The sequence below is a fragment of the Mchenga conophoros genome, linkage group LG14 (assembly GCF_057382185.1).
Source record: "Mchenga conophoros isolate Kocher_MC1m ecotype Shallow Benthic linkage group LG14, M_conophoros_male_GT1.1, whole genome shotgun sequence".
NCBI lineage: Eukaryota > Metazoa > Chordata > Actinopteri > Cichliformes > Cichlidae > Mchenga > Mchenga conophoros.
In genome coordinates, this window is record NC_140539.1 from 35,690,049 (window position 1) to 35,812,340 (window position 122,292).

Consider the following 122,292-nt stretch of genomic DNA (forward strand, 5'->3'; position numbering starts at 1 on the left):
AGTGCCGGGCTCACTGAAGAAGAATGATGTATATGTATGTTTTAGTTTAGGGTAAAACACTGATGAGGACAACAAGATGTGCACTGAAGAAAAGCAACTGCCTTTTCTTTATCTAGGTGCACTTAGGTTATTTTAAAAAGTTCTGCACGTGAGTAATGTCACCTTCCGAGGTGTGTGTTATGTTCACATAAAATTCATGTTTAATTTAATTTAATTTCTATAATCTTAGTTTAGCTCTTTTTTTTAAAATAAACTGGAAGTACAGAATTTACTCCATATGTTAGGAGATGAGATCTTAGTTTTTTCTTTTATCCATGTGTCCAGTGACTGCACACTTACAGGAACACTGGCTTTATTAACATTTGAAGAGCAGCACTGAACAGTCACTGATCATTGCAGAAGTTGCATTCGTGGTGGCCTGTTAATACGCTGTCCTACAAAAATAAAATAAAAACATTAGAAACTATCTGACACATTTAGACGAATTCAAGTCTGAACACAACATGAGTGGAAAAAATCATCATAATCACAAAGAAAATATTTTTCTTGAAATAACTGTGATGAATTTTTACACATCAGTGCAGAAATGTTTCATTATTGAAAAACAAAAGTAGAGATGCTGAACTAAACTAATATGTATGTGGCCGCAAAATGCAGAAAACGCAATAAATTCAATTTTCAATTCATTTCAATTTTATTTATATAGCGCCAAATCATAACAACAGTCACCTCAAGGTGCTTTATGTTGTAAGGTAGACGCTACAATAATACATACAGAGAAAAACCCAACAATCATATGACCCCCTATGAGCAAGCACTTTGGCGACAGTGGGAAGGAAAAACTCCCTTTTAACAGGAAGAAACCTCCAGCAGAACCAGGCTCAGGGAGGGGTGGGGCCATCTGCCGTGTCCAGTTGGGGTGAGAGAAGTAAAGGTAAATACATTTTGAATCAAGTAAAAAATTTATTAAACTTAATAAAGTCAAATGCACTAACTTACTCTCAGTAAGGAGATGATTTGCATGTATGGTTGGTTGAAATTAGAACATTTTTCAGAAAGTTCTTCCTGATTTTAAGAGACTCCTCTGTGTTTGTAAATCAAAGTCTGTCCAGATGTTTGGAAGTGTGAATCCTTATAGTCCAACCTGACACTGTGGCTAATGTATTAAATATATGTCTTTGTATTTTCATTTTATTTAACAGTAGAAAGTAAAAGATTTCTTTCTTAAACTTGCCTAAACTTTAAACACACGAAAATAAAACCTGAAAAATTATGTAAGTCACTGCTATCAGGGGTTGAATGTGCCCTCATGCAGCATCACCGGTTCTCAGAGCGTGTTTGTCAGTCTAGTGTCCACATTCAGTGATCAGTAAGTGATATCAAAACCAACAGAAAATGGACACAAAGCAGGGAGATTTATCGAAGAATGACAGGAAGATGATGAGCCATCACTGCAGCATCACTTTTGTGTGAGGAACACAGTGGGAGGGGTTTTTCTGAATACAACATCATGCAACTAGTTTATACGCTTTTCAGATCCCAGTTTGCGACTGTCTGTGATCTTGGTGTGAATCCTGTGGAGGCTGTGGAGGTGAAGCTTCAGTGAAACACGAGCTGCTCGTGAGGGGAGCTCGAGGGTGAACCATGGAGGTCTATCTTTAGCCCCGCCTGACCGGCCCTCGGATCTCCAGTGCCAGTTCTCCTGATTGAATTGCACTGACTCAGCCGTAAGTCAGGCGTTCCCTCGCTCTGTTCATTCATTCGCCGTCAGTTTTTCCTTCACATGTATGTCTTTATTTACTATCATGAACCTGAAAAGGCTTTTTAGGCACCTGCATCTTGTTTTTTTTAGCCATGCCAGCAGCACAGGGATAGCCCTGTTGGGTGAGCAGGCCACCTCTTTGGTTCACACCTGCTTCATGGATTGCAGTAAAACTTGATATTCAGAAGATGAATCATGTTGACCTTGATGATCTTGTCCTTTACATTTCATCTGCCCAGCTCTTTGGTTTCCAACTAAATGAAACATATTTCTGCCCAGTGCTTACTAACACAAATTATACAACCATACTAAAATGAGATGAGGAATATAGCCTCAACATGCCCTCAGTGTAGAGCGAGCAGATCTGACACATATGTTCTGGCCTTGCCCACGATCGTCTCCCTTATGGTTAAGAATTTTTAACATTTTCAAAGACAATTCGTACATTATGCTCTTGCATAATCAACTACTTCAAAAGTCAGTAAAAATTAATCTAAAATAAGAAAGGGGGGAAGAGCGATGTAGCTTCTAAAAACATGGATGTTGTTTCTGAGTCTGCAAATTGATGCTAATTTAAAGTGCTCTAAAGCTGCATTTTTAAAGGCCATCAGGGGGCGACACGTGTGGTTCCTAAAAGACTTCCTATAGCAATCTCTGAGGGAACAATGCTCTGCCCTGACCTTCGTTCACGCTGAGACTGAAGAAGTCACTTGGACGAGTGACGAAATGTTTCTCCCACTGAAAACGCTACGTCCAGATGGACAGAACCTTTTGGGACTTTTATGGGGGGACAATAAAGTATATTGTATGGTATCGAATTACTTTTTTCATTTTTGCTATGTCCTGCTGGGAAAATCCCCATGAACCTGCACTATTTCTGATGACCAGCAGGGGGCAATCGCTGTGGCTGCAAAAGAACAAAGAAGTCCATAGGAAAACAACTCTACTGCCCTAATTGGAGTTGAATGTATGTTATCTTTTATGTACAGACACCAAATACCTGTGGAATATCTGCATGCTGAACTTTTTTTTCTCTACCTTAGTCTTAGTCTACCCCCGATCATTTATTTCTCATTTTAAATCAGCAGTGTTGGCCAGACCGCTGTGTGTGTGTGTGTGTGTGTGTGTGTGTGTGTGTGTGTGTGTGTGTGTGTGTGTGTCCGTTGCATAATTCTTTGAGCATGCTCGTTTACATAGTGAATCCCTGAAGTGTTTTAATGTGTATCCTTGTCCATGACTGTGCATGCAAACAGGGTGCAGGGACTTCCTTCCTGTCAGCTGCTAGTTGGATCGCCAGCATAAAATACCAGCACCTCTGTAATCCCAGCTTTGATGTCAGTTTCTCATCTACCTCGCCTTTGCACCCAACCCCACCCCCGCAAAAAAAAAGAAGAAAAGAAAATAGCATTCAAAAAATATTCAGACATCTCTTGTCTTGTGTCGCAGTCACAGGCGACTCCATATCTGTCATACATGTGATATTTAGCATGTTATGTGTTCGTTAAAAAAGTGTAGAAAAATAATTAAGGATGCAGAGTTTTAATGTTGGTATTTTTAGTGTTGAGGCTGTAATGATAGGCAGTGCTGCTAATGTGTCCTCAGAGCCAGTCACAGTGAGGTGACAGCAAAATGAAATGATATAGGATATCCAGTCATGAAAGTAAAGTGTGTCTCATTAGAGATGTGTGCGTATGAGTATGTTTGAAGATTAAGCCCCTCAATAAAAAAGCTTTCGTTGACATTATATTAAATGATTTAATAAATACAAATTTTAAACATGCCAATTAGAAATGGAACACTTTGCAGAACATTAAAGAAATAAGGCAATGAGTAAAAACTGCTGCCTTAAAGCTGGCATGACTTTACGTTTCGCTGACTCAGCAGCCAAGTCTTAACACATTATTATGAAGGTCATTTTGGTTTATAGAAAGATCTAGAGGGCTGAACTGATTCGGTGGGGCTTAACCTTTGCAGTGCTTGTCCCCACAGGTCCTCAGTGTATAGTTTTAAGGTAACACCAGTGGTTCCAGTGCAGTTACAGTCAGAGAACAGTTACTATTCATAAGCTAAGCCATGAACCAAGGAGAGAAAATTAACCAACCATCAGCTGTCACGGTGCAAAAAGCAGGCTACAAACTGGAAAGGCCACCAGTCTATCACAGGTCTAACACAGAGACCATTCACGCCTACAGCTGATTTAACCTAACATGCATGTCTTTAGACAGGCATGGGGAAAAGATGCATAAAGGCTCCAATCACCTGGTGGAGTCAAGCCCAGGACCTTCTTCCTGGGAAGAAACTGTGCTACCCACCAAACCAACATGCTGCCCTGAAAATAAAGCAATCATTTTCATTGTTTCTTAAGTATATACTTTAAAATGATTGCTTTGTTTTCAGTCGTTGGAGGACCTTTGTAATAAAAGTATATTATTAATAATAACTGCTGCATATGACTTCTTTCTTTTCATGCTTTTGACTATTGCCTCACCCCCAGTCCTTGTCTGGGGACTTACAAATGTGAAAATATATGGCCTAATAAAAAGACTCACTTTCCCACAATCCTTCTCTACCTCTTCTGCTCTAGATGTGCATGACTAAGCCCATTAGGTCCTCCTGTGAGTCATGGTAAATCTAAGTGACAATCTACAGTTTGAATTACACATTAAAAGACACTTAAACGTCTCAGTCTGACTCCTCCATCAGCTGGTGGGCGGCGGATCTTTACTGATTCAGTTTCAGAGGCAGGACAGCTTTGCTCTTTATTATTGTGTTTAAAGTCGCCCTCCAGAGACCAAAGAAATCCCTCAGAGGAGTTACACAATGGCCTTAATGATCGACACTATTTTGGTCTTTAGAAAGTTCCACTCAGCCTTAAAGGTTGATCACTCGTCTAAACATCTGTGGTTATATACATGTAACTCATCATCAACATCCCTTCATTTATCAGCATTTGCTTTATTTTTCATAATATGTTACTGTGGTTATTCTTGTATTGTTTTGTGATATTATGGTTAAGTTTAGCTGTGCTGCCTGCAGATGATCAGCTGTAAACAGTTTGCATACATCATTTCCACCGTGACAAACATCAAATGTGGTTTAAAGTCCATTGTAACTAATAAAATCAATTAATTTTAGTAAATTTCCAGTCTTTGCTGTTCTTCTGAGGCTGATGAGTTTCCAGGATGCACTGCAGACTTCAGTGATTACTGGGCTTCCTGTATTAAAGTTTATTTCTTTATCACAGCTGCACAGAATACTGAACCTAAAGTTATGTTAGGAGCCAGTGATGTTAGTAAAACTATTTTAATTAATTCTGGAACTGACTAGCTCTACTTTAAGACATATGACCTGCGTTTACCTGCAAAATGTCAGCGAAAGACAAACAAAGAGACTGCTTCTAGTTATTCTCACCCAGTCTGCCTTTGCTCCTGTAAACAAGGGTGTGTGAATTTTACATTGTCTCACACTTCCCTCTACACACACAGACCCACACATACACATTTTTCAGATCCTGTTTGTTTGCAGTTGTCTGTTGTTAAGCTGCTGAGCCGCAGCCCCGGTGACTCCCATTAGACCTGCTGTAATGCTCATTTGACTTTAATAAGACTAATGCTGGTTCAACAGTGACCTCTAGGTCTCTCTCTCACACACAGGCACACGCACAGACCACCCAGTTAATCTGACTGAAAGGACGTGCTAATCTCTGACAACGCAGCAACAATACAACAAAATGAGAAAACAGAGGAAGCAAACAGGAACTTAAATAAACCACAGCACCGAAGGGAGCCTGGCTGTCAATATAACTGCGTCTCCATGGATACATAGCAAAGCTACAACCACCAACCTTTTTAAACACGGGACTGTTTTAAGCAGCAAATAGTCTGCATTTTAAATGATAAAGAAACCAAGATCCAAGTTTGTTTGTTTATTTAAATAAATAAATAAGTTTACACCCGCAGTTGTCACTCGTAAGGTATAAGAAGAGAAAGTTAAGAGCAGAGAACAAACAGATGACGTAAATATAATGAAATGTTATGTGAACATAAGACTGATTTTACTTCAAAAATAACACTATGATGCTAAACTTAGCCTCAGATGTGCATTCATCGTCACTTTACCTTTACCTTTAATTTTTAATCGTTTAAAAGTTAAAGACAAAAGATAAAGACACCAAATTTTAAAATGCACATTATTGTCAATATTTTACCATTAATTTTAATATTAGAGTTATATTTGACTAATTCATATTAGCTGAAAAAAGATAGATAGATAGATAGATAGATAGATAGGCAGTTCGTCTCTTCTGCAGATAGGTGGCTTTGTCCTGGGACAGGACGTCACAGTCGCGGTGTATGATGGGAAATTTGGGATCAGGTAAGCTTCTGCAAGTCGTTCAGCAGAGCGGACACAACAAACAGACAAATACCGGAAATCATGCGAGTTTACCTTCAAAATTAAAGCCTTTCTTTCATTATGGATTTCTCTTCCTAAAACGATTAATATTGGGGGTTTTAGAATCAGGGATCAGGGAATACAATTTCTTGATGTGCAATTTCTACAGTAATGTGGAGCCATAATACAGCTTCATTTGTCCATCGTACTGTGGAACCCTTGGGTCAAACACAGCATGTTATGTGTCTTTGCTTGTGCTGAGAAATGCCCATCATAAATGTGTTTTATGGAACATGATACCAAGGAACAGAAAGACAAATTATATTCTTCAGAATTGGCGAGCACCTTGTGCCAATTTAGTCTAACTGATTAATAACTTTACCTGAGGGAGAAATAAAATGCAAGCTGTGTTAAAAATAGTTGTGAGGAAAAATATTAATCCATCCATTCATCTAGTGACAGAATGCAGAAATCAAGCTCATCTGACAGGAATTCACTTTTCTCAGTGTTTCCAGTTACTTTTCTTCTTTCGATTGCTCCATTTATGACTCACTGTAGCGGATCATCTGTCTCGTTCTCACCCTATCACTAGCATCCTCTTCTGTCACATCAACATGACACACTCTGCATGTCCCTCCTCAATACCTTCTCTTTTCCTTCTGCCTGGCATCTCCATGTTCATCATCCTTTGTCCAACACATTGTTGAGGTATGCAGTCATTAATTATTTTATCACTAATAATTGCAGTTTAACATTCTTAAACTGAAAATAGATCCATTGATTAAGAATATATATGGATTAAACAACAATCATAGAAGTACAAGTGAAATCAAGAAGTACAGGGTCCCGTGTACAACATTTATTTTGAAGTCGATAAGCGGAAGTTCAGTTCTGCTAAAGCTAGCTTGATGCTATTGGCTGCGTAATGACAGGAGGAGGCGGCAGGTGAACGATTAACAGCGTTCACTTTTCTCCGTCCCGCCTCTTTAAAAATAAATAAACTGAAAATTACTGTGAGCGGAGATGTTCCGCAGTGACTGACGGGCTCCAGTTTACACATAAAAACCATTATTTCATTCAAACTGTGGATCAACACGAAAGCGCGCCGCGGGAGTTTGGACTTAGCAGGTAGGCTATAAATAACTGTCGGTTGTTGTGGATCTGAAATGAGGCGCAGCAGTCTGTGTGAGAGAGACATCTTTTGTTTTGTTTTTTTTATTGTGTTGTTGTGCAGGAAGATGTTTCTGTCTTGTAGCTGCAGCAGCCGGTGGTGTTTAGACTCAGTGGACACTTTTAAAACTGTTGACAAACACACAGCTGAAATGTGCTGTTGAAATGTGACGCAGCGCTGTTTGTGTCCAGCAGCATTGTATTATCACCAGCGTCCTTATAAAGGTTGGAAAAGACACTTAAATCCATCATGGCTGCTTGGACAGATGGCCAGACATCCAGTTATAAACACATGGGCGGATTATGAGATACTGGGGCCCTGGGCACAAACATGTCAGAGCCCCCCCCCCCCCCCCCCCAGAGGAACTGTCAGAGGAACTACAACCCCAGTGGCTGCCACTGTGGAGGGATAGGGTGGCACATGATACACACTGGTGCCCAATGAAAGGAGCCGCCAAAAGAAGAAGCAGCTCTTGTTTGTCCATGTAGAAGTGGATTTTCTGTCTTGTCAACTTGTTTCTATTATACATTTGTTTTTCTTAATCTTAAAAGTCTTAAAAGTGTGATCCTGTATTAATGCAGTTGATGGCATGACATGCAAAAAGAGGTGTTTAATAGTGACTAAAGTGACCTTCATGTTGTTTGTTTGCTTGTGAACCCTCGTATTTAGCTCCAGAGGCTCACTTCGCTTCTGTGTGTGCCCAGAAGAGATCAGAAAAGAGGAAACTGAAAGCTATGAGTTTTTCTTTGTGGTGAAGTTGCTGACAGCTGTGAATTGTGTTTCTGGGTTTTCTCCACAACATTCCTGTAGCGGAGTAGCCAAGTACTCCCTGACAGTGCTGAATTACAGTGTTCTTTACATTTTTAATCCACTTTACATTGAAAAAAGTGCATTCAGTGAAACCAATAAGAAATCTGCTTCTGTGTAGTTTTAGGTTGGAGTTACCTGTGAAAGGTAACTCTCCTCACACACTTTGCTTTGAGAATTAATCACATTTAATACTGTTTAAAACCAGCAAGCCTTAAAGTGGACCGAGTTAACACAGGATCTGCTTTTATTCAGTCTTACTGACCTTTCACTGAGAACGAGTAGGTGTTTGTGTGGACACAAAGACCTACTCTATTTACCTTTGTAATCAAATTCAAATTCAAATTTTATTTGTCACACACACAACCATACACAGTATGACATGAGGTGAAATGCTTGTAGCTGTGCAATGCAATGCCCGACCATTAAATGACAGTGGTTTTACAGTATTTACAATTTACAGGTTATACAAAATTTACAGATTTAACTTAGAAATTTACAGTAAAAAAATGTGCAAATAGCAGAAAGAGATTATAAATTATAGGAAGTGTGCATGAAGAAAAACCAGAGTGCGTGTGGTGATGTGATGTGTGTGGGAGAGTCCAGTCCTACACCTGGTTCAGGGCCCGAATAGCCTGGGGGAAGAAGCTCCTCCTCAAATTCAAATTCAAATTCAAATTTTATTTGTCACACACACACAACCATACACAGTATGACATGGGGGTGAAATGCTTGTAGCTGTACAATGCCCGACCATTAAATGACAGAAGAAAAGTTTTACAATATTTACAATTTACTACAAAAATTTACAAATTAACTTAGGAATTTACAGTAAAGAATGTGCAAATAGCAGAAGAGATTATAAAGATAAGGATTATAAATTATAGGAATTATAGGATTATAGGAAATGTGTGGTGGTGCGTGTGGTGACGTGTTTGGGAGAGTCCAGTCCTACACCTGGTTCAGGGCCCGAATAGCCTGGGGGAAGAAGCTCCTCCTCATTCTCTCTGTTTTGGTCTTAAGGGAGCGGAAGCGCTTCCCAGACCTCAACAGTGAGAAGAGTCCATTGTTGGGATGGGAGAGGTCCATCATAATCTTCCTAGCTTTGGACTTGCACCGCTTGGTGTAGATGGACAGCAGGTCAGGGAGCTCTGATTGAATGATGCGTTCTGCCGAGCGCACCACTCTTTGCAGATCTCGTCTGTCCTGCTTGGTGCTGTTCCCAAACCAGGTGCAGATGTTTGACGTCAGGACGCTCTCGATGGTGCAGGAGTAGAAGTTCTTGAGCACCTTCAGTGGCAGATGGAAGTCTCCAAGTCTTCTGAGGAAGAAGAGACGCTGACGGGCTTTCTTAACCAGGGTGTTGATGTGACAGGACCATGACAGGTCCTGAGTGATGTGGACACCCAGGTATCGGAAACTGTCCACTCTCTCCACTGGCGTGCCACTGATGATGAGGAGCTTGTAATTCCTCACCTGCTTTGTAGTGAAGTCCACGATCAGCTCCTTAGTCTTGCTGACGTTTAGGAGGAGGTTATTCTCCTGGCACCAGGTCTCCAGGTTCCTAATCTCCTCCAGGTAGGCCGTCTCGATGTTGTCGGAGATCAGGCCCACAGCAGCAGTGTCGTCAGCAAACTTGACAATGGAGGTGGTGTCGGATGTGGCTACACAGTCATAAGTGTACAGTGAGTACAGCAGGGGGCTTAAAAATCATTCTCTCTGTTTTGGCTTTAAGGGAGCAGAAGTGCTTCCCAGACCTCAACAGTGAGAAGAGTCCATTGTTGGGATGGGAGAGGTCCATCATAATCTTCCTAGCTTTGGTCTTGCACCGCTTGGTGTAGATGGACAGCAGGTCAGGGAGTTCTGATTGAATGATGCGTTCGGCTGAGCGCACCACTCTTTGCAGATCTCGTCTGTACCTGCTGTATTTATGTCTAGTGGTCCCTCACTCAGCGTTATTGTGGTTTTAATTCTTTGACTAAATAGAGTCTAATATTTTGAGACTGTTTTCTATAAAATGACTATAGCAGAAACGATTTTGACTCAGGAATCTCAGCTAGAAGATGAAACGCATGTCAACATGTAGGTATGAATGAGACCTACAGGGTGATGTGACCCTTGAAGTTTCCTGAAAAAGCAGCAGACATGGTCTTAATGAATCATCTATTGCACTATAAGTCAGATTCTGAGTGGTTGTTCCTGTTTCCGTTGGTCCCAAAGCTTGTTGCTGTAGTTCTGCCACAGCCCTCGCACTGAGGGACCCTTCAGCAGGCACGAGGCTGACTCATCAGAGAGTCACTCCCTTCATGGGGCTGGATTCAGATTAAACAAACATTATCAGAGTTTACTTTTGCTTGCATTTTTCACAGACCTTCCATGTAGTCTATTTATCCACCAGCTGTGTCACGTATACACTTCACCAACAGCACTTTTAAATTATGCTTTAAGCCACCTTTCATATTTTAGAAAATCCATCTGTGTTTACTATTGCACTGCTGCTTCTACTTCTAGTACTTCAGCGGCTTCAGTTACTGCTGCTGTCAGCTTCTGTTATCACTTTTACTCATAAATATTTCAGCTGCATGTAGCACTGATCCCCCTACAGCTCTCACTCTGCCGTTACTGCTAAATAAATGTATAATAAACTCCCACTGCAGATAATGCTGTAACGATGTGCTGTTCTCAGGTCGGTCGCAGTGAGAAAAGGAACCTCGGAGCAGCAGCCATGTTGTCGGGGGAGGAGATTCTGTGTAGCACGCAGCAGGTGATCGCAGGGCTGGAGGCGCTGAGAGGGGAGAACCGCAGCCTGCTGGAGAGCCTGCAGGAGGCGCTGGAGAGCCGGGCGGTGCCAGAGAGCAGCAGCGTTGAGCAGGAGAAGACCAGCATCATCCACCAGTCGCTGGAGAGGATAGAGCTGGGGCTGAGTGAGGCACAGGTACCACCAGGAAATAAAGAAGCAAGCAGTCGCAATGAAATCTTGTGTCACACGTCTTTGTCTTCAAGCTTTTTTTTAAGGCTGAAATGGAAGAAAATAACATTCCCAGATAATTTAAAATTGAACTTCTTGTACTTTACATATTAAACAAAGTGATTTTTTTTTATGAAATAGTTTTGAGTTTACGTTTAGTTTTAATTATTTTAACTGACTGTGTTTTTATTTGAACAAACAAACGTGTTTAGCTTGCCAGGCGCAGTTATTTTGAAAAAGAAAAATTAATTTTGAGACTTGCATTTCTGTCATGAATGGTTGATGACAAACTTAAATGAACTGACACATAAAAATATCTGATGTCTGTCATTTTTTATTATTATTTTTTATTTATTTATTTTGTTGTTGTTGTTCCTGTTGGTGTCCCGAGACACTGATGACTGTTTTTCCTTTGATTTGTTTTGTCTGAAGCCGGGCTGTTGACAAGTTTTGAGCTCATTTACTGAAGCGTAGTCGTTAAGTCACTGATCTCCCTTCATGGTGCACGCAGTCTTCTTTCTGTTGTTTCTGTTTCTGTTGGGTTTACATTTTTTTACATTGTCTTCAGGTGATGATGGCGTTGTCAGCTCACCTCGGTTCTCTGGAGGCAGAGAAACAAAAGCTACGAGCTCAGGTGAGTTTGTCGAAAAGACCTGTATACTTGTGTTGACACTCATCATAGGCTGCTTCATTTGGTCTCCCTTTTTAAATGTTTGTTAAAGCAAACATCTAACTTAGCATTCACCTGTCATGGAGGCAAATTCATATATCCGTCTTTAGATTCAAGATATGAAGATTCATATGTCTCGCCGAAGAAGAAGACGTCCTCTTCACCAAAGAAACAAAATGCAAAGGAGGAAACGATGTCTTAATAAATTGTCTTCCTCTCCCTGCTCATCTCACTCAGGGCTGTAACACATGCGCATAAACATGCTAATCTAGTCCTAATTTAGTCAGCAGATTTGTCTTGTCACACTCCTTTTACTCCCTCCACCACAGTAGTTAGAAAAGCATGCTTCACACCCGGCATTGACAGCTGAGGTAAACAGTGGACTGACAACCTGCCACAGAGGGGGAAAAACTGCAGTCTGGGGTCACTTTGCTATCTGTAGAAAACTCGCTACAGATGAACAGCGGCAAGAGCTTTTGAAGTGACTTGGATGAAAACATAACTGCAAAATATTTAAATGGCACATATTAGTTTTTTGTTTCTTATGTATTGATTATTGTTGATATTTTTCAAATATGTTAAAATAGAAGGTGTACAAAAGCTTTTTTTTTTGTAATGAAAACTGGTAGAAATATGCTGGCGGGATGTGGCTGAATGTAATGTTTTTGATCTCTCTTGGCTGACTAAAACATGTTTGTCCTACATCGGCCACCGTAGCTTAGATTAGCACTCGAAGCGCTAAGAAAACAGGATTCAATTGGCTGCAATCTGCATTCTCCTGATATCTACTGGTGAAAACGTTACACACTGTAACTTTAAGCATTTAGATATGGCAGTGTCTCCGTTTTTGTTGCATGGCTCCTTCATTCTCTTGCCTGTTTCCTTCCTCTTCTCTTTGTTATGTATCATCCTCGCTCTCATTTCTGCATCCTCCCTCTCAGGTTCGTCGTCTCTGTCAGGAGAACCAGTGGTTGAGGGATGAGCTGGCTGGCGCTCAGCAGCGGCTTCAGGACACGGAGCAGGAGGTGGTCACCCTCGAGGAGCAGAACAGACACCTGCAGTTCATGTCCTCCATACGCAAGTATGACCAGGATGAGCCGCCTCTGGTGAGGACAGAAAACATGCTAACCCACATATGTCTGCAGATAAGTCTGTTGGTATTTACCAGCCAGCTGAGAGTTTGAGTAACAACAAACAACCTGCCCTTCAAGATGAGTAACAGGGAGAGTCAGCGCTTCGCTGTGTCAGCACAGGAATCTTAACCATGGTGTTTGTGTGTATATTCATCAAATTAATATGCTGAAAGTTTGTCTGCAGCTGGAGGTTTGGAGGACTTTACTAAAGCTGTTGTAATTATATACTGGGCAGAAGGACGTCATGTCCCATCTCAGCAAGTTTAGCAAGTTTTTGCTGATGTGTTGGCAAACTGTTTAAGCTCTAATGTCATAGAGCAACATTAGCATTCATTTGGATTCCAGCTGGTTTGCATCTGATGAATGCACCACCAGTTTTCACTCTCTCTGCTTTAGCTTCACTCAGCTGCCTTCCTGTCATTGCCAATTAGCGTGTAGGACAGTGTGCAGTTGCGGGTTTATCAGAGCTCGCTGACAAAAAGCAGCTACTGAAACGGATGAACCATATAGTCAACTTTTAAGCTTACCGTTAGTACTGCTGTCTTCTAAGTCGTGCTGTGTGTGTTTCTTATTTCAGGATGACAAAGACACTTCCTCCAACAAAGAGTCTCTGGATGACCTCTTTCCTGCTGAGGATGAGGAGCAGTCTTCGAGTGAGGCTCTTCTAGGCTTTGAAATGTGTTTTTATTATCGTTTTGAACACCTCCCTGTCTCCAAAATGACAAAACCCTTTTTTTGATAGATTTTTTTTGGATACAGAGGAGGTGTTGAGTAAATGCAAACTGTTTTTAATTTAAATTAGTCAATACATTGAGCACCACTCTCATCGTGATTTAGTTTGAGTGCTTTGAGAAGTGTCAGCGTTGAAACTGGAGGCAGATACTGGTTTACATCTTCACTGGTCATAGATAAGCTCAAGGTGTAACTGTTGCTTCTAATCCTGATATCTGAGTAACTGCTGACACACAACAAACACATTTTATCAGCTTACACATGAATTTAGAGCGCATGAAGGTGGAAGCATGAAAGCGATCTGTGAATCTCTGTAGTGTGAAATACGACGCCAGTCTGAAGTTATCTTTTAGGACAGCGGCTTCCTTTTAGAAAATGGTGAAACATGAGTACGCATCGCTACCTCCTTTGACTTTTGTTTTTTGACAGCGTTAAAGCCTGACAAAAACTTAAAGATATAAACTTTAGTGTTTTTAGAGGTTAGACGACTGCAGGTTGAGTGTGAGTGACCAGGGAGAAAAGATGAAATGGGAAAATTAAAAAATTTCGCCTGCATTTATTGTTACGCTTAAACTTTTCTATTATGATCAATTTTACTTAATTGCCTAAATAGCAGTGCAATTATGCAGCCAGTTTTCATGTAATACATCTTTATTTGGGCTTAACACCATCCATCCATTCGTCTAAAAAATAGTTTTCATCATACTTTATTTGTGAGACATACAGTATAGAAAACAGGTCAAATTAAATATTAGGTTCCACCCTGCCTTGTTTTTGGTCCTCTCTGTTAGACCTGTTAAAATGATCCAAAATGGAACTGGGCCCTTCTAAAGTCAGCATGGTCTTGCTTTTATTTGTTTGTTTGTCGTTTAGTGTCCCAGCCTCACCACAGCAGTGCAGCAGCTGCAGCCCAGCAGGGCGGCTACGAGATCCCCGCCCGCCTTCGAACGCTCCATAACCTGGTCATCCAGTACGCATCCCAGGGACGATATGAGGTCGCGGTACCGCTGTGCAAACAGGTGGGAGGGGCTTCCACTGTCCTAACTGTTGCTAACCAAAACAAATCGCCTGACAACCATTTAAAATGACCTCATCGTGTCTCCGCAGGCTTTGGAAGACCTGGAAAAGTCCTCTGGCCACACCCACCCAGACGTAGCCACCATGCTCAATATACTGGCGCTGGTGTACAGGTGATGTCAGTTAGCATTGCAAAAGCGTCTGTATTGGTATTTACAGCTACCGCGGTGGCACTATCAAAGCTGGGTTAACCATTCGAGGTCTTCCAGACGACTCAGAGTTCATGCTTTATTTGTTCCGGTCGAGTACGTCATGTGACTCACCTTCAGTTCAGAAATGTCCTCGCGGCTTTCGTCTCGTCTAACCCATCAGTGCCGTTTGTCTAGCTGGTGCACGTCTTTTCCTTCAGCTCTGCCGGCAGAATGATGCACTTTAAATGTTAAATGTCTTCAAATGTTAAAGACGTAATGATGCTGCAGATAAAGTGATTTATTATTCAGTTTTAGATGGAAAAAATGGTTTGTTGTGCTTGTATCAGTTGAGGTAGGCGTATAAATGCTTTTCCTGCCCGGTTTGAGCCGAGCGTCCCGTGTAAGCAGTTGGTGTGCAGTAATTAAGCGGATCGGCTTCTCTGTCATCAGCATTATATTGCTCTGACTGGTTGTGGCTTTGACTCTGGCTTGTGATACCTGGCAAATTTGAGGTTTAATAAAAGTTTCTTGTAATAGATGATAGATTATCTGAAACTCTTAGGGAGGAAGTGTCCTTAACAAGCCAAACGCTTCTCACTGGGTGAACAGTGTGGTTTGTGTTGTTTCCCTACAGAGATCAGAACAAATACAAAGAGGCCGCCAACCTGCTGAACGATGCTTTGGCCATCAGGGAGAAAACTCTTGGGATGGACCATCCGGCTGTAAGTTACTCGGCTGCACTGGAAGAAAACTTATAATGAGGCGGCTAAAACTGGTATAAGCGTTCTCTTTCATCAGCGTAAACATGAAACATAAAACCTTGTGGGTTACAAGAATTTTGATCCTCATTTGTTGTTCGTTGCTTCCGACATGCCTGACCTGCAAATATTGGCTCCCTTTGTAGTCATTTCATGTGGTTTAGACTTTAGTGAGTGAGCTGGTGTGTATTTGTGTGTGTGCGTGCATGTGTGTATGCAGGTGGCAGCGACGCTCAACAACCTGGCAGTGCTTTATGGGAAAAGAGGAAAATACAAGGAAGCAGAGCCGCTTTGTAAAAGAGCTCTAGAGATCAGAGAGAAGGTAAGAAAACACCTTTGTATTACAACAGATATCCCAAATTCCTACTAATAACTCACTTTAACCTTAATCTAACCTAGATTATGGATGCCCGACTTATAACAGACTAAATGTTTTGCTAATTTACTTCCATCCATCCATTCTCTGCTGCTTATCCTTTTCAGGGTCATGAGGGGGTCTTAGGGTAAGAGGCAGGGTACACCCTGGACAGGTCACCAGTCTGTTGCAGGGCTAACACATAGACAACCATTCACACTCAGGTTAATTGGAAACTTTAAATTATCTGCATGTCTTTGGACTGTGGGAGGAAGCCGGAGTACCTGGAGAGAACCCACGCACAGGGAGAACACGCAAAGACCCCAGTCTGATGGTGGGATTGAACTCCGGAGGCAACAGTGCTAACCACTGTGCCACCTTGCTGCCCTTGCTAATTTACTTAAACATCTAAATATGTCCTCTATCTTTCGATGTCACAGAGCTGAGTGAGCAGGCATCCCCTGTATCACATACTGGAAGTGTTATGGAAAGAGTAACTGGTTGATCGTCCCTCACCGTGCACCTTTTTTTTTGTCGCCTCCTCAGGTTCTCGGTACAGATCATCCAGATGTGGCCAAACAGCTGAACAACCTGGCTCTGCTGTGTCAGAACCAGGGGAAGTACCAGGAAGTGGAGCAGTACTACGAGCGCGCTCTGCACATCTACCAGAGCAAGCTGGGACCAGACGACGCCAACGTGGCTAAAACCAAGAACAACCTGGTGAGAGGAAACCTCGTTGTCTGGATTACTGAGGCTGTTGTTATTTACGATATTATTTTTTTTTTTCAATCATCATTTAAACCCCCCCCCCCCTCCCTCTCCCTCAGGCATCATGTTATCTTAAGCAGGGGAAATACAGACAAGCTGAAGCTCTTTACAAAGAGATCCTGACTAGAGCGCATGAAAAGGAGTTTGGGTCTGTTGAAGGTACAAACAGATTACTTCATGTAACTGCTCATGTTTATGTAATTGTTCTCGTGACACGATGACATTTTAAGAGCGTGAGATAACCACAAGGGATCAGTTCCACCACTGAGTACTGAGAAAACTACCTAACGCTGGCATAACACATTCATTTTTATCATTTTAACATGAGCTGTGATTCATTCTGCTCAGTTTTAGCTTTCTGTGTTGTCTTTGTGTATTCATGTTGAATTTGGCTAATGTACCTTTTTTAATGTTTGCATGATTCGCATTCAGATATACCCTATATTTACCCTATAAGCCCCGGAGTTTGTCCTTAGGGGCTTCTCTGACAGCAGATACATGACACATAATAGCTTCTTTGCCTCATATACTATTTCATCATATAAGTCTCAGTCAGACTCTGTGGAAATCTGTCATTTTTGTAGTTTTATTTCAGCAGTTTTCATATTTTTAAATGTAGGTCTGTCTCAGTCTTTCTGCAAAAACAGTTTTATTTAGATTTTTTTTGTATACTGTACAGTTTTATATTGTTCTTATCGTATTAATGTCCAACTGTGTCCAAAAAAAGAAAGAAACTTCAAATTTCAATGTAAACAATTGCTTGTTTTATGTCTGTTGTCCAGGTGACGGGCGTCCCAGCTGGTCCGGCGTGGTGGAGGACGGCGGGTCCACACAGGACGGACTTAAGCGCAGTGGCTCCTTCACCAAACTCAGAGAGTCGATCAGGCGAAGCAGCGAGAAACTGGTCCGAAAGCTGAAAGGAGTCGGAATGGAGGAAACAACCCCAAGGAATGCTGGGTAAATGCTCTGTAAACAAGGTGTTTTAGCTCCAGCTGAATGCTGAAAAGCCACCTGATGAACAGTTTGTTCTGCCCCGTTTTCAGGATGAAGAGGGCAAACTCTCTGAATGTTTTGAACGTTGGCGTCAGAGAAAGTCAGGATGGCAGCGAGGTGAGCAGACTGTTAACCACACAGTCTGAAAACCAGAAATCTGCAAGCATCTCATGCACATTTAAGATAAACGTCACCTCTTAAGACACATTTTGTGTTTTTTTTTTGTTGATCAGTCGAGCCAGCTGACGGATACTCGAGGCCTGAGCTCCAGCACTCAGAGTCTGATGAGAAGAGGCTCACTCGGTGGGAACAGCTAACGCAAAAATAAGAATATCCCCTAAAAACGCAACACCTTTCAAAGATGACGATCGGCACAGAGCAGTGTGTTTAATCAGTGTGGGAACATCAGGCCTGAGTGGATTCATCATTTTTAGTCTTCAAGGAAAAAAAGATAATTGACTCGACTAAGATGCTTCCAAAAATCTGACTTTTAAAATTAGTTTGTTTCATTCTAAAAACGCACAATTTCAGTTTTTTCTTTTTAAAAAAAACAAAACAAAACAACAAAGCATAAATAGAGGGCTGGGTCATGTGATGAATTTTAACTTGACGTTATCGGAATTGCACTATGACATTTTCTTCCGGATCACTTGAAGTTTTAAATCCCGTCATTCCTGGTTTTAGGTTCAGTTCTATGATTTCCAGTTAACTTTTGATCTTGAACTCGTAGGACCTGGCGTCCACATATGTGGACTTCACATTTTGGGTTGTCTAGACCACAATACAAAATTTTTCCCCAATCAGCTCAAATAGCAAACAGAAATTAAAAATGCATGCCATGAAAGAGTTCGCGTCTTAGCAGGTTAATTTTAAGTTGTGCTAAAATCACTTTAATCTAGTTTAAATGCATTTCCCCTGCAGACTGTGTTTTTACACAAACGTGACCACGTTACACTAAGGAAAGCGGCAATCTGTAGGTTAACATTTGAACTATGGGAAATTTTAAGACACTTCACTTGATGCTTTGATACTAAAGATCATATTTTTTAAATGGAGTTGTTTGTAATTTGAGAAGCAGTGCAGGGATGTAAAGTTCTTTACACAATTTTTAAAATGTAAAGTGTAATTTTACGTTCGAGGAAGATGATAAGCTATCAAAGTTTACACTGTTTAAAGTAAAAAAAAAAAAAAAAAAAAAAGGTACGTGTATTTTGCCTTTAAAATGTGCTGGTCATGTATAATTTATATTGTTAGACTGCTGCGTTATTGGACCAGAAGTCCTGCTCGGACACGATGAAAATAAGGAACAACTTTAAAAAAAACAAAAAAAACAAACAAGTAGGAGCAGTTTCAGGATTCCAGCTGTTGGTTTGCACCTTGTGAAAACAAATTGTCTTTACAAAAGCAAATATTTGACTTTTTAACTTCGTACTTTTTACAGTCAGTACTTTTGCACATATGTACATAGGTAATATCTTCTAACTGCTTATGGATGTAAATCATTCTCTAAGGCTACGTTCACACTGCAGGCGAAAGCGCATCAAATCCGATTTTTTTGACCCTCTGCGACCCATATCCGATCATGGTGTGACAGTGTGAACGGCACAAATCCGATATTTTCAAATCCGATCTGGGTCACTTTCGTATGTGGTACTGAATCCGATACATCTACATTATTATGTAAATAACAAAATAACTTAAAGCAAAAATTGGGAAACGTCAAGTCCGAAGTCTTTATATTAAGGGCCATCAGTCAAACAATATTGTTTGCTCTGGGTCTAAACAGAGCGCGTTGTGTGTGACGTCTTCTTTTGTGCATGCGGGTCGCTTTGAGCGTTCACACTAGAGCGCGTTTGCTGTTACATTTTATTTGTAGTGTGAACAAGCAGACAAAAAAAATCAGATTTGATCAAAAAATCGGAATTGAGCATTAAGACCTGCAGTGTGAACGTAGCCTATGTTCAGTATTTATTGATTATCCGTTTGTTGCATTTTGAATTTCAGATGTGTAAAAGTCTCCTTAGGTTTTTTGCTGTGTGCCCAAATGTCAGCTTTGGCCTGATAATATTAAACTGGTTTTGAGGTCGAGATGAAAGTCTTTACCGAAAGCCGCCGTGTAGATTTATACAATGTTTCCAAGGCAAAGCACAAGAACAAGTAGTAAAAATAGCAGCGGCGGTACAGCTTTGTAGCCAAGTTGAAAATGTTTCTGGCAAACATCACTGATGTCTAACCAGGAAAGTAATCAAATCATGAGACAACCAACAAGCAATGAGAGAGGACGGGTGGATCGCTCAGCAGCCGAGTGATACATAAATATGATGGTGCATTCGAGGCTTTCACTCTACGCTGGTAGAAGTAGCATTATCAACTACTGAGGTAGCCTACGTTTAGATATTGATGTATTCTTCTAATGTTACATCTATGCTTTTCACTGAAATGCCTGAAATCTACTACTACAAAAAGATTCAAATAATGTGGAATGTCATTCTACTTTCTGATATTTATTAGAGATATTTTTTTAAACTAGTTGAACTGAAGATTTGTTACAAAGAGCGTTGAATAACAAGTTTTACACAAACCCTAACACCTGAGAATTCTGATAATAGACTGGGTCCCTGAAAGCAGCATTACCACCTGATCCATGAAGATTTTCATTCCATGAGACTCCTCGTAGGAATCTTGTTTTGCATTTACAGTGGTAGAAGACAGCCACTGCAGTCTGTTTAAAGGGCTGAAGTCGCACCGTGTTAGCTGCTGTTAAACGACAGTCTGTTACAAGCTGAGTGAAGCACATGTAAGAATGTGGAAAAGATGAATATTTGTTTTATATTTGCAAATTTGAGCTGTAATAAATTAAACTAAGACACCGATAACCCTTGTATATGTGTGTTTTCTTTCCTCTGTTTGTCTGAAAATGTTTTCAGGGTTTCATAAATTAAAGCCCTTTTTTGTCTAAATATTAAGATCAGCGAGTGATGGATGAACACTTTCGATTCAAACACTTCCCACAGAAGAAAAACACAAGTCAGCTGTTAAATACAAACATTTATATTCCAGCTTCCTGGTTGGAAAACAGTATAAAACAGCATTTATGTACAGCTGCAGTAGAAAAGGAACCTGACAGTATTCTTGTCTGTATGACAGACGCTGCACAGACACCAGTGTTAGTGTCACATCTCTGATGCAACACGCTGACCTACTGACACATTTCACCAATCAAAAGAAATTAAAAAAAAAACTAAATGAATTGAAACTTCTGCATCACGGTAATGCTGAAGACTGAAACACGCACATTTAGAACTTAGTCAGTGTATATTTGTCTTATTTCTAGTCAAAATTATCTCATTACACTTAAAATAAGACACAATCAGCTACAGGGCAACATTTCAGTAAGCTAAAGGAACTTGTTTCAAGACAGTGAATCTTGAAACTAGAGAAAAACTAGAGATTTTTCACTTGTTCCACTGGCAGATTTTTTCACTTAATACAAGATATTTTAGCTTAAAATAAGTGAAAAAATCTGCCAGTGGAACAAGTGAAAAATCTCTAGTTTTTCTCTAGTTTCAAGATTCACTGTCTTGAAACAAGTTCCTTTAGCTTACTGAAATGTTGCCCTGTAGCTGATTGTGTCTTATTTTAAGTGTAATGAGATAATTTTGACTAGAAATAAGACAAATATACTTGGTAAGATTTTGAGTTTTTGCAGTGTGTTGCTGGATTTTCTGTAGCATGTGCGTCTGCAGAAGCAAAGGCTTCTTCCTTTGATTAATAAAGGGGAAAATAAGTTTACTGCTCCGTACTTCAGTGAAAAGCTGAACAGAGTACTGAAATATGTACTTAAGTGGTTCAAAGGTCTGCAGATGGTCTACTCTGCAGACCGAGTGCAACCTTAAATACTGACTGACCCATGAGCGGCTTTGACTGAGGCTCACATCGTTGGTGTGGGAGCGGCTCTCCTATCAGAAGTCATTACTGTCACCAGCAGAGCTGAAAATACTTTAAATACTTTTACAGTATTTTTACCACTTGGGGAAAAACAGACACTTAAAACATAATTCTGAGTTTTTCCTTCCTAAAGTTAAGGTGGACCTGCCCTTTTAGAGCCGACCCATATTTAACCCTAGTCTGGTGACAGCTGATGACTCGGTTTATGGTGCTGCTGTGGTGACAATGTCATACGGTTCGTGTCACCTTCAGGTCTGATGAGCAATCTGAGTGATTTTCTGCAGCATTTCCTCCGACTCCAGCTGCTCGAGAGTCAGCAGAGACAAACCCAACTGGTCCTCCTGGAGAGAAAGAGAGAAGCAAGCATGGCTGCCTGGTCAGCTGTTGTCCGGAAACGTCAGCGCTCATAAGAGCTGTGCAGCTCCGTGCAATTCAAACTGCTTTACAGCAGCATTTATTCATCTGATCAACAAAGTCAGGTGGCTCATGATCTCGATGGCAGTGGGTTGATTGTTCTGGTGCCAGAGTTGTGCCAGTAAACAATCACACCAACAACTCGTCAGACACTTTAAGATTAATTTGCTAGATTATAAAACTTTTCCCCATTTAAGGTATTAAATTATAACATTAAGTTTCATTTAGCTTCAGAAATGAAGCAGACTCTTAGACAAGAGGACAGATGTTTGAGCCAATCACGGGGAGAAGATCACTAAACCCACTGCTTTGCTCCTTTTAAAGCCAGTGAGTTGTCCTGTGTTTGTTTACTCGTTGCAGTGGTGCTTGTGATGCTTGGCCGGTTGTACCTGTCTGAAAGGCTGAGCCATCTGCCGCAGGAAGTGCTTGGAAAGCTGCACGGCCTCGTCCACAGTGAGGTTCAGACTGCCGTCGTTGATGTGCTCCTGAATCCAGCGGGGTAGCTTCCCACGTTTGTCTGCTCGTGCGTAACGCTGCAGAGCACAGAGGAGGTTAGTACAGGCTTCGCTCAGCTACTCCAGCGTCAAACTCGAAGGACTGCTGCTGTGAAGCAGAGTGTAGAAGCCTGGAGTACTGCGGCAGGATCAGACAAATATTCAGACACACCTTGTCAGCAAAAATCATGAGTCCATAGTCAGTTTTGCCTCGGATGGCTCTGCCTACGCACTGAGCCGCGTGGCGCATGGCGTCAAACGTCAGAAAGTCGTTCTCCCTGATCTGAAACTGATCCCGAAGGTACTCCAGCCGAGCCTGAGTCGAGTTACAGAGAGAGAAAAACCCTTAGGGAATCACGACAAAACTATCCAGACTGAATCCAGACTGAGAAAAGGGAAAGAACACAAACTAAAATGTGTGGTTTTGTTACTCGTTTGATAATATAAATCCTTAAATAGCAAACATCACACAAAATATGAATAGATTTAACTTTCTGAGCTTTGACCCCACACAGAGGTGACTCTGACCTTTAGGATGCGGCTCTGCGTATAAACATACGGCACTCCAAACATGATGACAGCACGGCCATAATGGTGCACTGAACAGAAAACACAACGAGACTCCGAGTCAGCGACAAAGCGCACGTTTGCTTCACCTTATCGTCTCCAGCCACGCAGGACTCTTCTTCTGCTGTTTGCTTTAATTTGTCCTGCTGGAGCCGCACAGAGCAACTCGATGACTTACCGAAATCGATCCCTTCAGACACTTTTCCTCTGGCCACAGACAGGAGGATTGCTCCTCGGCCGTTCTCACACGCCTAAACAGCAGAGACAGAAAGGTCAAAGGTCAAAGTCTGGTACCAACACAAAAGACCTGAACATCTGTTTGTTTGTTCACGGCTCAATTTATGATTTTGGTCTCTTTGTTAGTTAAATACTACTACAATAATGGGTCTGACCTCTTGGTATTTCTCCAGGGCCATGCTCGTCTCTGCAGCATCCTGAGTCTCGATGAAGATCAGCTTGTTTCTCTGGATATTCTCCAGGATACCCTGCAAGCGAACGTGACCCCAGAAACAACAAAAACACACAAAATTAATTTACTGTTAATATATTAGTTACTAAACGGACTGGGATTAAATAAGAGAATGCTTCTTCCTGCTCATTTTTGAACATGTAAAGTTATCTACTGTGATTATTTTTCTCTTTATGTTTTATTTTGTTTGTGTTTTTTTCCTTCATTGTTCTATTTTTTTACATGTTTAAAATAAAACCACTTCACAGATTACAGAAAGATATGTCAGATTTCTACAGCTTCACGAAAGAAAAACGGCGGTTGTTTCAGTTACTCAGATGCTTGTGGATTACACACACTGACCTGTTCATACCAGGACGCCACGATGTTCTCCATGTAGACGTAGCTGGTGAAAAACGCCACAATCCCATCGGGAACGATCGCAGACATCTCCAGAAGCAGGTTACCATAATTCCGAATCACAGCTGGAGAAGCAAACATGAAAATTATCTCGTTACATGTTGATGAAAACACAGCGTTGTCATTTGTAGTTGTACGGCCTTTGATTTGAGAGGTCACGCTCAAATAGCACAAGTTATTTTTACTAACCGAAATCTTCTCTGGTCTCAAACTTGGAGCTCAGGGCCACCTGGTCGTTTCCTCTGCCAACAATCTGTGGAAGACAGAAACAAAGTGATGGAAATGTTTATGTTTCTCTCCTCTTTTTGTTCATGTCTCCAAGGTGGTGCTGCTTTTGTGACTCCACCCAGGACCACAGTTGGGTTTTTTTCATATTAAGTGTTGTTACAGACCAGAGGGCAGAGGCAGGTGCGCGCCAGTGTCATGGTGAAGGACGCCATGGTAACCGGGCGAAAGTCAAGGATGCGGGGATAGATGTCCAGGGGGGAAAGTGTCTGAAGAGAGGAGAAACATCAGGGGTAAGATGGTGAAATTAGATCAGGCTTTCATTTAGATCCTTCGAATCAGATCTTTCATTTCAAAGGCTTCAAAGAGGCGATGACCTGATGTCTGTTGACTCAGGAACAAACGAGGTGCTTCTAACGGCTTCACTTAGACGTTTAAAACTAAGAACAAGACACTGTAAGAAGGAATTCAGACTCCTGCACATGTAAGAAAAACTCAGCAGTCACACGTGTCGTTGAATAAACAGCAGGATTATATTTCAAGACATAACGTGTTGAATGGAAGTTTTACAGTATTATGATGTTATTATCGGAGGTCTGCAGGGAAAAAAATGAAGCGAGAACTTCACCTAATTTTGTTTCAAAGAATAAAAAGGAAACTTGATTACTTCACTCACTGTGCGGACGTCACCAGATTGTTTTTGTACCTTTAATGAATAAAAAATGTAAATTAAATGTCACCGGACTGAAATGAGCAGGAAGTACGCACCCCTGAGGTGATGACGACTGACTGGAATCTTTGGAAAACTGGTTTGATGGCTATAGACGGGTCCATGCAGCTGAGAGGGGAACAGACAAACACACTGACCTGTGATACACAGATATCAACCTGGCATCTCCTTTTGTGTTAAAACGCTTTGTGTAAAAGAATGAAACTAAATGACAGTCACAGGTAATCTCCTCTGCAGACGGCAGCACATGAACTTGTTCAGAATTCATTGTGCAGCTCACCTGAAATGCAGCACGGGGTTGGCGATGGTCGGAGTTCTGTCTTCAAAGGGCTCGATGATGATGGTGAAGCCTTTTTAGACACAGAGAGATACTACAGATCATAATCCAACAGCATCTGCGTTTATTAATGCCACCGTGTTACTTGGAGTTGAACAGAGGCGGGACTTTTTACTACCTTGGCTGTAGGTGCTGACGAGAGTGGCGAAGTTCGAGATGAGAGTAACAGCTGAGAAGTCTGCGATGTCGGCGATCTCCAGAGTTCGAAGCAACGACTGCAACCGCTCTGCACAAAACCTGGAGATACAAGGAGGATGGATCGGTGATAAAGAGACGGGAAACAGAAACAACCAAGAGACTAAGCGAGGCTGTTCGCATTCGCAGAAAAGAAGCTGAAACTGACCTTAGAGGCTTGCGGTCGATGCAGACTTTTTCGAAAATGTCTTTAAGGAACTGCGGCGCGCTCTCCTGTACGACGTGTTGGACCCTCAGACGAGACTTCAGATACTCCAGGAAGCGTCTCATGAAACCTACAAAGTGCTCGGCTGTACGAATAGAGCCAGGCACCGCCTCTGACAGAAAGAGAGGAGGATAGTTTGTGCTCATGTCTACAATAAGATTCGGCTCTTCATCTAAACCGTCCAGAAAGATTACAGTTCCAATGTTTGGAGTTTGATGCGGACGGAGGACTTAATAGAGACAACTTGAAATGCTTACTACCAAACTCTACTTCTAAACCAGCGCTTCAAAATTTACTCTGAGCTGAGAGAACAATTAAAGGAAAAACCTTGAAGGATTTCATCAGGCAACACCGGATTTGCGAGGTAGATGTCGGTTTCTCTCGCCACATTGGCTTCCTTCAGCCCCTCCACCAAGCGTCTGTACTCCTCCCTCAGCTTAGCAGCATCCGTCTCCTTTATCCTATAAACACAGGCAGATTACAGTAGCTTAGATTAATACTCATTCGTAAGATTTCCTTATTTTCTGTCTCTTTAATCTGTTCTGCAAAATTACAGCCAGTAAGAGGAGCAAAGACGTTCCAATTATTGGTGCAATCTTTCATTCGTTCAGGAAAACATGGATGCATTTCCATGTTGCAAGTGATGATGCAAGCATTACTTGTGTATGGTGTTCTGGAGAGTGTCCACGTTGGTCTGACAGCGGTCCAGCGTTCGCCTGGTGATATTTACGCTCATGGAGTCGATGCACACGTTGTCTGAGGAGAGAGTGAAAGAAAATATGAATTATTTTAAATAATTACTGTAAACAAATTCCTAAAATAGACAAATACATTCAGTTAAATGCACCGAATGTGCATATTAGACTCAGATTAATTGCTCACCGATATTATGAGCCTCATCAAATACCACTACAGATTTCTTTGCCAGCTCTTTAGACACCAGATCAGCTATCTTGGGGTCCAGCAGGTAGTGGTAGCTGTACACCACAATGTTGGCATGCAGGATCTGAGAGAAATCAAGAGGAAACAAGCTTCAAGATACAACATTAAACTTTGGATTATTCAGTAATGAGAAGCTGGCGTGTTATCATTTATTTTCCAATTAGAGCAGCCAGTGAGAAAAATGTTTTTCCTATAAAAGCATGCAAACAGCATTTTACATGTAATAAAACACTCAAAATCTCATTCATGTTCATACACATTACATGGTCACGGATTTGGCGTTTTCACAGTAACTCACTGAATAGCGAGCCAGATAGTAAGGACACCAGCCCTTCCTCCTGCCAAAGGCCTTGAGGTCATCAAGGTTGTAGATGCCAGCAGGAAGAGGCACCTGTCGGCCGACTGAATCGAACTCCTGCAACACAAACCAGGTTTTCCTGTTTCCCAGTTTTCAGGCATTGCAAACCTACACAGTTTGTATCTGAGACTCATAAAACTTTATCAGTTCCTGAGTTCATGTAGGCGACAGCCAGAAAGCAAAAACACTTTTCTAATCTGCATATCTGATGGTGTCGAGTAGTGGCTGGATTTAGATTTTCAGGCTGATTAAATGCTCCTAACTAATCATGTCGAGCCAGTACGTTGTAATCATCCAGCACAGAAATGAAAAGATTACTAAAGAATAGAAACCTGAACTTGTTTTTAAACTTTTAATCCATAAAGATCAAACCCCACCCATTACGTTGAAGCCTGATGCTGTCATGTCATCAGCCATTACAAAAAACAAAACAAAAAATAACTTCTGCTTCTGCTGAAAAACACCATCTGATGTGAGTTCTTACCTCGTAGAAGCGACAGACGGGCAGGTTGGGGTTGCTGTGATGTTGTGCGCGGACGTACGATGCTGTCAGACTGTGGCACTTCCCATCGACTTCCTTACCGAAGCGCAGAGAGCTCACCTGTGTGAAGACAAGCGTGTCGGTCACTTTTGAAAGGAGAAAGCTGAATCCTGAATCGCTCCTCTGGCTTTGTGGGATGCAGGTGTTCATACCTCAGGGTGGATGCAGAGGTTCTTCCTGGAGGAAAGAGCAAGAGCCAGGAAGTTGTTGCTCTCTCCTGTTTCTTTAGTGTAAAACTCCATCAGCTTCCTCAGCTCCTCCACAACCTCATCGGAAAGAATCAAACACAGTCTGAGACGTCGGGGCTTTGAAAGCTTCTTCTTGTTTAACTCAAAAAGAAAGTTACACAGTAGAAACACGCTTCACTGACGACTGATTTGACGTCCACTCACCTTCTCGATCTCTGGAACTGTTCTAGAGCAGTAAATTAACTTGGTGACCTCCAGAGGGAAAGCCTGAGAGAGAGAGAACATATTTACATGCTAATCTGCCACCAGCTGTTAGTATGAACCGTTTATGAGAGAGGCTGAACTCACCCTTTGGTAGGCCACAATGAGGGACAGTAGAGAGATGGTCTTCCCTGTTCCCGATGGCATCTCCAAGACTCCATGACCCTGAACGGGAACAGGTTCGGTTAACACAGAAAGCAGCAGCTGAAAGTAAACACTTTTAAACACGTGTGTGTGTTTGTGTGTCAGTGGACACACTGTACTTCCCTGAAGGAGCAACACAATACGACACGATGACACAAAAGGTAAAATCTGGACTAAACACTGTAACTTTAGGAATCATCTCTTCACCTCCAAGGAAGAAAAGGAGGAAAAAAGTAACTGAAATTTCAAAATACATACATGCATGACTGGAAGAAAAATGTGAACTTTTCTTTAACTGGAAACAGCAAAGAGCAGAAAATATGATCATCCTAAATAACTGAAATAACAACTGGATAAAAAAGATGACTCGTCTTCCATCTTCTTCAGACCAAAATGAATTTATCGCATCGCTTCCTCCTCTGTCCCCAACAGCAGCTGTACAGGCTTCATATATCACATGTCCTCCTTCACCACATCCATTTCTCTGAGTCCTTCCTCTTCTCTCCTGCCTGGCAGCTCCATCTTCAACACCCTCTGACCAATATATCCACCATCCCTCCTCTGCACACGTCCAAACCATCCCAGCCTCTCTAACTTTGTCTACAAACAATCTCAACCCTCTGATGTATTCAACTGTAATCTAACCAGCCTGGTCACTCACAATGAAAATCTCAACATCCTCAGTTCAGCCTCCTGTCTTTTTTACGGTGCCACCGTCTTCAAACCAAACATCATACCAAGTCTCACTACCATCTTGTAAACCATGCCTTTCACTCTTGCTGATATCATTCTGTCACAAAACACTCATCTCCATGCAATCCACCTCATCTCCACTGTTCATTACTCTCGTTCACACGTGTCATCCAACCCAGGGTATTTGTGTAGATAGGAGCACTGTGCATGAAAACCACACCTTCAGATTAACCTCTAACGCCACCCACCTTGGCATCCAGCGTCCTCTTCAGCTCCAGCATGTAGGAGTACTGCTCGGGGTAGATGTAGTCATAGGGAAAATACACCAGCAGACCCTCAATGTTGAGCCTGCAAGGAAACAGCAACGATGTTAACAGTGCACAGCAGCTGTACAGGCTTCATTCTGGACTATCTTTAAGCCAAGTATGTGTGAATGAGTGCGCGACATCTAAAATAAAAGTTAAAACAGTGATTTGGATAAACTAGAGCCACAAAACTCTGATTTTATGTGGACTTGGCTCAGGTATGTCACAGTTGCTGGAAACGCGCTAACACTGAAAGCCCATGTTGTCTGTTTGTACTCAGTAAAACACTCACTTCATCTTCACAGCACGTTTAGCGGAAGCTCCTCTTCTTTTTACGTAACTTGTGTTATTTTAAAACAGTCATTAAAATTTGAATGTGCGCCAAAAACACAAAACAAAACGCCGCATTAGCAACGCCACAGCCTGCTACAGCATTTAATTCTTCTTCGTTTATCGTTTGAACGCTATCAGACGGATTACCGCCCCCTGCAGGCCAAAAGGAAAACTAAATACTCCTCTGTAATGCTTCGAAGTTACATTTAAAACCCGTTATTTAATCAGTTTATAGTTATTATCGCCTTTTATTTATTTTATTTATGTATTTACATTTAGATTTGACTACGACTACTTCAACTGGAAGTGTTAGCCTGCTGCTATCGACGCTAACTTTGACCACATGCGAGTCATAACAATTTCATTTCCGGTGAATAGTTTGAAAAAGAAACGCTAACATAAATGGTATACTGTGTTGCCAAACATCGACACAAACAGCTGTTACATCTTACTGTGTAGCTGTAAATGTGACTTTTCGGTCGTCTTGCTTGTTACGTTATAGTTGTAATTCACAGCTGTGCTTTCTCCATGCTTTCGTTCATTATTTGGGCTTCAGCGTCTACAGCAAAGGCATGCATGTGTTGGGTAATTTCATTATATTTTGTGTTATTTGGAATACCCTATTATATAACTTTATTTTCACAGGCTTTTCCGGAAGTAGTTCTAAGTCAGCTGCATTAATGAGATTTTAGTCATTTTAAAGAGTTGCCATTCCAAAGAATGACCACACGGGGGCAGCACATGGCAATAAAATCGCCCTTGTGCACACTAGAATCACTGCAGTCCTTTCAAAATACTCCTATTGGGATGAGTTTTTCATCCGCTACCAAAACAAAGCAATCTGAATTCTCAGAATATATTAATAAATAATTTTAAATAGCCAGTCAACAAAATTACAGTCCTTTGTTGTTTTTTTGCTTTCCATGTTCTTCAGTTTCACACATATTAACATTTATTATACAGATTTACACTTTTACTGCACCTGCGCTGAATTGAAAACTAGTTTTTAGTGGTTTGAAATTTAATCTGAAAACTATTAAAAATGAATCTTTTTGTATTTTTTTTTGTAGTTACATCACTGTGGTTCAGGTTTGGAAATCTTTATTCACCTCATCGCTGCATGTGAAAAACACCCATAAAGTATGCCTACTAGTGTTAATGTCTGTAAAGTGTGTGTCTGCAAAGAAGCAACCGCAAAGTTTTTGCAGTAGGAAACATTTTATTCGTACATTTACAGATTAATTATACATCATAGATGACATTTGAATAACAGGCTACTGTGAACATGCAGACAGTGAACGTCAGGGAGGCAGAGAGTGAGCCACAGCATGTATAAAGACATATCTCAAAACTCAAAGCAGCACCTTTTCTTATTCTTACCCTTAAAGCTTTTAAACAACACCAACATTAAGCATACCCAGCTTCTCTCTGATGATATATTAAAAAAAAAAACAAAAAAAAAACCACAAGGTTAAACCTGCCAGTGAAATGTTGATTAAATGGGATACAATCATATTAGAGGATGACAGTAAAGTCAGCAGCAGCAGAGTTGATGTAAAAGAGTGGAGATGTCAACATTTCATCCCCAAATCACACCTTAGAAAGCAAAGATGAAGAATTTAACCTGCAGCATTAAACTAGTAGTATTAGCAGTTTGTAGCTTAGTCTATGTATGCAATGTTAACTCTGCTGCATAAATACACATTTATCCTGAAAGAATTAATAGCTGTGCAGCTGGAGATTCCTCCTGTTTTCCCAGGCCGATCTGGAGACAAATATATTTGACTCTGCAGAGAAGTGAGCAGGAAATCCTCAGTGAGAGTCAGATTAACAGGCGATACAGATTAAAGGGAGCAGTGGTGATGTTACTGCAACTGTGCTGGTTAACTTGGAGCAGGGCTGCCAACTTTCTGCTCTCAGTTGGGGTGAGATGAGGGCAGCGATGTTTATGTGGGACAATTAAACACACAAAAATGATGCATGTCACAGGTGAAGGACAGCCTGCATTTCCTCTGATAACTTGTTCGTTTTGCACACTTCTCTATCCCACGCTCTCAGCTGGGATGTACTTGTGGATCAGCGCAGCTGTTTTACTTTTCTATACTAGGTCCATTAAAAATGTGGGAAGCTGTCTCAGAATGTGGGACAGTTTTAAAAGACGATAATCTTTTTTGTGTCATTTTTGGATGCCTCCTCGCTTTAAATAACCCAGAAAGAGGAGCAGCGACGTATTTTAGGTAATTTTCAGGATAAATCTGCCAAATTTGTTTTGCTGGTAAAAATTCTAAACGCCTCTTGGCTTATTTTATTGGTTAAATTAATGATTAAAGATGTCGTCCTCCTATACAGCCTGCTGTTACGGTAAACATCCATAAACACTGTAAGTTGAAAAGTTTTTTTGAAAAGCTTTGTTGCAGGGTTAATTAATAGTTCTAAATAACTAATACAGTTAGCTCTGTTGGACTGTTTGGTTAAATATGTGCAGCTGTTTCGCTGTGGGGACTCCCACATGTATCCTTGTGAAGCTGCAGGTATTTAATACACTCACAGGAAAGACTTCCCCCATCAGCTGAAAGCAACAGGATGCTTATGGACCTGTTTTGGTTCTAAAATGGGCAGAAAACACCTGCCCAAAAATAGATGCAAATGGGTGTATTTGTTTTAAATAAAGGAGGGTCTGCAGGTTTGTTTGGACACCGTGAGAATGATGGTGTGCATGTAACCGTTGGCAACCCCGTGTTATAGTTTAAATGTCTATGTGCATGAGGTTCAGCTTTGAAGGCTCGAGCAGCAACGTCCTGCATTTCAAGCTTCTTGAAGTCTTTTATCACCTTCAGACTCGGCTCTCAGGAGTTGGTGAAAAAAAAAAAAAAAGTTCTCCTCCCTCCTCCGTCAGTCCCTCCATCTTTTGTCTCCATCAGTCTGTTCAGAGTTTTAAAGGATATATTAAACCATGTATAAATATATCTTTTTGTCTCATTAATCTCAATCACAGCTCGCAGTGGTTGTCCTCAGCTTTGTAGCGGTCCATGATGCTCAACACATCCTCCAGGATGGATGGGCCCAGATCCAGGTTCAACCCCGCAATGGAGTCAGAGCGCGACACACCAGAGGGCTTTGTGAGGCCGGCGTGGTGGAAGACGGTGCAGGGCGACTCGCTGCGTTCGCTCCGAAGATCCTCGTTGCTCAGGTAGGTGTCGGAGTCCAGGCTGAGGCCCCGGCGAACGTCCTGTGGCCCGCAGATCTCTGACATGGAGTCCTCGGAGGAGCCCTCAGAGAGGGAGCCGGAGGAGGGGACGAGTCTGCGGATGGCTGGGGAGAGGGAGATGTCACGGCAAGGCTCGGACGCCAAGCGACCCACCACGCCGTTCTCACAGAGCGACACAGTCGGGTGCTGCTGGCGCTGACCGTCTCTCTGGCTGCAGCCATTGTTCTGTTTGGGGCTAGCCGCAGGAGGCTGCTGATGGTGGTGGGAGGGACCATCCAGATGGAGGCGCGGCGGTTTGGGTGGAGCCTGTTCGTGAGCGATGAACACAGGCATGGAGATGGTGTTCTTCAGCAGGCCGCTGGACGAGTGCTGGTAATGGAAGCCGTTAAAGGCGTAGCTGTGCACGTCATCTTTCGCGGTGAGGCCCTCTCCCAAGTCTCTCTCCATGCTGTGCGAGCGGGCGTGGCCGTTCTGCGTCCGGCTCGTGGGTGGCAGCATGTCCATCTTACCCTGGAGGAAGCCCACGTCTCCAAACATGTCGCCCTCGCCTTCGGGCCCTACGTGTGCGCTGTGACGCACGTCGCCCAGCGGGGGGCTGATCATATCACCTGAGAGGACGTCCCGGAGCTTCAGCTTCTTTCCCTTCTTGGGAGTCGTTGTTTTTAGGTACATGGGCGTCTTTGCAGGCATCTTGATGTGGCGGTTGGGTTCCTCGGGCCGTTTGAGCTCCAGCAGGAGAAATTCAGCGGGAAGCAAACAGTGCTGAGTTGATAAGAAGCTCTCTTGGCTGTTTTTCCCCACTCTCAGCTCAGATATTCAGTCTGTTCTGCTTCTCCAAGCGAGTAAACAAGTATTTAGGTCGGTCAGAGTAGCGATAGCAACCCGGCGGTTGAGCCTCACACTGACATGTGACTCAGGAAGGGAGAGGAGAAAGGTCTTGATCTCAGATCAGCTCCCTCTGTCTTCCCCTCCTACGCAGAAAATCCATATCAAAGCGAACGCCGAGCCCTCGTCTCCTCAAACTCTCGTCTTTATCCCGGCTCAGGCAAAGAGCACGCAGGGGATCAAGAGTGGGATCTCTGGCTGCCTCGCCGTCTGCTGCCCGGTCGGTCCTCCAAGTTCCTCAGAAACTTCAGGAATGTGACATCAAAACACTGGAGATCTGTGAGGAGAAATCAGAGCGAAAAGGGAGTCAAAAAGCGGCTGAAAGAGATCGAGGGGGAGAGGAAAAGCAGATAGATGGGACAGAGTGAGGAATGAAGCCGGGGGGAGATTTACAAGCACTTTTTCAGAGAGCCAGAGGACACTTGAAGGAAAACACTCCAAGAATCCACAGTGTTTGCTCAGAGGGCCCTGCCTGCCCCACACTGTGTGAAAATGTGTGACTGGAGGTCCTCGGGCTGCTCTTACAGAGTCACGCATTAGTCTTGCATTCCCAAAGACCCCTCAGCCTCATCAGTGGAAACAAATTACCACACTGAAACTGTCGGTTTCAAAACACCTCGTGCCTAATCACAGCATCTCATCAGGAAATAAAGTGTCTTTCCCGAGAAAGACACAGGGAACACCCGAAGCCTCGAGATCAGAACTCCAGTTATTTAACTGGTTAAACATGTAGAAGTGCAGGTTTTTCAGGACCACAGTTTATCCACAGCTCTTCAGTTTCCACTCTTTTACTTCAGTCATAGCAGATTAAACCTACTAACACTGAGAGTCGCCTCACCAATGGTTAGAAAACAATAAAGGGGTGAAAAAACAGGGAAATATCCGATACTGACAAAGTGTCTGAGGTGAGAATTTGTTCTATGCTCAGTAACACGCTGACATTATGCATCTGTGTTAAATTGCTTAGGAATGGAAAAAACCAGCTAGTGTGAATGGCTGAAAGAGGCCAGTAGTAAAAAGCAGTTTGTGTGTTCAGTAAGAGCAGAAAAGAGTAAAGTGCCAGTCCTTTTACTCACTGAAGTCCAGTTTTTACACCTACAGTGCTTAAAAAAAAAATAAAAAATGTATTAGAGCATCTGTCATAAAGACAAGTACACAAATAATTTAGATATCTGTCAGAAAAAAAAGACTGAATTTACGTTTAGATACCCAAATCTGAGCCGGCAACCTGAGAAGTGAGAAATTAATCAAGCATTCAACCGCTAAAACTAATTTATTGTTCGTGTTTGCAAAAAACCTAATTTGGTGTCTTAATTAAAAAAATGTTTTAATATTTTTTCAGTATTTTTGGTAAAAGTACATTTGAAAATTCACAGATAACAACAATTATTATAATTTAATATTAAAAATTTAAAGAGTAAATTACCATTAGACAAAAATAATAGCTAATTACCAGTTCTGTTAATTTAGGGCAGCTGAGGCATAAACCTTAGATTGGGTGATCTTAAAAAAAACAAAAAAAACAACTGTTTTAGTTTTTGATTTTAGTTTATTTAAGGTTACTTTAATAACCCTGGAAACGGCAGTACTTCCCTTGGTAAAAGCTACACTCGCTCTCTCGCTGTCATTTTTGACACCGTCTCTGCTGCACAGAGCTGTTGCTTTTGCTTCTTCAGTGACCCAAAGACTTGCATTCAGACAAGCCTCCATCATTTAATAGGCGAATTAGAGAAAAGCTTTCCATGCATCGTTTAGAAAAACAGAAACAGCAGAACCAGTTCAGAGCCATCTGGTTGTATGTTAAAAACCAGTTGACCCACTTTTGGTCAACCTTTGGAAGAATTTGGTCTTGAATAGTTTGTTTTCTTGTATAATTTTCAGATCTTGTGAGTCAAATTGCTGCTTTATGTGCGGTCTCCGTGTTTAGAAATGAGAGAAGCACGCTCGCAATGAGCATAAAAACATTTTTCTTTAAATCGCACAGCCGTCATGTGTTTCTTGTGACTGCCCGACCCTCACTGGGTGTGTTTACTGAGAATACTTTGGATTGCTTAAACAGATCTCTTTCAACAAATAAAATCTGCCGTCTTGAGTCATATTCGTGCCTCCGTCTGAGTGAAAAAACTGTTTATCAGCAGGGTTGATTTGTGCAGCTCTGAATCGTTACTGTCCCGGTGTTAAATCTTTGTATTTCTGATGACTCTTATCAGTTCTGACTCAGTCGTGGTTATTTTTCTTTAGCTTTTTAAATACGTAATAAACATTAAAAATACCAGAGTGAGATTTTTAGCTCAGCTTCAGAGTTTCCAGCACATCACAGAGGCATCTGAAGGGGACCTGTGAATCTCACACTGGGGTCAGACTGAGGTCAGGTTAGAGTACAAAAAACATGCGGCTTGAAATTTGAAAGAGGGTCTGAAATGAGTAAACTTTGAGTTCAGTTTGAGATTGAACTGTTTGCTTCTTTTATACAAGTTGCTTCACTTCTTCAGAAATTCTCAGTCCTCCTGTGATTTTGCTCTGGGACAAACTCTCATCAGTTATCAGGATTTTATTTCCGTCTTTTGGTATTTTCCAGCTGCCCCGTCAAACGGAGTTCTTGGGAAACCGCCGGCACAAACGGGAGAACTTCAGCTTTGGTGGAGTCTTTTCGCGTTGCAACATGTATCCTGCGACACATGCAGGCCACCCAGGGGACACGCTTTAATGAGGCCTGAAGTTTCAAAACACTGCTATGTGGAAAAAAAAGATTCCTCACAGGTTACACCCTGGAATAAAAACAGTCAAACGAACAGGAGCAAACACATGCAACACAAGTGAAATTTGCTTTTCTCAAATTCAGTGAACAGAAGGAGAGGGGGAGGTTTCTTTAACCAGCATTCAGAGTGTGAAAACAGAGAGTGTGGCTCTGGGTTCAGGTTCATTTAAGACCGAGGTCAAACTTCACTGTGCTGATAAATGATTAGAAACTATGCAGCTCTCATTTATTCTTTTAATCAAACCAACTGGATGTGTTTTAATAACATTACAAGTAGTTATCCTCTCTGTCAAAACAGAGCCCACTGAGCATTGGTGGTTTTTAGATATCGGAGTGAAAAAAGAAGTGAAATCTTATTTAAAAGCTGCTAAAAACAACTGAGATACACTCCCCGGACGCTTCATTAGGTACAGCTTGCTAGTACTGGTTTTTCGTTCAGAACTGCGTTAATTCTTCATAGCACAGGTTCAACAAGGTGCTGCAAGCTTCCCTCTAAGATTTTGGTACATATTTAGTTGACAGCGTCACACAGTTACTGCAGATTTATCAGCTGCACATCCATGATGTGAATCTCCTGTTCCAGTACATCACAAAGGTGCTCGATTGGATTGAGGCCACTTGAGTAACTGTCTGAGATGATTTGAGGTGTGCGACACAGTGTGTTGTCCTGCTGGAAGCAGTTATCAGTAGATCAGCATGGCTGTAAAGAGATGGACGTGGTCAGCAGCAACACTCAGGTGGACTGAGGACTTTAAATGTTGGTACTAAGGAGCCCAAAGCGTGCCAAGAAAAGCTGACAGGAGTGCGCACTGTGGTCTTCTGCTGCCATAACACATCTCCTTCAAAGTTTGATGTGCTGCATGCTCAGTGATGCTTTTCTGCACAGCTATTTGAGTTAGTGCTGCCTTCCTGTCAGCTCAGCGCAGTCTGGTCTTCTCCTGTGACCTTTGACATAAACAAAGCATTCTTGCCTAGAAAACCGACGCTCATTTTCTCTCTTTTGGACCCTTCCCTGTAAATCCTACGGATGTTTGTGTAAGAAAATCTCAGCAGATCAGCAGCTTCTGCAACACTCAAACCAGCCCGTTTGTCACCAACAACCACACCACACTCAAAGTCACTTAAATCACCTTTCTTCCCTTTTCTGATGCTCAGTTTGACTTTTAACAGGTCGTCTTGATCATGTCGAGAGTTGCATTAATGAGCATGTGAACAGTATAAAATTAAATTGCTGTCTGTATTGAAGGATGGTGCAGGGAAACGGTCCGGGCAGTTAAATAAAGTGGCTCCAGTTAAGCAGACCTGAATCATTTGTTGTACCGTCTGTTTTAATTAGCTCAGCTCTGACACACGATGGTCTGATGAACTCAAATCTCCGGGATGAAGACACACGGCTCTCTTCTGTGATGAGCAATCGGAAGTTCAGACAGTGTCTGACGGGTGAAAACACCTCAAACCCTTCCCCCGATACTGGCAAAGACATGAAAGGGTAACTTCCCCACTTATTATTAACACTCCAGGTGTTTTCAGCCCAGTTAGCGTCAGGCCTCTATGGAGGCCTAAAGACTTTCTTAATGAGTTTATGGTTTAAATCACGAGTTTGAAGTCTCAATTAACACTATATGATATTCACTCAATATTTTGGTTTCCAGGAATTAGACCAACAAGGAAGATGAAGCAGAGTATGAGTTAGGGTGTGGCTATTTTGTGATTCACAAGTCATCATGAGCGGTTTCTCCCTCAGTTCCACCCCCAGCTGAAAAAAGTCAAAATGGTAAAAGGCTTCAAAAGCCCACTGATGGGTGACGTTACACTGGTGACATCCATGCTTCTTCATCATCATCGTCATCATCATGTTTCAGATGTCAGATCTTATCCTGCACGACAGCAATTACTGCAGGATAAACATAGTGTAGTAAAAAGTGAAATGGTTCCTCCTGAGTCGTAAGAATGTGGCTAAACTCCAACAAGACTATTTAAAGAAAAAGACACAATTGAGGTCACAGATAATCACGGGTCAATAAAAGCCGATACAGGCCTGATCTGTAACAACTACTGAAACCTCCTAAACCAATGTGGAAGTGCCAGAAACTGCAGTTCAATGAATGACCTCTTGATGTAGCCGCAGTGACGTCACCGGTAAAGTCCTCTGATGAAGCCTCAAGCTGAGGTATCCAACTTTGAAACGAGGGTCACTGCGTACTCATATCCCAACTAAGGCCAGCTATGAAACATGCTTTATCCTCCTTTGTGACTCTAATGCAGACCAACAGTGCAGTTTAACATAGTCCAAGTTCAAACACGAAACTGATGTAACGCACATAAGTTTATAGCTATTGCTAATTTTCAACAATTGTCCCTTGTTGGGCTGACAATCAAAATTTCCAAAAATAAACTTTGCCCTGCGTTCAGTATCACTTCAACCAAGCAACTGACACAACAAACTCATCGGGAAGGTGTTCACCAACGTCATAGAGCGAAGGGGACGTTTTCTATATATCAAGTCGCCCCCTGCTGGACAAGTAAATGCCAGTTTAAGGTATAAATCACCCATTTAACCTGTTTTCAGGCTCTGAGCTTGAAATTATTATCTGAATGACAAGTGGATGCATGCACTGGTGTAGGCTGCCTCTCCACTAACTCACCTCACTGAATTGCACGTCTTGAGTGGAATTTTTGGAGCATTTTGAATGATAAATAATGTGGGTTGTTATGTGGATATTGGTTCTATGAGCCCATCCAAGAAGCTCCAGTTCTGATGGGTGAAATTGAAGCCTATGATTAGGGACAAAACAAGACTTCACCATCCCATAGATGACATTATGGCATCTTTTATTGCCTATTGTACCAGATGTGATTTACACCCTCATTTCCTTCATTTCTCTCTCTGGTCCTACAACAACACTTTGCACAAACAGCTACGAGCAGCAAAGGAACCGAGCAGGGCAGCAACTCTCTCCGTCTGACAGCCAGAACATTAAGATGACATCATAAACAGCTCCGTCTAATTTGAGCCTCTGAGAGTCATAAAGAAAGCGACATTAACTTGTCAGCGCTCATTTTAACACAAAGGGGGCAAAAAAATACCAGTTATATTTATGCAGCACAAGTCCAAGCAAAGAAACACCACACCTGATGAACTAAAAAAAATATATATATATAATGAGACTGACCACGACTGTACAAAGACAAACAGGAATAATGGACCGGTCAGAACTGGTACAGAAGGGTGGAGGCTTCTTCAGATGCTGGAGAAACAGTTTCTCTGGATTTTTATGAGTTTTATGGTTAAATTTGACTCAAAAGGCCTGGAAAAGGAGACAAAATGCTTTATTTTTTACCCATATTTTAATGGATCTCTACGTGTCAAAGCTTTGTACGCTATTTATTTGTTATTTTCACATTTGCCAACTAAACTTTCGATAACATGGCCATCAAAACGTATTTCCAGCAGCTTCATGGTCTAACAATCCCAATATGCATCTACAATTACAACACCTACAGACTCAGGAACAGCTGAGAGCAGCAAACAAACTGCTGGGCCTCTCTTTTTGCTGGGCTTTTTACTCTGGCAAAAATACTGTGACAGAAAAAGTCATGTTTGTCCACTCACTCTCAACGAGTTATTCCAGTTAATTCATGAAATAAAACGTGTAAGATGCTTTTAAAAAAAATAGTATCAGATATAACTCAATTTCTAACTAACAGGCTTCATTATTAGTTTTGTGGGATGGGCATGGCTGGCTGGCCTCCTTTCTGAGTGACTGCTTTTATCCGGTGATGAAATAATGGGGGAGGTTTCTTCTGGGATGAAAACAGAGCCTGAAGGTTCAGTAACTAGTCTGATTAGTTAGAAAATGATATGAATCATATTCTATTCCGTCACAGTCATCTTGACGTAATTGAAGTGTTTTTGGCAAAGTGCTCCCCACCACCATCATCAAAACACCGAATGAGGAAGAATGGCACTCCTTTTCTCCTCTGGAAAATCATGCCTCAAAGTAATCAAGCTGTTCTGGCCCTGACTTTTCTTTCCTTTTATTTTAATTTGTCACCCATTTGTAGGAGAAAACGTGGTCATATTCCTGCAGCGAAGGCAGTTTTGTGTAGAAGGAGTCGCAGAGCTACAAACTTCGCTTGCATCTAAGTGACAGAGAGGAGACTGTTGTGTAATGTTATTAGTGAGGAAATTCAATCACTGAAGTCATCACCATCACACAGAGAGACGCTCACACTGATGGCTGGGACAGACTTGAATTACTTAATACAAGATCACAAGGAGTGCAATTAATTATGCAGCCAGTTCCCAAAAGATCAGACAACCAATCACAGCGCTTCTCATTTTTTAGTAGATCTCTCTAAAACCAATTTCTTATCCCTGGCTTTTACCACACACACACACACGTGTCGGGTATTCCTGTCTTGTGGGGACATCTAATGCTTTCCCTAGCCCCTTACCCTAACCATGAAAAATGAATGGCTAACCCTCACCCTAAACCTGACTGTAACCCTGTCACCAAAAGGACATTTTGAGTCTCAAAATGCCTTCAAACTGGTGGGCACCAGGATTTTGGGCCCCACAAGTAGTAAACTTTCAATTTTTGGTACCCACAAAGATATGAATACACGCTTATACACACGTACCCCTACTGGGAGCTTTGTAGTGTCGATGAAGCGTGACTCCAATGTTTGTTGTCCTTGAGCTCAAGCGTGGGTTCCCAGCGCAATTCTGTCTCAACCACAACATCAACATAAAACTGACTGACCTCTGAGCCTCACTGCGACACACCGAGGTGGGCATCACATACATGTGTACTCCTATTCGCCCTATCAGCCTAAATACGAACGGAGGGAGAAACTCTCAGACGGCTGGTTGGGATTTCTTTGCATCACCTTTCCTGGAAGCTGGAATTTGGGCCACTGCTGATGATGCAATCAACCACAGAGGAGGCCGAACTAACATCTGTTTCTGCTCTCAGGCCCAGTTTGTTTAAAGTCTCTCCACCAAAACGGACCGGAGCCACCCATGAGTCCTGTCATCTCCTGGGACAAACACGTATTACACGCCTGAACGCGCGACTCTGCGGCTGCTTTCATTGTTGTTATTCTCCGCAGAGTGGCGCGTAATTGCGCTCAGCAGGCGACTGTTGACAAAAGCTTTTATTTTCTCCTCCATTAATCCGTTTATTTTTGCCATAAAAGCAAAGCTTACTCCGTCTGTTATCTGGCTGTTTTCCCACAAGGTGGTTTCACGCTAATGCAGTTTGTGTCTGAGAGCTGATGGTGACTAATTTTCCATCTCGTGCCGTGGGTGTACATCCAGCCTGCTTCTCCTTGGCTGATAACTCACAGCGATTATTGCTAAGTACAGTAAAGCAGACTTCATGTGAAACCCCAGGTGACGCAATGTGCGCTGTAACGAGTCTTTAATGTTGAACAAACCCTTTTTTCTGGCTTTAGGTTTAACGTTACTGTTCCTCCCCCACCCGCTCATAAATGTCTGGAGGATAATAATCAAAAATATTCTATTTTTCTATTCTATTCTAAAATGCTGCCAAACTGAATGAAGGCGAACTCTAGTTAACTTCCCCTCTCTCCCTCCGTGCGCGTTATGTAACTGCAGCCTCTCAGATCATCCCATGTCCTCCTGAAGCCTTCCTGCAGCTGACTGATTGGTACCATTGGAGCAAATCGACACATGCAGCCACAGATACAGGTCCAGTCAGCTCTGACTGACCCACGAGGCTTTTGTTTTCAAGTATTAATAAACTTTAGCCGATATACATACATATTTTTTACAAAAACAAAACATCAGACTCTTACAGCGAGTGTCTCCTGGCTGTGACCTCCACTCTTGGGTAGTAGTTTGCTCCTGAAGCAGCACATGTAGCAGTGACGTGCTATAAAATAGAGTAATATGTCAGCCTCCCCCGTCTGGGGGGGGGGGGGGGGGGGATGTCTAAGGCGCTTCTTCTGCAACACTTAATCTTCTTAGAAATTAGATCATCACGAGCCCAGATGGGGAGCGATTGTCCAACATCGCCTATTCTGTCACTGCGCGGTGAGTCAGAGTTGACTGGTGGATGAAATAAGAGTCTGGCTGTATTGTGTCCCCAGAAAAAAAGTATTTTAGAAATTAAATTCATTAAACACGCATAGCTTTACGTTGTTTATGACGTCAGGAGTCGGGGACACGTGCTGAAACCTTTATTTTTAAACACTGCGTTCCTTCAGATTTGTCTGCTCGTTGAGCCAAACTGCGCAGGCAGCGCACGCTGAAACTAAAGGGAGTGCCTCTCAGAAAACACACACACATGTTCATAAATAAAATCACACACTGCTTCATTCTTCTTATTTTTGTTACACAAAACTACAAATCTCCTCAAAGTGTAATCTATGACCACAAATCAACAGCTGACCACACAAAAAAAAGATAAAATAAAGTGATTTATCTGATATGTACCTACAGTTCCGTCATTCTCCGGGAAATAAACCCACTCTTCTAGTTTGGTTGTAAAATCCACCGACGCAGGGCTGAGGTGCAGGGCAGGTAAACCTCTTAGTGACGGCTGATTACTGTCTCTTGAGCGCTCTGAGCGGAGAAAGTAAACTGGTCACCTCTTCTTCCCTTACAGGAGTCAAGTCTGCAGCACTGAGCAGGGAATGCTTCCGGTCATGAATTTCAAAATAAGGTAATCCTCCTCTAAAGCAGCGGTCCCCAACCCCCGGGCCTCGGACCGGTACCGGTCCGTGAGTAGTTTGGTACCGGGCCGCGAGAGTTGAGGCTCAGGTGTAAAATGTATGGTTTTCAGGGTTTTTATCGGTTTTCAGCGTTATTTTGTTATCGTTTTTATTGTTAACTCTGTTTTCCTGGGTCTTTTCATGTGTGTTATGAATAAATCTTTTTTTCGATACTGGTTCTAGTTTTATTTTGTTGTATTTATCCGAGACACCTTAAAGGCCGGTCCGTGAAAATATTGTCGGGCATAAACCGGTCCGTGGCGCAAAAAAAGGTTGGGGACCGCTGCTCTAAAGCGCTGTCGCATTTTGTATCACCCACCACCCTTGGACTCAGTGGGGACACTAAATAAATAAATAAATAAAAAGAACTAAGGCAGTATAAAATAACCTTAAACGTGATATTTAATCTTGAACATTTTTTGAAATAAGTTACTTGTTTTATAAAATATAAAAATAGCCCTGTCTTTGAGAATCACTTTGATAATGAACCCATTTAACGCCTTTTAATCAACACAGAACTCATTTTGGCAAAAACGAGTGTGGGCTTTTATTTTTTAAAGGTAAAGATTAGCTTCCGGTGGCACTGAAGGCGCAGACGCCGTGATTAATAAACTGTTACATGAGCACGTGGGACTGAAACCACCAGAACTTCTCAGATAACACACGAGCGACAGTGTTAATCATACAAATGACCGTGAAAGAGCAGCGAAGCCGCCGAGACACTGAGGCGATGAAACACCTCTTTGATCTACAGGTGCGAAACCATAAAAGGTCACAGGTCACATGGTGAGAATTAGCCTACTATCAGGACGTAGATCCCAGTTTATGACTTCTTTACTGCAGAATGAACTCGTTCATATTTAATTGATCAGTAATTAAATCATCCCCACTGACCCAGAGTGAAACTGAGCAGTTTACTGACCATCTGTTCACTTTAACCAGCCAATTACAGAGCTCTCTTACTGTTGATCTCCTGATGTGACAGACTGTGGAGGTGATGAGGGTACTGCTCTTTAATTTGATTAGCTGCAGGCGCGAAACCACAGACCTGCTGCTTTGCAGTCAGCAGCCAGCCTGATGCAGAGTGATTCAGAAAACAGAGCAGGTCTCTCGGATGCCTCACCAGACTTTGTTTAGTGTTCATAAAGAAAAATATGGTGAGACGTTTGGAGAGCTGTGAGCTGCATTCAAAATCTCAGCAATTCACCCTGCAGTTTCTTTTTTTTTTTTTTTAAGTTGAGCACAGAAGATAAATGCTGTCTGTATTAATCTGTTTAGACATCATCGTGCTGTTAGGTTGGGAAATATATCTGACTCAAGGAATGCGACTCACTTAAAAATATCACGACAGAAAAACATTTTGCTTCTGCTCAACTTGGTTCTGTAGTATATGAAGTTATCAGAGTTTTTGTGTACGTGACTTCATATACCGACGGCTAACGGTTATGTTAATGTCATATATCCTTCTGTTGTATCTAGGTCAGTGAAATAAACATTTATCCTGTTGTCTCCACAGAGCTATAAAGTCTCAGCATTACAGGGAATAATTATGCATTTTAATTGGCCTTCAGTTTATTTTACTGCTGGAGCACAAAATTTGGAGGCACAGTCTGGTGCTCCCAACAGCATTGGTGCTGGGCATAATTGCTGCAAAGTAATGAGGACTCAACAAATGGAGAATGCAGACGTTTGCTGTTCGCAGGTCAGATTGCAGACACATCTTGTTTACAGCTCCTGAAGGACGCCTGCAAGGCAAATTAAACCCATTCCCTCTTTGCTCATCCACTCGAGTGTGCTTTGAGCCCTTCTGCAAAGAAACGCTGGCGTCTTTTCCGCTGAAGCAGCATCACACAATAAAACTGCACACGTGCAGAACAACCTCCAAAGCACGGGAGATGTTACTTTGGGGATTTGAGGTTTCATTGTGTGCGTTTCTGGAAGCGCTTCATCTTCTTCTGTGACACACAGGGAAGCAAAAAGGGTCCCAGAAGTTCAGCAGCGGTTAAATCTCAAAGTTTTCGGTGGAATTCCTCAAAGCGAGACCAAAACGACTCTAGCTTTATCTCGCTTGCCCACTGTATTACTCTCACTCGCTATCTGCAAGTGTTTGAAGGCGTGTGGAATGTGTAAACTAGATAAGCAAAGAATTACACAAGATGTGGTTAGATCACTGAATCGCAAACACACACAGATTTATGACATCACCTAAGTAATTCAAGATGTAATCAGGGCAGTATGGGGTGGGTCCATCTGCAGATCCATGAGACCACTATCATTTGTCTCTCCCTGACACACACACACATACAAATGCACAGGCCGCCAGGCCCCCCAGGTGCTGCCCCATGCAGAGACCCCCTGAGAGGTTGGTGTTTCTCCACTTCTTAAACACAAAGTCGGGGGTGGAGGTTTGTGTTTGCATTCAATAACAGAGCTTAACCCCAAAGCAAGGACGAGTGTGAGGTCTGTTTAAGTTATTCATGTGAGAACAAAAACAAGAAGGCTATTAAATTAAATCTAAAACTATGAATTGCTTTCATATGAAGCGTTCTGCTTTGTTTTTTGCCTGCAGTTCGTTAAGAGAGGGAAGAGAAACAAGAAGCAGAATTGCAGGAAGAAGGAAAAAGGTTGCATTTCCTCACGCTCTGGAACATGGCACCACGTTGGTCCTGGAAGGCGATGCTGGCAGGCAGGAGCACAGTCAGGGCCAGCCTGTCCTCTCTTATTGTTGGTTATTATGCAAGAGGCTAACTCAGCCAGGTGGAATTAATCTGTCCCCACGAGACACAGATTTCACAATAAAAGACCTGAGATTAAGTTCCAGTGTCGAGTCATCTCAAGACTCACTTCCCAGGAAGATTACTTTCTGTTACACACAATTAAATCTCCATAAAACTCATTTAAATGTAGATTCTGATCATTTAGTATAAATAATACATATCTGCTGAAGTTACACAATATTTTTAGTCTACAGTATAAAATTTAGCTCCCATGGTTAGTTTCAAGTTCATTATTTAAGATTTGTATTGATGTGAAATGAACAGTGCTACTTAACATCTGCTCATTTATTCTTGTCCTATTAGCGCTTGAGTCAGTGTGTCTTTTTTATCTGTATTAGCTTCCTGAAGTACTTCAGATAAACCCAGAAAGCCATAAATCTCAAAAATGCTGTAGCCTCACTGGTCTTAACCCACACAGTCCAGCATGCAGCCCTGCAGTGGCTCTTGGTGAGCGTAGGCGTGTACTTCCATTTCCGAGCAGCGAGAGTCACGAACAACATACAACGGAGACACAAAGTGACCTCATAGGCAGGAATTCTGGGAATCTGTGAGTAAATGAGCCTCCATGTGTTTCCATTTAGTTTGCAGTGATTGAAGCAAACTGCTGCTCCTCAGGGGTGATTGGCCGAAGGAAGAGGGAGAAAAAGAGGAAAATGAATCCTGGAAAACAGACGAGGAAAGGCAAAGAGAAGAGGAAGAAAGACACCAGCTTTGAAATGAGGTAAAGGAAGTTAGTAATACTGACTTGGTTGGAAGTTAGAGGAGTCAATTTCAGATTATATTTACAAATTTCTTTGGAAATTTTATCAAGCCTTAATAATTTAACGGTAATCTAAAAGATCAAACTGGAATTTTTTAAAGAAAAACACAAGTACACATTCATAAACACAAACACGAGAGACATAAACAAGCCCTCTGAGTTTCAGCAGTGAGTTTCGGCCCTTGACAAAGATACATCCACTGTGAGGACCTGCAGACTGGCCATTTCACGTCTCTTTGCACGTGTTTCTGATTGTTTTGTGGATTTTCACTGCCTTTGTGGTCCTGTGTCTCTGGGTAAGGTGAGAGAAAATATCTCAGAAACTACAGGGTTTGAGATTTAATATAAACAGTCATGTTCCTGATTAATCCTATGAAATATTTTGTTCCTCTAGCTCCAAACGCAGGACAGAATTTGCATTTATGTTGCATTTATTAGGTCAAAAACCACTTTACAGCCACCTGGGTAACATCTATAACACTCGAAGCATTTAATGATGCTGGTTTCTCTTTATTACAATTCAATTCTTTCTTATATTCTTCCTGGCAACAACAACAATGCCTGTGGTTATTAACCCTGTATCACCAAGTCTATCATCTTTGATGCACAAGCTTTTGAGACCTCTACATCATTCATGCATAAAATACTGGATGTAACAAAAATGATACAAATTAAAACTGATATCTGCAAATTGATATTTTGTTTCTTTTTTACTTTTAATTTGTCTGAAGGTTCACAGTTAAACTTGATTTTAAAACTCAATACACGCTAGTTTACACCCAGCGTCACGGGTGGATGGACTGAATCTATAGGCGGACGCTCCAACGGTAGAATGTTGGTCGAAATTTAACTTCGAGGGGATAAAAGCTTTTTCAAACTTTTTTTTTTGGGCAAAGCTAAGAAAGTTTTCAAGCTTTATTCATTTATTTAAAATGAAATGTGTCAGCTGAGTTTATAGATGCGGTTTTTATGTACCAGTGATTGTTGAAGATTATTTTCAGCTCCAAAATAACTGCCCTGATAATTAAAGTAGTCTCTCATGTGCTATTGGAGGGAGCTTTGTGAAACTGATAACATGTAGATTGCATGAAAAAAAGGCTGACTCAGCCGCTGTGACGTCACCGGCTGTGTTGTAGACAGTTTGAGAGCCTTTAGTTTGGGATTTTGGTCATTGCCATATTTATCCAGCATCTGTTACGAACCATCATATCACAGTAAATGTAAGTCTGGTTTTTGCAGCGAATCGGTCATCGCGTGTAAAATAAAACAATACTGGAAAAACTGGATGCTTTAAAATGTGTTTAGTACAACCAAATGCTGACACGAGGGCTGGATGTGAGGTCACTGCCTGCTCATCATGTAGTGACTTGTATCCACTTAGAGTATAAAATAAGCCTGTGGATAAACTACTATAAATATTTAAATCAACCTAATCTATCTGTTGTTGCAACACAGGCAGCCCCTTTGATAAATTATCTTGAACATCCTCAGACTGAAGACATAAAATATCAGAGAACAAGTAAATTCAGCAGTGAACAGTGCACCGCTCCTTTAAAAATAACCACATGGATCAAATTAGCCAGATAAAATCAGCTGGCGTGGCTTTGAACTGTGGGGAGTTAAGTTAAAGTGCTTCATGTGCCACTGGGCTTCCCTGCAGATTGACACTGTAAATGTCACGCCATTTTTCCAGCTGGGTTTCCCAGAGAGTCGCCCGGCGGTGGAAACCAAAACAGTGAATGATGTAAGAGGACTGAGGGCATGAAAACACAGGACACCGTAAATGTGTCACTGTGGCCTTAAAATATTCAGCTGTTAACATAAATGCTTGACAGAGACGTGCACGCTTACACAAATACATACGTTCACCTCGACAACTGCAGTGTGTCGTTGCATTAGACATAAACCTTGCTCCTCCAGCCTCTTCAGCCTCCTTCCTTTCCCACAATGCTCTCCTCTTCTTTGGTCTCCCTGCGTTCCTCCCTCTCTCCCTGCACTCCTTCCTCTTTTCCCCCTCCTCTTCTCTGTCAAGGCTCAGAGGTCATGTGGAGGGTCAGAGCCCCCGCCCTCCTGGAACAAACACACCGAAATAAATAGCAGCAGAGAAAGAGAGGAAGGGAAGCGGCCGGATGATTGCTTTTCTACTTATCGCTGTGCCTGAATGAAGCAGGGAAACAGGCTGTACGTATGCGTCCAGAAATTCATTTTGAAATCTCGAAGGTGAGGACGTGTAGCATGGTGCTCACTTCCTCACAGGGGTGTTTCAGGGTCGAAGTGCAATTCAGATGAGCTGGCAGAAGAAAGTTTGCCCGCTAGTGTCAACACACTTTTAAAATACTAGAAGCGCACTCAACAAAACTGGAGGTGTGTTGGTACAATTAAACACACAAAAGTCCTATTATTTCATTTTTATTCATATATATCGCCAAATCACAACAACAGTCACCTCGAGATGCTTTATGGTAAGATAAGATAAGATAAGAGGGTTCGAGTCTGACCTGCGGCCCCTTGCTGCATGTCTTCCCCTCTCTCTCTGCCCTTGCTTTCCTGTCCTTTCTCCACTGTATCTGTCAAATAAAGTTGTAAAAGGCCAAAAAAAAAAAAGGTAAGATAAAGAACCTAGTAGAGAGAAACCCCCAACAACCACTGATAACCAAGCATTTGGTGACAGTGGGAAGGAAAAACTCTTTTAACAGGAAGGAAACCTCCAGCAGAACCAGGCTCAGGGAGGCATGCGTTTAATTACATTAAAGGAACAAACACCACAAAGACGGCTGATAGACACAGTTCAGATTTTAAAATGAGTTTATGCTTGAGCTTATCACACTGGCACTCAGGGGTTAAAAGTGACATCACAGCTGACACGTGCGGCCGTTTTGCCTCATGCACCTCGATCATCAAGACAGTTGTTGCTGTTTTTCCTAAACCAGCACTGATGCTGTTTTTTCTGAGTTGCAATCATGAGGCGTATGCTGCAGTAAGTCTGTTTCTGAGGTGCCATTAAAATCGTTTATGGGGCTGCGGTGACATCACAGTTTATGTGAGCGTTCACCAGTATCAGCCATATTCGCTGTTTGCCTTGCGGCCTAGATGGCGCTCTCCTGTAGGCACTCTTTACTAATCACTACACCTGAAGCACTCATCAAAGCAGACTAATGCATGGGTTCAAGCCTTAATGTAAATTAAATAAGTGAGTTATATAGTTAAAAAAATCTCCCATTCACTAGAGACCAAAACTGCAGTTGTTTATTTCTGGGATTTTTACCATTACGGAGTTTTGGAGTCAGCCTTATGTGGCCATTAAAGGAACTGGAATTCTGAAGTAGCCTCATTTTTTACAGAACTTACAGATTTTCAATCTATCGATGCAAAAAAACTTTCCAGCTTTCCAGTTTCCAAGTTTTCTCATCTAACATTCGGCTGAAAAATAAATAGGTGGATTTCCCAAAATATCAAACATTTCCTTTGAGGTTCAGTTCAAGGGTTAAGGTCAATTAGTTTCATGTTAGCGGCAGGTTCAGGGGCTATATGAAGAGTAGTCGAGTTTACAGTCCAAACACGTGTGTTTATATGCGAGTGATTGACAGACAGCATAAACCTGGGAACCTCAATAGTTGAAATACAAGACAAACAAACATCCAGCATGCTTTGTTGGTCCTGGAACGTTTCCAGGGCAGCTAAGGTGTGTGTTTGTGTGTGAAGCGTAGGAAAAGCAGAGGAAGCTTTAAAACAGTCACCAATGTTTATCTTGTAAAACATCAGGCCTGAGAAGCAACCGGTGCTTATGTGCATGTGCTAAATCCAGCGTATGTGTGTGCATGTCTGTGTGTGTTTGTGTCATTTGGATTAAGAAGTGTGTATCTCCATTCTTAAGAAACATCCAACAGAGGCGAGTCCAAAGTCCGGTGCCAATGTTTACTGCACTGTCTGTTTAAGTGTGTGTTTGTATGTGTGTATTTCTGCGTGCGTGAGCGCGGTTCTGGGAACACGCCAGCTGTGGATAGCTACTTTTAAATTTGGCCTGTGGACTGGTTCAGTTTGCTCCACAACAGGAAGTTGAGATGTTGATGTTGGGAGTCTCTGGGAACGGAGGCCTCGTGCAACACTACAAGCTGTGCCGACGTCATCTGAAACGATTCCCCGGAGTTTAATAAAAGTCGGTGAGCTGCAGCTCCGTTTGAGGAATGTGTGTTCAAGCCTCTGAAATGTGTTCACGTAGCTTTGGCAGCTTTCTGAATGGCAGGTCGTGCTGTCATCTTCATTTAAAAAATATTTTAATTGGTTCGTTTTCCTGCTCTTACCAGCAAACTTAGCTGAAGATGATTGTGTTAAATGGTTTAGGGTCATTCAAAGCTACTGTGTGTATTTTCCATCGGCATGCTGCGGCATGCTTTAACAACGCCGAGGCATTCTTTGCTCAGGCGATATCGTCCTGATCGCGCAATCAGACAAACTAGAGTCATGAACACTTGGGTGAAAAAAAATAACATCAGCTACCCGCTTTATATTCCAGTCAGACACATGGGACATTTTTCACAAATGTAATTTAAGATTTTAATGTAATAATTACTACAAATAAATCTTAAGCAGATGAGAATCATTGATATTTCTATGTTTTGGGTCTTAAAATGATTTAATGAACCTCTAGGCTTGAAAAATAAGGCCAGCGTGGAAGGGCCAAAAACAGCACTTCCTCTTTGAGGCTGACTTCCAACGTGTGATGACGCCCATGTTGAAATACTACTTTACAGCTGAAATAAATTTGTTTATATTCTGGTGGAAAATTTGTTTCTTCCTTCATAAAAACTGTGCAGTGCAAATATTTTTATAACTCATCCAGGCTGTCAAGTGACAAGTGTTTTGATCCAAGAAGGCGTAGTTCTCTGCTGATTAACAGAGGTGTGTGTCTGTGCATCCATCTGTGGAGGGCTGCTTGCTAATCAAGTTCGCTAGCGTTACCTGTTAGCTTCACACGCCACCCTTTTGTCCAAAAATGGCACCTTCGACTTCCATTAACTAACACCGTAGCAGCAAAAACACAAACGCTGAGTCTAAAACCAATGGTGACGTCACCGTGGCGATAGCCATCTTACATATACAGTCGGTAAGTGGGTGTATTTATTTACGAGCTTTTTCTCCTTCAGTGATTCACACGTATACGGCAACTATATACAGCCTAGACCTGCTGAAGTCTGCTCCATCCATACTTTGGCTTCCCTCACCTCCATGCAAGGGTCAAACCATCATACCTGTGATTTGACAAAGCATTCATCATCCTGAGCCACAGCAACCCAGACAAGATGACACTGGGAAAAATAGCACATTTAAACTGTTTCAGGCAGTGACACGTCCTGCACTGGAAGTAACAAAGGTTCTTTTCCCCTGTTTTCCAGTTTTTCTTCCACAGGTTTATAAAGGTGACGTTTAGTAGTCCTTGTACCCGACCATTTTCAGGTGAATGTTTCTTTTGCTCATTAAGCCACTCAACACTGATCTATGAATCATTTAAGGATCAAAAAAGACACCTAACATAAAGAACCAATTTTAAACTGTATCTTTAGACACTTTGTTACTTTGTCATGAAAACATTTGTTCCATTTCCTCCTGCTGAATCCATGAAAATGCCACCGATAACAGGTCGGCAGGTATAAAATTCTGTTTTTGTACTGACGGGGTGATTTACTTTAGCCTTAAAGGTCCAGATGAAAGACAATACTCGGTTAACTTTCCTCCTGTTTCAGCCGAGGTGCATGGTGACACACTTTCAGACAGTTTGTATCACAGGCTTAAATTTTAGGACATCACAAAACTTCACGAGGAAAAGTCTACATTAAAAACAGGATCTTATTTTGAAAACATCCAGCCCCTGATTCTCAAGACATCTGCGCTGCATTGCACAGACTCTGTTGACTGTCCCTTTCTAAATAAACAGTCTAATAAACTATCTCAGATTACACTCAGGGTTTTGGCTTAATAACTTTTAGATGTTTACATATTTGCTGAAAACATACTCCAGGATTTTATATCTCTAAGAGCTCTCTCCCAAAATCCGCACAGCATTTGAAGAATGACATTAAATGTCAGTTTCAGGATGGTTATCAGTGTAGAGAGGAAAACGTTTTTCTTTTTTCAGACTCTGGCCGGGCTGAGAATGTGATGTTCCTTTTGGCTCTGACAGGAAAGCACAGCATTGTTTAGTTGCACAAGCGATCCATCATGGAGGAGGAATGGGACCAGTACAGAGGATGAAGAGGAAAACGGAAGGAGATATGAAAAGAGTTTGTTTTGATGGCAGCAAGGACAGTGACCATCAAACCATGAACTGTAGTAACCTGAGCACAAGGAAAGAAAGAGAGAAAGGAAAGAAAATGAGGAAAATAAAAAGGACAAGGGAGGAAAGTAAATTTTTAAAAAGGAAAAGAAAGGAGGAGTCTTCCCAGGATGGGAGCAGCAATGGGAGGAATTTTTTTTTTACACCAGGCACAGGAAGCGGCGTAAATGTTTATCTTGTGGGGACCAGTTTGGAGTTATAGACCTTTGGAAGGCTTCCCACTTTCTGCCTTCAAACTGCTGTTTGAGGGTTAGGACCTGGTTCCTGGGTTCAGGTAAGAAAGAGTTTTAGGTCAGGCTTAGGGTAAAGGTTCGGGTCAGGCATGCATTGTGGAGAGTTAGGATAAGAGGCTAGAAGAGCCTAGGGAATGCAGTATGACTGCCTGTGTGTGTGTGTGTGTGTGTGTGTGTGTGTGTGTGTGTGTGTGTGTGTGTGTGTGTGTGTGTGTGTGCATCGAGGCCTCGTGGGAACTGCAAACTTGACAATCCCAGACTCTTAGTTTGATGAAGTGGGGGCTAAATGCTGTTATCTCACACACACTCTCACCCTTATGCAAAACAACATAACATACATGTGCTCAGGCTCTCAGTTCTCCTTGAAGTCTGATCGTTTGTTTGTTTGTTGGTTGGTTTGTTTTTCAGATAATGTGTTAAATCAATCAGCTGTTGATTTCATCATCTCACATTATCCGCCTGTAAAGTCCAAGTCCCAGTTAGATATCGCTGACAGCATCAGGAGCAGAGTTCCCACGACACTCTGGGGGGTCTAAAGGTCTCCATAATAATCCAGCAGTCTTTAAAAACATCTAAGTGGAGGCTTCACAGACAGAAGCAACCAAAACATCAGGACCACTGTAGTCAAAGGGATGTCGTTATTTCCATCTGCATATACATGATTCTGTTTTTCCATGTGCACATGTGGAAAGCGTGAGTCCGAAAGTAGCATCAAGATCCCAGCACCGAACAGAGCAGGCCTCAGTGGCAACAAGTCAGATATGGCATCCAGGGAGGAGGTGGGTTGCAAAGTAGCTTCACATTCACTATACAAACAGACACACTTATGCAGACAGACACATTTGTGGAGCCATAAATTACGCTTAAAGCAGCTTGAACAGCTCCACCTGTATGTCTACCAATTGGATCTGTTGAAGGGTATCAGCTGAGCCATCAGCTGATGTTGGTAGGAATTGGCTGAAATGGACGGTGTGGTCCAGAAGTAACACAATTTTGCATGAAAACATGCAGAATTGCAGGGTTTCTTTCGTCCACATGTCGCGTTCATTCAAGGTAATTCAATCAGAACATACAGTGAGTATTTCCAGCACTCAAGGTTCTTTGTACTGTAAGTTAAAGACCTTTGTTACATCCCTCTGCAGCTTCTAATAGTCTCAGTGTTTTCAGCTGGTGCTAATTGGCCACACCTAGTGCTAATTGGCCACACCTAGTCAGGTGTGGATAGAAGCATACCTGAGGTAAGCTTCCCGGCAGTGCACTAGTCTTTGCCTTGGTGGCACCAGCCATTTTAGCCAACCTGGTTTTCCATTTTAGGATGAAACCTCTTCTCACCCACACTCTGTTATTCATCTCCTTTTTTTTATGTTGCGGCTTTTGAGCCGGGTCGTAACATAAGTGGGGGCTCGTCCGGGATATTTGGACATTTTAGTGGAGACTGAATGTCAGTTTGTTTTGCTTTTAAGTGGGTGAGTGATGGTGGTCACTGTAATTGTGCAAACTCCCTTTAGTTAGTGTGTTTCAGCTGGGTGGCTGTGCTGCCCTTCCATCGAAGCACTTGTTTGTTGTTTTGCTTTATTGTTTTAGTTTATTGTGTTTGGTGGCTATCCTGGGTGGGGATACGCTTCAGAGTTTGGTAGAAGACTATATCTCTGGTCTGCTGCCTGCTCTCGAGTTCGCGTTTAAAGTTGCCTCGAGCCTGGTACACCACTGAAGACTAGGGTAGGAAAAGTAAGGGTTTTGTTGTTTTTAGTGTTTTAGGCTGGGAGTTGCACATAGTAAATCAGTGGCACCAAACTTGGTAGGAGGTTTGAGACTATTCATGATTATGGTCTGTAGCTGAGGCAGGTAGGCTGTTTTTAAGTTGGCATTGTGTGTACACCATGTGTGTGCATATGTCAGTGTTGATAGATGCTAATGAGATCCTTGTGAGGTGAGCGTTTTGTGATGTGACCTTTAGTGTTGTGGGGAATATGGCTATTTTGTTGGATCACTTGTGAGTGTTTTTGGCCAGGTGATGGCAATAACACTGTGGGGTGCTGAGCCACCCTTGATGTGATCATTGTGTGGCCATAACTCTCTATTTTGTGGTTGGTCACTAGTACGCTTGATTTACTGAACTTTTTGGATTAGAGTAACTTGTTGTGGTATAGGGCCACTTGTATGTGACTGTTTGTGTGGTGGAGACAACAGATCACTTGTGATTATTTGTTGCTACTTTTGGTTTTGTGTTGTAGCAGGTCAGGTAATCATTTTGGGCTTGACTGTTGTGCTCCTTTGTGTTGGTCACATGTTACTTTTTGTCTGTTCAGTGTGGCAACTTCAGATCCTCATGTAGGGGCATCCATGCTTAAAGATGCCAACTTACTTTTGAGGGATCAAGGCTTCAGAGGGACTTTTAACTTGTTTAGGGGTCCTAGAGGAACCCTTTTAAGGGAGGAGGTGTTACGTCCCTCTGCAGCTTCTAATAGTCTCAGTGTTTTCAGCTGGTGCTAATTGGCCACACCTAGTCAGGTGTGGATAGAAGCATACCTGAGGCAAGCTTCCCGGCAGTGCACTAGTCTTTGCCTTGGTGGCACCAGCCATTTTAGCCAACCTGGTTTTCCATTTTAGGATGAAACCTCTTCTCACCCACACTCTGTTATTCATCTCTGTTTTTATGTTGCGGCTTTTGAGCCGGGTCGTAACAACCTTTGAATAATAATCTTAAAAAACCCAATATTCAACCAACTGTCACGGTCTGGCTGGCAGACCGTGGGGATATGGGGAATGAGGACCCAGGCGCGGTGCTCTGTGTATAAACAGTGCGTTTATTTACAGTGATGGAAAAACATGACAATAAATCCCGTGCTCTCCCGACTCCCGTGACGTGTCCTCTTCCCAGTGTTAGTGCTCCTGTCTCCGCTTCTCCGTGATGAGCACCCCGTGCTCGCTGCCCTCTCGTCTCTCGCTACTCCTGGGAACATAAGAGAGAGGCAGCTGTCAGACATGCAATAATGCAGGAGACTCAAACTAAGAACTGGTCGAGAGACTAACGTGAAGCCACGCAATGATCCAGCGTCGGAGAGAGCTCCACCACACTATCAAGTAGCTCCTCCGACGAGGCCTGATCAGCTGCAGGTGTCACATGGTCTTCAGGTGTGGCCAATCACCTGCCAGGGCCACACCCACACAGACACATATGCAGGGAGAACGAGGGACAGCAATACAAAATACATATATTATAATATTAGTCCAAAACTGCTCAGTTTTGACACAAACCCCCTGTGAGAAGGCACTTTGTGACAGTGGGAAGGAAAAACTCCCTTTTAACAGGAAGAAACCTCCAGCAGGACCAGGGGAGGGGCGGGGCCATCTGCAGTGAACGATCGAAGGTGAGGGAGGGCAAAAGGGCAACACAAACAGTGTGGAAGAGATTTAGAGATTAGTAATAACTAATGATCGAATACAACATGGTGTATAAACAAATAGGAGATTGAAGAAGAAACACTCGGTGCATCATGGGAAGCCCCCAGCAGCCAAGGCCTATTGCAGATAACTAAAGGGAGAGTGAGTCTAAGGGTTCATTCTGGTCAGGATTATCTAATCCAGATGAGTTTGATATCAAACCCACCCTTTGCTACACTGTCACAAAAAATGATCTCAGGGTTGTATTTACTGTAAGTGAAATGATGATTAATACAAACAGCCACACACACGAAGGCCGATACAACACAGATACTGAGCTGTGAGGCTGATCTATAGGAACACACACAGGCACTTATGTGCACAGGCACAAGCATGTGTCTTCCACAAAGGCTCCAGTCACATGTTGAACAGATACATACCAGCACAGTGATGTCAGTTTGTTCATCCCAACCTCACACTGCTGATCTATTCATCGGAAACTCTGCAGCTGAAGGCCACAGTGAACACTGCCAAGTCTTTTAGCTGTCAGAGTCTCTCAGAAATCATTTGTTCTTAGGGTCTTCTGACGTCACGATAGGCTGTATGAAACTCATCGGGTGTAGCTGTGTGCTTACATTTTCTGGAGCACCAGATGGGTGGAGTCAGCGCAGTAACAGAAGATGCAAGAAGTGGCACCAGGCGAGTTTTAAAGAAAATCCTTCTGACGCAGCAGGTGGAGCTGACACAGAAGGGAGCGTCCTGTTCTCGACTTTTCTTCTCATGCAGGAGAACTGGTCACGATTCCTTCACCATCTCCAACAAAAAACGTTGTTGCAGAACTCGTGTTAATCTGATTCCTGGTGGATCAAATACGTCAAACTTTAAGTGATCTATCATATGATTTGATACATTGTAAGTCTGATTCCATCAAGAAGGATTCAGACTTTTAATTACTGTAAACAACAACAATATGTTTTTAAAATAGCTGATGTTTGCAGAAAGCATCAGCAGAAAATAGAGGTGTTAAACTCAGTTGGATATCAATTTGCTGTATCCCACCAGGTGCAGTTTGCTGAGGCATGTTGCCAGTTTGTGTAGAGGTCACAAACTGGCAACATGCCTCAGCAGGAGCAGAAACAGATTGATGGCGCACCTCTTCCTCAGCACATAAAAATAACATTAAAGGGACATTCCACACGTTTGAACTTTTTATCATTTCCTGCATTTTCTGTACATTTTCTCCCAAAAACGCATTACATGAGGCCTAATATGGTCAGTCTGAAACATTCCCAACTGGCTGTTACTCTACTGATCACACGGACCACATAGCATTGACATTAGCTCAAAAAAATTAAAGGAACAGGTTTTAATCAGCGTCAGTTAAACTTCTGGGATACCGATCTGGTCGGTAAGTAGCAGAGGGCGCTGTTAATCAGTTTCAGCTGCACGAGACGGGCAACAATGGAACAAACCTCAAAACAGGAATGATTTTACAGGTGAGGGACATAGAAATTTCCTCCCTTCTCACCTTTTCTGCCTGTTATTTCACTTGATTTGCATTTGACTCGGGTCATGGTCACTACTGGTAGCATGAGGTGATACCTGGACCCTACAGGCACATGCTTGCTGAGGATGCACAGGTAGTCCAACTCCTCCAGGATGGCACATAAATACAAGCCGATGCCAGAAGACTTGCTGTGTCTCCAAGCTCAATAGCATGGAGGAGATTCCAGGAGACAGGTGCTTACTCTATGAGAGCTGGGCAGAGCCGTAGAAGATCCTTAACCAGTCAGCGGGACCAGTATCTGCTTCTTAGTGACAGGAGGAACAGGATGAGCACTGCCAGAGCTACAAAATGCAGCTTAGAATGTCTCTGACCAAACAATCAGAAGCGTACTTCACGAGGGTGGACCCTGTGCTCACTGCCCAGCACCATCGAGCCCGACTTGCATTTGGCACAAAATACCAGAATTACCAGGTGCACCACTGTGCTTTTCACACATGACAGCAGGGTTACCTTGAGCACACGTGACAAACGTTAAAGGGTCTAGAGAAGCTGTGCAGAGGGTTCCTCCTGGTCCACGACAATGTCTGGCCTAAATCCAATAGAACACCTCAGGGACGTTATGTTTTGGTCCATGCGACACCTCAGATTATCCAGTGTCTTTGAATTGTTTGCTTGTTTACACAACAATCATAACAACAAAGTAATATCCAGTGGGATTAGGATTAGACGGCTATGAATCAGGTCAAAGTTTGAGTCTGTTATTTAATAAAATAAGCTTTAATCAGGTTACAACACAGCATCTGAGGGTTTTTTTGTGTGTATTGTGGATAAAAACTACTACCGTGTGCTACTAACGGTAATGAACAGAACTATGTATGTATGTGGCATTTTCTTTGCTGCTCTGTTCGGTTCAGCGCACACAGTTCCTACTTTCCTGCCAAACACGAGGATTAAAAATAAGCCTAATAACGTCTAATAAGTCTCTGAGCTGGATCTGCTGCAGGATTCAGTTGCAGTTTTCACAGAGTTCAGAAGGACTTTCTGGCAGTTGTGTTAAAATGATCAGCTTGGCTGTCCCAACATAATAATAAGACAAAGAGGAGAAATGAGAGGTGGAGTTTACATTTGTGTATTTCTGGCGTTAACAGACACTCTTATCTGAATCGGCTTCCAACAAGCAGCTCACAGAGACAGACAGACTCCCTGTCTGGAGAGCGTGGGCGCCTGGGAGAGGCAACGACCACAGGACAGTAATATGTTCTTTACTTTTATTTAACGCAGATGATGGGATTAGTTGGTTAATTGTTTAAGCAAAGAAGCTCTTTAATAGTAATTCCCAGTCCTCTGGGTGCAATAAATCCCTTTAGTCCTTTAACATCTGTGTCCTCCACTCTTCAGCGTGCAGCATGTGGGAATTTTTTTAGAGACTCTCATGATAGCGAGACAGACGGGCACAAAAGAGAGAGACATAAGAGATCTTGTGAATGGAGATTGAAAGTTCAGCCTGGCCACCAACGTCACCCTTCTCACACTGCGCCCCCACAGGCGCAGGACCAGCACTGCGAGCACTGCGGCTCACAGACCATCAGAGTCCAAATCCAAGCTGAAGTCGTCCTCTAAGAGGATCACGTCTTCTAAATATACTCTCACCACAGGTAGTTTCCCCGAACAGGGAGCTAAGCAGATTACTGATAACAGATACGCCGAACGCACAACTCAGAGTGTGAGGGAACTCTGGGAAAACACCACTATCAGTACAGGTCATCCACTTAACAATACAAAAAAACCCAACGCATCATACTAAAAGCAGATGACAGCGCTCCACATTTCCCTATTTCAGCAATGAGGTTGCATGTTCTCAGAAGTCTGGATCACCATATTCCATCCCACGGATCTTATCTGGAAAACTTCAGCTGTGCTGAAGAGTGAAGAATGTTTTTGTGATTTCTTTTTTTTGTTTGTTTTAAATTTAGTGGGTTTTCCAGACTGTCTTTACTTTACTTTCAGTTTTGTCATTACTAAAAATGTAAACCTATTTAGCTGTTTTGATGTTTTATAAATAAATTATAATGGAGAAGAAGTTGAGAATAGATATTACAATACAAACCAAAGTTTATTGAAGTTCACGTGCAGATGTCCCAAATTTTGATAAACATCTGCACCACAGCCTCCTCAGGCCAAATTAAGAAAGACCCAAGTCAAAGATAAATGTGACCTAATCAGGGCAGTCTTTACAGTTTTAAAAGCGCTTTGTCACATTAAATTATGATATTTTTATTTATAACCATGCTAAAATATTTTCTGATAAAACAATACAATGGTTTAAATCATAACTGTCTTACCATGAAATATATTTTATTGTCAAGAATGAAAAATCTTGACTTCTAAAACGTTGTTCCTCAGGGGTCTGCACACACTTGGGATCATTGTCCTTCTGCAGAGCAGAGCAACCAACCTGCCAGACGGCCTCACATTTCACTCTAGATTACTTTGGTAAACAGAGTAGTTCACTGTCGACTCAGTGACTGTAAGGTGCTTAAGCCTCGTGGCTGCAAAACCAGCCCAAATCATCACCCCTCCAACAGCGTGCTGGCAGTTGGCTTGAGGTGTTTGTGCTGATGTTCTGGGTTCTTTAGTTGATGCTGTGCATCATTGTCAAACATCTCCACTTTGGTCTGCCGTGCTCCTGAAGTCTTTTGGTTTGTTCAGATACAACTTTGCAAACGTGAGCTGGAAACACGTCCAAACAAGCCCCACTTGTTCATTCTTTTTCTAATTTTGTCGTCATGAGCCAGCCGAGGCCTGAACATCACCGTGGGGTGAATTTGCTGAGACATTTGCCGACTCCATGTTTGTCCAACGCCTTACAAAAAGTAGTGTACAACTGATAATCACTGCCCTGTAGTTTCTGTTAAATAATTTTGTAATGTCATACTTTGTTTCTACCTAATCTTTAGACAATACTAATATTTTCCAATTTCTAAAACCTTAGAATTTAAAGTTGAATTTATGATGTTGTAGATTTGGTGTTTTACGTTACTTCGTTTGGCCAAGGAAGACATACGAGATTTAATGTCTGAGACTTCCTAATTAAATAAAGGTAATAATCATTTTAATTAGCTATTGGATAACCTCGTATAACATTGTGTTGTGCTGTGCTGAAGGTCACAGGCGGGTACAACACGTAGAACCAAACTGGCAGAGGAGAACATGTGCGCTCGCGTGTGTGATAGGAAACCTTTGAGGTTCGGGATGAATAGTTTGTCTTCCTGGAGCCAGCGCTGCAGGATGGGAGGGTAGCAGGAAGTGAGTCAGTAGTGGATCGTACTTAACCAGGAAACAGCCTGTGTGCTGCTGAGGTACTGATCCAAATCCACAGGGGCCGAGCCAAGAACTGCACGGTTCAGGTCTAAATATATAAAAGAACAAGATAAAAAAAAATGACAGCCTGCTTGTGAAAAATACATCTGAAAAGCAGGCCAAAGGGCGTTTTTAGATAATCTGATTTGACTGGAGACACAGACAGACAGCTCAGCGCTCACAACCTTCATCCGGCTGAACAATCGTGACTTCAATGAATTACTTAGAGACTTTGACAGAAAACAAAAATGCGTCAAATGAATCATCCGAGGTACTGACAACACAGGAAATACTTGAAACTGGTTGATCATGTATTAATTTTATTTAAATACTTACAACCTCACCTACAGTGTACAGTTAGAAAACTCCAGTCCTCCAAAGACGGGAACTGGATACTGGTCAAATTTACATAGTGAGGAAAAAAAAGGAACCAAACAAAAAGAAATCCATAAAGGAAAAAACAAACAACTTTCACACTTGCTATAGCTGACACTCAGCCTCCTGACAGGCTTTTAAATGGACTGGCAGGGAGGACGACATAATAGTGAGTTTTTCTTATCTGAATCTTCATACACAAAACCAGACGTGAACGTCGTTCCTCTCCTCACACTGCTGCAGCGCGCCGACGCCCCACTGAGGTGAGTGGTAATCTCTGACATACAAAATGATTCAGCTCAAAATTTACAAGTGAGGAAGTATATTTACTCAAGTATAAAAAAATAAATTAAAACGTTTATACACAAGATGGACGAACACGATCCTGAGAGCTGTTGTACAATCTTCACTTTCTGGAGGTCAAAAACATCTGAACCCGCCACAACTGACCGCTCACGTACAGATTCGCCAACGAGACTGGCAATGAAACCGCTCCCCCCTTACAACAAACAGGAACAACCGCTTTCCCTCACCCTGATTCAGACGCTGGATTCACTTCTAATTCACACAGTTCATGGCGTTTATGGCAGACGTTCTGGAGAGAAGACTTGCACTCTCATCTAAGCTGCGAGTCCAAACCGTGAACATTTCCACAATTACACGTCCACTTTTTCAAACATTTTTTTTAGTTTGTTTCATTTATTTTGGTTGGCATGGTTCAGATGAAAAGCAGGAGGGGGCACAGATGAGTGCGACACGTACAAGTCGTCTGAATTTTAGGTCCAAATGTAGTTTATGATTGTCATGGTGCCACCAGCCAAGCATTTCAATTGAGAATGCAAGGCAGAAAACTTCTCTATTCAGAACAGCTAATAAAACAAAACAAAGAAACTAAACGCTGAGATGTAGATGACTTTTAATTCAGTGGTCCAAATTCAAATGTAATTAGGAGGAAATACATGGAAATAACTTTGACAAAACCAGTTTTGGCAGCAGAGATAAAAGGACATGATTCAATGGATAACTAACCGCTAACTAAATGTGCCATTGGAGAGCGAAGTGACAGAGTCAGTCATCAGTCTGAGCAGCTAAACCTGTTTCCTGCTTTTTCCTAACGCCCCCTTAAGCTTTATGGAAACTAGAGCTTAAGTGCTCTCCATATTCACAAACCGATAAAAATAAATGTTCAAGTGAAAGTCTGTTTCTCCTCACAGCAACAAGACTGGAGTAAAGGCAAAATCTGTGAGAATTAGGGGCTTCAACGGTTGTGTAGTGATTAAAGAGCCTGTCACCTGTAAGAGCTAAACACCTGAAATGGAGCTGTACATGAACAGCCTGAAGGGTTACAGCCACTCAAAATATAAATACAAGCCTCAGAGACACAAGCTGACAGTGCAAAGGAGTAGAAAAATACTTAAAAAAGCATTTAAGTAGAATAAAGACCATTTCAGTCATTTCTGCAGAAAAAAAGTAACGTGGAAAGAAAAAAAAATGCTTTAGTTTGATGTGACGCCAAAGACAGAGGACAGTGGATGAAAGCAAAGGCAGTGATGTGGAGGGCATTTAGTTTTTGACAGGTGTAAAGTAAGTTGCCTCAGTGCTCTTGATTCTGTTTAAAGAAACACCAAAAATAAACAATATATTGTTGGGAAAATCAGATATAAAAAAAGCTTTTAATTTGTTACAAAGAGCACAGCCATCTGTAACTAACCAGAAAATATGCATATATACACGAGCACATCAGCTTTAAGAAGAGAAGAAATATGAAACAGAAGGATGTGAGAAACTTAAATAAAAGGAGATTTAAACACATGTGATGCCTAAAGTTTCATTCCATATAAATGTGTGTCTGTTGTCAGGATAATCATTTTCATTAAGCACTGAGATGAGAGAATACATCTATTTATACATCAATAAGTCTGTTTAAAATAGAGATTTCACTTTAAACGCTACCCGAGAGTCTTTTATAGAATCTGAAACACTGTGTTTGGGTGTGTGTGTGTGTCTGTGTGTAATATGTCTGCTGCCAATCTTATCAAAACTCGTCTTACAGGCAGTTGCCGCAGTGCACGTTTCTCTTTGCACTGACATTTTCAGTGTCCAAAAACCTGAAACAACCCACACCCAGCTGCCACATCTGGGGCGTCAGGGTCCCAGGATCAGTGTCACTGGCAGAAGGGAGAGGCTGTGGGGTCAAAGCCTTTGAAAACTTCCTTCAGGGAGCCGTTGTCCTGCTCTGCGGCTGCCTGATCAGACTGTGCAGGGCTGTTTCCCCCAAAGGGGCTGCTTGTCCCGCCAGGCTTACTAGCCTGCTTCACAACACCAAATAAAGAGGATACTGGTAGGTTATGGACCCCTGCAGGCGCCTGGTCTGCAGCAGATCCAGGAGCACCCTGACCTCCAGCTGCAGCCACCCCAGCTGCAGCAGGCCCGCCCTGAGCTGTGGAGTTAGGTGAGGGCGCAGGTTTGGGCCGGGGCCTGTTATAGCTGTTGTATCTATCCGTGCCTTGCTCTGTACTTTTCTCTGGCTCAGGTTGGTCCAATGCAGACTTCCGAACAAAGAGGGGCTCCTTGGATTTAGGTTTACTCGTTGTGGAGTCACTGAGTTTGGACTCAGTTTGGCTGGCTGAGTTAGGAGAGTTGTTAGCGCCACTGCTGGTACCAGGGCTGCCTGGTTTGTTAGTCCGAGGGTCATACAGACTAATGCTGCTCAGCACACTGGCACCCCCTGGTGTCCCGGCCCCTACACTGCGCCCTGCCCCAACTGAGGAGAGCAACCGTGGGTCATAGGGAGCGATGGCAGGTGGAGAAGAACTAGATGTTGGTGCAGGAGATGTGGACGGAGGGGGCACAGGTTCTGATGGCTGCTTCAGTGCCGACTTCGGTGGCTGGAGACGGGGATCAGAGGGGACTTTGCGGGCAACACGGGGGTCAACAGGCTTTTCTATAGAAGCTGCAGGCATGGACTGAGGTTGACCCATAACTGGCATAGTGGTAGGGGGTGTGGGTAAATGAGGAGGAGAAGGAGTCTGGGACGTGCTGGAGTTAACATTCTTCAGGATGCGAGACAGAAATTCAAATTCTGGGAGGGTAGAAGCTGAGGAGGAGGGAGCAGGGGCGTCTAAGGAAGGAGGAGGCTGTACGGAAGGAGGTTGCGAGTGAGTGAGTGGCGTGTGTAACTGCTGCTGCTGACCGCGGGACAGACGTGAGTCAAGGGTGGACACGGGAGGGATGCCCGGGGGTAGAGGAAGCAGGTCCTGCTTGGGAATAGGGAGCGGAAGCAGATCTTCAGGAGACCAGGTGATCGTTTTAGCGAATGCTGGCATGTGAAGAACAATATCCTTCTTGATGTGGCTGAACTGCTGCAACTGGGAACGTGGGTCTTTCAGAGCCATACCCATGAGCGGATCCAGAGGAATCGGCACGGGCTTGTCCCGTAGAACCCGCTCAGTCTCCTCCTCATCCACTGCCGGGGTCGTGAGCGGAGGGGGCTTATAGACCAGGGGAGGTTCAGGCTTAGCAGCTGGAGGCGAATGGGAGGCAGATCCTGCTGAGGCAGCAGCAGCTAGCCTAGCTAGCCTGGGGTCTGCAGGTGGTCCAGATGACGATGGAGCGAGTGTGGAGTGGGTGGGGTCAGAGATTTGAGCTGACTCAGCAGCACGTGCCAAGCGTGGATCCCGAGCTAAGCGGGGGTCTGCTGGGCGAGCCGGAGGGTGGGAAGGAGAGGCTTTCACAAGGCGTGGGTCGCTCGGATGCACGTCAGATTTTTGAGGAGCCTGGGTCTGCTGACGGAGGGTCTTCAGGATGGAAGTCACGCTCCCACCGCCATCCTCATCCTCGCTAGAATACCAGTTCCCTGAGTCACCTAGGAAAAGAGGGATTTGACATTTTGGTCAACTCTAAGCAATCACTGAAAGGGTCACCTCCGTCTCATTTCTGTTACACACAAAATGGTTTTAAGTCTTAAGTCTTTGGTTTTACAGGTTTCTCCTGTTCTTAGACAGTCATACGGAAAGAGGAATACTTGCAAAGGATGCTACATCTCACTATGCCACAGGAATCATTTATACACAGATGCAGGTGCTGTTCCTCTACCTTCAGTGTCTCTGCTTTTTTCTGCTCCTCCCTCAGCCATCCTGCGAGCTCTTTCCTCTTCCTCTTGCTGCTTCTGTTGGATCCTCATGAAGAGGACGCGCTGAGCAGGTGGCAGAAAGTCAGGCACAGAAATCCCCCCCTGATTGGCTGTGGCTCCATTAGCAGGGCCTTCCTGGTTGCCTGACTGATTTCCAAATGTTCCTGTGCCTCCTCTCTCGTCCATACCGGAAAAACCCTGGTAACTGTCACCTGATAGGGAACAGACAACATTCTCATAAGTTTAAGAGCCACTATTGTTTGAAGTAAGCTGCTCCAACTCTATTTTGGTATTTAGTATAAAATGATCTCACCTTCTTGAACCACACCCTCCATCTTCATACCCTCTTGCTGATTGTAGAAGTTATTGTAGAAGTTTCCTCCTCCCTGAGGAGGACCTGGAGGCATAGCACCTCCATGTGGAGGGCCCTCTCCTGGTGGAAATCCTCCCATCATTGGTGGTCCACCGGGTCCCATGTTGGGAGGGCCCTGGTTCATTCCAAGGTTGGGGCCCATGTTCTGCATGTCAGGGGGCATCATACCTGGAGGGGCAGGGAATCTGGGAGGAGGGGCACCAGGGGGCCCTTGAGGTCCAGGTGTTGGGGTCTGACCCTGGTTGGTACTGGGGCCCTGGCTTCTAATACAAAAGCGGGAGTGTGATTTAGAATTCGGATAGTGACTCTCAAAGCAAACATTTTTTTTTAATTATTTAGAGTTAATTAAAAAAATGTAGATACTAGTTCCTGTTACACATTATTCTCTGCTAGTTGTGCATTTCCTAGAAGTCTGACAAAACCAATAACCAAACACTAAAATAATTATTGCACTGAAAATCCTTTGTCTACTCAACACTCAGGTTTTGGGAGGAACCTTTGAGCTGTTGTGAATCTAAGCAGATGCTTCTCAGCCTTAACGCAATTTCACAGATGTTCAGAAAACGTTTTCAGTTCTCAGAGTAAAAACCTCAGACAGTATTCCTACATTCCAAAAACTGAGAACTTGGATCTTCTTACAGACAAAGTCAGGATGCGGATTATACAAATACTCACTTTAATTCTTTGCATTTCTGATCTCTTACCTAACTGCGAGTTTCTGGGCCAGCTGTCCTGTGGGCTGAACTTTAATCTCAAACAACGAGGGGATCTTCTTCCCCATGCCTCCTCCTCCTCCTCCTCCACCAGCAGGAGGTGGGGGACCCATGTGGGGAGGAGGAGGAAGGCCAGGGGGATTCGGCGGGCCACCTTGGAAGGGACTTCCATCAGGACCGTGGACAGGTGGACCGACGCAGGGACCAGGGACAGGAACAGGCCCTGGTCCTGGGGGACCTTTGACAGCCATGGGCACCTGATTAGGTCCAGGAAGACCCCCAAAGTCACCAGCTGGAGGCCCAGCAAAATCCACACCACCTGTGTTGGTTTCAACAGGAACGGGCCGGGGAGGGGTTGGAAGGAGGCCGACTCCAGGAGGGGGCTTAGGAAGCGGGTTAATTCCTTGCTTCTTCAGCTCCTCCACCTCTTTTTCGTCCTCAGCTCCAGCTTCTGCATCCTCTGCCAGCATCTACAAAACCAAGAAAAATACTCTGCTGGGTGAATCTTAAAGAAACACAACTGAAGGCAAACAAAAACAACAGTCTGTCAACTTAAACTGGCAGACTGTGCGAGTGACAAAAATCTAACTTATATACACTTAATATTGTGAGAGTTTACAGAAGATAAACGAGGTGACTGTCTTCGAGGTCGGAGGTTCCTACCTTGTTAAGCAGCTCCCGAGTATCATCATTGAGTTCCTCGTGGGAGAACATACACTCGTCACCATTGACACACTTCCCTGTGGTGTGGAACAGCTTACAGGGGAATTCACGTAGCACAGGAGTCAAGGAGGAACACTCGTGTCACATTATCAGCTGTGTCAACATCAGACAAAGTGGGTACGACGACTGATACAGCACTGCATCATATTTAACCTCACTCACATACAACAATACATCATTTACCCTGATTATTGGATAAAACAATTTGCTAGTTCATCTTTGCTTCATAGTGTTAATGGTTGTTAAAACTAATATGAAAACTAAATGGTCATTTTAACGATTGGAGCTTTTAAAAAACAAACCCTGAAACAAAACACTGGTGCACATATCGAGCAAAGGGTCAACTTTGGCCTGGTGGCCCGAATAAACAGGTGTAAACCCTGGATTGATTTCACTTATGCAACTTCATACTGGTAAATATTGCCAGCTTGACTCTTAACTTGACTTACTAGTCAGAGATTCAAGTTTAATTTGATTGGAAAAACTGGTTCTGATCCACAACTCCAGACTGCCTTATCTATACTGATAAATAGGCTCTCCATGTGGTCAACAGCAAAGGATATCATGCATGTAAGGACAGTGGTCAGCTCGGGCACAGAATCCAGTGATGTAGAACTTGCACAACTCCTTCTTCTTTGGCAGCTCAATGTCATGGCTGAAGTTACAGTGGTCGCCCTGTTGTATGGGAAAAAAGTGTGTGTTATGGATGTCAGGGCTGAGACAGCAGCCAACAGATAATTTGTAGACCAAAATAAACAACACAGAAGACATTTCCTCTGCATTATCTTGCAGCTGTGGTTATTACATGCTGCTATAAGAGTTTATATTAGTATAAAGCCTTTTATAATATTTGCATTAAGCTATAGATTCCTGGCACCAAACGTTGAAATTTCCACTGGAAACAGTTATATTTTTATCCAGGTAGGAGGTAGCTAGTGTGCTAAACAGTATAGTTGAGTGTAAATTTTTTTCTAAAACATCTTTATAAAACTCTAAAATACTATTTTAAAAATGTGTTTGCGTTTGAGGTATGAAATCATGAAAAACTGTTAGAAAGTTACTTTCAGCACAGCGGGCAACTCTGCATGTTTGATTTGGCAGAGATGTGCGCCGGATGCCCTTCCTAATGCAACCTCAAAGGAGATGTGCGCATGTCCGATTGGAACTAATGTAATACAAAATTTGTATATGTGCACTTTGAAAAGTGAACTTAACTGTATGTATACAATAAAAGAGCATTAATAATACATATTATTGATATTTGTGCCATCCTACCCAAGTGCATCTCCCCTCGATGTAGTACTTGCAGATGGCCTTTCCTTTCTTGTCCTGGTGCTTTTCATTCTGATTCCTCCTCCCCATTCCCGGTCCATCACCTCCAACACCATCCTGAACCCACCCCACACAACAAGCAAATACAAATTAGCTGTACTGTCCAGTTTGTTACCAGATCAGGGCGCTTAACCTGAGCTCATAATAATTATGAAAGTTTTACCCCGTTGTCCATGTCTCCGTTGTCATCATTCCCCATGTCTCCTCTTCCTCTCCCTCTGTTTCGACCCTTTGCTCCTCTAATCATGCCACGCCCTCCTTTACCTCTGCCTCGCCCGCGGCCCCCTTTACCACCTGGTGGAGAAATCAAGAGACAGTGTGAGTGAACTTTTGGGCAAAAAAAAGGATATATTTCCCCATTAATTTTGCATAAATCCTAGTTTTAGCCATTTTAGCTCCCTTAACCCTCCCTTTAATGCAACTTTCTGCTGATTGGCCTCACAAACTGTGTGCCATAGTATGGACATCTAGCTTCTATGACATCAACAGGATGAAAGATTTTAAAAGGAATACTGAAACTGAGTGTTTAGAACAGTCTGGTACCTCAGTTTTTGGCTCACAGAAACACTTGCACATACACTGATGGCATTATTTGAGTCTTTGTCCATATTTAATACGTGCACACACAATTATCTCAATAACATATGAAAACAAGAAAAAACAAACAACGTAGGTCAAATTTAAATAAAAGGAAACGGAAGGAAGAGACGAAAAACAAACCTCTGCCTCTGTCTTTGGACTTCTTGTACTGGTTGAGCTCTTTCGAGTAGTCATCATAGTCATCATCACCCATGTCGTAGTCATCATCTCCATACTGTAAGGACAAGGATTATTATTGTCATTTAACTGACTCTTTGTGAACTTGGAGCAAAATATAATTCTGAGCTCTAATCCTCACCTCCATTTCATCTCCGTAGCCGTCTCCATCATCATCTCCTCCCATCTTTCCTCCTCCGCCTCGCCCTCCTCTTCCTCTGCCTCCTCCTCTTCCCCTCCTCCCTCCTCTCATTAATCCACGGCCTCTGTGGTTCTTCATACGACCTCTGGCCCCTGCACGAAGACAAAGAGAGAAGTAAGAATAAGCTACAAAAGTGGGATTCCACCTGTCAGCAACTTATCTGAAATTTGTATTGATAAGAGAAGTTGTGTGTATGTATGCAAATATGCTCGAGTGCAAATTCAACTGTGGTGCAGGTAAAATAGTGAACTTTGATAACACAGTGATACATTTTTCTCTTTCCTTGTTTGAAAACATCCCTAGAAAAGACAGCTGGCCTTGTCACAACGTTGGATCTTAGGTTTGATTTTTCCGTGTACAGTCTTGCTATGAAACCGTGTTGACTTGTCAGCTGAGCACATATTCAGCATACAGCAGAATATGTTTAAAAAGTCTATTTTTCAAACTGCCGTGAAATTACCTCGCCCACCACGGCCGCCTCCTCCCTCCTTGGCCTTTCGGTACTGGTTGAGCTCCTTGGTGAAGTCATCGTAGTCGTCATCCCCCATGTCTTCATCTTCCTCTCCCTCAAAGTTGTCATCTTCGTAGTCATCGTAACCTCCGTAACCCTGTTTCTCCATCTTCATGTAACCACCCCTCTTTGCGCCACCGTAGCTCCCACGAGACTAGAGAGAGATAAGACATTGATAAACTGAGAATACTTTCACAATGTTCACATTATATTATGCACACGTAACATGTGTGTTGGGAAAGTTTTCTTTTCAGACTTACAGAACCGTACTGGGGGCTGTACTCTCTATATTTCCTTTTCTCACTGGGACTGTAGTCAGACTCATCACTGTAGTCTGAGTGGTCATCATCCGAGGACGCATGACGCTGAGAGAAAAAGGGACAAATGTTAGAGTTGATATTTTTGGGTTAAGCCAGAAAACGGGTGTTTTCATCTCTGCGTTTACTACAATTCTTACTTTATGTCGTGATTTGCGTTTCTTCTTGGACCTCCTCTTTTCTCTTTCCCGCTCCTTCTTCCGCTTCCTCTTACGACGGTGGGCTCTCTCGTCGTCTGAACCGCTGCTAGCGTGGCGCTCCCTACTTCGCCGAGGCCGCTCCGCCGACCCTTCGTGGCCTCCTTCACCTCCACCCACTTCTTCACCGTCTCCACCTGGACCGACTGCTGACACACCTCCTGCCATTTCTTCCTCCTCCATTTCTCCCCCATCATCTTCCAACTCACCCTCCTCCAGCTCTCCATCTTCTGCCCTGTATATGAAAAGAAAGCCATCTTTAATATTATGGTCACAAAATTTTACAAAGATAAATGCACAATAAAATTATACAAACAAAGAGGAGGAAGCAAGAACGACTTTATACACGCAGCTGGGGGTAAATCGGCGAAAACGAGTACAGAGGCTCGGCGAATTTGAAAATTGAAGATACAGGGATACACGCACAATTCAAGAACGAGTCATCGATCATAATCTGCTGCTAATATCATAGATGGTGCCATTTTTTCCCGATTGAGCCGTTGCGATTTCAGACTTTTCAGAAAATTATCGGTCAAATTAATCTAGATCCTTGTTTACTGTTTGTTGTATTTTTGTATCCTGGGTATGCCGCTGAGAGGAGACCCTGGGATAGATACAGGACATGCTGGAGAGATCATGTCTCTCAACTGGCTCAGGAACCCCTCCGTGTCCCCTTGGAGAGCTGGAGGATCTGGCTGGGGGGGGGTCTGGGGGTCTCTGCTTACACTGCTGCCATGTGACTGTGATATGAAACACGAGCTGATGGTTGTATATAATTCTAAAAGAGACTATTAATCTGTAGCACGCACCACTTTCTGCCAGGAAAATTTCTGATGCTGAAGATTTACAAGGTTATACGGTGTATTCTGATGGACAGTCTGTCACACCGTAAGATGGGTAAATGTAAATTTAACTGCAGAATTTGAAATCTATGGCAGGTTGATGTTAAAGTTAATGATTTTGTATTTGTATACACATGCATTCCTGTAAAGACTGCACATAATAAGTACCTGGGATTGCCATAAGAATAAGATGACCTTTCAATCATATAAGCCAGGTGAAGGAAACACTAAAATGTCAAACACAACACTTTATGCATACACTGGGAGGGATATATAATCGCACTCAAGATTAAAAAACAAACTCAAACGCTCCTGCAGTGAGGTTAGACTGCACAGCTGCTTATTGACATATTATCTAGGTCATCCAAACAGAAGGATAGATAAAAACACGCTGAATGGTGAACTAAAATACTGTGTATTCAAGGCGAACTTTCTACATCGTCTACACAGCTTCCAGAAAGCATCAACACCTTTCCTTTGGATTTAATCTCATAACGTGACGAGCACGAACAATTTCAGACTTCAAATTAGGTCATGTGTATATGTAATACTGTGCTTCTATTATTAACACTCACGACAGCAATACTGGTGTGTTTTCACCTTGTGAGCCTCTGTGCGTGTGTTATCATACACAGATAAAATGCAATCATCACTCCTACAGCAGCAGAAGTAACCACAAAGGAAGTCTGCGCAATATGCCAAGTGTTTGTGTTTTTGTCTGTACGCAGACAGATTTTAGCCACCACAGCTGGAACACTGCCAGAGTAAAAAATACCCTATAAGGCCTTTTTTTTCCTCTTTTGAATGTATTTTAACTTCTAATATGAAGGACATCCATCTGGTGTAGAAAAAAAAAATAAACAGACAGTTCCTGCTGTTTGATGTCTGCTGTTACTGAGGACTACCTCAGAGAAGGTTGAGTACTTTAACGTGTTTATGTTTGGCCATCTCTCAAAACAACAACAAGAACTTGCAACAGAGTGTTGCAGTAATGGGTCTTAATCTCAGATTAAATTGCCGAACAAAATATGTATTTATCATAAACTTTTATTTCCCACAGAGCACATTTCCTGCCACAATCTAGAAGCCCGTGGAAACTTCCTACTGGCTTTTAGCTGAGGGAGCCAGATCGATGCCAACTTCTGGGCCGGCCCACAAAAGGAAAAGAAAAACCATGTGGCACTCTGTTACGTCAAAACTGTGCAAGACACACGTCATAAAATGTTGACACAAAAATGTTAGTAACAAAGAAAAGAAAAAATATTAGTACCTCCCTAAAGGCCAACACCCAAAGTAGGCTGACAAGCACTGTGTCCAGCAGTCAGGGAGAGGTCTGAGCTCTGGATGATGTGAACAGGAGTTAACTGATTCACTGAGAAGACTACTGCCATTCAGTATCAGACTCTCAAAGGCAGGTTTTGTCCTCCTCTGAGCCCACAGTGAGCTAAGATGGAGCAGGTGGTGGAAGACAGCTGATCTGCTTTTGAGGCAAAATGTCAACTCCACTGTACGTGTAGTATGCACCACATCCTCAGCTCACCGGCTTTCTCAGGGGAAGCAAATTAATCAGCCTTAATCATCAGAGCCCAATTTCTCCCCTCAAAACAGCAAATATATTAATAAAAAAAGAGAGAATGCCACAAACACGTTAGCTTAAAGAATGAAAACTGTCTACAGCAAAGTCCAACTTCCACCACAAATCCTGGCTGCTGCCAAGATGTAGCCTGCCAAGGGACTGCTTCAAGGAGTACAAAGGTCATCTTTCATTAGTAGCTGTTCCAGATTTGACTGATTTTTAGGTTTTAGAGTGCAAAGATATCCACAGATGACCTAGTAAACTCTCACTTTTATTAAAAATGGGCTCATAAAACCTGGATTCACTGCCAGAAAAAAAAAATCAGTTATCTGCTAATGGCTCACAAGACACAATCCAGAATAAACTACAAAATCTGTCTTCATATTTGGTACTCGGGACCATGAGCCAGAATTAAACTACACTTATTCTCTCTGGAAATATGTAAAAAGACACGCAGTATCAGATACCAACTAACCCAGTCCAGTCCATTTTTGACATATTATCTAAAACACTTTAATAGACTCTATAAGATGATTTGTCCTAAAAAAGCTATCAGCTTTTAATCAAACACCACAAACTCAGACCCCTACTTTATGACTGGCATGATTGCACAGACCTGTTACAAAGGAGGGCTCCCTTTCATAGCACAGGGATTTGGCTGTATTGTGGAGGCAGGTTGTTGTGAATAGGGGGTGGCTGGGAATCGCTATGGGCACAAGCTGTTGGCCCCCCTGCAATTCTGAAATACCCCCTTACACACACATATCACCTGCTGCTTCCCAATTTAGGGAATAACATAAAACAGCAAACCCCATTCAAGCATACTCTATACTACCAAAACAAGCTTAGCTGTACAGAGCTGTGGAGAGGAAAAACTGTTATTTACTTTGTTATTTGTAAGCTGAGCACAATAAAGTCCAGTCCTGTGCATGATCAGTTCGCCATGTTAGTTACACCAGACAGTTTCCATTTATATCCAAAGTGTAAAATCTCCAAACAAACCTCCTACCAGACAGCTTAGGTTTAGCAGAGCACATGATTATTCCGGATCAAATGGTTTACCATGCATTATGGCACATTATTAGCTCAATATTCGACTCCATAACTTAACTCTATAAGCACAAAGGGCCACATTTAAAATGGGGAATACTTACTGTGACGGGCTTTCTTCACATTTTGCACTCAAAACAACAAAAAAATAAAGCTTCTCGCTAAACTTTCGGGGACACTAAGTGGGAGTTTGTGGGGATTGGAAAGTGGGGGACCAACCGGGTACAGCAAATTTTGCCAACTGGGGACAGTGGAGAAGGGAACTTTTGTGTTTGACTTTAAACACTTTTGGGATGCTTTGCAGACGTTTTACACATTTTGGGGGAGGTGGGGGGACTTCGGGGGGATGTTGGGGACGAGTCAGTGTGGGCACGACTGTGAATAAAAATGGCATGTTAGTTAAAATACATCCATAACTACAGTAAAACGAAAAAAAAATCTAAATTTAACGACAATTAAACTTAAATGTTTGAGGGCGTTCATAAGGGGAGCTAAAGGGTTTTTCTTATTCGAGTTATTTGCAATTAATGAGACGATGACAATTTTAAGTGCGTAACGCCAAGGGTGCAATTAAGCGCTACGCTCCGCCAACGGCACAAATGCATTTGAACCGATAATAATCGACGATAGTGATCAAATAACTTAAAGTTGGGCTACTTAAAAAACAGCAGCCATTAGAAATATCGACGACCTTAAAAATCACAAGTCAACATAAGTATTAGCCCTTAGCTTAGCCTTTCTCTGTTGTTGCCAACAGCATACGTTAGTAACACCAGCTAACATGCTAACGCTGCTAGCCTGAGTAGGCCTCACCGTTAGCAAAAAAAACCCACCAGTTTAATGTTTGTTTTTTCCTTTTACCGCTGTGATCGCTACTGATACCAAACACACACGATTAATTGAACTAATTAGTTAAGTTTTTTAAGAGAGGGTGATTAGTTAACCAAGGCGCCGTGATCAATCGTCGAATTGTTAAGTATGGTCGCTTAAAGTATGATTTATCAGCCGTTTCAACCTCATCTCTTTTCCTTGAGACAGGCTGGCTCGAGTCGATTGCTCGTTGATTGTGATAAACGTAAATAAAACACAGGGAACAGCGTTATCCCAGAAGTTTTTTTGGCCTCCCAGTTGGCGTTGTCGTATCAACATGGCGTTACCTCTGTACTCGTTTTCCAGAAAAGGCGAATTTAATCCCTCTGACAGAAAAAAAGGAAAAAGAAACCCCGGGCTTTTTGTGTAAAAGCACAGGACAAATAAATAATTTCATTTAAATATGACTGTAGAATTACTCGACCTTTCGTCAGTCAGGAGACTGTTGTGTTCGTGGTTGGTAGTTGGGGAGTTTGGATGGACAGTCATGCTTTCCACAGCCATTTCCTCTAGCTACATTGAGGTGCAAAAAATTACAACTCGACACTGGAAACTACTGGCTTATGCGTCACTTCACACTAGGATCTAATTGTTTTGATTTTAGGAAGAGTTTCAGTTCATAGTAGGCAATTCTCCACTACAGTTGTAAGAGAAATATTGAGTCCTGACGTTCTCCGTCCTACTGTAGCGATGTGAAATGACGACTGATGAACCTAAAATGGCCGACCGTCTTCTCCAAGGAGAAAAGGGGCTGGCCTTCCCGAGAGTGACATCATGACGAATAGCGTACGCTCCTCACGGAAATCAACGAATGGCAAATTTACAGGGTAAAATGTGGCCTGGATGTTGACTTGCAGGTAAACCGTCTCCCCAAGTAATCTTATTCGATTATTAACGATTTCAAAACGTATATATTTTTTTAATGTTCGTACTAGATCGATGTATTTCTCCTTGTTATTTACGTTGGCTTGAAGTCAATTTCATTCACTGTATTTTATTCTTAGGTCGCTGTATTATCTTTCGTATAATATTTCGTGTTAGTGAATAAAAAGATTGGTCATTCTACATCCCATTTTCTCCCGTGGCCTCGTACTTGTTAGGGTCATTATAACACAAAGGTTCAATATGTTCTTAAATTCTCGACACTCTGCGGGCAGTCTGATTTTAAGGCAATACCCAGGGAAAATTTGCCCCAATCTCCTGCACAGTTACGTGACAAAGCTGAAACTTACTTAATTACGTACGTTTTCAAGTTTAAAATTTAAGGGCTCAGTGACCAATGCATACGCTAAATCGCAGCACGGCGATATATGTATATGTTTCTATATCTATATTTCTAATACTGAACTCATTAAAAGTTAAAGCGACATATATTTTTATTATTATTATTAAGTGAAATTAATATAAATATAGCATTCTATTTACAACATGTGAAACTACGAATAAGAAAAAATACATATCCTCAAAAAAAAGTTCGTTAGAAAAGGACTTCGTTAAAAAAAAAGTCATCTATTGTTTTGTTCTGTCGACGTCATCAGCTAGCGCCTGTTCAGCGGGACCGTCGCGGCATTTGAAACAGCTCCATCTGTAGCTGCACAAAATATTAATTTACCCCGGATTTACCTTCATTGGAACGAATTGAAGTGATCGATATGATCGAGAAGGAGGACCCGGTTATTAGTGAGGAGGAAGCGGCACAGTACGACCGCCAGATCCGACTGTGGGGACTGGATGCCCAGAAGAGGTCAGTTAGCTCGGGAGGCTAATCGGTGCAGCCGGAGCTTTGACTTGCTGTACTTACTCGAGTACATCGTTAAAGAAATCTATCTTTTACAAAAAGCCACGATTAAATTATATAATTTACTAATGATTAATAAATGTGTTATGCGATCTTACTTGAAAATATTGATAATTAGCTGAGTAGGTAATTTCTGTGATTGCTTCATTCAAACAGATGATGTAAATAATATCGGCACAGACTTCTTGTTCAAACTGGAATTATTACATGTGAATTAACTGTTTAAGGATATATTTCAGTTAATGCTCACGTGATATTAAAGCTTCAAAAAGGCTGCTGAATCTCACAAAATCAAGCTTTAGTTTCACTCTCAAACGGCTCAATATGCGTTATTTGTAACAGCTGCTCGTTTTATTCTGTCTGAATGTTTTTTTAAGAATCTCTTTAATGTAGTCAAAATGTTTACAGAACATTTCATATTGATTTTCTTCCAATCAGCACACAATTACTTCTGAAACCACACAGTAAGCAGTACTTAAACTGGTTTTTAAATTCTGTCTGTATTCCAGGTTGCGAGGGTCTCGAGTGCTCCTGGCAGGTTTGGGTGGTCTCGGGGCTGAAGTGGCCAAGAACTTAATCTTAGCTGGCGTTAAAGGACTTACCTTGCTGGACCATGAACAGGTAAGCACTCTTCATCGTTATCCCTGATTAGAGATGTCACATCAAGAGCAGCAGGAATTCTTTTACACATTTTTCAAACAAAACACATTTACTCAAATCCAATAAAACAGTGGAATAGTATGTGAGACCTTTAGATTTGCAGTACTAAAAATGCACACTAGGTGGTTCCAGTAGATGGATCTTTTCAAAGCTATTGATAAAAAGTGCATTTAAGTATTAAAATAACAACAAATGAAAAATGTTTTAAGTACAACAAAAGATGAAATACAGTGCGTCAAAATGCAAACCTTTTTTTGTACAGGTAATCCCCAGATAGAAAAAGAACAGTTGTTTTGGTACTTGTTTCTCCTACTGAAATGTTGCATCCAGAGAAACTGAATTAGTTTTTGACAGAAAGGATGTAAATAACTAATATTCACTTTGAACATTTCCACATCTTGCCATAGAAGATATCTTCTGTTCAGTATTTGTCTGATACCCTCCAACCTCAACCCCACTCTGTGCATTTTTCCAGTTCCAGGCCAATAAGACAAGACTGATCAGGGTTTATTTAAGCAGTTTTTGTTGTTGTTTCTTTCAAAAACATCAAAATTCATATAAAAAAATGTTCCTCTGATAATCTGACGACAGGCTCGTATTATTAAGCGTGTTTGTATCAAATTACATCAAACACCAAATGTGCAATCTGTCAGCGGGAATTCACATTTTGTGGGAAAGTAAAACTGAACATTGTAATTTAGCTGTTCTGTGATGATTTTATAATAAAAGTTGCACACTTCTGTCTTCTTGTTCCTTGTTCTCTGACACTACATGAGGGAAAAGTGGAGTAAAAATATGATAGATAATTTATGATCATAAATATAAATTAACACCTGTCTGTGTGTATTTAGTCTAAAAGGAGATCTGTTATGTGAGCACAACAGCAGTAACAGTTGCAGTAAGAGCCTCATCCAGCTGTGCGCTCCCTGTCGGGGTGTCTTCCAGGTGTCGGAGGAGTCATGCCGAGCTCAGTTCTTGGTTCCAGTCACGGCTCAGGGTCAGAATCGTGCCAAGGCCTCTCTGGAGCGAGCGCAGAACCTCAACCCAATGGTGAAAGTGCACGCTGACCCAGACAGAATCGAAGACAAACCAGACGACTTCTTCCTCCAGTTCGATGCGGTGAGTTTAACATGCTGACTCCTTTCTTCGCTGACTCCCCTCTCGTCACCAGAGGTGCAAGATAAGGAGGTCAGGCAACAGAAATTTAAACCAATGAGACATGCTTACCTCAGAGCTGCTGTTTTAAAGTAAATTCCAGTTAAAAATGACACCTGGTTGTCAGGCCAGCCTCTTGAAGTCTGTTTTTGTCTGTTTGGTCAGAATTCACACCAGTGGCCCATTGGAGGTCACTTTATAGCTCTGACAGCGCTCATCCTCTTCCTCCTCACCTAAAGGAACAGATACCGATCCTGCTTCTTGGTTACGGGCTTTCTACGGTCCTGTGCAGCTCTCTCGGAATAACTGTTTGTCTCCCAGAATGTCCTCCATGTTCTTGAGACTGTGCTGGGAGACACAGCAATAACACAGCAGTAACAATAAGTAATCCTGGAGGAGGTGGCCTACCTGTGCAACCTCTATAGGCGTCCAGTATCGCCTCATGCTACCAGTCTTCACACTGACCCTAACCAAATGCAAAACAGTCAGAAAAGATGAGGAGGGAGAAAATTTCTCCACCTGTAAAACCATTCCTGTTTTGAGGATCGTCTCATTGTTGCCCCTCCAGTGCACCTGCTGTTAATTTCAGTGACCCCGAAACAGCTGAAACTGATTAAAAACCCGCCCTGCTGCTTAACCGACCAGATCGATATCCCAGAAGAAGAACTCTGATTAAAAAATGTCCTGTTACATTTTTCAGCAGTGTGTTGACTGACTGCACCTCACAGGTTGACCACTAGGTGGCGCTATCAGACCATGTGGTGCACTGAAACACCTGCGGTGAGATAATGTCTGCAAGGTGTGGTAATGACATGAGCTTCATTGTCCAGCCAGTGAAAATAGTGACGTTTAGAATTAGATGCTGCACTGATATAATTAATATATAATTATATGCAGATTATAAACACAGCCATGCTGCTGTGTATGTGAGGAGATTAAACCTGAAACTGAACAACTTAAAACCCGAGAGGCTGGAAGGAAGAAGGGCCACATTAACCCCCCCAACCCTAACCCACCTTTCACTAAGACCACACTGACTTAAAGTACCCACCTGTCAAACCACGGTGAGCAGACTTTCCTTGTTTGTGTAGACTTTGCCTGAGGGAATTACCCACACTTCAAACTGTTGCAACATTAAACACGGGGGTAACAGGGGAAGCCCTGAAGCTCTAGGGAAAAGGGCAAACAAGGAATAAAAAGACTAAACTAAGCGAATGGATTTTTTAACAGCGTCGTTCACTCAGTGAGCCGGCAGAAGGATGTCCGGGTCAGCGAGTCGGTCAGTCGGTCTCTTTGCTGATTTGAAAATCAAACTTTCTAATCAAAAAGCAGCACAGGACACGTTATTGCATGATACATAACATAAGATCAGGTGGTGCGTCTCATTCCTGTTTATTTAGTCTGAGTCACCTGTGATGGTTTAATGCCGTTTGGAATGGAGCCCTAAATATTGTCACGCATATTTATTTCAGTTAAAGGAGGAGTTCTTACAGTTGTTTTCTTTTTATTAGCTTTTGATTTCTTGGAGTCTTTATTTTATTTCAGTTCAGTGTTTTCATTTAGAGTGTCGGAGCGGTGACGCAGCGGTGCAGCATGGAGGTTGTGGGTTTGAATCCGGCAGCTGGCTGGCTCGGGCACTTCTGTGTGGAGTTTGCATGTTCTTCCTTTGCCTGTGTGAGTTTCTCCGGGTCGTCCTGCTTCCTGGTTGTCTTCCTGATTGCTACTTGTCCTGGGTGCCTTTCACCCTACGCTAGGTGGGCTCTGGCGCGCACGCCATTACCAGGAGATCATGAAAACTGGTTCCAGATCAAGACCTAGTTGAATTTTCTGACTGCATCACCAGGATCAGGAGATACTTTTAACAAAGGAGTAATAATAATTACCTTTTTCATAGTGTAGGAGCTCAGGATTAAGATATTACATTTCTGTTTTCCTTGTAATAGAAATTTACTTCCCTCTTTGAGTTCATCGTGTAAAATATGATGTAGTGAGTAGCTGGTGCTAAATACTGTGACAGTATTTTTGTGTTGTTGTCAGGAAAAACAAATGAATTATTGCATTTTACATTCGGTTTCATTGCTTAGGCGCGATCTAAGTTTTGTCAGCTGACGGCGAGAATTCATTTGAACACTATCAGAAGAATAACAGATTTTTCCCCCTCCCGTTGAGCCAGAATCGTCGGCAGTCTTCCTCCCTCCGGGGGTGCTAAATGAGTGTCAGGAGGAGGGAAAGTAGTACAGGAGGAAGACGAGGGTGGGAGCAGTAAGACAAAAAAGAGTGAGGACAGGTTGAGAAGGATGTTAGTAGGACAGATGGAGGGAGGATGAAACTTTTAAAGAAGAGAAGGTGAAACAAAAAATAGAAAGAAATGATTAAAAAAAGGTGGAAAACAGAAGGGGGTCTCTGCTGCTTTTATCTGCTTCCACTGATGTATCTGTGTGTGGCTCAGCGGGAAGATGGAGGGTGATTAAAGCGGAGCAGTTGGAGTGTGGTCGCAGTTTTCATCTGAGAAGCCCAATTACTGAGGGATGAATACAATAGAAAAGCACACAGTGTCCATCTGTGTGCCTGCAGAGAGCTGCCGACAGTGTTTACAATTCAGACTCTTTGGTTTCAAGTAGGAAAGAAAAGGAAAAATCGCACGTCATAACTAACACACACGCTGATAAATCTGAAATGTATCCTTTACCCTTTTTTATTTATGTATTGCTAAAAAAATATAATTATCTGCATTTTTTTCCTTTAAAGACAATAAATCTGTGCTGCTAATTTTACAGGGTTTTCCTGTTATATCTGACAGTTTGAGCAATAAAATGCAGCGTTGTGCACGAGTAAATAAAACTCACAATTAACAAAATGGTTAAAAGATAGATGCTGGTCATTTCCCTCGGCTCGGTTTGGGGCAGGCACCAAAATTCACCAGAGTTTCTTGTTTAAAAAAACCTCCTCAAACATCGACCTTTGAAATGTAATCCAAGGTTTTTCAAGCGTGCAAGAGGTGTTTCCTCTCCCAGTGGCCCAAACTCTTCAGTGTTCAGCCGAACTGAAACATCTGGCTACAGCGAGCCTCTCGTGGTTATTTCTGATGCTGCTCTTATATATAAAACATTTCTACAAAAAAGATTTCAGCCTTGCCTCAAAGGAGAATCTGTAACTATTTTATTTTTATTTAAGTGGACTTAAATGTACGTGAAATGGTATTTGATTAATGTAAAGGTAAAACACTGGCTTAGACTCACTGCCTAATCTGTATGCCGACGAATCATGCTTCATTTCCCAAAGGCCAATTATGAGGCAGAACAAACCCAGTCGTGTTCTCAGAAGTTCTTATTTTTACCTCCCTGTTATTATTCCACAAAGACGCTTTTAACAGCTATGTGTTTGGTCCTGCATGCGTCTCTGCTCGTAACTTCATTTTTCTACATTTTCTGTATTTGGATGTGAACAAAGGTCCTCTGTTACAGTGAAAACACAGGCGCACATTAAAATACCCGTGGTTATCTAATATGAAAAACATAAACGTCTTCTTTGGACACTGGTTTGGCTGCATGCAGCTTGTTTGTGAGCAGTAAGAGGTCATGCATTTGCTGAGACCTGGAAACCACCAGCTATCGTTGGTGTTTGATTTAACTCTTATTTAGCTCCTCAGAGTTTATCTGCCATTTATCCTGAAAGGGAAATCCAGGCTAGTGTGGGGCGTTTCACTTTGTAAAAGCACTCTGACCTGTGCAACAGTGCATACTGTGAAATGTATAACTGCTATCATTATGCCTCAGTTAAACACTGAAAAGTAATTAATGCTGGAAGTATTCAAAAACGCTTTATGTTTCCATACAATGGCTCACCAGAGCGTGTGTGTGTTTGATTTTGTTTGTCTATGGCTCGACCCCCAGGGGGCGCTTTAGTCTCGTTTTTTCTCGGGTTTATTGAAATTGTTTTCGTGAACCATTTTTTGCAGTTTGAAGCTGAAGTTTTTGCATATTTTCTGACTATGTTCGTTTAGAGAGTAAAGTTTATTTTCACCTCCGTTTTTTGACACAACACTACGCCGAATGTCTAGAAGACTAACATGCCAGGTTACTCATACGAAGATTCCCATTATGAAAGCAGTTTGTGCAGCTGCTCGCGCCTGTTGTTGCTCTTTCTATTAGAGGTGAAATGGGGACGTTTCGTTTTAATTGCTGTGTTGTGTTTTCAGCTATCGGCCGTCTTGCAGATAATGTGTTGTACTGTACAGCTTGTCATAGTGTGGGTGTGTAAATGATAACAATTATTTATCTTGAGACTCCTCAAATCTCCAGAGAGTGTTTTAAAAACACTGGTCCTGTAGCCCCGGCCTGCCCGGTGCGATGAGGGGGTGTCGGCAGCCGTCTTATCTGTGGGTTTAGGGTGTTTTGGGTGTTCTGGACTGGGTCAGTTGGATAAGGTAGACCCTGCCCACCGGTCAGTTGTTTACAGTCATACATGAGCCCACTCTGGTTATATCATAGCCCACTGCGTCTCTCGCCACACAGAGATGTTGGTGTTTTTTCTACAACTTCAGCAACTTCATATCATCATCGCTCCAGGAAGTTTGGCTTTGGTGCTTCAAACACAGAAAGACATTTTAATACATGACTAACACTGTAAAAAGGTGGTGTTTTTGTTTTTTGAGCCACCCAAACCGAAACCTAAAACTGAAAATATTTTTTATGATGATTCCACTGGGTCTAAAATAATAATTCTGCTTTTGCTTCTGGTTTCACAAGGGACACCAACTCAAGTGTTGTGGGTGGAAATCATTTGTTTAACCCTTTCACCCACCACAACCTACACTTCCTCTGCTGCAAGAGACTCAAATAATGAGGTGCCTAAAACATAAAATCCAGTTAACCATAAAAAAATTAATGACTAAATAAATAAAAAATACGCCAAACAAACAACCAGGGCTTGAGTTACATGTAGTGTTTTATATTCATTCAGTATTATAGGTGGTGCTGGTTATTTTAGATTACTATGAAGTGCAGGTAAGTGCCTGCTTTAGTATTTTTTTCCCTAAGGATGCCTCTGTGGTGTCGCATCAACGTGATTGGTCAGTTCAGCGATGATCCCGTAGCAACACCAACACAAAGACATCAAAAACACCATCAGTCAGCCTGGCTTTAATATAGTACACTGTGTCACTTTAATGACTTTAATCTCGTTTCACTCGGTGGTAAACTGCTGCAGTAGGTGTGTCTCGAGTGTTTTGGCAGCTCACCAGCTGCTGTTCAGCATCTCTGTTGTTCCAGGAATGAACATGCAGTGAAAGTTTCAGGTGTTTTTTGCTTTTTTTTGTTTTTTAAAGGGGGATTACAGGTGATTTTTAAGTAAAATAACTTCTTTTGGGACCAAATGTTTCTAAGCAGTTGGGTCTTTCCACGCGAAACCCGTAAATCTGAGAAATGTCCTCAGAATCAGCTGATTTTATTTTATTTATTTATTGTATAACAGCTTCATCATTTAAATTTTACCTTCACACAATGAAAATTGCGAGAGTTGTAAGCCCTTGAAGTGCATACGGTTGGGTCAGAATTTAGTTTCTTAATTAACTTTAACTTGCTCCAAGTGTCACAATCTAATTACTGTAAGATTTTATCTATAACTACAGTAATTTAATGTCTGACATAGAGATGAAGTTGTGTGGACGAAAATAAGATGACTTATGACAAAAATTTCCACGCACCCCTGTGTTCTTCAAGAGCCTGAACCTCAGAAAGTATTTATAGTATGGAGGTCAGATTTGACACAAATTCATTAAATATAGTGACAGTCTTGTACACAAAGAGTCTTTTAATTCTGGGATTAATAGATGTTTTTCATAGAATGTTTATATCAATGGGAAATCCAGCGTATTTCTTTTGAAGCCCGGTGTAGAAAGGAATAAGCAGCTGACGTGGTGTCATGTTTTTTCCAGAGCAGCTTACTGGGGCATAGGTCTGAATTTATGGTGTGCAAGTTGCACCCGTTAAGGAAAGAAGTGCACAAAACACAAAAACAGCCAAACAGGATGCAAAAGAGGGTAGAAGTTCATGCTGAATATAAAGTAACTTTAAGAATTTTCCTTTATTCTGCTCAGCCTGTGTGTCTCATTTTAATAAAACAAAAATGTTTTCTTTAATCTCTCATAAATTTTCACGTTTGTTTAAAGGTATACCGTCACAGAGGAGGTTTTCTAGGACGGAATAAAAATAATTAACAGTGCAAAGACAAAACTCCCAACGACTGTGGAGTGGGAGTTAAAGTCGTATGTTTCAACTAGTGCAAAAAAAGTGTAGAGATTTTAGAGTAAATGTCAAGTTTTCAATAAAATGTAACAGTAACCATGATCATACGACTTGAAAGTTGTTTGTGTCTCCGTCTGAGAGCGTTACGAAACTGCTCGGTCTGCCCTGAAGAAAAACTGCTTTGTTATCTGTAACTGGAAAGATTTGCTCGTTAGCCTTCAGGTTCTGATGATTGAGATCAAGATAAGACTGGGAAAACGAGAATTTTTTGAGTGGGAGAAAAGACTTGATATTAGTAGAACGGGATTTAAAAAAAAAATAATAATAAAAGGTCACATGAAAAGGAGTCTACACTTTCAACCTCATGTTTGCAAACTGTAGGATTTGTATTAAAGGGGACCTATCATGCTCATTTCCACCGCAGTGTGTTTACTAAAGTATCTTTGCATGACTCAAAGATCATAATAATCCTAATCCTTATCTCATACTGGTGCAGCCTCCAGTTCGTCCTCTGTCTGAAACAAGCTGTTCCAACTCCTTCCCCTTTAAACAACCTCTATTCTGATTGGCTGCCCCTCACAAACAGATGGTTTAAATATGCTCGAGATGACCTTATTAGGGATATCTGCACTCAGTGTCATCACACAGAGCCAAGGGTAGAAAAAACTGTCTGAAACAGCATTTAGGTAAACCTTTTTACTCACTGGGATTAATTGTACATATGTTGATCTCATTATGGCTCTCTTGCAGAGCATGTCTTTATCCTGTCTTCCTTCTCTCTCCCAACCAATCACAGCAGATGGCCCCTCCCTGAGCCTGGTTCTGCCGGAGGTTTCTTCCTGTTAAAAGGGAGTTTTTCCTTCCTACTGTCACCAAAGTGCTTGCTCATAGGGGGTCATATGATTAACTTACAATATAAAGCGCCTTGACACGACTGTTGTTGTGATTTGGTGCTGTATAAATACAACTGAATTGAATTAAATTATTTCAATATCTGAATCCCTAACGAGCCTTTAACACTTTGTGTTTGTTTGGGAATTTTTTGTCCCTCAGGTGTGTCTGACAGGCTGCTCCAGAGACCTGATGATACGCGTTGACCAGCTCTGCTCCAAACACAACATCAAAGTGTTCTGTGGAGATGTCTACGGTTACTACGGTTACATGTTCTGCAACCTGGGACAGGCACACAACTATGTCGAGTAAGTGCGATGGGGGCAGGTTCTATTCCCAGTTGTTGAGAATAAAGCTGGTCGTTTTGTGTATTGTAACATAGCCTCAGACATATTAAGAAACCTTCATTTTTACTTTCTTCTTCTTGTTTCTTCTTTAAAGGGAGAAACCCAAAGTAGTAAAACCCAGCGGTGAGTCCAACGACGGCCCGAAGGCAAAGAAAGCCAAAGTCGACCCCAACGAGACCACCATGGTGAAAAAAGTACGTGCACAATTATCAGCTTTCACCGTATCACAGGTTTATTCGTCTTAACTGTGTAGACTGAAAGAACTGACATAAACAAAGATGTTTTTTAACTTAAACAAGGAGATGTATTAGCAATCTTGCCTTTAGTTAAGAGAAGGAATATTGAATATAACAGCACTTACCCTCATTTTTAGTTCTTTCTTTCTCAAAGGCTCAAACTAAAATCGATCTTTCTTTTGTATTCTCTTTCTAATTTATGTTTTTAAAAAGGGCTTATATGATATCACATTAGCAATAACAGTATCAGACACATTCATTACTTGTTTTTTGAGGAATTAAACTTGAAACTGGAAAAAAACATAGAAAAAGAACATTATCGATGTTAAATGTTTAAAATTAGCGTTCTATTAAATAGGAGGTTGTCATCATATAAATTGCTTTATATTTGTCCTAAAAACAAGGAACGAACAAATCAGTTCAAAACCTATTCACTCCATATTGATCTTCTCCAACCAATCAGACGGCCAGTTTTTGCACTCTGAAGGAGGCTCTGGCGGTCGACTGGACAAGCGAGAAGGCCAAAGCCGGTCTCAAGCGAACACCAGTGGACTACTTCCTGCTCCAAGGTACATAAAGCCATTTTTTGTTTCCAAATGTGGGATGATTGAGTTTTTAAATGTAAAAATAAACTTTCCAGCATCATTTTTAGAAAATCTGTTGTAGTAACAGCTGATCATTTTTCAGTTTGTGAATTAAGTGAAATTATAATCAGAATATCAACATGTTACAGAAAATTATAACGATTTTTTCGAAGTCTGTTTAACAGTTTCTGGCATGTACTACTTTTAAACTTTGTCTTTAAAAATGACCATTTGAATTCTGTATAATTATTTCTCATGTGTATGAACACTTTTCTCTAAAGCTTTAGCCTTTAAAGATTTTGTGAAGAAGTTGCAAAGGTTTTTTACATTTAATTTAATTTTAATTCACCTTTAGGTGATGTTGTTTCATTAGCACATACATGTGAATTGCATAAAAGAGCTGAATATTTGTTGCATTTCTGTGGCAGGCAAGATTTCCCATGCATCGATTTGGGCAAATAACATAAAGAATCCTGAAGGGTTTAAATAAGTATAGAAAATGGAAACTGAAAAAGCGTAGGGTCCTGCAGCTAGACTGAAACACATACCATGAACATGCAAAAATCACTGTTCCAGTTTAGCTGATGAAATATCACCGCACATGCGTGGAAGGTCATGTCCGTAAAGCGTGGTAAATGTCATCTAAATATAAACGCCAGTGGGATTTGAGCAAGATTGTCTTCTAGATAAAACACAGTAGCTTTAGATTTTGTCAAATATATTCGGTAACTGTTGGAAAATAAAGAGTATTCTTAAAACACAGCGATGGTATCCTGCTCCAAATGATATATTGGAATCGTTTCTGTTAAATGCTCCGTAACCGTGGCCCCAAATTTTGATCCATGAGATAAATTTACCTTCCTGTTTTTCAGGTTATTTATGTGTGTCTGATGACCTTCTCCACAGAGTTGTTATTGTCCCTCCTGTCACCTGGCCCTGCACCATTCCCACACTCTGCACGCTAGTTTCCATCACAAGCTGTCCATGGCCAGTCATGTGCACTGAGCGTAGAATAGAGAGCGGCCCGACACCTACACCGCACGACAACAAGCATATCAGAACAGGAAATACAAAGACAACTATTAAAGGTGTTAACTCAGAAAACACTTGTGTGCATAAATACGCTAAACCACAGTTTATGGGAAATTTCACTGGTTGAATTGATCACAAATATTAACCACAATGCGCTACGTTCAAAACGTTTCGTAGAATTTCCCCATGGGGCTGCGTCGATAAGGGCATGCAGCGTAAAAATCTGCCAAATCAAATATGCTGAGCTACCTGCTGTGGAGATCCCCTGTGAATAAGGGAGCTGCTGAGAGTTACAGAGTTTGCAGTTACCCTCTATTATCAGCATTTTATTTGTATTCATTTTATTTTTTGCAATAGTCAGTTAACATTGTTGACTAATGCTTTCATAGACTAGACTAAATAAAATTAATAAAACTGGTATTTTATTAATAAGCTTTTAAATACTGACCTGGAATGATTTCAGAGTTTAAACATCTAAGTGTGTTTTAATCAAAGACGTTTTTAAGTGGAACACACACATAATGCTTTCATATTCAAGCTGTAGAACAGTTTTACTCAAAGCACAAACCTATTGTTAACCCCTCTCATTACATCAGTTCCATTTTGATGGAATTGACATGAGGTCAGTCTCCTTCTGACCTCATGTTCCTTTAGGGAGGGGGTGGTGAGGTGGGTGAAGGGGGAGGGGCGTTCTCAAACCAGGCAAAGAGCTCCTCTGGAGTTTGAGGTTACTGTCGGGGGTTGGGGGGCTCTGGCCTTTGTAATTGTCAAATCATCAGTCCTCATCCGTGCATACCTTTGTCCAGTAGCCCACCCTACATCGATATATCCTGGTACCTCAAAACCTGACGCAGACTTTAAGTTGGATGATACCTGAGCTGCTTCAGTTATGTATATCTTGCTCATGTTCTGAGGTAGACTTTAGCACTGGATCTCAGCTTGGGGATCTTTACTGGATGCATAGCCTGGCTGGGATTTGAGCTCATGATCTATTGTTTCAAAGATCATAATCTCTAATTTGATCATCTCAGGCACACAGTTCTGACTGTGAGTGCAAAAGCTCCACCCACTTGTGTTTGGCAGCCAATCAGAAGAAAGTTGACTTAAAAACGGAGGGGCTAAAGGGGCTCGTTTCAGACAGTGCAGCTCCTCAACGCATCCTCTAAGCCAGTGGTGTCCAAACCCAGGCCTCGAGAGCCGGTGTCCTGCAGGTTTTCGATGTGTCCATCACAGCTGATTTAAATGGCTAAATGACCTTCTCATCATATCTTGCAGCTATCCAGAGGCCTGTTAATGAACTAATCATTTGATTCAGGTGTGTAGACCCAGGGTGAGATCTACGACCTGCAGGACACCGGCCCTCGAGGCCTGGAGTTGGCCAAGCCGGCACTAAGGACTGGTATAAGATAACTATTTTGACCAGTGAATCATGCAAAGCTACTCTGTTAGAGCCCAAAAATAAGGTTCTGAAAAAGAGCATTAGAGATTCCCTTTAAGACTGTTTCACACCCACTCACAGCAGCCACATGCAGTCATGTGACAGTGGCTGTCTGCTTTATTTGCTTACTAAACGGTCAACCTGCTCCTCAGTTTCTCATCTCGTTCCGGTGGATTTTGCATTGAGGCAGTCTTGTCTGGTTAATTTTAGTTTTTGCCAGCTGTCATGGCCTTTAGTCTAATAACACCCCATCTGAAACCCACCTACCCGCTGCAGCCTCGCCCTGTCTTCAGTCTGCTGAGTTTCAGGCTAATTTCTGAGTGGAAACACCACCTAGTTGTTGTTTTTTTGTTTTGTGAAGGCGAGATGGGAGGCAGTGTTATTATTCGTCTGCTGTTGCTATAATTGGAAGTTGTGGTGGTTGTTTGGTACCACCAATGAGGAAGTGGCTCTTCCTCTGTTATAACTGCTTCCTGTCTCACTAGGAAGGAACAGTCGAGAGATGTGAACCGTGTGTAGGGTGTATGCCTTTGTCTTTGCTTTTATGATCTCTTTAATTCCTCTTTTTATTTAAGATGTAGTCAGAGGGAAAAAAATGACCAGCAGAAGATAAGATGACACTTGAACACAAGCGTTTCCTCCTTTTTAAAAAAAAAACAAAACTTTTATCTGAAACTAAGGCTTTAATTACTATTAAAATCAGCCTCACAGAGATTTCTGAATTGTTTTTCTTTCCTAAAATTATCATTTAAATATCAGCCCCATGCATCCAAGAACTGGGAGAAGCGTAAATTCAAATAAAATTGGCCATTCAGCCAAGGTTTTTGCAACATGGCTGAAACTTGTGTGTGAGGCATTTTGTATTTTGTGCAGAAAGTATTTCAGACTTCAAAGGATGCGATTTTGAATTCAAGCTCCAGTGTAAGCTGTTTCATTAAGTTAGCTCAGTGGTTCTCAAATAGAGACTGTGCCGTGGAATTTTGTGACAGCGGTGCATCATGAATGCACAACATAACAGCACAAAGGGTATCAGTACTTTATATGGACTCATACAAAGTACTCTAACGCAATCCTTTAAAAAGCTCCTGTCATCAAGAACTCGTCGGTTTGCACAACTGTCGACTGCGTGACACATCAAAGGCCCCAACTGACAGCGGGGAGGTTAATAACGGGAAAAGGCATTGCTTTCTTGTGATGAGCAAACTAAAGACAACAGAAAATGTGTCATAAATTCTACATTTCTTATGATTTCAGCTGAAGCAAGGATGTCAGTAGCGCTCCACCCAAGTATGTTGTCTGTTGGATCGTTAGCTAATGCAAAACAATGCGTCAATCAAGGTAAAGAGGCACGTGGAAACCAAATGTCCCTTATAAGAGATTTCACAGGAGGCAAAGTATATATTAGTGGTGTGGGTGCAAAAGATAAATAAATAAATATGAGTACTTTTCCTCCTGCAGAGTGCTGTTTGATTTAGCACCATTAGAAAACCACCGTCCATCCACACTTGACAGATAATCACTCCAGTGTGTCCTCCATGTGTAGTAAGATATGCCTCGAACACCTTAGGTGCCCAGGAGACATCCCCAGAACCACCTCAGCTAGCTCTCTTTAATGTGATCTCCTCATCACCCTATCTGTTAGGGAGAGGCCCGAACCAATCAGAAAGCTCGTTTCCGTGGTCCCTGTCTTCGGTCACTACCCAGAGCTCGTGGTCAGGAAAGTAACGTAGACTGCCGACCAATCAGCAGCTTTGCTTTTATACTCAGCTCTGTTTTCACCACAACATCCTCATCACTGCTGACGCTGCCCAAATCCACCTGTCGGTATCCCGCTCCCCTCACTCGTGAAGTCCTCCACTCAGGGCAGCAACTCATCCCTGCGAGCACTTCAGCCTTTCCCTGCTGAGAAACTGTCTGAGGGCATTAGAATACCTACATGGATGTTACGTTCAAACCTCACCAGTTTTTGTGTTAGAGGTCCTGATGATGGAGAGATTTCTGGAGTTTCATGTGAACTAAACTGATGTGCTCTGTTTGTGGTTTGTTTGTTAAAACAGTCTCATTTATTTGTTTTAGTCAATTTCAGAGTGGAAATGTTATTTTTCACTTTCACTTTCTGCAAAAGTAAAAACCAATGAATAAAAGAAGAGCTTGCTGGATGATGTCGAGGCTGTTTTACGTAGATAATGCCACCAATATGTTGTTTTAATGTGTTTGGTGTGCCGTGGACACAAACAGGTTTAGTTGTAGGTGCTAATATGGAGATAACACACATTTTTCGTGTCTTAAATCTGAGGTGTACATGTAATAAAGGAAAGATTTAGTTGTGCTAATAAATATCCACCTGCCTACCTCTGCAAGATGAACATGATTCTCACTCTGTCCATTGTTTTTGATCTGAATGTGCAGGATTTGGCATTAAGGACCATCTCGAGCATTTCCCCTCCACTCTAATCTGCGATGGTATCACCGCTGCCTGTGTATGTTCAGAGATGGTATCTTTGTTCCATCCATGTTCACATTATTATATCGTGTTATGAAATTCAGTTTGATTTCCTTCCCGAGCGTGATGCCATTTGTACCAGCCTGTAACTTTCTACTAACAAAGTTTCACTGATAAAGGGCAGAGCCGAGGTGTGAGAATGATTCATCGCTGCTACATGTGAGCATGTACTGTGTGTGCGGTGTGCCACGCTGGTGGAAATGGCCGTGGGAGGACTTGACTTCCTCATGTGGTTTTGAGTTAATGGACGAACAGGAAATACGGGGGCGAGGTGTTGATGTGTGCATCTGTGTGGTGCAGCTGGAGAAGTCGGTTGTTGTTTGAAATATTGCACATGACCAAATAGTTTGTTCTTTTGATTTTTAATTTCTCAATCGGTCCTAAAGCCGACACAGGAAAGGTTTGGGTTTTTTTTTTTTTTCATCTTTCTCGCTCTGAGAGGCAGACTTAATACTTCCTCTGTGATCCTGTGCAGGTGGATGTGTGTTGCACGCAGGAGTCTGTGACTGCGCGCTCTTAATTTGATGTGGGGGAAACGTGGGCCTAATCGGATGAAATGGTTGATGGTGCAACCACATACTGATGTTATCCTGGTTCAAAGGGAGCAGCAGGGGAGATGTTGTCTTTCCATAAGATGATAATTCACTGTGGAAGTCACTTAAAAGCGTGATGTAATTATAAATGGCAATAGTGCAATAGATTATGTGGAAAATATTGCCTTAGTTAAATGGTTCAAACTTCTTTCCTGCGTCTCAACTGTCATTTCTTTCCTCCCGTCTGCTGCTCTCCACAGTTCTGCTGAAGTTTCGTACAGACAAAGGCCGTGACCCCGACCCGCAGTCCTTTCCAGAAGACAGTCAACTCTTGAGGCAAATCCGTGACGACGTCCTCGAGTCCCTGTCATTGAACAGCGACCTCCTGAATGACGACTTCATCAGGTGACTTTAAATAAGTCGATTCAGAATAGATCATCTGCTCTTTCAAACACAAACACACCAAACTTCCCCTGATAGACATTATTTTATATAATCAAGATGAATGTACTTTTTTTAGAAGGTCGAAGCCACCTTCCTCACTTTGACCCTCTTGTCGGCCATAATGCCTCTCCATGCATCTCTTCTGTGACCTTAAGGAAAGTTAAATCTCTAAACAGGACCATAACTGTGCATGCAGCCTTTATTCCTTTATTCCTTTACAGTAATGTGTGATCTCTGCAGAGATCAGAGAATTAGAGGCACTAGTTGCAGTTTAATGTCAGCATAAACAGCGATCCACCACAACATAAAATCTCTGAATAACATTGAAGGTGTTTGCTTTTCCATATTTCCTGTCACATATTTACTGCCACATGGGTGGATGTTCATATTAAAGATGATCAAAATTTCAAATAATGAGCTCGCTGTATGTAGAATACCTGTGAAATCCTTTTTGTCTGCTATAAAAAATGCTTTTCAGAAGCCACCAAGGCCCAGTGTTCATGAGAAGCTAGTCTAGTAGTTCAAGGATAAAATTACTGAGCTGGAAATCACAATAAGAAGTTCACGTTACTGATCCCAGAAAAAAGTCTGAATTGTTAGCCAAGCTTTCAAAGTCTTCAGACTCCAACCCAGACAATCCCAGACAGCATACATGTACACACACAGCAGTATAGATGTGGTTTTAATGTCAGGGCTTGTTGATGGCTTGCATGGCTGTTATCAGCTGTTCTAACAGGAAAATTCAACTTTAAAAAACGTGGCACACACGGGCACGAGGGCCGATGAAGACTCAGCAGCTGGCTCTGATTAAAGGCCGACTGTTAGCTGCTCTCAGTCTGCAGATGAGTTTCCTGGCTGTAATTTCACCTTCACTGCTTTTGATTTTCGACACGGTGGGTTGCCAGTTTTTGGCTTATAAACACAAGCTCATTAATCCACTACTACATCCTCACATCCACCCTGATGGCAGGAAGAAGCACATTAATGTTAGCTTTTCTCAAAGTCTCTCTAATCAATTTCTCACCAGTGTTTTGAGACAAAATAACATCACCTGGGGGAGGGGGCGATGGCAAACCGATTTACCCAAACACACATGCTTCTAGTGTGAGTGAAAAGATGTTTATTTAGTTCACATCAGCCATAGCAAGACAAATAAATCAGCTGGCAGATGAGACTATGGAACATTTTTTTTTTCTTTGTTTTGTGGCTCTTGTGCTCTTTTTTTAGTTACTTAGTTAGTCACTTCCTTAGCGTTACACTTTCTATTTAGTGGTTAATGTTTCCTTGCGCTGTTTATCCTCAGCTACTGCTTCTCTGAGATGTCTCCAGTGTGTGCAGTCGTGGGAGGAGTTCTGGGACAGGAAGTTGTTAAGGTGAGGATGTAAACATGAAGATTTTTGGGGCAGTGTGCAAATTGCACACAGAATTGTATGAATCTTGCAGCTTCAGGAAACGTTGTGAAAGGGCTGATGTCATCCCCTCTGAAGCGTCTAACGGTATTCAGTCGGTGACTTTGTGATGAAGACGGCAGGTCTGGTGTGTCAGCTGACATGTGGCCACTCGGCTGGTCGCTGGGTTGGATCCAGAGAAGCGGCGGCGGCTCTGCTCGGTGCAGAAGCGATTTTCGCTGTGACCACAGTGCAGCTCGGTGTGACGCTCTGGCAGCAGCCGTTTAAATGGAGAGATGATTTGTACTGTTCTCAAGCTGAAGCCGTAATGACCCCATTCATAAAAGAGCCTAATGAAAGCTGTTAGTGGGAAGAAAAGCGACTGAACGGTGACACCAACACCTTTCCTACATGCTGTAATCTCAGGGTAACAATCAAGCTTGTTCTGTTGTTTTAATTCCCTCAGGCTAATCAGTTTATTAAAAATAACAAAAGCTCCTTGAAATTGTGCCAAAATCTATGCAGCGAAATATCTTACAGAGCAATCACTCTTTTCTTTGTTTCTACATGAATCAGTTTGCTGATAATCAACAATACTTAAATTCAGCTGATCTCCTCTTCAACCCCTCCTCCTTGGGCAGCACAGCCTCCATGTTTAGATCCCTCTGTGGAAGTCTTGTTCTGTGAACTCTCAGACTTCACCGTGAACCTCAAACTGCAGCACTGAGGTGCTCTGGCTCCCATCCACAGTCCAAAGACATGCAGTTGGTGAGGTTAGGTTCATAGGTGATTCTAAATTGCCCAGAGCTGGGAATGGTTGTCTGTCTCTCTGTGTTCGCCCTGGGTCAGCCTGGCCACCTGTCCAGGGTGTACCCTGCTTCTCGCCCTATGGCAGCTGGGATAGGATCTAGTCCTCCTGCCCCAGAATCGCATATGTGGAAAAAATTTATGGAATATTGGAAACTGACCCGACTTTCATGTTTCTCTGCTGACATCACCCCGGTCCACCTTGCTCTGTTACCCACTCTCTGACAGAACAGTGAGTTTTTTGACAGAGAACCATGTTGCCAGATGTGGAGATGCAGACTCATCCAGGCAGTGACCTTCAGAATTAATCAACACAACACAAGCAGGAGTACTACACACACTGATCACTCGAGCTACGCCTTAAGGTCCTGTCCATAAATATAATGAACAGATCTGAGGACAAAGGGCAGCTCAAGGAGTCCAAAACTCACTGAAAATGTGCTTGACTGTGCACCAGATGTTCTCAGTTCTCACTTTGAGTATACAGGGACCCAACAGCTCGTAACAAATTTGGATCAGCTCTCAAACTTCGTACACCACAGCCCACAGGTGTCCCAGGGGTCGCCCAGTTTTCAGCATTCCTGAAGTTCCCAAAGAATGTGTAGATTAGATGGTCAAACTCCCATACTTCCTCCAGAATTTGGAGGGATTATGGGAATAATGTTATAGTCAATGATGCTATAGTGATTTGATGCCTGCATGTTTCTAATATAACATCCAGATCAGAATCAGGAAGCTCTGCTGTCACATCCCGATGGAGACGTTCAGGCTAAAGCTCCTGAACTGTGTCAGTCTCCACTCGTCAGATGCCCTAGTTGCCAGATTTGACTCTCTGTGACTTTGTCCTATTCCCAAACTCAACGCCTGGGAGGAGATCAAACGCAAAAAGCAAATCCGGGGCATGAAGGGAAGGACAGCCGAAAGAGTTGCAGGGCTGCTCAAAGCGACAGTCTTTAAGGGAAGATCAGCTGGATTTAAATTGATATTGTATTTTATTTTTTATAAGTGAAGTCAGGGAGCTTTCTAAGTCTTTAGTGTGATTTTTGCTTACCAGCGACTCTTGTGGTTAAACCCAACAGTCAACATGTTGCCTGTTTTTTTTTTTTTTTACTTAAAAACATTTCAGATAGGCGCAGTTAAGATTAGAAACCTGTTTTTCTTTCTGGGGTGAGCGCAGGGCGACACAAATGGGCGAGTTCATTTCAGGGTGAGTGTGTTAGACAGGCCGGGGGGGGGGAGAGGACAGACAGTTCAGAATCAGGCTGCGTTATATTGGCACAAGGCCAACCTGCGGTCTGGATGATGATGATGATGATGATGAAACCTGCTGCAACAGCCAGACTGATGTCTCTCACAGTGAATCTGACTGATTTCTCTTGTACACAGAAACATTAAGTCCATTTATGAACTGACAGAAGTGTGACAGGCTCTAGTCAAGTTAAACCCCGGCATTGAAACTTGGTTAGCTGCAGTAGAGTATTTCATCCTGCCGACGAAGCACGTGGAGGTTTTATTTCTCGCAGATTCGACGAGAGGCCGAACTTTTGCAAGCAGCCACTGTAGTTCCTCTTTAAATAACATAACATAACATTTTTCTCCCCTCTTTGTCTTCAGGCTCTCTCTCAGAGAGACGCTCCTCACCGCAACTTCTTCTTCTTCGACGGTCGTAAAGGCAACGGCGTGGTGGACTACTTTGGACCAAACTGAACGTGTCAGGCTACGCCGGCTTACAGGCAAACTTCAGTTTGTCCTGTCTGATTATTTATGGCAGCGCTTGTTCTACTCGTTCAGTTTCTTTTCTTTCTTTTTATTTTTTTCACAGTTGGATCCATTTCGCCCCAAAATCTGATACACGAACAGCAGGAAGATTTTTTGTTTTTTTACATTTGTTAATAAAACATTGTGTAGTAAAATGTTTCAGCTTCTCGTGTCTGCTTTTTATTAAATCTTCCACCAAACTGTACTGATGATTCTCCTTCCTTTGCTGCTGGGGACATTTTAAAGTCCAGGACTTGAGCTGCAGCGTTGCATCGGCATGAGAGAGAAATCACATGCAGGCTACATTCAGGGCTGATATCAGTGTGGTTTATCTGAAGGGGAGAGACAACCGACAACAACACATGATGTCTCGCAGAGTGTATGACTGTATTTGGTCATAGCCTCCCATCGCCTGACATGTGACTCATCCAGCCAAACATGGTGGTGTAGTGAGTATGTCACAGCACAGCAAAGAAATAGGAAAGGGCGGTGGCTGCCATTCAAATGAGACGTGACATAAAGTCGCAGCATTTCCTCTCTTATGCCCCAAAACAGGGCAGCAACAACAGCATTAGCACAGACAGGCAGCATCATTACATCAGCCCCTAGGTGTGGTGTTTATGCTGCTGCCCTCATACCTGTGAAACCTGATGCTCAGTGGAAAAAGTGACTTATGTTTTGATCCTGGCTCACCTCGGCGAGTGCTGACTGCTGCATGTCGGTGATCTCTGAAAGCAGTGCAGATTATAACTGATGCAGCACGTTCACCAGATAAGTGCACATCATCATGATACTGTGAACCTTTGCATGCAAACGAGGCTGTCAGACATGGTCTGCGATAAATGACCTTTCTTATTTTAAAGCAAATATAATGTGAAGTCTTGTTTAACTCATAAAGAGTGAAAGTTACCTCAGGCTTGTCCTCGTTTTGGTTGCCTTTTTCCTTTGGTAACACTTTCTAATACAGCCTCTGACTAAAGGCCATAATTCCTCAGTAATTAAAAAGAATTCCAGTGTATTTTATTTGAAATTGCATACAAATACCTAAAGGTAGGTACATTAGAACAAGGGAATAACAAGTCAGGTTTTTACAGAAAACAAACAAATAACTATATCTTAAATATTAGTACTGCCTAATTTCCTGGTAATTTAGCAGGAAAAACAAACAATATTTTCTCATCTTGCAGTACGCTGTAAAGTACTTTTTGAGACGTGGGTTGTGTTATGGAGTGGCTTCACCTTGTCTAACCTCAACTAAATAATAGAAAATCTATTGTGTAAAAAAATAAAGGTTTAAAAACAATAAAAGGGTAATTCACTCAATATGGCCTGCACCCCAAAAAGCATAGCACACTTATGATGTAAGATTGGAAAGTGTTTTTCTGCAAAACACTACTTAAAATTATTTACAGTATCATTTGTGTCTCCTTTCCTGTAAAATACCCAAAATACTCTTTCACACATAAAGACGACATCTGACAACCTCTGTTGTACCCTTAAAGATGAGTTTTGATACCTTATCCTATATCATTGAAGTTGTGGTTTGGTGACTATTAGAATAGTAGAGATCGGCCTCACTAACGTCTGATGTGAACCCAGTCATTTTGTCTATAAGAAGGTCTTAAAGGAAAGCTTCAATGGGTAAAGAGTTAATGTTGTGGCTCAACATCCAAACTTTTAAACCACTGAGTTCACTGTAATTTGTTGTGTAAAATGTACACAAATCCTGTAAAGGAAAGTGTATTTTTAAGGTATTTTACAGTAAGACTAATGTGGGACTTGTATCTGCGTTTGTAGAACAGCTCTAACTCATTCAAGGGGTTTTATGAAAAAGTAAACAAGAATCTCGGGCAGCTGTAACTTGCCCCACATAAAAGCCGTCATGTCAAATTGGTATTAGTCTGATTCTGTCAGAACTCAAGACGTGGATATTTCTATCCCTTGACTCACACTTGTTCTTGGCTCCTGCTGCAGAAATGAACATATTTTTAAATTAAGATGGGACCGGATCTATTCACACACGGGGTTCACTGCAAGTTCAACGCAGAACGAGGAGAATGAAAAGAGAACGAGGTTGAGTCCGGGTGCGGAAAAATACCCACGTATGGAGTAACTCCGTGTACTTTTGAGTGGTGTCGTGTTTTTGTCTGATTGAGGGCTATAGAGCACCAAAACAAGCCGACCCTTGTGATGAAACCAGAGGGGCGATTAGGCAGCACGGGTGCTGCTCTTTTCCCGGGATTAGCAAAGCAGATTAATTATGGAAGGTCCCTTTAAGCTCATTCTGCCCCTTTAATTAAACCTAAACTCTTATCTACCAACACACACATTCATTTCACTCTCCGTGCTCTCAGGACTACATGCTGACTCCACTGCACTTTATCTCTTTCTCTCCATCCCCTTCTTCTCTCAGCCTCCTTCTTTCTGTCCTCTCCTCCTCCTCCTCCTTCTTCTTTTTCTTCTTCTCCCCCCACACACACAGTTAAATCCCAGCCCGGTGCTCCTGCTGTGTGGTCACTCTCTCCGTTTCGGCCTCCACTTAGCAGCAAAAACCAAGTGCCTATTGTGGCAGCCAATCACATCCCGAGTTTTACTCTCAGAGCTAAGTGATTGGCTCTTTGTGCTGAGCAGTTTTTAGTGAGGCTATCTAGTTCCAGTGCTGCCTGTTGACTCAGTAACAGACAGTGTGTGTGTGTGTGTGTGTGTGTGTGTGTGTGTGTGTGTGTGTGTGTGTGTGTGTGTGTGTGTGTGTGTGTGTGTGTGGGCTCAGCAGCAGGTCTGTCTCTGATAAAGTTGTGTCTTTTGTGGATTATGTAAAATGTATCAAGACTCCAACTAACAGTCATTTCTAATTCTAGTTGATCGCCCAAATATTTTTTCTTTATCCATTTAGTCTCATAAATTCGTAAAACATGTCCTGATGTTCCACAGGTCGGCTTAACAACCTTAAAATATCTTGATTTAACAGAAAAATGTGCTACGTCATAAGATTCACGGAAATATAAAGAACTATGCTTAAATCAATAATTAGGAGTGTCATAAACATTGTTTCAGTCATCGTGGCTTCCAGTGTTAGTGTGGCTGAACAGTGTAAAGGCTCACCAGAACTCTTTTAGCAGTTAATTGCATGTCTTTGGACTGTGGGAGGAAGCTGGAGTGCACGCAGGGAACAAACAAACAAACTGAACAGTGGATCTGAAGCCAACAGCCCTAATGTAGCACCTACCACATGAGCTATCCCAGTCCAGGTGAATGCAGCCTGGACAGGCCGCCAGCCAATCACAAGGGCTAACATACAGAGAGCCAGGAGAGGCTCCAGCGCCCAGAAATCAGATGGATGTGTTGTCTCTTATTTTATTTTTCCTTTGTCTTTAAATATGACTTAAATAATGGTTAAATAAAATAAGGTTTCTATAAATAAAATGGCTTTTATTTTTCTCATGCACTGAGTTTACACACTGTTCTTTAACTAAAGCTAGCCTGTTACATCAACAGTGCACTGCTAAGAGGAAGTCTAAAGAAAAATTGCACTCTATTACATCTTTAAAAAATGAATCAACCACACAGCAAACAATCCTAAAACTGTTAACTGATGAAGTAAATTTAATATCAATATCTCAGAGTAAACATTAAATGACAGAGGAGTCACACATGGCCTCTTTAGAAGCCCCCAAACATGTGCCTGCGTACGTATTTCAGTCCTGATCTGGTGTCAGATTGTTGCATTGATAATCGCTGTAAACACTTGTGGTGTGTCTGTGAGCAGCGAGGGTCTCGACCTCATGTCTGCTAATCTGCTCCAGATGTCCACCACCCGCTGTCACGCAGAGCCACAGAGCACCAACATCTGTAAACATCTGATGAACAACATCCTAAAACGGTGCTGCTGTCCTCGCCTGTATCACCAGAGTGATGTCATCCCACAAATCAAAATGAAACTACAAGCTTCCAGCTGGGCTTCCTGCTAATATTAGTGCGACGCTGGTTATTTAAACGGATTTATTATTAGCTTTAAATGTATTTTCTTACATTACATCACCACGAGAGAGAATTAAGTGAGCATCTGCCAACGTACACACCTCGGCACCCTTTATGTATTAGCTTTAAGCTAATAAGCCTGCAGACAGTCTTTATCTTTAGACCTTAAAGGCAGTATGAAATCATTGTAAGGTGATAATTAAAGCTGAACAAACAGCAGCTTAATAATCTGTCAGTTGCATGAAAACAGACAAATCCTAAAATCTGGGAACAGATATGAACAAAGTTCTCAAGCCACCCCTCATTTCTTTACATTTTGCCTCCAAGGGGCCAGACTTTCTCCTCAGTCTTAAACTGTTCTTGAATAATAGTTGTTTAGACATTTGGCTGCTTGTTCACTCATTTTCAGTCCAGTCCTTGTACCTGACAATTTCCAGGGGGATGTTGTTTTGTTTGTTAAGCCAATGCACACTAACCAATGAATCATTAAAACATTTTTACAAGAACCAAACTCCAGCGATGAGCCTGTGTTGTGTCTACATGTGACAGTCAACTTCGCAAAGAAATCATTTAAAACTCTTCCCACCCCCAAGCACGGTGGTGCAGTGGTCAACAGGTCCTTCCTGTGGAGAGTTTACATGTTGTCTGCGTGGGTGAGTACTCTGGTTTCCTCCCACAGTATAAAGACATACAGTTAGTGAGGTAGGTTTATCTGGTGGTGTGTATGCCACCTCTCACCCTACGGCAGCTGGGATAGGCTTGAGGCTCAGTGCCAACAGGTCTTCTGGAGTTATGAATCCACATTGCAAATTTTTGATTCAAGTAATTTGGGAGGTCAGGTGAGAGGTACAACAGTGACTGTCTACATGCAGCCAAACCTCTATCAAAACTGATGGAAATATGAATAAAGAAAAGTAGCATCAAATTTGACTGTAAAATCAGATGCAGGATCCTCTGGAAAAGCATCTGATTGGAAACGTAATCATATTTCAGTATGATAGTTATCCCAAACACACTGCCAGGGGAGTAAAAGCATGTGAGGATAGAAGAAAACAGAATGGTCAGCCATTATTTGGCCTCCCCAGAGCCCGGACCTCATCGTTATTATAAAAAGTGTGAGATCATCCTGACAAAGAGCAGAACAAAAGGCAGCCAAAGAGCTTTGAATGTCCTTTAAGAATCCTGGAGACCTATTTCTGCAGAATAATTAAATAAATGTAGAGAAAGATGCCTGGAGAATAAAGAGGGTCATACCAAGTATCGGCTTTCAGGCTTGTTGGAAATGTGCTTTTGTGTTTTTGTCTCATAAACTGTACTTTTGTGCATGTTTGCAGATGTTTCAAAAAAAAAAATCCCTGCACATTATTTCAATTTTCATACTAAAGTATTAAGAAACTACAGGGGGCTAAAGACTTTTGCACAGTACTGCATAAAGAAGTAAACCCTGTGAGTTAGAAGCTCAGGCTTTAGACTCAAGAGAATTTTATGTTTTTACTTTTAGCTCTGGAGCTCCTGGAGTTAAAATCACTTGTGTGAAACAGGTAATGAACTAAAGGCCTGAGGAAAGGTGTAGTATAACACAAATGTGGATTATTTTGAACTGAATCATGCAAAGCTACTCTAGCAGAGTCAAAGAGTAAAAATGTGAAACTAGAAAACAGCATAGGACCTGAAGGACACATCATTCATCCCACTTTCCTGATAAAACTTAGAAATCAAACTCCAAACACGGAAAAATATTTATTCTTATCTTTATTGTATAAAAACAAAAAAAGTACAAAATTCATGTAGAAATTTTACAATAGAAAAAAAGTTGAAAACAGCAAATACAAACTGCATGTGACTGGCCGACCGACACTGAGCTTTGCTGGTAGGAAAGAGGCGAGCGCTAAACCAGGAGAAACATCAGCTACGAGCTCGCAGAGTTCACCGGCCGCTCTGATGACGGCAAACACGGCTAAAAGCACTGCGAGCAAAAGGCCGAACAAATATAAATATACAGGCTGTGAAGGAGAGTCTACGGAGCGAGCGGTTTAACCTCTGCTCAGCTCAGAGTCAGCTGAACTTCTACAGGCTGTGGTATCATTACGACTTTATACACAAAGGCTTTCAAAAGTCTTAAAAACAAGGCCCCGTGCTAAAAACGTAGAAAACGGCCGAGTGAGAGCGGCGTTTCAGACAGGCTGAAAGGCCCCACGTTTCCTGAAATAAAAGGAAAACCGATAAGTGGGCACTTTAATCCAAAGTACGTTACAGTACATCAATCTGCATTCTTGAGCATGTGTAGCACCAGCAGCACTACAGCTGTCGAATAAAAACAGAAATCACACGGTTTTGGAAATAAATTTACAAAGAAAATCGTCACAGACGACTCGGCGTCCGTTTGGTTCGCCCCAGTCGATTCAAGCTGCTAAACACTGAGTATTGCTATGAGCCTGCGACGGCAGATTTCTTCTTCTTTGTGCTTTAAAAGAGGCTAAAGGGAAACTTTTTGGTACCGTTTCTTCCCCATCTCATTTCATATTCACAAATGTGGCTTTCACATGGTTCAGTAATGCTCCTCACGTCTCATTTTTCACATTTGCTTCGTGGCCAAAGACAGCAGAGAACAGAGTGTGAGTGAGGCCGTTTGTAATGCTTTCTAACACAGTACTGCTGAGAGTGTTTCTGCATGAATGAGTGTTTTCACTGTGGGTGATTTCTAAATCAGTCCGTTTTTTTAACTGTTTCAACTCAAGTAGCGCTTAAATTAAAGTTTTTGATCAGGAATGTGTGAAAAAAAAACAAAAACAATAACATAAAAAACCCCAAACAAAAACCATGCTACAGCTAGGCTACTTTTCAAAATAAATTATGCTCTTAATACGAGCAATCGACCCCCCCCCCCCCGCTTTTTAAACTACAATGAAAATAATCCCACAACCAGAGGGCTCACCTGACAAACATCATCGAATACTTTCCAACAATCATAAAGATCCAAATCATATATTTCTCTTTTGCTGATATCTTCCCAAATCCACTGGATTTAAATTCAGACTCTACAGTTACAACATAAAAAACAAAACATCTTCCAACTCTCCATCCAAACCTTTGGATTGGGATAAGTTTCATCTTCCAAAAGAATATTTACAGTTGATCAAGTAACTATGAACACTGTCAACACAGGCGGGCGAGCGAGTGAAGCTGGAACGTTTGAATGTAATGTGAACGCTCGAATCCAGTGACTGCAAACAAGCCACTCCAACATTAAGTGTGTTTTATTCACTCTGTGTGTGTGTGTGTGGGGGGGGGGGCTGATTGTCCTGGTGTTGGAGATTAGACCTCAACAGAGCGCCAAGCAGAAAGGCACATTGTACACTGACATGAAGCAGATTGAGAGAAAGGTTCGGTCTGTGCTTCGCTCCGTTTTGTTTTTCCCTGCGATGCAACCACAGCGCCCAGTTTTCACAGTTTATAAGAAGAGGGACACAGGTTGCACGATAAAGACACAACGGCAACACGCACACATCAGACGAGGGTCAAATCGTGCCTTTGACAGTCCTGTAATGCTGAACACCGCAGCAGAAAAACACAATTTTTTATATATTCAGAGGGAAGAGCTGGAGAGATGCAGTCTATTGAAACTGAAATGATTTTGCATCCTCCAGCTGATATTAAAATCAAAAGATTTACCATCCTAATTTTAAATATCATTTCTGTACTTTAACCCTGGAAGAGCATCACAAATCCCAAACTCTGACAGCACGGGGTTGGAATTAGGGCTAAGGCTCAGAGGTTCACATACCTCATACACTTCTAGTGGCTTTAAACTTTTCTAAGGACCTCACAGCTTCTGTTTGACCCACATCTTCCATGTGTGCACACACACATACACTCCGACTCACACGAGCTGAGTCACACCTGCTACATAAAGAGCTGAGCCCCGAGACACGACATTGAGAAAAAATAATAATAACAATTTTACAAAATATACAGGTCAGTCCATCAGCAGCGGTCCGTACCAGCAGACGGGCTGACTGACAGGCAGTCAGACGGACAGGCAGGATCCAGTTTCCACAGGAAGCAGCCCGATCCAGCTGCCGCTTTCATCTTCCCAACGCCTCTTTTGTTCAACGGATGTTTTATGTCGCACCTCCAGGTGTGAGTGACGATGAAGAGCAGCAGCCAGTCCGGGTTGTCTTGTTCGCTACAGCAAGTCTATGTGAGCCTGTAGAGAGTGCTGAGAGTCTGGGTGATGAAGCTGAGGAGGCCTCGGCAGACGTCTCTGAAGTCGTGCCAGTGAGGGCCGCCGTGCTGGAGGGAGAAGGAAAAGACCAAATGAAGTCCAAATAAGATTCAACAACATTTCATTATTCAACAACTGACCTTTTTAGATGCTAAAAATGCGCATGCATTGACAAAATGACCCCGAAACAGCTCATAGAAGACACTTAATCACATGGCTGCAGCTTCATGCAAGTCAATGTTGTCTCCAGATGCCCTTGTTGACACACGGAGGAGCAGCAGCAACAACAAAGTGATTGAAACTATATAAACGATGTCAGCTGATCATTTATGAACTTTCAGAGATGCTACATTGGTTGAAGATTATGAAGAAAACTGTGCAGACACCTCTCTGAATGAAGAGAACGTTTATATACCAGAATCATGTTTAACCTCGATTTACTCAAATCATATCAGCTGCAAACATCTGCCCAGTTATTTAATCCCATTTTTAACTTCTTAGGTGCAAAGGTTAACTCAGGCTCAGTGGATGCTGCTCAGAAACCGCTTATCCTGCAGAGGTAGCCCCGTCGTGACATGGCAAGTACTCGTGAAGCTGTAATCGCCTAATCTGACAAAGTCACCGTGTTATTGGACACAAATGTCACATGATTGAACATAAATGTGCCATTGTCTTACTCCTAGGAAGAGAAGTAACCAGAAAAGACACATACGTCAACCCCACTGTGACAAAGAATAACATCTACTAAAGGAAAAATCTTCCTGCTGTGACAAAACAAATTTCCCACGTGTGGGACTAATAAAGGTTATCTTATCTTATCTTATCTTGAATGGACAAAAAAAAAAATATAGATGCATTTAGATGTTTCCATGTTGAGCTATGAAAGGTGCCTTTTCCTGCTTTTTGATTTGTTTTTCATGTTTTTAAAATATTAATAAATATATGCTTCTGAAACAAGAAGTGGCCAGAAAGAGATAAATGGAGAGAAAGACTAATAATGAGGAGCGCTGAGCCCGAACACGAGGAAAACAAGAGTGTTCCTGTGTGGAGGACGATGAACCTCTGTGGCTGTGGTTGTGGTTACACCTCCCTATATGCTTTCTTTGCAACCTCCATCCCTCCTTCCTCCCTTTCCTCATTGCTTTTGTTTCAAAGTGCTCGTTCAGAAAAACTGACTAGATCATAAACAACACGCACAGTTTCCTCAGTTTCCCCCAGAGACTGAAGTATCTCTCTCAGTGTGAAGACAGAGCGGCAGACAGTTACACGAGAAGCAAACCCTGAAACCTGCTGCACTTGTCTGCAAGGAGGAGTACGCGGGGAGGCGGGTGGGTGGCTACATCCTCATAAAGTGAGCAACTCATGTCTGAGTGCGAGCCAGGAGGAGGTGACGTCATCTTTGTTTGTGTGCAAAAGGCGGGATGGTGAGGGAGTGAGAGGGGAGAGGAGGTGGGAGGGAGGAGGAGGGGAGGGGGGGGAGGTCACTGCCGACTCCTCACGCGATGTAGAGCACAGAGGCAGGGCGGGGCCGGAGAGGGAGCGAGATAAAGAAATAACAATCAAAAGAAACAGACAGTAAAGGGAGGAGAACGCTGTCATTCAGACAAAAGGAAGAAAAAAAAGGATTAAAGAGCTCCATGTGTGACCTAATTTCTGAATGAAAGGAGCGAAAGAAGAAAGAGCTAGATGATGCAAATTCTGGAGAAACCTCAGGATTGCTGCTATTGCAGGTCTTAGTTTCTTACCTGCAGCTGAAAAAAACAAATACTAGACACAAGGCCTTTATTGTGCTTTTATTCTTCATTTATAACTAACTTGGGGCTCTTATTGTGAAAATCTGACATAATTATGACCATTCCGAGGGTTTGATATCTACAAGGGACTTGTAATTTGAAAAATCCAGCAGAATTAAAGCATCCTAATAACTTCCCATATATAACTGAAGGCTTTTATTTTGAAAACAACAACAGTTTAACAAAATAATGGATTTTATTTTGAAAATATGAAATACCTGATCTTTCTCATTACTTTCTTCAACTAACAGTGGCTTTTATTTTGAAAAAATTGCATATTTTAAAGCACATTGTAACGTGTAATGTAATGTGTAATGTGTATGTGTTAGTCCCCGTAGGGAAATTACTCCTCTGCATTAAACCCATTCACCCAGTGAAGCAGTGGGCAGCGCCCGGCGTACCTCAGGGTAGCCATTCAGTGGAGTTGAACCCCCAACCTTCCGATCATGGTGCAACCACTCTACCTACTGAGCTATCCCTGCCCCCCTAACTTCAACTAACAGTGGCATTTAGTGCACACATAAAGCAACTTCTTATGGAGCAGCTGTTGCCTAGGCTACCATCTAACGTACCTGCCACACCCTCATGTATCAACAGTATCCTTTGCTACAACTGCTTCCCTCGCCTCACTCGCTTCAGGGTGAGAAAAGTTTAACTATGGCCTCGCAGCATTCATTATTTTACACCTGCTCCCTTGTAGTTGCTGAAACTCCGTCACTACAGAGTCTTTGGGCACCAGGTTGCTCTAAGTCACTTCCTGTGTGGATGCTCCTTCATGGCAAAAATGTATTGAAACAACTAAGGGCTTTTACTTTTAAAATCTGACATGATCTGCTAACAGCGACTAACTTTGGGTCCTTCCCTGCTGCCCAGATAGAAAACAGATAACTAATGAACAGGAGCAAACAATGAATAAAAGATGGAGATAGGAGCGCACACAGTTGTAATTGATCCACTCGTTCGCACTCACAAATATCGATCTCTCTTCGCTCTCATGCACACGTGCAATTACTCATTGAACTCACATCCACTTATAAACCTGATAACAATGAAAGAGCAGGGCGGGGGAAAGAATCAATGTAACTGCGCTGCTTTCAAGGACTAGAAAGCACTTCGCACTTACGTCACCATCAACTCCACACTGAAAAAAAACCCCATTGCAGTCGCCAAAACAGCTCAGCGACTTTAGGGTTAAAGGTTAAAACTGAGCCCAGTTATTTCCCGTCACCCTCCTTACCGCTCTGCGGAGGAGCGTGACGTTCAGCTCATCTCCAATTGTCCTCAGCTGGTTCGCCACCCTCCTGATCTCCTGCTCCTGCACTGCTTCTCCCCCAGGAGCTCTGCGGCGAGGCGAAGCCCAGGATGGCCGCTCATTTCGGGGCAACATGTTAGACTGAGGTCGCAGCCGGCTGGAGGGCTGCTGGAGCTCCTGTCTGCTCGAGTCTGCAGAAGAAAAGAAAACTGCATATAAGAATTTATTTTTACCTTCCCCATGAACTCCATCTGCCTCTCAAGTGAGAAGAAATGTTCACGTGTGAACGGCCAGAAGCTCCTGCAGAGTTTCTGATTATCATCAATTGATTGTCAACAAGCAGCATACATTAATGGCCTCCTTGTGCAGACAGGTTAAGTCAGAGGGGATGTGTGCCCACACAGACACTGAACTCCTCCACAGAGGAAAACCGGATTAAAAATTACATACAGGGGAATCATAATAATTTAAATTTTATGCATTTCAGTGGGAAAAGAGGCCGAGGAGGTGGATTTTCTTGACCTCCGAGAGTAAATCAGGCTAAAAAGAAATGTTTCGTTTTCTCACACAGACCGACAAACATACAAATTTCTTAAGGAGGAGGCTGATGGAGTGACTTATCTTCCTCTTCATGGAACTTGGGAGAGTAATCTCTTAATCTGCTTAATAAGTCTGGCATAGAGAGCTTTTGTGTGTTTGTTGTGTTTACAGAATGATTTTTGTTTTGTTTTCTTGGACAAGCAGATACCTGAGCCTCCAGTCTGATTCCTCCGTCGTGACAATCCAAACTAAAATCAGACCTGAATCTGTTTGAGATATTATGACTTTAAGAAAACTCGATATATATCATCTTATTCTTTTCATTTACATATCTGTACTTACTTTGTGCATTTTGGTTTAAGTGTTTCTTAAATCCTTTTTCATAGTGTGGAAAGCATCGTAACCGGATAAATACTTTAACTACCTCAGTCTTTTAATTTTGATGCAGATGAACTAATTAAAAGTTAATCATCTGCTGGCTTCGATTTTAGATTTCAGCCTCTTTAATTTGAATAACTCGTCTCTAAAAGCTGAACAGATGCCCTCTGTGACCTCCCTACGGCACACCTTTGGTTCCCCGGCTTGTTTTCTACTTTGTCCAATCACACAGCTTCTTTGAAACAACCCTGTCACCGGCACAACGCCGAGCGCCAGTGGCGCCCCCGGCAACCGCAGCATCCACTTTGCTAGGAGGATTATAACTTATCCTTTAAAGATGCAGGTGACTAGACAGAGAGAGACGGAGTGAGACGGCGAGAGAGAGAGAGAGAGAGGAAGAGAGAAAAGAGAGAGCGGCGAGGAGAAAAAAAAAAAAAAAAAAAACACAAACAGGAAAACCCTGGCTTGTTGCCAAGGTAACTCTGAGGCAGCACTCCTGGAGACATCTGCGTGTGATTGGAAGACAGCACAGGGGGCTGAGCTGTGATAGGATGACCTAGAGGAAAGGGGGCGGGTTTCTAGATGAACCTGTCCGTCTGATAGGCTGACGGGGTGACAAGGTGACAGAGAGACCCCCTTGACCAGTTAAGTGTGGGAGCCACTAGAGACAGAAGGGGTGGGTGAGGTGAAGAGGGGGTGGCATTAAAAACCTCAGACTAAACCTAAAGACACACCGACGGGGGAGGCAGAAGGCTTAATGGTGAGCTGGATAACTCTACCTACTTTAGTTCTGTTATTAATATTTCACTAATATCTATAAACTTGGGATGCAACAAGCCTCCAAAACCACCATTTCTAATGATCTTTAAGCAGTACAGCACTCATCAGGCTAATATGGCCATAACGTTATGGGAGGATGTCCCGTGACATGATACCGTGGACGTCTGTAATGCAGTGTCTTTACTTTTATAACACCCATATAAGAAACAGATACCTGCAGATGAACCGAAACAGAGAAGAGCAAAACAGGGAACTGGGAACTATCTAGTTTACTGAATTTCCGCTGACTGCGCTGGAAGCTCTGAAACATTGTTTCCTTAACAAATACACAACCTAAGCAAATGCGCTGCACACGAGCCCGCGAATGACGTGACCGCAAAGGAGCGCATTGTACGGCAAAGCAAACTATCTCACCTTGATGACTCGCTGCGAGCTTTGGAGCAATTAACTAATGAGTAAACCATTTTAAGACTCGCGGCCACAAACTTTCCTAGACATCACCTGAAAGCATAAAAATCTGGCACATTGTCCGGTCTTTAACCTGTCAGCTTCCTGGTAAAAGATAAAGAAAAAAAATCTGTGTAATGTTTGATTGCGGTGATGTGTGAATAGCAGCTATTCAGGTGTCTCTCTCACCTAAAGTACTTCCTGCAGCGACAGAACATTTGAAGCGGACTACTTCCTGCTGTAAAGCATCCTGACCAGGAATCATCCAACGTTCATGTGTGAAAACAGTCTGACCCTCTGGTTTATTAAATAATTGGCTGACTGATGGTGGCTCAATAATTATTACAGCTTTACGACTAATTGATTAACTCGGTTTCTGTGCAGATAGCTGAATAATCAACTTACCCACTCACTGAATAACAAATCCACTTGCCCATTAACTGGCTTAGTGATTGACTCATAAGCCTGCTTAGCAAACTTTTAATCTGATAAACCGACTTTTGTAAAGCTGTTTTTTTAAAATAATAATAAAAAAAAACCTAACTGAATAAATCCCTGCAGCTTTGACTCTTTGGCCTCATTTCCTGCTGGTGACACACTGACAGGCTGACCTGACTCTGTGCTGCCGGGCTGAGCCTCTCATGAGGAGGAAACTGCAGATTGTTTCTTTATTGCAGGCGGGGACATGTCTCAACATGCCTGCATGCACAGCTGAACTACAGCTGAGAGAGGAGGAGGAGGAGGATGGTAAGATATTTGTTTACATTGCTACAGCCCTGTCACAACAGCATGGGTTAAAGTCAAACCTGCTGAGCCACTTCTGCAACCTCACCTGAATTCACCTTTCTGATAAATTTTCCTCCAGGATACAGACTCTTGGGCTTACTTCACCTGATTCCTGAATCGCCCGGAGAGGTAATTTTCTTTCTGAAGCGGAGGGCTGAATGTCTTAAACAGCCTCAGGCACAAATCAACATCTTATCACAGACACCTTATTCAGAGCGACAGCAGCACAATGAGCTTTCAGAGCCCTTTTTACTAATATTACAAAGTGGCAGCGACTCTAATGTCCCCTGGAATGAATCCGGCCTTGCGCCATAAACTCTGAGCAGTTTGAGGCGTCTGTGGCGCCTTGGGCAGCTTCTTGAAAGATCAGCATAAAGGCCAGCTGGCCTCAAGGTCACTCTGCCAAAGAGGGACCACATGTTGATCCCTGCGACAGCTGGAGCACATCTCATCTCTACCCTCCACCTGTCCCCACTCATCAGCGCTGCCCAAACGAACTCATGTCAAGTAAATAAAGCCACGGCTCCAGTAAACACATAACCAACCGATACTCTCCTGCTAACTGATAACGCTGGTGTTTACTTAAGGGTGGGGGTCTGGAAGGCAAACACTTGCGTGTGGTTGTGGCTGAGTCACATCTGATCACAACCGCTACTGCTCGTTGTGTATACATGCAGCTTGCTTCCTGCTGCAGCGGCTTTTAAAATCAGATTTGCTAAGGCTCACCTGACCAGCCGAGACAAACTGAGACAGATTCTGACATTTTGATCTGTTACACTGTAAGACAGAGACTTTTTCTTTTCTGGAATATGTTAAAAACTACCACAAATTAAAAGAAATAAAGCTTCAATTAAAGCTGCAAGTGTACTGCACAAGACAAAGTTTAGCTTCCCTGAGTTGTTGAACAAGAGTTGTTGTATTTGTGCTATATCCCTGACAGAATGTGCCCCACATGGCTTCACACAAACATACTATGTTCCACATTTACTCTGTTGGAATCACTCTGGCTGTGGCTGAAAGGGTAATGATTAACACCGCACTCGGGCTTGGTGTTACATTAACCTTCTTTTCTGCCAGCCTGTCAAAACAAGTAGAACTACCCCACGTAGTTTTAATATTACACCATGCTACAACTCACTGTGTGCAAAACTGTAAATATTCAATATTACCTGAACGCTCTCCTGAGACGTCACCGGGTGCAGGTGCACCTCTGCACCTCAAATCCCTCCGGTTGGGAGGCGATGCTGCGGGTAACTGCTGGTGAACTCGGGGGTCGTCGTTGTCGTCTGGGTGGGAGTACGACAGCGGGTACGACACATAGAGAGCCTGCATGGGCTGCAGGTGATGGTGGTGATGGTGATAGTGGTGGATGTGTATGGCACCAGTGCTGGTCCCGGAGGAGGAGGGGGTGGTGGTCGTACTATTGAGCATCCCAGGCCAGGTGTGGAGGGGGCAAGGCAGCTCCACTCGGCAGGTGTTGTGACACGGAAGAGAGGAGTTTCCTCCAGCAGGGGTTTCTCCAGCGCTCTGTATGGTCTGTGCTCTGGCCATATCAGTTGTAGCCTAATTAAGGAAGACAGAAGTTTTAAAATTTTGTGTTAATTTTCAATTCAGTTGTGTTTTTACAGTTTAAAGTTTTAGTTCTGTTTTTATTGGTTTCAGCGTTGGTTTTGGTTTTTGTTATGGCTGCCATTCATCAGAAAGTATAACACACACCCCAGTCTCCATAAACACAGGCACTAAAGCTTAACTCAAAATTAAGACCTCTCCTATATATAGATTTTTTATTATTTTGCCCATTTTTATAAATATCCAAAGTTATTTTAGTTTTCATTGTTTTAAAAGGTTTTTACTGGTTTTTAGAGGTTACGTTGTTTTTAAAGGTGCAAATATACAAGACTGTGTAAATTAATTTATTATAACAACTAAAAATACGTCAGACAATAATCATTTTAGTTTGTTGAGCGCACAGAGGCAGCTGGACGGTGTAAAAACAAGTAAACTGAAGATTTAAAAAAAATAAAATAAAAAACCACAGATCTATTTTTGGCGCCTCTGATTTTTCCTCCGGTATATTCTGCTGTAGGCCGCTAGGAGGCACCAGCGGCTCCATTTTCGGAGCACGAGACCTGTGTTTGTAAACAAATCCGTGCCGCCCGTGCACGAGGAAGCGCGCTCGCGAACTCACACAGCGAAGAACAGGGACGCGCGCGCTGATTTAACGGCGGAACACTTCGATGTTCGCTGTCACCGAGCAGAAAGCGGGGCACGAACAAAACTCAACAAAACCGTTTATTTAATATTTTGTCGCCACAAATGCACCCAATGTTGTTCATTTCCGGACACAGAGTCAACACTGACAATTTAAAAATAAAATCCACGAGAGGAAAAAAACACAGAAACAAAAAAAACAGCGTTGACTTTACGAACCTGTCCGCACTACCGCGAAACAAAATTAGCTTATATTTATGTTTTTACCGCCACGTTGTTAGCTTTTCGTGCTCTGACATGTCGGGGCTTGTCTCTGTCAGAGCAACGCGAACATCAGCTCACTGCACAAGAAAATAAAACTCTGTGTAAAAATGCACTGTTTGAGTATAAAATCTGAAAGGAGCATGAAGTAAACGGGCTCGTTCAGGTGAAGTCTAAAGCGCACTCCTGATCCCCACAGCTGGGCAGATGATGCAACTTTGCGCTGCCAACTTCTGCAGAGAGAAATCCGGCGGAAAGCGCTTACTTGGTGGAGGTTTTCTGAAGATCCGCGGCGAGGCTGTCTGCAGGTCTGAACCTGACGGTAACAGGTGGCCATAAGACGGAATAAAAGCTGCCGAAAGAAACCGTGGATGCGCCGGTGAGAAGGCTCCGGAGATGTTTAAAGTCCGCCCGGAGGAAGCCGTGTCACTCCATCCCAGGTGTCCCGCTGTGAATGGAGTCGGTGAATTTTTTTAAATCTCTTTTTGTCTCGGGTTACGTCGTCAAAACAATAATATTGATGAAGATGAGGTGTAGCGGGACTACGTTCTGCCTGGCTTGCTGTCTGTCAGGGTTTTCCGTCTGAGCTGGTCCGTCTCGGCGTTTAAAACGCGATCGGTCAAACATCCGGTCTAGCCTTTCACAATAAACTCCACACAATACAACCAAAATAAACACATCTTTCTCTTTCGGCTTCTCCTGTCAGGGAGCTTACTTCCATCTCTGCATGTCTTCCTTCACTTCATCTTCAACATCTTTTGTCCAATATATCCACCATCCCTCCTCTGCAATTGTCTAAACCATCTCAGACACACAATATATCTGCTTTCCTTTTCCCAATCATAGTCCCTACATTTAATATCCCCCCTCTCACCTGTATAGTCCCAATCACCGCCTCCAAACACACACCTTCCCTCTTGGACACTGGTGTACAATCACCACTCAAATCTAATAGAAAGCCCCCTTATCTGTTTGCCAAATATGATATTTTAAAAAGATTTCCCATCTTTTCTGTGACAGAATTTTCCTATTTCAATCCAAGGATCTGTGAGTGTCATGCCTCTTTCGCATTCAGTAACTAAGTTAAGCAAAATTGGACTCTAAAACTTTCTAGTTGACTTGCATAAAAATAAAATCACTAAGATGTATTTTAACACTTATTTTAACAAATATCATTAATGATTCAAAAAAATTAATGTCTGTGTAAAAAAAACACATTAAAGCAAAAGTTAGTGCATATAATAGAAATCACCACATGTGGGCTCACTTTATGTGCAGACTGAGTCACCTATCCAATGATTTGTGCTTAATTTACTTTTGCGTTTGCATTGTTCTTGCTTTAGCTTTTATTTTGATGGGTTTGTCTAACTTCCGGTCCCTCCCTCCCTCTCCTCCTCCACAACAAGTGCAGACATGCTCCTTGACAGGATGCTGCTGTCTTTAACTCCACCGCTGTCCCCTCTGCCTGCCTTCTCTCTTTCTTTTACATTTTCTTTATATTTGACATTTTATCAAAAACTTTTAAATCCTCTTCAGCACGTCTCCATGGTTTTTTTTTTAACTCGCACATCAAACACTCCTTCATATTTAACAGTTAATGCCCTTCTTGTGCTCTGTTTTTCTTCCCTTCCCCCTTATCTTTAACTTTTTTCATGCCACAGCCCCACACAGCGATCAACAAAACACCCCCCACCTACACACACCTCCTTTCACTCACAACCCCCCCCCCAGCTGGTTTCCCTCTAATTTCCTTCTCTTTTTCAGACACATCCTCAGCAGCTGTAAACAAACAGGCTGTCTTCCTGTTTGGAGTGGAGCTGAGTCAGCCTTTAGCATACAGTAGTGCTGCTAACAACACATTCATTGCATAATCAGTGTGTGTGTGACCAAGACATTAGTGCTTCTGACTGTGGTGAGTTCAGGGTGCATGTGATTCATGCAAAAAAGGAACATATCTTCCGCACTGAGGTCACAACCCTGGGAATTCTGTTTGTTGCATGGGTTATCTGGCAGGCTAATCCGAGTTTAGATCCAGGAGCGTCACTGGTGCACCCATGGCTTTGTTCTGACTCAGCTCAACACCGTCAGCAATAAATTCCACCTTATCCATATCTGGATATGTCTTTGAAATGCAAAGCGAGTGTGTTGAAAGCTTCATTAAAAGTAATTTAATGGCATTCATCAGGAATTTCCTGCAGCTAAACACTAGAAATTATAATCCTGTATACTCGTGTTTCTCATACCTACAGTGCTTCCTTTATCTTGACAGATGTCTCAAATGTTTTAATGTTGTTAATTATAGTTTTCTACAAAATCAGCAAAAAAACCAACTGACATCACTTTTCATCGAAATCTTTATGCCATACTTGGCTGGTTTAGAAGGGATGTGTTGCCTGAAGCTGCACCTGCTTCTGAAAGCTACCAACTGTTCATCCACAGAGAGATCAGTAGGAGGGAGAGAGAGGGGGAGTATTTTGGTAAACGGGCTCCAAACATGGTCTAAAAATCCCTGGAAACAGCAAGTTTGTCCATGGCCTGCCTGTGTGCTCCGGTTACTTGTGTGTTAAACCTGCATGTACTTCAGGATATCTCTAAATCTGCTCTGTCAGCCATGGCTCGCTGCAGAACATTGACAGCATACAGAGATTAGAAGTGGAAACTTACAATGTCCCCTATCCTCGTGGCACAAATAGGCTAATTCCTATAAAAAATTATGAAAAGCTGAAGAAGAATTAGACTGAAACATTCTTCTGAATATTAACACGACTGAAGGTTCGCAGTTAAAGGTTATTATTCTTTTACTACCACATAGTTACCCGAGCTGAACCCTTCACCTCACAGCAATGCTCATATTTAACATATTGACATAAACCTGCAGTAAAGTTTAAAGTCACAACAACAACTCAGCTGTGCAAGCTTTTGTTCCCCCAAGTCTGAGAGCTCTGCATAACATTAGCATCCTAAATGACACCAGAAACTCCGTCATCTCGACCCCTGACCCTCAGATCATTGTTTTTTGGATGCACCCCTCAGCTGCAGGGCATGTGACAAGGGGGCTGCTCAGCTGAGCAGCGGGGTTGGAGGTTGGTTAATCGGCTGGAAATGGCAGCTCGAGTGAGGAACGCTTTCCAACTCTTCCAGCAGCAGATTGCTGCACATGCCTTTGTTTTGGTGCAGGGGGTGGGTCTCCTGTCAGGTACATGCCCGGGCGAACACCCTCTGCCAGCTTTGACACGGGCAGACTTTGCATGACATGTGGTCAACAGTTAGCTTGTAGGGGCGAGATAATGAATGGTAATCTGAGTCAAGACCATCAGGCTGCGTCTGTTACTGGTTTGATTATGAATACGATGAATTATTTTAAATATAATCAACTTTCTAATATTTGTCAGAAGAGTCTGAAATAACTGGATTATCACTGAAGGAGAATTTCCTTCAGCTTTGTCTCCCTCTTTGTTCTTCTTCTGTCGTCTTCGACCTTTCTTCTCAGGAGCAGCACATTCGGATGCACTTCTGCTTTCACCCATGCAAATTTTGTAGGAGTTTTACTGTCACACTCATAGCTTGATCACAAACAGGGTTATGAGTGGGGCTGAGGCCTGGATCACATTCAGGAAAACAGATGCTGTTTACAGACTTTCCATGTAGAAATTTATCCCAGTCATTGTTTTGGATTTTTATATTTAAACACTATGTTTGTTGTACACCTGTAGTGCATCTGAAAGCTGTGAACACACCTGTGTGGTTACTTCTCAAGGCAGTGTGATAAGCTGATTAGACTGAGTAAATCTAATCGAAATAAATGTATTTAAACATCCAGACGTTTGCACTTGTGTTTGTTCATGAATGCAAGTCCAATGTTTCCTCTTTTGTGGTCTCTACCAACTCTTGCGGATGATATCAGGCTCTGGCTGTTAAATGTTGTTGGTCTTTCTGTATAAGCAGGTCAACTATCAGAAAATAGTGCACTACTGTAGTTTTAATGGAATAACAGCCTCTCACTGCATAATATCCTCTGAGGTACTGCTGTTGTGTCCTTGACAGGGGGCTTGTGTCTTACATAAACTAGACTTGAGCCTCTGGTAAAGATTTTGTACCTTAACGCAGCATTTTATTTTTTATCCATTTATATATATGTGAAACCCATCTGCACATGTGCAGGAAGAAAAACAGCAGGTTTAAACTTAAATTCGTACTTGCCGTGAGGTGATATTGCTAACCTGTGCAGTTAAAAATCTTTCTGTTTTTTTTCCTCCTGATATCAAACCTTAAATTATAGAAGAAACGGTGCAAGCATGTTCCTTTAACAGCTCGAAAACAAAGACATACCTTTATGTTCCTTGGAAGGTTCACATAGTCACACTGAGGCCGAATAATTAGTCCCAGAAGGTTTGTGGAGATTATACCAGCTGGAAAATAGACTTTTACGACATTCCTGTTTCTAAAAGTACACAGCTGCATTTTAGACCCCTTTCTGCTTGAAGCTGCCTACTTTCTCCAAACATGAGGATGTTAGAGCAGTTAGAATAAAGGAAGTTGGAGGCAAATTGAAGGATAATGCTCTTCTGAGTCTTTATTGCCAGACCTTTGACTGATACATAACCTTTCTGATTCATAAAAAACGACTGGTTATAATATTGAGATTCCTGCAACAGGAGAACAAGTGCAAACTGCACGGTTCAGACCCAATGCAGGGCTCCCCAAACACCTGCTGATGCCACCTGTGATCGAGTCACCTGCCAGGTTTTTGGTTCCAAACTGCATCACCAACCTTGTTTTCTGTCCTGCAAAGCATGTCTCTGTGTTGGAGGTGTTATTCGCTGTAACCCGAGGGCACTGGTGCAACAGAGAGACGGTATGACGGCACCAGATCAGGTGTACGCACACACACTCTCTTCGCTCTCTCTGACAGGTAATCGATACCTCTGTAGCTGTGATAAGAATGTAAATGAGATCTATCACCTCGAGTCTCATCTCGTTCTTCAGTCCAACTGAAAACCTCAACCTCAACCTTCATAACGTTGCTGAATTTGGTAAGGTTTCATCTAAGGGTTATGCAGCTGATGGATCTGACCTGAAAGTTAAGAGTTTAGCTTAAATGTGTTTATTTTGTTATGTAAGTGCCAAATTTAAATGTGCTTTGTGTTTTAGATTTTAATCAAGAAAACCTTTTTGTTTACCTTTCACCTGGATGCTTTTCAAATTTCATGTAAAACGCTTTGTTTTGTTGAAGTGAGCTGAACAAACAAATCTGCTTCTTTTTCATTGGTTGTACGTTTGTTAGGAGACGTGATGAGAGCCTTTAGACAGGTCAGAGGAATCCCCATTGTGTGTGTGTGTGTGTGAGTGTGTGCATGTGCGTGTGTGCGTGTGTGCGTGGCTGCTGTTTGTCCTGCAGTAACCAAAGCAGAAAGCCTCAGCTTTTGTCCCCACAGCTGAAAGCTGAGCCACTGTTTGGGTTGTTACAATGACATCATCGTTTTAACCCTCACCCACTCCGCCCTTCATCCCACACCTCCTCCTCTTTCCTGCATCCAGGGCTGAGTTTGCACTCGGACACAACATTGAAAGAAAGGACGTGTTTGTAAAATGTAAAAAGACTCGATAGTGATCTTATAGTGAATTATCGGTGAATTATAAGTAAAAGGACTATTTAGATTTAACAGAGAAAGTCATGTGACTGACACTTATTATGACAGCTTACTGTTAATAAATTTCATCCTGTAGGCAGCAGGAGGTCTGACTTAAATGTTTTGGCAATAATAATTGTTATGGTATGTTTCTAAAAAAATATGTCACCCTGTTATTGACATCATCCACAGAAAAGGTCAGGAAATCACCGCCAGCATCAGAAAAGCCAGTCTGGGTATACTCATATACACATTCATCACAAACATGCACAAAATTTGATGGAAATTCATCCAAAGAGTCAGAAACACATCCATATATACTCAGCCATACCAACACATGAAGCAGGGATTAAACTCTCTGAGGTCATCCTTTCTTTCCTGATCTGCACTTCTTTCAGCCTATTTACTTTACTTTTCCTTAGTCATCCTTCAGCCCTTCCTATGTTTTCATTACCTCTGAGTCTGGGTGGCCAGTTGGCAACAAACTAATGTACTTGAACTTCAAGTGTTTCTTACACAGCATGAATGGAGAAACCCAAATGTAGGAGAAAAGCAGACAAGAAGAGTAAAAAGGTATTGAGTTTTTAATTTGAGACAGACATCCGTTAACACTCACATTCACACCTATGGGTAATTTAGAATCCCTGGTTAGCCAAAAAAAATAAAAATAAAATAAAAACATCCATCTACTTTCTGGCTTTACTTACGTAAGTTTTATTTACGTTTTTCAAAATAAAAAAATAAAAAATAAAAATCACAATAATGATGCAAAGGGCTCCAAAACCCACAAAAACTCCTGTACCAAATTTGATACTCTTGGAATTTCAAGGTGAACGTCTTAGTTATGCATCGTTATTTTAACTTTTAATTAATCCCCAGCTCCAAAATTAAAGTGATGAACAGATTAAATGTGCATATATGATTCTGCACAGTGACTACTTAAGTAGGCTCATTTCAACTTGTGCCAGCATGTTCTGTCAAGTCTGTGTGCAGCAGGGGTTAATGGTGGACCCAAAGTGCAGACTCACGGAGATGAAAATACACACTCAACACAGCTTTATTGCTAAACACGACAAAACAACTAAGCAGGATGGCGGCCAGCCCACACAGTGTTGCATGAGGGTGATCGTGACACAGACCAAGGAAAACACACGGCTTAAATACACAGAGGAGCAATCAGGGAACGCGAGACAGAAGGGAAACACAGCTGGGAAAAATCAGACCTAACGAGACAAGGAAAGCAAAATTAGAAACACTGAAGTGAGACACGGACTTTCAAAGTAAAACTGGAAACATAACACAGAGACACGGACTAGACAAGGGGATACAGCTCTAACATATAAACCAAAAGACTAGAAATTATAAATAATGACAAAATCAAAGTTTAATAAAAATGCAAAACTCAAAACACTGGGTTAACGACCCAGGCACCCTAACAGGTTTAAATAATGCTTGAAATCATGGTATATTGTACATGTTTACTTCCGTTTTAATACCACAATCACTGTTAAAACTGTTAACCCTCATTCCTGATGTTCACCTGTCTGGCAATCACCCTTTCAAATGTTTATTTTGAGGCTCCCATTGCTAACTTTTGTAAATTTGATCAGTCAAATAATCTCAAAACAATCTCAAAATGTGGAATGATGCTGTGGTCCTGCTCACAGTACTTACAGAAGGTGCAGGTTTTGAATTTTCTGTTATTCAAAACCAGGTTCTTATCTCAGTCCCCCTTATACTGTCCTTTATTATCTTCTACTCCCTTCATCTCTTGTCTTCATTTAACAAATTAGCCCTCATTGCTGTGGTGACTATCAGCTAAAGAGCCAGCAGCAGCGGGAGAAGCAGGGACCTCATCAGGTGAGCTGCAGAAAGCTACCTGTTAACAGGTAAATGTAAAGCTATCTGAACGCACTGTGGCAGACCAGAGCTCGCTGTTATCAGATGTGAGTTGTAATGTTAGCAGAGTGTGGATGGCATGATAACGATGCTTTGTGCTGGGTGTTAGCAACTGTAGATAAAATGAAAAGAAGCTCTGCTGGACCTCACATTTAAAATCTATGCTGCCCTGTGAACAACTAATGATCCAGTGGGTTGTAGAACTCCTTTTGCATGATCCCACTTCAGGCGAGCTTTAGCTGAGGGACATCTAACGATACTTTGGTTTACAGAGGAGTCCACGATCGACTCAGTGACTGCAAAGTGCCCAGGTCCTGTGGCTGCAAAACAACCCAAATCATCACCCCTCCACCACTGTGCTGACAATTGGTATGAGATCTTTGTGCTGATGTGCTGTGTTTGTTTTTTCCAAACGGTGCATTATCTTCAAACATCTCCACTTTGGTCTCATCTGTTGCTGCCAGGCTGTCTCCTGGCAACCCTTCCAAACAAGCATTGCATGAGCATTGCATAGTCCGACCTTGGGGTGGATTTACTGGAACGTCTCCCCTGAGAAGATCGTGACATTAACACGCATCTGAATGCTCCAGAATGCAAACTGTCAAAACATCTGCTTTTACAGAGATGTTCACAGTTACTGATCATCAGTTAATCTTGATTATCAGCAGCCTAACTCCTATATATGGACCACATAAAGTTAATTCAATTTCACATGACTGTAAAACCTTAGAGAGGGATACGGTAAATGTCCTCTTCTGTCCCTGCAGCTACATTCTGCATAAATTGACCCATTATTGCAGATGACATGACATGATGACTGCTTAATGGTTCTGCCTCATGATGGAGCAAAACATTACCTGTTTGTCCAACGACTACCTTAACTCAGTCGACTCAGGTGCGACATCACTCGTGGCT

At 42.3% G+C, this 122,292-nt stretch overlaps 6 protein-coding genes across 11 annotated transcripts; 2 read left to right on the forward strand and 4 right to left on the reverse strand.

Moving 5' to 3' along the window:
- The first annotated feature begins 7,059 nt into the window (after positions 1 to 7,059).
- On the forward strand, positions 7,060 to 20,593 carry klc3 (kinesin light chain 3). Of its 2 annotated transcripts, XM_085244208.1 has the most exons (14): positions 7,060 to 7,282; positions 10,819 to 11,067; positions 11,669 to 11,734; positions 12,712 to 12,876; positions 13,481 to 13,556; positions 14,509 to 14,654; positions 14,743 to 14,825; positions 15,478 to 15,565; positions 15,822 to 15,923; positions 16,503 to 16,676; positions 16,784 to 16,883; positions 17,507 to 17,681; positions 17,768 to 17,834; positions 17,951 to 20,593. In XM_085244208.1, exons 2-14 carry the CDS (start codon positions 10,858 to 10,860, stop codon positions 18,032 to 18,034), a joined length of 1,536 nt encoding a protein of 511 aa, XP_085100334.1. In that variant the 5' UTR covers positions 7,060 to 7,282; positions 10,819 to 10,857; the 3' UTR covers positions 18,035 to 20,593. The 2 variants fall into 2 exon arrangements, 1 of the variants encoding a protein (XP_085100334.1); XR_014888223.1 differs by lacking the exon at positions 16,784 to 16,883 and having other exon boundaries at positions 17,951 to 18,022.
- A 746-nt stretch (positions 20,594 to 21,339) lies between these two features.
- ercc2 (excision repair cross-complementation group 2) lies at positions 21,340 to 29,633 on the reverse strand. Its single transcript, XM_085244209.1, has 23 exons — positions 29,425 to 29,633; positions 29,076 to 29,175; positions 28,078 to 28,155; positions 27,934 to 27,996; positions 27,694 to 27,807; positions 27,485 to 27,601; positions 26,941 to 27,057; positions 26,583 to 26,706; positions 26,360 to 26,456; positions 26,028 to 26,161; positions 25,644 to 25,812; positions 25,419 to 25,537; positions 25,244 to 25,313; positions 25,002 to 25,071; positions 24,401 to 24,502; positions 24,198 to 24,261; positions 23,952 to 24,073; positions 23,533 to 23,625; positions 23,319 to 23,391; positions 23,102 to 23,172; positions 22,746 to 22,889; positions 22,469 to 22,612; positions 21,340 to 22,006 (listed from the first exon to the last, which is right to left on the reverse strand). Exons 1-23 carry the CDS (start codon positions 29,427 to 29,429, stop codon positions 21,914 to 21,916), a joined length of 2,283 nt encoding a protein of 760 aa, XP_085100335.1. The 5' UTR covers positions 29,430 to 29,633; the 3' UTR covers positions 21,340 to 21,913.
- Positions 29,634 to 30,664: 1,031 nt separating this feature from the next.
- LOC146560252 (cdc42 effector protein 3) lies at positions 30,665 to 45,772 on the reverse strand. 3 transcript variants are annotated; one of them, XM_085244212.1, is made up of 2 exons: positions 45,697 to 45,772; positions 30,665 to 33,835 (listed from the first exon to the last, which is right to left on the reverse strand). In XM_085244212.1, exon 2 carries the CDS (start codon positions 33,361 to 33,363, stop codon positions 32,455 to 32,457), a length of 909 nt encoding a protein of 302 aa, XP_085100338.1. In that variant the 5' UTR covers positions 33,364 to 33,835; positions 45,697 to 45,772; the 3' UTR covers positions 30,665 to 32,454. The 3 variants fall into 3 exon arrangements, with proteins under 3 accessions (XP_085100338.1, XP_085100337.1, XP_085100336.1); XM_085244211.1 differs by lacking the exon at positions 45,697 to 45,772 and adding an exon at positions 42,784 to 42,947; XM_085244210.1 differs by lacking the exon at positions 45,697 to 45,772 and adding an exon at positions 42,780 to 42,947.
- A 17,666-nt stretch (positions 45,773 to 63,438) lies between these two features.
- zc3h4 (zinc finger CCCH-type containing 4) lies at positions 63,439 to 76,116 on the reverse strand. Of its 3 annotated transcripts, none has more exons than XM_085244214.1 (14): positions 75,803 to 76,116; positions 70,984 to 71,275; positions 70,787 to 70,891; positions 70,476 to 70,680; positions 69,956 to 70,107; positions 69,778 to 69,871; positions 69,221 to 69,351; positions 69,001 to 69,114; positions 68,289 to 68,400; positions 67,666 to 67,775; positions 66,994 to 67,472; positions 66,230 to 66,549; positions 65,880 to 66,128; positions 63,439 to 65,649 (listed from the first exon to the last, which is right to left on the reverse strand). In XM_085244214.1, exons 1-14 carry the CDS (start codon positions 75,880 to 75,882, stop codon positions 63,950 to 63,952), a joined length of 4,143 nt encoding a protein of 1,380 aa, XP_085100340.1. In that variant the 5' UTR covers positions 75,883 to 76,116; the 3' UTR covers positions 63,439 to 63,949. The 3 variants fall into 3 exon arrangements, with proteins under 3 accessions (XP_085100340.1, XP_085100339.1, XP_085100341.1); XM_085244213.1 differs by having other exon boundaries at positions 66,230 to 66,552; XM_085244215.1 differs by lacking the exon at positions 75,803 to 76,116 and adding an exon at positions 74,613 to 75,767 and having other exon boundaries at positions 66,230 to 66,552.
- A 786-nt stretch (positions 76,117 to 76,902) lies between these two features.
- Positions 76,903 to 97,354, forward strand: sae1 (SUMO1 activating enzyme subunit 1). Its single transcript, XM_085244216.1, has 9 exons — positions 76,903 to 77,122; positions 77,686 to 77,797; positions 78,782 to 78,955; positions 86,290 to 86,435; positions 86,569 to 86,668; positions 87,174 to 87,279; positions 93,061 to 93,205; positions 94,548 to 94,617; positions 97,054 to 97,354. The coding sequence occupies exons 1-9, from the start codon at positions 77,031 to 77,033 to the stop codon at positions 97,144 to 97,146; spliced, it is 1,038 nt and encodes a 345-aa protein (XP_085100342.1). The 5' UTR covers positions 76,903 to 77,030; the 3' UTR covers positions 97,147 to 97,354.
- A 5,556-nt stretch (positions 97,355 to 102,910) lies between these two features.
- bbc3 (BCL2 binding component 3) lies at positions 102,911 to 114,465 on the reverse strand. The gene is made up of 4 exons (XM_085244217.1): positions 114,114 to 114,465; positions 112,546 to 112,939; positions 108,431 to 108,636; positions 102,911 to 105,468 (listed from the first exon to the last, which is right to left on the reverse strand). The coding sequence occupies exons 1-4, from the start codon at positions 114,183 to 114,185 to the stop codon at positions 105,373 to 105,375; spliced, it is 768 nt and encodes a 255-aa protein (XP_085100343.1). The 5' UTR covers positions 114,186 to 114,465; the 3' UTR covers positions 102,911 to 105,372.
- Between the last annotated feature and the right edge of the window lie 7,827 nt (positions 114,466 to 122,292).

Coding starts and splice junctions, on each gene's coding strand:
- klc3 (XM_085244208.1), top strand. CDS start 10,858: ATGTTGTCGGGGGAGGAGATTCTGTGTAGCACGCAGCAGGTGATCGCA. Junction 11,735..12,711: donor AACAAAAGCTACGAGCTCAG/GTGAGTTTGTCG, acceptor CCTCCCTCTCAG/GTTCGTCGTCTCTGTCAGGA. Junction 15,924..16,502: donor CTCTAGAGATCAGAGAGAAG/GTAAGAAAACAC, acceptor TCGCCTCCTCAG/GTTCTCGGTACAGATCATCC.
- ercc2 (XM_085244209.1), bottom strand. Junction 27,602..27,693: donor ACCTCTGCATCCACCCTGAG/GTATGAACACCT, acceptor GTCTTCACACAG/GTGAGCTCTCTGCGCTTCGG. Junction 23,173..23,318: donor GTCTGAAGGGATCGATTTCG/GTAAGTCATCGA, acceptor TTTTCTGTTCAG/TGCACCATTATGGCCGTGCT.
- LOC146560252 (XM_085244212.1), bottom strand. CDS start 33,363: ATGCCTGCAAAGACGCCCATGTACCTAAAAACAACGACTCCCAAGAAG.
- zc3h4 (XM_085244213.1), bottom strand. CDS start 75,882: ATGGCTGTGGAAAGCATGACTGTCCATCCAAACTCCCCAACTACCAAC. Junction 69,115..69,220: donor ACGGAGACATGGACAACGGG/GTAAAACTTTCA, acceptor GGGTGGGTTCAG/GATGGTGTTGGAGGTGATGG. Junction 66,553..66,993: donor GCCCAGAAACTCGCAGTTAG/GTAAGAGATCAG, acceptor CTTTTGTATTAG/AAGCCAGGGCCCCAGTACCA.
- sae1 (XM_085244216.1), top strand. CDS start 77,031: ATGATCGAGAAGGAGGACCCGGTTATTAGTGAGGAGGAAGCGGCACAG. Junction 86,436..86,568: donor CAGGCACACAACTATGTCGA/GTAAGTGCGATG, acceptor TCTTCTTTAAAG/GGAGAAACCCAAAGTAGTAA. Junction 86,669..87,173: donor AGACCACCATGGTGAAAAAA/GTACGTGCACAA, acceptor CCAACCAATCAG/ACGGCCAGTTTTTGCACTCT.
- bbc3 (XM_085244217.1), bottom strand. CDS start 114,185: ATGGCCACCTGTTACCGTCAGGTTCAGACCTGCAGACAGCCTCGCCGC. Junction 112,940..114,113: donor CTTCAGAAAACCTCCACCAA/GTAAGCGCTTTC, acceptor TTCCTTAATTAG/GCTACAACTGATATGGCCAG. Junction 108,637..112,545: donor CGTCTCAGGAGAGCGTTCAG/GTAATATTGAAT, acceptor TTTCTTCTGCAG/ACTCGAGCAGACAGGAGCTC.